We start from the raw sequence: 141,341 nt of genomic DNA on the forward strand, positions 1-141,341 counted from the left end.
CAACTGTGTTATATATGTTTTTAAAAAAAATTATGGAGCAACCCTCGTATATGCTTTGTTAGCCTCTTCTGTGTGGCCATAATTATATTTATGTGCAAAAGATCTTTCGCTTCGTTTATAAAAATCATTTTTTTTTTCTCTCTTTCTGTCTCTTGCTCTCGCCGCCTTTCTATCGTTTCTAACTGTTGTTTGGCTTTTCATTTGTACTGTGAGCGCGACAATAATTTCCAGTTGTAGTGTTTTGTGTACTTGTACTCGTTGCTGTCATTTACTATGCTTTCCATTATTATTTCCCGTTTGATTTTATATATTTTATGTGAACATTTAGATAGAGATAGAGAGCATACGAAAAAGACTGTGTGTGAGAGAGAGGGAGAGATATGGAGAGAAAGAACAAACGAGAGCGCATTTACACAAATCAAACAATCTCCAGTTTGTTGGAGAGAGTATTGCTATTGTTAGAGGAAAAGCATGAACAAATCTCACTCTTTCTCGTTTTCGTTTGGTTTTGTTGTCTGAAACAGAGAGCCAGAATTGGAGTTATTCCATTTCTATTTGGCATCGTACAAATGCCGCACCAAAAAATGATAGACAATCGGAGAGGAAAAGTACACATACACACGAACCGAACAACATTCATAGAATAAAACATTTAAATTGAAATTGAAGAAAAACAGACAGAAAAGGCACATAGGCGAATCCGAGGCCAAAACGAACAAGAGAATGAGAGAGAGAGAGGCGCATACAATGGCAAGCATAGCGTACATTGAGAGTACATTACCAACCATCGCAATGCAAATTAAGCTTGTTAGCATATAAAATATAAACTTTTATAATTTTGTTGTTTTTGCTTTACGCTTTGCCGTTTTTATTCATCGTCTCCGTCATCGTCGTTATTGTTGTTGTTGTTGTTGTTGCTGTTGTATTTTGCTAAGCTTTTTTTTTCACTTCGGCATTTTTTCCTGTTCGCACTTATTTGCCATTCTCTATTGCTATTTCTGTGCTCATTCTGCTTCTATACTGCCCGAGTGTAGTGTATAGTTCTTGCAAGTTTTTGTGCAATTAAATAGGAAATAAGAAGTATTTGAGCTGTGTGTATTTTGTTCATCTTATTTCATCGTATTTATATTATCATTATTATTGCTGCTATGATTTCTCTTTTTGACATTCCATTTTGGATTTCTATGTACTACTTATTTGTTTTTTTCTCTTTCTTATTTCTATTTTCTCTTTGCGTACACTTTAGTTTTGCATTGCTGATTTTGATTCATATCTGTTTTATGTGTTTATGTATTTGTCCATTTCATATTGCCAACTACTTCAAATATTACTATTTGCGATGAAGAGCGCACAGAATGGGCAAAAGAAGATGAAGAGTAAATGGAAAAGTAGAAAGAGACTCTCTCTCTGTGCGAGTGTAGAGAAGAGCGAGTGTAGTCCATGGAAATGCTGTTGTACTGTGGAATTATGGATTATTTTGTGAGTGCCTTGATGTATATTTTTATACAATTTTTTTTTTTTTTGTCGTTGTAGTCGTATACTCTTCTTCGCTCGGTCTCTTTCTGTGATCTTGGTGGTGTGTTCCATTTGAACGAACATATTCAGGCGAAAATGTGTTGGTATTTCTACGTACAAAGTACTACAAATTTCTCTTTAGCATCGATCAAAGAGCATTTATTAAAATTAAGCGGCAAAAAGTAAACATTGCCACGCCGGTCAAAGAGAGGCTCTCAAAGTTTTAAGTTCCATTGCGAATGCTTATTGTTGCTGTTAATTTTTTCGTTCAATTTCTCAATAAGTTGTTGTTGTTGGTTGCGTTCATACGCCCGATAAAATCAAATAAAATTCGTTTCACTTTTCGGTTGGATCTGTGTTGGTGTGAAACATTGATAATGCCGTTGTGCAATCGAACCATAAAAATCCGTTCTGCCAAATGCCAAGCATCAATTCAACCGTTTTTTTTTTGTCTTACCGTATATGCTGGGGCAGTAGAAGTAAGTCGCGAAGCATTGCCATTATCGATTTTCAACCCGAAAAAAAAAGATTACGAATAAAACATCTCTCCATTTCTCCGTAATCCTTTATGAACAGTCAATGGTAGCGCAACGAAACAACGGCAACACAATACAAAAAAAAACTCGAATTCTGTGAAACAGCTTGAGTGAAAATGCTATGCTATAAATGTGAGCGAGAATCTGACGATTGGAACGATGATGCTTGACGCTTGGTTGGACATTTAATAATAGCATTAGGTATTAGCCTTTTAAATGTTATCTGATGAAAATAAATTTCACAGAAAATAATTTATTATTGAATGTACAATTGTACATGCACACAAACATATACGCAAACAATGTATATATTCAAATACTGTCTCACACGTTCACTCGGCCCAGCGTTTTGATCGGGCTGTACTACGATGGAACGGAAAAAGGGATCACATTGAAATGGTATAGCCATTTTTGGAGCTACCCACACTTCGTTCGGTCGCTCGTTGGCATACGTATTGCGCCGACAGAAACATTGTCTGTGTTTTTCCAAGTTAAATATTTTATGTTATTGCGTAATGTCGAAGAACAAAAGGATAAAAAAGTAAATGCGAAAAAAATTGAACAGCCAACAAAATACCAAAAAACACATAATACACATAAATGCGCCAATTCGATGGAATGAATTTGAATTCAAAATGATCCGGTTTTTGGAGCAAAGCAGAATTAGACCGTCAATAAAATATTCAGAGATGTTATACGAAAATGTTCACTGCTTGCGGTTACCAAATGATATATAAAGTTGTATTATGAGTTCCTTTCAATCTCTTCGTTCTCGCTCTTGTTGGCGGTTCGACAATTTTGTAATTTTGATGAGCGTGATGTGCATTTAAGCCCCGACAACTTATTGTCTATCTAATTATGTAACCCATGGCCACCTTTTTTCGTATCTCTTTCATTTTGAATTTCATTCCACCATTGGACAATCTCTTTGCCATATTTTTTTAAAGCAATTTTGAAGAACGTTAAAACCCACACGCCTACACACAGATGCTTGTTGTTCCAATTCAATAATCTCACGGACTCATGTACGTTTTAACAATTTCATTTGTACGACTTCAGCATGGATATAGCATTTTTAACACCATGTTTCATGTGTAAAATTCAAATGCAAGCTTATTAAAATTTTGTGTCAATATTTTCTCAGCTCGATTTCTTGCATGGTTTTAAAGTGGTCGGTGATGTTTGTGCAGTCGAGGGTGACGTACAACGACAACGTACAATAACAGCTACGACGACACGCAATGAAATTAGATAGTTAAATAAAGTTATTCGTCGGATGTGGATGAAATCCATTATGTGTTGAGATAATGGAGCAAAAGCATACATTTTCTGCAAAACAAAATGTTCATACATCAAATTCAACATGGAATTATATCACTATCTCTTATCCAAATGTATTTACATCGAATTTTCGGATTCTAAGCTTCCACAACAGCTATCCCAGGGGCCTTTTACTTTTCTCTCTCTCTCTCTCTGGCGCTCTCACTCTCACTAAAATAAAATGTTTGTACTTACACATAGACACGACATAGTACCTACTTATACTTACCATCATGAGCGCAAACCGAATCAGTCGTGTGCTGTACCACACAAGCTGTACCAACCAATGTTGTTTCATCGAATTAGGATTTTTCAAGAGCAATTCAACGATAAAATGTTCCATAAACTACTTATGCAAAAAATGATTTAGTTTTGATTCGTGAGCTGGAGTAGTAGTAGTAGTAGTACACATAGTACGTGAGCTTCAGCATGCCGAACAATAATATTATATCGTAAGCCTCCAGCAGTTTTTTTTGTCATCGAGAAAACTGTGTGTCTCTGCATAGATGGTGTAAATCGCATCAGGTTAAAGAATTATTACATTAACCAAACTTGAATTGAAGTGTGAGAGAGTGTTTGTCGCTTTCTGGTAGGTGAAAAATGTGAATATATAATGTTATTGAATGCTTTTTCGCCAAACACCATTGAAAGCTCATTATAAAGCCATTGGAAACAGTCGTCATTTTATGTATTTTTGTTAGCAATTACCATTTCGGAATTAAGTATCCAAAACACACAATCGACAGTTTTGAAAATGTCCTCAAGTTCGCTAGTAGTTTTGCATTAGGCAACAAAGTTTTTTGTATTCCTTTATTTCGTCTGAATCAATTCCACTTCGTTAAATGCAACAAAACTTTATTATTGAACATTTGCACTTAAGTAAGTTCGACGGTTCATTGTTATACCATTGAAAGAATTGCATCTTTCTTACTTTGAAGTTTGTTTCAAAACATTTCGCATTTACTTGAAAATTCCTTGTAGATTCGATGCGCTTCTCTCTCTCTCTCTCGTTTCCTCTCGCTCACTTTCTCGTGTCGCTTGTATTTCCTTTGTCTTTTACCATCGATGTCATCGTTAAGGCAAAATGTACTATTACTAATTACAAACATAAACGTTGCCGAGTCTTTGGAAAATGCTTAAAAGATAAATTTTCCATGTAAATAGCTAACAAGAAAATACTCACAAATACTCTAGCAAAAGTTTGCCTTGTAGAGTACGTATAATACCCACGTACAAAAATAAAAAAAATACGGGCCAACGTTCGACTCTTTTTACATTCTAAGCGTTTAAATGTGAACGATTTCAAATCTCCCTCTGAGAAATGATGATAGAATTTACCTAAAAACCGAAAAAATAAAATTGCCTGAAAATAGATATCGAAAAAGATTAGAGTTAGAGTCTCCCTTAACCTTTCGATTGTAAATGACTGTAATCTTAATCAAACATTTACTTCTTCCACAAGGGTGCTCTCTGCTTTTCACTTCGAAATTGATGAACGCAGTGCATTGCGTATTCTCCCCCTCACCAACCGCCACCGTTCATATGTACATAAAAAAGAATCATTAAAAGATATATCTCGGAGCACTTGAATCGAAGTAAATGGTGAAAAATTAGTTGACACTCTTTCTGGTCATCTCTGCCCCGCTGGCATCTGTTGAAAAGTATATTTGAACCGTTTCGCACGCCAGTTAGATGTTTTCAATTTTTAAATGACCGATTTCGTTGGAAACGGATATAAATAAGAAGCTTTTCTACAGAAAATCGATGGGAAAATGACGCTCTCAACCAAATAAATTGAAACTCAACGTTGTTAAACGTTTTCGACGAATGAATTCAGTGCTGGCAAATGTTGTTATCGCTTAAAATGAAAAATGTTGCATTTTAAAAGGTGTTTTTCAAAATGTGGACTCGAAATGATATGACAAAAGTTGAAAATACTATATTAAAGTAACATTTAAATATTTAAAATGCGATTTTGTTTTATGTGTGCGCTTTGATCGAGATTAGGTCTCAAGTGCACCCTTCATCAATTACCGAAATGAATGTTGTTGTGTAACTTTGTTGTTCCGAATAACATAAGCTGAACAAACAGAAAAACTTTCCCATAATCACCTTTCGTCCCGGCACGAAAAAATGATGAATGCGCGCTGACGATTCGAAATGTTTTTCTTTTTCCAAAATGGCTTCCGTAAATGGAGCCTCCATTAAGATTACGCCAATGTTACTTAACCATTTTTGTTAAGCTGGATAAAATGTTCATTCGGTATGCGAGAGCGAACAAAAACATAACAATTGCTACAACATAAATTACCGACGATGATTATCACCTCGAAAATCTTTATTGCATCGAAATGTATTTAAAATTGAATTTCAACTGTAGTTATAACACTAATATTACAGTTTTCGACTTTTTCCGTCCTCTCGCTTCTTTGATCTCACACTCTCTCTCTCTGCTCTTTTAAGTTTTTCTCGTTCGCTCAAGTATGCTTAGGTGTCGTTTTTATCCATCTTATAGCAGGCGCTATACTTGAAAACTCCAAAAGAATTATTTATATTCAATTCGTGGAAGATTCATTTCGAATTGTAATTGGTTGAAGGACTTTGCACACAAGTGGGATATTAAATGATTCACCCGAATGAAATTACAAACGCTGAGAGACTTTTTTTCAGCATCGCGGCTTTGGCCTTAGTTTCGAGATTTAACACAATGTACGCATTTCGACTTATCATTTGTTACTTCCAAAACTTGAATGTTTCCGCTGTCTATCTTCATCGCTCAAAAATATATATATATAAAAACCAAACAACATTTAAGAGAATAGCAGATAATTCCTGCGCCTTTTTTTCAACTTTCTCGTTTGTTATCGTTCAAATACAATACTCCAAACCAATGTTATTCTCATTTATTTCGTGTGGTGAATGGTATTTCGAATAGTCAAAAACAAACTGAATGATGATAAGCCAAATGTTGGAAACAATGGTCTTAGCCCTGGCATACTATCAACATACGAGAAGCATTGAAAACAAAATGGCCTTTTCGAGTTTCTTGAAATCTCATACTGCCCGTATTATATTGTGACACATACCAAAAAAGTTGCACAGGCACAAAATATGCGCACCGAATGGCAGCGAAAATAAAAGATGTAGAAAATGTGGGCTTCAAACATAAATTTTCTTAACATAAGTCTTGCGATTAAGCATTTCACGTTGATTTCTTTTTTCTCTGCATCCCATCGCATCGCCTCAAATCTTGTTATCATATTTCCTCTTTAGGTTTCGCCTCTGTTCCAATTTCGTGTGAAGAAAATTTCGATACAAATATTACATTGCCATTCTAGGCCATTTTGTGCGCTCACACAAAGTCTTTAATGCTCTCTTTAAGCTTACCGAGTTCGCACTTGTATTTGCCAGCTTGCCTTAGTTTTAGTTGCCTTTTTTTCTCTGTGTTCTGAATCGAATTTATGTGTGTTGTACGGTTTTTGCATTCATTTATCACAATCGTTGCATTTATGGTCCAGTGAACGATGTGCTTTACCGTCTTCTAAAATCTAAGCGAAAAATAAAAATGGAGCCAGCGAACGCACAAAAATTGGGCTATATAATTTGGTCGGTGTGCGATTCACAGCATAAAACAAAAAGATTTGTATTTTTTCAGAGATGGCAAAGTGCGTGCGTGTGTATTTGTGACCAAATTAAGCGCATATTTTGTCATCGTGCCAGTTCTAATGCACAATGGAATGGTATTTGTATTTATAGAAAAAAACTCTCAACACCGCTACATCAATCAATAAAGTGCTTGATTTAATTTTGTTGCGTGCGTGCATGTTTGTCGTACACACACAATGTGTTGTCGATCCATTCGTTTTTCATGTGCAAAAAATACCGAGATGAGGAGAACACTTGCAATACATTGAATGGAAGAAATAAATGCGTATCAGCCCGATGCTGAAGCATGATGTGAAGCATGAACACGTCAATTACAATTCCATACGTAAACAATTTATGCGCCCGAATACTTATAGGCTATATGGTTTGGGTTATTATATCGAAAATGCCGAATGAAACAAACCCAAAAAATGATTTACATCTGAAATGCTTTGTGATCGTCTATTTACATGTATATATTCCGATACATGAGCCGAATATGTTATAATGAAGTCTGTAGTTATGGCACAATTTATTGGCATTCATACTCGCCCCCATTCATTCTAACTCCAATTCACAGTATTTTTTTTCACCGGCTCTTTCGTATGTACTTTTCCTTTTTATTGGCCTGAACAATTTCATTCAGCGCATATTTATCGACAACAGAAAAGCGTCGACAATTAATTATTGTGAAAAATGTCTGAAAAGAAAATGAGAATGCTCATGTCATACGTGTAGTACATACATATCGAAAGACTAAACAAAGCCATTTTATTTGCCGACTTGGTATTGCTTTTCGTTTCGTTTGTTTAACTGTAAAAATTGGAATCGATCAAAATGGTTACTCAAAGAAATGAGGTACTCAAAGCTTTTTTTCTGCAACTAAACGTGCACCATTTTGATGAAAACAATAACAACGATCTGTATATTTCTTTGAAAATGTAATTTGCATGATTATGCTCAAAGCACGTGTCGGGATAAAAATAAATTCCGACAATTATAGATGTGAGCATGTACGATGTTGATGTGAGAAAGCCGAAGGTTCTCGTGCCAAAGTCAACAAATTTATTCATGCGATTTTTTTTTGTGTGTGTGTTTGTTTGTTTGTTAAATTCAAAATCATTGAACTAGTATTCAATATTAAATTGTACGCAAATTAATACGAGTGAAAAGCTTAATTAATTATTCGCATTTTTAATGTAATAAAATATGTAAATTTATTGAAGCGTACACTTTAATTTATACTCACACATACACACATATTTTTTGTTATAAATACATATGTGCGAAAATATGGCACATCACAAAGTTGGTAATGTTTCCATTTGTTTGTGTTCTGATAAAGACTGTTTTTGTATGGGCTTTCAATGGTTGGCTCTTTGAATTTTCATAATGAAACATCCATCGTGAAGGATTCAAGGTTAAAGATCAATGTAGTCAAAATTTCAGATAAACATAATACAACAAGTTCATATTCATGTAGTGCTTCGTCCCTTTATTTAATTCCGTACCCAAACCTGAATCCATTCTGTCATATGCCGCTATGATAAAAGATTTTCATAATGTTATGCATCAAATTATGGTTTTAAATAAAAAAACAATCTTTTTCCATTTTATGTGAAAATATTATTCGAATGCCACCCCAGCATCACCTTCATGCACCGACCAACCGATAATTTTTTTTGTCATGTTTCGTAATCATGTTTGTTTGTTATCAAATTCTGAGGCATCTGCATAAATTTTACAAATTTTATTTGTACATAAAAAGACAAAGCAATTAACCAAACGAAATGGTAGACAAAGAGAATGCCAAAACTGAAAAATAAATAAATAAATAGCGAAAATGAATTAAAGGTCCACAGAGAAAATGAGATGAAATAAAAAAAGGGAAAATCCATCAAACAAACAGCATGCAAGAGTGTGATATTTTTGCATCAACAAAAATATAAAACATAAATGCTGAAATCGCAATAATAAAATCGATACTTGAGAGAGATAGAAATGGTGTGAGTTGCAGCCTTTTTTTCACTCTGTGTGTGTGTGTGTGCTGGCACAAATGAGAATTTCGTGAACAATTGGTGTTTACGAATTGAAATGAATTCGCAATCAGTCTGATGGTTATTATTTTGCGTATTACACGCTTAATACAATGCAGTCACTTTCATGCACAGTTCATCATTTTCAGTTTCCATTTTATGCTGTCATTCGTTCGATGGTGATTCGCTATTGAGGCGGCCGACAGAGGAGACGAAGGGAGAGTGGGAGTTAGCTAGTTTGAATTTCTAGTTGAGTGAATTGTGCACACATGCAATGCATTCCATGTGATTCCCTGGTTACGGCAGACGAATCATGACTTTTTCCCGAGACCATTACTGTATTAACTGAAGCGGCTCAACTCTTCCACATGGAAAAATAAACCGCACCAAAAATTGCTACGTCAAAAATATTCGTTGAATGTGAATGAATGAACGAACGAACGGAGCATTCATTTGAAGCATGCTGTGTGGACAGCTTCGAATCGATTTTCACCAGACGATTTTTGCATCAGAGAGAAAGCAATAAATGACTACGCAGAATATGGCAAAATCAACACAATCTGAAACCACCGTCACTGAGTCTGTCTCTCGGAGAATCAGATGGAGATAGACAGAGAGCGATAGAGAGAGAATCTGGTGTTCACTGAACACCATAAACATACATAAAAGTGATGGCTCTGTGGTGTCTCTCATCTCATGCGGCCTGGTATCATTCAGCCAACATTTGATAAATAATCCAAAAATACTTTCCCAACATTATGTTGTATCAATTCATTATATTCATTAAACAAACTATCTAGAAAATGTTTCAACAACATGAGATGTGCTTGTTCAGTGTTCACCAATTCATTTTCGAGAAACTAGCTCGCGCGACGATGACGAAGAATTCTCTCTCTTTCATTTTTGTTGTCAATCAAATCCCAGGCATACACAACCATTTCCATCTCAAGAGGAGCGGAGAAGCATACACATACCACTTTTGTAATATTATAGCAAGAGGAAAAGATAGCACACTTCACAGAGTTGGCATCCAAAACAAAAATGTAATTTCAAGTTGCCAACAAAATTGCGTACGCTTTTGCCATACATATTATTTTATGTTTGCGTGTGTGAGTGTGTGCGTGCGTATGTGTAAAACGCTTTACCAGCCTAGTAACAGTTACCTGCCAAACATTTTGAAGTGATATTCTATTATGACATGACAAAGGAAAGATGCAAACACAGTGATATAGCCGAAGAACGAAATTCACTAACTTGTTTCTCGTCTGAAAACCAAAAAATTCCTAGGGAACGATCTACATTCTACACTTAATGGTTCGTGTCATTCAAAACTTCACAATCAAATTAAAAAATATCTGAATTGAGTACAATTTGTCGTCTCTCCCACAAATTTTGTGCCAACGCAACTGACGAACCTCTGATATTGTCATTTCACTTCAACAACAGCAACAAAAAGTTTTTTTTTTTTTTTTATATTGAGAGATATTTTGTTTGCATTCAAATCCAGCTCAGATTTTGTGAGAGTGGGTATGGCATTTGTATGTTTGTTGTATGATTTATTCGAGAATATGTCGATTCGTTCTTTGTAAAAGAAGTCTTTTCATTTTTATTTTTATTCTGTACAACGAGACCAAAAGCAAAAACAGTAGAGAAAAATCGGATGAAAATAAAGTCGTAAGTTTTCTCGAGTTATGAGTCGAAAACGAATGACAGCAAAAAAAAAATGAGCAACAAGGAAATGAAAAGAAAAGTTCGACTGCAGTTCAATTTTCTGTGAAATAAGTCTCGAACCAAAATTGAGAAGCACAAAAAGAGACTGGAGCGAGAGCAAAGAAGGGAAAAAGGTAATAAATTTTGAGTAAATGCTCAAGTTTTACTGCGAACCGTAATTGGTTCATTTTACCTTTTTCCTCTTCGTTTTCGGGTGGCATATGAACGCCTTGATTTATATCAAATCATGAAGTCTTTGTCACAAATTTTTATTAAATTTTTTCGAAATGAAAATTCATCGCATTACATTGTATATACCTGTGTGCACCGGATCTAATAAATTACAATGCCAACAAACTGATTCACATTTTGCAAATCGTTTATAATTTTAGGCCTGTGTCTATTTTCTCTTTCAGCAACAGCGGCGTTAGCGGCAGCAAAGTGTCACATGCACAAAATCTATGTCATGAAATGAAATACAAAAAAAAAGCACAAATGAAATGAAAAATCATACTCACGTACGCTCATCATTCGGCACAAGCGAAGAGAAACCCGTACTCTATGTGTATTTGTGCATGTATTTGTGTATGGCAATTACATAGACGCATGAGGTCGATATAATCGTGATAAAATACAACGTACAAACGAAAGGATATGCATTGATGCCTACATATTGAAGTCAATAAAATGAACCTTTTTTTGTGCTGTTCTAAGATGAATACATACTCTCTTCTATACATTCTGTAATGCAGAATGTTATGTGCTATAAAAATGAGCTACAACTTACGGTTGTGCAAACAATGACGAAAAAAAAGAAAAAGACTTTGACATTTTTGGCCACTTTCGCCTCGAAAAAAATTGAATATAAGAAAACTGTATGAAAAAATGTCATGAAATCATTGTCATTCGTGTGATGATCATCAGTCACCGTAATCAAATGCATTTATTATGTTTTCTTTTGGTGAAAAGATGTACTCACTATTTAACACATGATGATGATTCAGCATTTCACAAAAATGGAAGTCGCACCTAGTTTTCAGCATATAACCATATCTCGCTCGCGATAGATAACGTGTGTATTTCGCTTATTTACGTGTGCCGACTGTGTGTAACACTCACACAGTCAGTGTAATAAGGGATGCTGGGCTCTTTTTTTCATCTCCACATTTTCGCCTCTTCTTATTATTCTTCTCTTTTTCACGGCGTATGGCAACGGGCAAGGGAGCTAAGCCTCGTTTCGCTACATATAAATATATATCAGCAACGGCGAGAGAGAGATAGAGAGGGCGCGCGGAGTGGTAAGAGTGATGTTGCTTTTATATTATCTCACATGTACAGTTATTGGCAAATATGTAACACAAAGCAAAATGGTAGTTTTCACAGAATCAAAGTGCGCAATACCGGCATCATCGATCACCAGAAGTTCGTGCACAAAGAGGAACAAGAACAGAACATCCAAATGATGCTATGCGCGTTATTCAATGCTATCCATTGCGACCGTCTCTTTCTTCTTTACAAACACGCATACATGGTACTCTTGCACGTACACACATACATATGCCACCTTTTAAATGGTAACAGAAAGCAGCGAACATTGATGGACCACTTTTTTACTTTGGTGAATACCAATACCAATTCCAAATTTTACGAGCGCACAGCATCTGTATGGGTGGCTTGTACAGTCATTGCATGGATTTGAGTGAAATGGCATGAATAAATGCGCGTGCAATTGAAAAGGGATGACAACAGTATACAGCATTCGCTGAGATGCGTCACAAAGGACAGGGGTTCACTGTAGCCGATTTCGATTCGTAGTAGACGTTTAGGCGTCAACTAGTGCGCTTGAAAAAGCCTTTCAGCTGAGCAATTCCGTGTGCATCCCTTTAATTTTTCCTGCACAAAATCCAAAAATTTCCCAAAACCATATAACAAAATTCAACTGATACAACAACAACAACCCGACCAGTTTTTGTACCTGGGCCTTCAAAGTGAAATTCAATATTCGCGATTAATATCTCTAGAAATTGTTGTCTATAAAATGGGAAAATTGCATAGAAAAAAAATTTTGTTGCAAAAATTCGCATTTTTTTACGTCGGGTTTATTTTTTCACTTCACGCCAAAAAGTGACGCCATTTCGTTAGCAGACGGAGAAAAAATTTGATTATTTTTTTATGCGGAGTGAATGATTGAAAAATTTAAAGAAAAATTTCTCTCTTAAAAATCGGCAATTTTTACTTTAAACAATCTAATAATAATATTTTATTTGGTGATGGTTTTTAATTTGATTGTGCGCGATAACTCGGAACGAATTGGAAATACAACGGCAACCGACCAAGGCGACGGCTGATAACACAATCATAAGGTAACTATTACAATGGGTGTTAGTTTTTTTTTCAAGTGTCTTTATTCGTTTTATTTTCTTTCAACTTTTTTCTAGAGATTTTTAGTTATTTTGTATTCTTTCGCCAGAAAGAAGTAGAAGTTTTTTTTAAATTTTCTTTGTCTTTATGTGTTTCAATGGCTATCAAATGTTATTTTATCAAGTATTTAATTCTATAAATTGACGTCTAAAAAATATTAAATATTGTAGAGTTGTAACAAAAGAAAAATTGGAAAATAATGCGATTTTTATCAAAAGTCCAAAATTAAAATGGTACAATGCCGGCTGTATGTCTTGTATGTATTTTATGTGAATTGCATGATGTTTGTTGCCGACGGAGCGCACTGTAGCTCTCTCCGCCTTTATTTTAAAAAAAGGACTTTTTCTTTCTACAAACATTTTAAACGTACTATTTTTTTCCAAATAAAGAAATTCCATTTTCAAATTTCGCATTTTTAATAAGCCCTCTGCGCAATACTTATTTTAATCAGTCATGAGAAATTGAGCAGCGTGAAAAGAAGGAGAATTGAATTTTAAAATTTCAACCGCAGTGGTAACGACGCGAAATATGCTCGAAACGATGATAAATCACAGCGTCAACTTTTATCTTTCTTCATGAATTAAAATTCAATAATGAAAAATTTCCCTATCTCGATCTAATTAAATATTCTATGCAAATGCATTCAAATACAATCCCCTCACTAAATCAACACACACACACAAAAAATATGGTACGCCTGCCTCAATGTGATTACGGCTTATTTTTTCCTCATTTGCTTTTTAATCCTGTTTGAAAGACAAAGAACGGCGAGTGTGCAATGCATCTCGAACGCGTGCATACTCTCAACGATGATGAAACCAGTATTCTCCCACGAGAAATGATATACCATATTACATTCAACTCTCATACAATTTTAATTTTGATCTGGACCGAGAGCCGAACTAAAATGAATTTAGCTAACCGTAACTGAAACGATTTTCGTTCATCAGCTCAAAAATTACAATCAATGGGATGTAGGGATAAAAGAGCCCAAAATTAGGAAGAATAATATTACAAAAAAAAAAAACACTATGTCGCGAACAGCGCCAAATGTTATGTGTTAATAATAACATACGGACGACGCTCGTACAACCCTCATTATTCGTCCATTGAATAAACACGGCATGCGATGCCATTGTCAAGCGATCTTTCGAAAAATTCGACATCTGATTCGTTGTAATTCGCTGTTGCAACATTTTTCGATTCTATTTCGCCGTAATATGTATTTAAAAGCGCCAACGGGCGAAAGAAACCACCATCGAAGAAAAAAAACACACACACACAACCAATTTTCATGACTAATCGACATCATATAATATGAAAGATTTCAATCGCTTGTCGCAAACAAAGAAATCCAAGTGTTGCGTAACCCAATAAAACGACAAAAGTAATGAACGCATGTTTAAATGCTTGCCAAAATAATAATTCAATCATCGTGATGAAAGGAACGATATTTTCATTGATCGGAGTCGCCATCGATCTAAGGGGCGCAGATTGCAATCTGGCATTTTGATTAAAATAAGATGCGACACAGACACACAAAAAACAACAACACACATAAGCACATCGAATGATGAATGGTATCTATGGTTCCGTCGGCGACACAAATCTTCTCGTACCAAATCACCATGAATCACTCTCTATCTCAATCACGCACATCAAATATACACAGTTAAATGCATTGCGTTCCACATTCAATTTCGCTATTGCATTTTTGATATTCTTATACGCACACCACCCGAAAAAAAACCCATTGACAACGAACCCGAACAAAGGGTTCTTTCGTCGAATGAATTTTCGGGCTCATTTCTGCATTTGTTTTCGTTTACATTTCATTTTCATGCAGTATTATAGCACACAACGACCGGATTAACTGGTTTTTTTCGGCTTTGATTCGTCTCTCCTATTTTTATATATTTGTTGTTGTTGTTGCTGCTTCCATTGTAATAGTCAGCACATTTTTCATTGTGTATTTGGTTTTTTATTTGTATTTGTGACCATGTTGCCGTACAATTTAGTCTCGCTTTCAACGTTTTGTATCCTAACTGTTCATTCAATCTGCGAATAGAAGAAATTTGCTATTCGCTTTCAATCATTCTGATGTACAATGTAGTAAAGCCTTTTGATACTTTTTTTTTCAATTCTTCTTTGTCTGTCTACTTGATCGAATTTCAAAATAAAATTCAGTATAAAGCCCATTCAAAAGGCAGTTTATTTGCCAATCTTAGTGGCCATGGCGACATCAAAACGATGGGATAAAAGGTAAAAAATTTTTTTTTAAATTGAACAGAAAGATTTTTTATAACTCAATTTTAAATGGACGTCAATTTTTATTATTAAATATATAAAAAAAAATTGTTTTTGATTCTCTAAATCATATAAATATGAAACGAAAATATATTTTATTGGTTTTCAAATTTTCAATCAATGAAAATTGGTTGGTGCGTTCGGTGAGTCCAGCGAGAATAATAAATTTATATTTTTTAATCCATACTCGTAATCCCGCATTAATTTCTCGATAATTTCATTAACAATTGCTACAATAACGCAATCGAATAATTTTTGAACGATATTAAAAAATGAGTCCCCTTTGTGATTCGATGCGTCCATATGGTTTCTGGCTTCGATTATATTTTGTTTTAAATTTAATTACGTGCGTATCGAATGCAAATACATTCATTTTTACCGATAAATAAAAACGGTACAGAGAGCGTATAGTATTGAACATATTAAGTATGCATTTAATTGATTTCATCCATTGTGGCAATAACATGCCGCGCTGATATCAACGTTCAACAACAAAGACATAAGCGATATTTCATCTTTGTCTTGGAGCATCTGACACACTGAGAGAAAGAAACAGGGAGGAAGAGAGAGAGGGAGAGAGCGTAAAAGGGATTTCAGGGAATTAATTGCAGCATTTTTGGTAATGCGCACATCCTGCTCGCTTAGGCGCGAGCGAAAGGAATCCCAAAAATGTCATTATAGCGTGCTCAAACATATTTCGGGCATTTTTTTATTTGGTCGGGACATTAATAAAATTGTTTCTTGTTTGTCTTACATAATTCAAATTTTACGATCAATTCAATTACACACACACACACACTTAATCAAATCCAACAGATTCATTATTCTGATGAATATGTTTTCAAAGGAAAAGAAGGAAAAAACGCAAATTGTATTCACCGAAATATATTGAAACACAGAGATACAGAGAGAGAGAGAGATGTGAGTGTGTCAAGAGTAATATATTCTTGAATTAAAATTGCGTACAACGCACATTTGCACCGGAGAATTGTTGTTGATACATTAAAATAAAGGAATCGAGAGAGAGGGAGAGAGCTAGCGAATGGAAGCCAAAGAATTTCTAATATGTGCAATATCAAAAAATAAACGGCAGCAAAAAATAAATGAGAGACGGGTGACAGCTGCAGAAGGTTCCCCTCTCGATTGTTCCATTGTGGCCGCTGTCGTTTCGATTGCACGTATACAATTGTTGTTGATGTGTATAGCATTTAACTCACCGTGTTCACATTCTGTACATACATTACTGTTTCTGTCGCATTCTCATCATCTTTCGTTCTCTTGCGTGTTCCCTTGGTTATTCGCATCATAAATACAGCTCCTTGTGATCCTTGTGCACAAATACCGTACGCACTTACGTTTACGCTTAACGTTTTACAGGCAAAATGAGAAAAAAAAATAATAGTTGCTTTTGTTGGCTCTATTGTTCTGTGGGTCCTTTTTTCGACATTGTTGTATATGGTGCCGTGAATTGTTAGTCATTTCATTGCGCGTTTGATTTTTTTCGGATGCGAACGCATACGGTTCCATAGTCGCGTACACTTTTTAAAATGTAATTTCATTTTGATTATTCACATTCGTTTTACGACGATCCAGTGTATGTTACTCGCATTTTGCTCTTACTAGAAAATCATTGTCGACCATTTTTTCAAAGTGGTGTGCGACGGTCACATTTAATGCGCATACACACAAAATTTACATTCTTGTTTCGTTTGAGCACACAGATTGACGTACACTTTTGATGGTGCAACATTTTACAGAGCTATAAAAGATGAGAAAAATATTCGAGTGCATAATATCCAAGTATAAATTAAAAAATTACAACGAAGCTGTGTGCCAAACCATTTTTTAGTGAGTTTAATTAACTTCAGCGTACATCAACATCTTTTTTTTTGAAGTGTTTTGAATTTTATTGTGCTTCAAAGAATTCCAAATTACTATATCCGTGCAAAAATATAAATACATATTGTAATACGGTCGTGCGATACATCTAATGCATTTTAATTCTTCAAAGTATTGTTAATTTTTGCATGCTTATTAACAAAGAAATTCAAAATGAGAACACGATTTTTTTTATATTCATTCTGCACATTTAGTTTAACGCTCGAGAAACATCATTAACGGGATCTTTTATTAGAAAACATCAGTTGCTTTGAACAAATTTTTACTCTTTGCAGTCTTGTGTGACTGAATATGTCTGTGTCTGTGTCTCTCTCTTTTTCCTATTGGTATATGTTTGCGTCAATATACGTTCAACTATTCCTTTTAGACGATGCCTTTGTGCTCTCAGTGAAATGTTGAACAATAAAAATCCAGCGAAAGGAGAAAGCAAAGAACTTAGCTCTGCGAACGTGATGCGATGTGGTAAGCATTGTATATATTCGCTCTTTCACGAATTCCAAATACGGTGTGTATGTTATTTTCTCTCATTTTTGCAACAACGATGACGTTGGACATATTGTGAATGACAATAACGATGATAATGTGCATTTCAAAAGATTGTAGAAGGGAAAAAAATAAAGCACTTAACTATGAGGTTCAATGATCTAGATATTATATTTTACTTTCTCTTCCTTTGAATAAACAGACCAACGGCAAAATGCAACGAGAATGGGGCGAACGACGATATGTATGAAGTCATTCGATACGAAAGTTTAAGGCTATTTCATGACTCAATGGATCAATTATATGAAGGAAACTATTCGGGATGCTTGCAAAAAATATATCGGTCGGAGTATAATGACAACGTAAATGCAGACATACAACGACCCGGGGACTATCAAAACAAATGGCCAAATTACCATCGGAGGGATTCTGCAATGCAAACTACGACGATTAAGCAACCAGCAACCAACTAATCCAATTTGATTAATGATACAGTTGCTCTCTCATCGAAATTAAATGGGAACACGTTTTTCTCCTGGTATCCACTGTAGGCCTGTATGTTCCTTTAAAATTCCATAAGGCACGCGGTGAATGCCAAGAGCGAACGTTTAACGTCAATAAATGCCGAATTTTTTCGTTCATCCCTAACGCTGGTTTCATCATAATATCGATTTCGATTTATATTGCCAATAATATTTAATGTGGCCCAAGAATTTTCAATACACCCCGCCCCCCCAAATGAGGCATTTTTTTTTGCTTCGATTAGGTTTTCTTGTGTCGATGCGAACATTCATCATTCTGGATTTATGAAAATTTCCATAATATATTAAAATGTATCGAGGACCATAGTTGGGGTATTTATTTTAAAATCAGTCGTGCGTTTCAACTCGACCGGATTACAAACGTGATTGTACTACGAAATTGCTGTTCAAATCGTGTGATTTGACTTTTTTGAAAAAGAGAATGAATTCGACATATAAAAAAGAGATCAAGATAAAATCATTTTAAAAAAGTATGTTCTCTTTCAGTTTGTTTTTTCATGAACATGACCATTTCGCGCATTCTATTCAAGAATTTTTGGACAAATGTTGTAAAATGAACTTTATTTTCAGTGTCTGTCTTCTATATGGACTCTTTGTCTTGTACTCGTATTAATTCAGTAAATATGGCTCTATTTGCTAGGGGCTGAATAACGGTAATTGGCAAAATTAGGGAGAATGGCATTTTGAATGTGAATAACATTTACTTTGGTCGAATTTTTTTCATATCTGCAACCCCTTGAAAATGTGTAGCATCTGTTTGGGACAACTTTGATTTGAGTTGTTTTACAACAGTTGTTCGCATTCGATGGAAATATGAGAACGACATTTTAAACATGCTGGAAAATTTATGCGGTCCCGTATCCAAAGCCACCATCGATACATCTAAAAAATATACGCAGAGAATGGAGTCGAGAACCATCGAAAATTGTTTGCATATTTGTAAAGTCAATTATTGCATATTTTTGACTTCACTTGTTGTTGTTGGTTCGTTGCTTTGCCGTCGGAGATAATATCCATATATGCCTTCAATTTTAGTACACAATAAAAATCCGACCGGAACCCTGGCCAAGCTCCAGTTAGGAACAAAAAATTTGTTTTCAAAGTCATTCGTTTGTTTAAATTGTACAAAAGAGAATAAGGAAAAGAGCAGCCCGAAAGAAGATTTCATTAAACATTTTTCTTCACATTCTCTCTCTCTCTCTCTCTCTCTCTCTCTCTCTACTTCTCACTCTCTTGTTCGATCTTTTTCTTCCTAATCTTTTTTTGAATGTTTATTTTCTTTATTTTCCCCATCTTTTTGATGATGTTGGGCCAAGTGGAAGATAAAAAAAACGAACGAATACCGAAATTGTCTGTATAATCAAGTTTTATATTTAAAGGCAGTAGCATTGCGAACGATAGAATGAAAAGGAATGAAAAGTTTATGGCCGACAAATAAATGGTATGTGATTTGAATTGGGATCATATTTGATGGCAGTTCATTCAAAGTTTTGCAAAAGAAAGAAAAGCAAAGGCGAGACACAAACTTCACAGTTGGCGAATGACTTAGTTTTTCAGCGGAGGATTGGGACGAAGGAGGCGAAACGAGATTACTTTTTTTTATATGCCTATGAGAGTTGTGTTTGTATCCACCACAAAGTGAGCGAATGAACAAACGACCGAAAATTCATGGGCGAAACACCAATCAAAAACACACTCACGTACAAGTCCTCTCTGCTTCATTTCTGACAAAACAAACGATTTTTCGTATGCGTGAATTCATCTGTGCATATCGTTTATATTTGCTTAATGTGTGTGCCTGTGCACCAATACACACACACCCATCGAAACACGGTCGCGTTTGTATCAAGGGGACATCTCTTGAAATGATTGTTTGACAACAAAAACCAAAAGTTAAAATAAAATTCATGCAGCGCCTAAAGTGCCAATGTGTGCATATGATGGCTGTTTTTTTGTTTTGTTTTGACAACTTGAAATCATCTCCGAATAAAATTCACAAGATGATATAAATTACAGGGAAAAGTGTTTGCAACACCCCTTGGTTTGTAATCACTTAACTAGATGCTGGAAAAAGTAAAAATGTTTGCGTTGAAACGAGAGGCAAGAGAAGAAGATGAATACCAAAAACAAAAAAAAAATTCGACGAAAGAGCTTGCAAAACTTATGGGAGCATGAATGCCAGATATAACAGAGTTTGTTGAAGCGAATGGATCGAATTTAAGAGATCCAGATGGAAATGAACGCAAACTGACATCTGAACAGGAAAGTCAGTATACTTTTCGGTTTTTTTTCTTCATTCGTTCATTGTAAAAATGTGCTGAAAACTCGTAACGCGTATTTTCTGTCTCTGTGAATGTTGCGATATTGTAGCAAAACTTTAAGCTACCTACACTCGCATTCATTTGGAAACTGGTGACGTCTGAAATAAGAGCGAAAACCCGTGTGAAAGAAGAAAATCACACACCAAAAAAAAAATGTATAAGTATGGCTATATGTGTTTTACATGCACAGACTCACACGAATAGAAATAAATTGGCGAAATCCCTGCGGTGCAACCAATAAAACACATCGACGATGAGAACGATGAGGGAGTTATTTCAGGCGTTTCGTTCTCTTCGCTCGTTTCCATATTCTTCTTCTTCGCCATCATCGTCGTCGTCGTCTTCTTCCACTTTTTGCCACTGCTTCTGGTTTTTTATTCCGTTTTATTATTCGCCGTTATTGCCACTAAACTATATAGTGGATCATACAATACAGACTGAACTGCTTCCAGAGTAGCCCCATAAGAAAAATATTACCAAAAGTGTTAGACGTGTGCAAGTAACAATTTTCGATCGATATTGCCTGAGTGTGTGTGTGTGGAAGTGCCACGCGATGTCATTGTTGTTCGTTCTTTGCCGCAGAAGAAATAGATAAAGAAATGATATGCGTAGGGCACAAGCATCGCATGCATATTCAACGTTTCGCTTAATTTATTTCTTTTATTTCACACTAGGTTCCACGGGTGTGTATGTTTTTTTTACTTTCATTTCATTCGTTTGCTTTTTGCTCTCACCCTCTGCGAAATCATCATTGGTGTGTGGTTTTCTTTTTTGTTTTCACTGTTCGTTGGTTCACATAACATTTTTCGCTGATGTTGTCGTTTGCCATGCCAGTATGATGCACAAATTTATGGCAAGAAATATGTTTTTTCTCCATTTATACTGCTTTTTGAATCATAATTTGTTGAAGCGTTGGTAATTTTTATTTTTTCATATATAAAAAAACGACCGAAAGAGATGGAGAGCAAGTGAGGGGCCGAAAGAGGGAGTGAGAGAGCGAAAAAAATAACACAGACCTCTAAAATCTTTACCGCTGCCTTTTAATTGAACAGCAGTGATGCGCGAGAATGGCACTATACATGGTTGTATGCACTGTGAATGAAATCACAGAGCAAACTAGCGCGAAAGAGAGAGAGGGAGAGAGAAAAACTCAATTCATAATTCAGTGCGCTGTTAAAATAATAATAATTGTTGCGAGTTTTTACCACATAGAATTGTATCCATATTGAATAAAATCCGTTCATTAAGGGCTAACCATAATAATCAGCATGACTTCGTTTTACGCATTTACTAAACGATATTATATAGTTGTATTTAGCGCACTACCCATATTTTAATAATAATAACTGTCGAAACCAATGCCGGCCGAGTGAAAGAGAAACGATCGACAACAAAAAATTATAAGTGAATAATGGAAAAAGCAGAGTGCACGCATCACCAAGCAAGCACAATAACCACAATATATTATCAATGATATATTACTAGAGCATTGATGTTGGCGTTGTTGCATCGAAAATATAAGGCAACAAAGATACACAAATAATCGTCAATCGAACCGAAATCGCCAGAATTTTGTCTCTCCCTTTTTCTTTTCTCTTGAAGGCTCAAACCTTCTCTCTTTCGCAATCTTTTTCTATTCAGATACCGTACTTATCAACGCTATTCAATTGAGCAGGGTGATTTCTTAATTGTGCGACAATGCCACTTCATCATCAAGCATCGTTCGTTGACGTGGGTGTTCAACGAAAATGAAATTACCATGGAGGAAAGCCCAGATGTGACACCGACAATAGCAGCACCACAATCAACAGAATGCCAACCAAATAGATTTTATGTGTGCTGTGAAAGAAGGCGAGCGAACGAGAGCGAAATGATGAACAGAAACTAATAAATTACGCATAATTCATAAAATGTTGATTGAATACGTAATAAACTCTGGTATATCTGTCAATCAACACTGCGCAAATTCCGACTGAATCGCATTTTTTGAGCATATTTTCTTTTCGGAACAGTTGGAATCTATTGTCGCCAATCACTTTATATTTCCAGCACCACTCCGCGTTGCCTCATAAATATGAAAAAAACATACACACTCAAACTCATGCATAAACACAAATGCCAATCTATCCGGAACATCCGCAAAGTAATCTTCTCAATATATGTGTGTGTTTGTTTGAATTTTCTTCGGTGTGGCCATTTTCTGTCAATTTTATTTCGACAAATATCCCATGCTGAACAAAAGAATTCCATTTTAAAAATAAACAATCGATATTCTTTATTTGAAGACCGTTTTTTGTTCGTTTCTTTTTTTTTCTCGAAATGGTATTTTAATGCGGTGAACATTTGACGTTTAGAGCAACAGAGCATTGTTGAGAGAGGATAATGAATTCGTAATCGATTTCGTTCGGCACAAAAGTTTCACTCCTCCGTTTTTGCTGTGGGGAAATAGGAAAATTCTCTGTCTGACCATTTTCACATGTAGAGAATTAACGTCAATTTGACAGAAAGGGCTTAACATGACTCACACAAAACTTGCCCCGACGAAAAGAAATTGCCAGTTACACAAATTTTGCGGTTGTTTTGAAAGTAATGCTCAAATTTCATTTCCACATTTCATTCAGACAAATGCTGTTTTATATTACTTAAAAATAGACACTTTTACTGAAGCGCACAGCAAAAAATGTATTTCGTACTCATTAAAAAAAGAGCAAATATTCACTGAAATAATCATGGCAACAATAACAAGATGCTTGAAATGTTTGTGTGAATGAGAATATTGTATGGTGTTTATTTTCCAAGAAAATTGAATTCAAGCTAAAAAAAGCGTTATCATCATTATTATGGGTTGAGCATATATGCATCCTCTGACTATTTTGTGAGTACTTTATACGTAATTTTGAGCAGAACTAGAAAGAGAAAAGGATAAAGAAAGAGAAGGAGAGAAAGAGAAAGACGAGAGAATGCATGAAAGTTGGATTGTTTTAATTTTTGTATTGAAAAATGTCAGCAATACACATGCACAAATAAATACATTTCCAAAGCAGAGAGAAATGGAGAAAACGCTTAGATGGCAACATCCAATTAAAATAACTGTAAATCTCTTTTGAATTTTCATGTAGCGAACAGTGCCATCGACTTGGCACAAACGAGTGAATGCAAAAAGGACGAGCTTCGAAAAATATGCGAACGAAAAGGGTATGTTAATGTCTGTTTTTACATACGTATTAAAACCCGAAATGTTTGTATGAGACGACAGCGACAAAAGCTGTTGGCAAAACAGAGTTACAATACTGTGGTCTCATCTGCATGTACGCCAATGTCAAACACAAATACACTCTCACCGCGGCTTGTCTTAAATTTTCTCTTGCAAAATTTTAGAAGCAAAAAAAAAACGAAACACACGATGTGAAAGCGGCATCCAAGCCAAACCATAAATCTTTCGACGAAGGACAAACTATACAATTCGTAACGAACGCCTTTACACGAAAAATGGAACGGAGTGTCGAAGAATGAGAGTATGAAAAAAAAAACACGCACGACAGAAATCGATTAAAATTTAACAAGAAAATGTGTTCGATGTGCCCAAGATTTTCGGGGTGGCATAAAAACAGTTGTGATAATACGCGCGCTCACATCATTTATTGAAAAGTTTGCAGCCAAAAAAACGTGCCTTTACGATCCCAGTCGCTCAATGAATGTTGTGATACAAGTGAAAGAGATTATGGCGGGCAGAGAAGAGCGCCTTCGAAACGATAAAATCACAACCGGCTCTCACAAAATCCAAATGGGCATTGCCAGTTCTATATGCGAATGAAAGAGTCGGAGAATGAAAATATTAACGCAATAACAATATTTCAATGTTGTCAATTCAACACTTGTACACTCTTCAGACCGTATTTTATCATTATCGACAGTCGTTATCATTTTCATTTCCATTTAGAGACTATGCATTGCCATCTTAGACTACAAAATAAATTGATATTTTCCGTAAGCGAAATTCACGAAAAAATGAACGATAAAGACGAAAAGGAAAAGAAAGAGAGAGAGAGCGAAAGGACGAGAGAATGAAAGAGAATCAAGCATCTCAACCATATTGTTTAAATTACAATAGAAAAAGCTGCTCGGCACATCAAAATCGACATTCAATTGAGAACGAATGAGAGAGTGAAAAAGAGAGATATACAATTAGGTAGATGGAACGAGAGAGAGAGAGAGAAAGCGAAGATGATGTCGAAGAGATTGCAGTCAATATTTGCCTTTGTTGAGTACGAGATAGCGTCGAGCTGAATATCTCTTGAAACATGTTAGCACACAAAAAAAACCAAGAGATTTATACTCGTAAAAAGGATTTGCTCACTGAACCAAACATATGCAAGCATAAGTATGATGGAAAACGAAAGCTTCTGCTTAAACATTAGCGATGCAATGAAACATTTTCTATCATAGAAACAGTACATCCTTCGAAGAAAAAAATAGAATATGAAAAAAAACTTAGCGCAACAGACGTCTGTTTCTCTAACATTCACATCACATCATTCAGAAATACATATTTATATATTATATATATTTTCATGCACACTGCTGATGGAGATTGAAATGATTGGAAATTTTCATTCTATCTGTTGTCGAGAGAGATCGTTCAAAGAAAGCTCAAAATTATTGTAATATATTGCGACTCTATCATCGAACAAAGCAAAAAAATCCTCTTCCCTATACATTCTTTGAAATATTTCTATTATATATTTTAAAAAAACCTCTAATTAAATTTAAAAACACACAAGAAAAAAAAGAATTCCTTTCATTCCTGAATTTAAGAAATAATGAGTATGCTTGTATATTCAAAGTGGCCATCATCGCCGAGCTGCTTCTTTCGAAAACTTTGGCGAAATATTCATATAAAATTTATGCATTATTCTTAATTAAAAACGATGACCGCGTGCTCACGAAAGCAGAAAAGAAATGCACATTCCATTCAAGTAGTATATACCAATGAAATTACCGTGGAAACAATTTAAGCAAAAGCGTACTTTTATAAAATTCACCATCTTTGAGGTTATGTTTGCAAACCCCCCAAGTTTCAAGCACGCACACACACTAAAGGAAACAATAAGTTTTCATGTTTTTTTTTTGCTGCAAAGATAATTATGAAAACGTTTCAAATTTCATGATAATGGAGGTATATTTGCAGGTAGTCAATTATGAAAAAAAATCTTAAATATCAACGTAAATTCTCTATCAACATTTTCGCAAAAGAAAATTAAAGTAATGCAAAGAACATTTATGAGTCGGAATACATTTGGAATTCATAATGAATTCACTTTATCTCGATGTTTGGCACTGGATTCTTGAACAGGCAATATAGTTGGAATCGAATGTATATATTTTATATGTTCTAATTTATTCGCTTTTAAATATGAGAGTACAATTCTCATTTAATCTATCGTTTTATAATTGTTGTTATTTCTGTTATCGTTGTTATTTTTGTGTAAAAAAATCATTTCAGGTTAAAAAGGTTATATTTCTTTGACAAAAACTTAATTTGTTTGATTTTACAAACTATTTTCTACTAAATAACATGCACCATTCACGTGTATTTAAATTAAGTCAAGTTTTTCACTTGAGTAGTTATTCACTAAATAATGTACCAGTTCCGTACTCCTCTCTCTCTACATTTGCAAAGGGGACTGCCATTGAATGTACAATTTAAAAGCCTTAAATGTTTTTGGACGCAATAATCAACGCATATAACTTTTTCATCAGATGTGCAATCTCTGGGTGTCTCCCACAAAACATTTCTTCTTATAATATTGTGTAGCATGTTGCCATCGCGCGACTTGTCCCCATCATGGGGGGAGGAATCAGCATCATCTGAAAACAGACATTCCATGACATATTACCATGTAATGTACAAAAAAATATATTTACCTTTAGTCTTTATCAATTTTAGAGGTATGTCACGAAATTGCAACATTGATTTTTTTCCCCATTTTTGCACATGCATCGATCGTTAATGCATAAATTAATATCCGAAGGTGGACAAATTGCGCACTCATGATTATACTGGCACGATGCTAAACAAAGTAAATGAAAATAAATGATGTATTTTATTTGGTATTTAAATTGATTTTGATGGAAATATATATTACTGACTTGCAACATTACACAAGAATGCCACAAAAACAAATGTAGATAGTAAAGTGAACATTTTTTTCATGATTCAATTAAAAGAATGGACCGCTATGATTTAAGCACTGATTGAAATTGAAATTTAAGCCTACCAAAATCGCTCTTTCATACGCGGATTTTTTGTACGTTATCTTGACCTGTGCAAAAAAAGTTGCTTTATGTATCATTAAATACTGATAATTCTAATGTATGTAACGGCAGATAATATATTATTAAGCGTCTTTCACAATATTTATAACACCGTATTGTTGAATATTTCATGTATGTATTTTATGTGCACATTAAAAACGAGTTGTTACGATCGATTGATGTTTCAATGATGATAACAGGGTTGTATGTTTATGATGAAGTGTGTTCAATGTTGCATGCAATGTGCTTTGGTTAACCTTATCATTTTACTGAAGAGCTGTAATCTTTAATTCACTAAAACGATAATTCATGTTGGATTATTCAGTTGACTCTATTTCCTTTCCATTTTCTCTGTCTTTTTCTATTCTCCCTTTATATCTTTCTTGTTTGTTCGCTTTCCCTCTCGCCGCCATCCTACCTTCCCATTCTCTCACTCACTCTCTCTCCATCTCTATCTATTTGTCGTTCTATCTCTCTCAAATAAAATGTTTAAAAAGAAAATAATTTAAAAAAAATTCCAAGTTTTGTGTCATATTGCATTCACACAAATGGATAGTAGTCATAATAATTTTGTGGTAATAGCTAAAGCACGAACGAATATGCCTCAAGTGCTCCCCACAGATACGCTTTTGAACCTCATTTTAATTTCGAAACGTTTACTATGCTCGCAAATCGAGTGTATTTGGTCACAGTATAGCAAAAGCGATGAATAAACCACACACACAGACACACACATACACCAAAAAAGAGAATCGAGCACAAACGAAGACACCGAGAGATTGAATTTTGTTTTTGTGATGTTGTCATAGTAACGATTACTCAATCAACATCCTTTCGCAGTTCTCGTCTCGTCCTCATCAAAATGCGATTGAAATAACATTTTATTAATAACATTGTATCATATTATTGCAGTTTAATTTATGCATGATGAATATGTTTTCAAACATTGTGTAATACAGTCTCTATCTCTTTCAATCCGGTTTATTGTAAACTCCGCTCCTCTTTTGTCTTTTTTCTCTATCTCCTTCTCTCTCTCTCCGTATCCGAGCAATCATTTCCATTCGCATGTTTCTGTCGATAAATGATTGATGGTTAATAAATTACAAACAAATACATGCATAAAATGAATGTGTGATAAAGAGGGAACAATGCCAAGCCAGAACATGAAATGCATTTATGTGAGTTTCATGTTTACATTGGTCTCATGTTTGAATAATGCAGCCACAATTTCGCACATTCTATCTTCGTCTCTTTCACTCTTTTTCGCTCATTATCATCTCGTTCTTGTTATCCGTTACTTAAAAAAAAAACTCGATATGAAGCGCTCGTTCGTTCGCTTTTGAAATCGAATGTCAAATTTCATGCGTGGGAGTTTAATTGGTACGTTACAATGTGTTTGAATCGGTTTCGGGTGTATAAGTATATGTGTGTGCACGATGTATGTGTATGTTTATATGGTGTGCAATCAAAAGCAAGACAATACCAAATAATGGGTTCAATCACACTTATTCCATTTTATTATGGTAACCGCTTTATTCACATCCAAACTATTAAAATAAATCATTATATTTTGAATAGAGGATCGAACAGGCTAAAATATCGATGAACATTAATTTTTGGATAGGCTTTCAATTTATAATGGCTAAATAATTGGTGAAGCATCTTCAAGTATGCATTTTCGGCTTACCTATATACCTCGACACTGTCTATAGGTGAACTACACAGGCACTTCAATTCTAATCCCTTTACAATTCATCAATTTTTTTTTCATTTGTGTTATTGTTTTGTTGTTCGTAATATTGAAAGCTCACTTAATTGGAATTTGATTTTATGGATTATCATGTAAATCGCTTCATTCACAAATGAATAGATAGCTTAAATTCTATACATTAGTATATCCTATGTATATATGCGATATAAATAATAAAATAACGCGAAAATACGCCGATTACACTCTATTTTAATCATTTAATTGAGATATCAATGCACATCCACGAACAATCCAATGGTTGGGCGTGTTATTTTCGCCACATTTCAAATGAATGCATGTTATAAGATTGATAATTTTTCGATTTCCAAGTGTTACATTATGACGTTCCAAGGTTTTATATAATGGACATTTATAGAATTTGCCATCCTCTAAAATTAGATCCTCTTGCTTTGTTGGCTTCACATGAATCTGTATATATGTGTGTGTATGGAAATGTTTACATATTGTTAATAAAAATTTTAAATTGTACCATTTTGTGATGAAAACAAAAACCATTTTCCTTTCAGAACAAACTAATAATAATGATAATAATAGTCAAGGTGTTTTATGCTCTCGCCATTATTGAACACTACATCCCGTAAGCAGTAATCAATTTGAATGGGAGAAAATTGGAACGCCACCTCTCCAGACACATTCTCATTATAATGCAGAGATATTGGTCTATGCCAGAGAAAGAGCAAAAGGGGCAGAGAGGAAGTTATAGCGAAAGAGCAATGGGGAGAAGAGAGAGCAAGGGAGAAAGAGAAGTGCAACAATGAATTATTTCGCTTTTAGTTTACATTGTAGTTTGCAACACAAATGAATTAAAATGTAGTATCCAATCAGGCGACGAGAGCAGCATTTCTGTATGTATACATATGTTGTGCAGTGCAACTTGTACTCACCGTAACCATTTCATCGAAAAGGATACCGACTTTCGATTCGATCAAACGGTTTTTCGTACGACACCATGCAGCTCCGTCCAAATACAGACCATTTACTAAGCATCCAATATCCGGTACACATTTACTACTGTCATTCGGTTCAACCGGATCATCCGTCTGTACAAAACGATAACCAAATACGTCCAAATATATACACATAACAAAAATTGGATACAAACAAATGTAAAAATAAGAAGCACCAGAGTCAGATAAAGAAATAAATAAATTTACCAAATAATCGAATGTCAAGAGATTGTAGGCGATATTATGTTTTCGTGAATGGTTCTGTTGAATGGCCGCGAAAAATGAGCGGACAGAGAAAAAAGATGGCAACCAATAGACTCGAGGTGAACCCGTTTCAATCCATGCCTGTATTTGAACAATGAGAAAATGGTTTAAAAAAATTTAGAAATTCTATTTTGAACATCTTATCATCTTTGGTGTATCTTTGTTTGACTCCATGGGTCTTGATTTGAAGAACCGCATTTTTTGTCATTCATAAAAAAGCTTTATGGTGCCCGGAAATCATTTGACTCATTGTGTATACACAATGAGGGTAGTGTTTGTAAGATGGTTTCTAATAGAAATCCTTTTATTTTCTTCGTTCATTCAATGCAAGTAATTAATTGTCCCTTTGTGTGTTTATAATCACCTGGAAAAATGCAATCCTTTGTTTTAGATCCTTGACAAAAGTGGCGAGTGATTTGAGCGTTGGATACGATTTCATTAACCAAACATCTGGTATCTTCGAATTGGCGATTTCTATGGCAACCGTTTCTATATCGCGCGACAAAATTATTTGACCTGAGTGGTGGGTGTGTATATGTGTGTATATAGCAGAAAAACAAACAGAAATCGATTAATTTCACTCATATACAATTGTTATTGGTGTTTGTGTGTACGTGTGTTGTGCTTGCTCTTACGATTTTCGAAAATCAAATTAAACAATTTGTCATAATGCACGAACTGTGCTTCTGAATTGATAATCGAGATAAACGTTTATCTATATATATTTAGTTTGCAATTGATGTTTGTTAAATAGATTATGTTGCGAGGGTGAACGAGATTGAGACCGAGTACCGTTTTATATTTGTGTTATAAATAATGTTTTATAAAAGTTATCGAAAATCCGAAGCGCGCGCTTTCGACCATCTCTATGATCCGATTTATACGGCCGGTAACCAAAGGGATATTCAAAGAGAAAATGTGATTGCTTTGAAAAAAACCGCACGGATAAATATTTATACAAATTTCAATTCAATGTTCTCCGAATTACCACAACGACCACGCAGCTTAGTCGTAATACAACGAAATGAATTGCCCAAAACGCCCGAAAATAACGGTAACAAATTATTGGAATGTTCCTCTTTTCATTCACGTCTATGTCTTTTATTTTTTCATTACACAACATCTCTTTGATATAATATTATTAGTATTTTTCCATTGAAAAAGTAGGTGTACATCAAAGACGGGATAATGATTATGCGTCAGGACGCAATCGAGCGAAATATTTTAATATTCCACTTGTGACAAAGAGCACTGTACCTAGCATGGATGAGAGTAAGATTGTGGATAATAAGAAGACGTTGTCATCGTCGATGAAACCGAAGGGAAAATCACGATCAGTCAGTTGTCAAACAATTTATCGTGAACAATCAGCTCAAACGAAACCCTATTTGCCGCAAATTCAGTATCGTCCGGGCATTGAAAGGAGCGAACTCTTTCAAGTCAACGATGTTCTGAATGCGGCTGTTGATTCACCAACTGGCCTCTCTGGCATTAAGGCGATTAATCGACGACGAAAACGTATCGAATGCGAACAAATTCTTAAACAAAACGTTAATCCGAGCAACGACGAACAACGGCTCATTTATGAAACACTCGAGTGGGAAGAGTGGTTGACACGAGAAAATGATATTGAAAATACACAATTGCTTCGGTTTCGCAATGTTCAAGAGATGCTGAAGCAACGCGATAAACTATTCGAAAGTGATTCAATCAAAACAATCGATCATTCCATCAGTCGTCTTAATAACGAACACAAATTGAAAATTGAAAGCATCAAGTACGTTCTAATTTAATCATTTGATAATTTTCTCATGTTGATTGCTATCTCAATCTATTTTAACGTGTTGAATATTTTATGTTTCATGAAAAACGCACGCATTACATAGCAAAAAATATGAGCGCTCAATTAGAAAGCTACGGAAGTTTGTGTACAATCAAACGAAAGATAGTTGTTGCAATGATCCGAATCTCAGCGATACCATTCAGAAAGTACGTCATGGGAATTTGAATAATTCAATAATGGCAGCTGATTCACGGAAATATGAAATGGCATTAAGTCGAATTGAAAAGGTTGGCAATTTTACGACGAATTACGAAGCGGCATTGCAGATGAGAACGCCCATCGATAAATCGAAGAATGCCATTTATGAAATTATGCCCGGATTTCTAAAAGATAACAATCTACGAATCGTTTATGAAGCGCTCAAGGTAAGCGTTCACTACTTTATGATAAACTAAAACATTCCGTTTATATTTTCATTTTTGTCTTCGTTTCCATTATCTTTTTTATCTGTGTTTCTTCTTCACCTTTTTTTCCGCAGGCTTATCGTTTGCGTCAAACAATTCACCATGAGATTTCCAATAAACTGAAATCGATTGACAAAATTCGTGCTACCATTGTATCAACGAACGATGACGACAATGCAACTTATGCGAAAATTATCGAATACAAAAACAAAATTGCTGAAATGCTGAAAATCCTGTCGCATCTAAAGGAATTACTCCAAAACATTCAACACATTTCAATTGATTCATTTTTGGATTTGCTGACGCATAAATTCAATGTAATTTTAACGGAAAGCTCACTCAATGACTTATTATTGAATGTCGAACAACAGCAGCAGCTACAACAAAAAATGTCATCATTAAATTTCGGATCGTTGCGATCAAGAGATGATATTTCATCTGCATATTTGAATGATATATTACGACGGTGCAATGAATTTATGTCGGATGAAAAATCAAATGAAAGTGTAGACGATGAATTGGAAAAGAATGTAATGACCGATGAAGTCGTACGGAATATTTTGTGGCCAGAAGTAATGAATCGGTTGGATAATTATTTGGATAATCATCGTACAAAAATAAAAGTGGATTTAAAACGTCTTACAACCGAAGAAGAGGCGATGGTCGAAAGTATTGGAAATGAATGTGTTGAAAATATCATCGACCATTTTCTTAAAAGCAAACATTAATTAAAACATATTAAATACCTTGAATTGCATTCAAAACCTGTATTGAAGTATTTCGAATGCAACGCAGTAATTGGTTGTACTGTCGGAGTTCTTGGTGTAAAACCAAATTCAATGGGTCTGCATTCAATGTTGAATTAAATTCATTTAATTTTAGGTCAAATTCAGATGGAACAGCTTCGAGAATATCCTTTACACAGCTTAGTAAGCGCTCATTCTCCGTTGATGATGACCTCAATGAGTAATCCTAGTTGAATTGGGAGAGAAACCTTTTATTTGAACAAATTGAAATTAAATTTGTTTGAAAAGTACCTCGCCACCTGGAATGCCAAAGTTCTGGCAAATAACAGAGATCAAAGCATCAATAGAACGGAGAAGAGAAAAAAATGAAGGAAAGAATGAATGAATGAATGAAAGTCAGTGAAGATTGAAAAGAACTGTAAGAATATAATCTTTTGATGAAGAAATTAAAGCTTTGAATTAAATAAATGTTGAAAAATCAAATAAAAGTCCAAATACCTGTGCTAATCTAACATTCTCAATCAGAAAATTGCTTTCATTTCGTTGTCGTAACGTGTTCGCATTGTAATGTAATCCACAGATTTCGGCATCGCTTTTACCGTCTAGACATTTTATGTGACTTACAATCGAATCAATGGTTGAGTAATTATGCGGAAAGTAGGCTTCAACATTCGCCAATGTCGTATCATTAGCCAATTTGCCATGTTCTAAAATCATTCGCGAACAAAAATGTTCGGTAAAGAATTTCAAGCATTTTCGATCGCTAAAGTCATTCATGTGACCTCCATAAATACATTCTGCTATTAATATTTGTAAAATTTCAAATGGAATGCTTTTAAATGCATTCAAGTATTCATAAAATTGATAAATGCTCATAAAAAGATCGATGTCATTGAAATCGTACGGATAATTCCAACCGATTGAATTGTAATTGCGTCGCTCCAATATGATGCCATGTAAAAAACTCAACGAATATATCAACGCTTTCAGTTGATTTGAATGCTTATTTTCACTTATCCAATTGTCATCGATGACTGGTTGACTGCTGAACGTTCGCATCAATGTTGTTCGCAATGTTTTTGGCGGTTCGTTAACTAGTTTAACGCTACCATGAATTATTGACAATGGAAATATGTGCGTTGAATTTGATGTAAGCCATAGACGAAAGTCTTGATTGGTTGTGTCCGGTGCAAGATTGTCACAAATTCGCTCTAGTGTACACATAAAATCGGTAGCCAAATGACAATTTTGTAAAATGACCCAATCACCCGATTTTATGCCATCTTCGATCAATTTTATTGCTGATGAATTTTGCTGTTGTCCCATTGACAGTGATGTCAATCGATTTGGATCGATTAATTGCGTCTCAGCCAGCTGTCGTATGCTTTTTATTGGATCGTAATTTGATGATAAAATGAATAGCAATGGTTTGCAACATGTTGAATCGGCAAATGCTGAAGTCAAATCGAATGGGGGTGATTCGATAAATTCACTGCCGCCCAATATCTCACAGATAAATGGCAACAGTGTGTCAACCAATTTTGATGGTTGAAAACAAATGAACAGCAATAGTTTCTGAAATGATGTCAAATCGCTACGATAACAACTACCATCAGCTACAATATTAATTTCAACCGACTCCATCTGTTTCGCATAATTTTCCCATTGCGATTCATTTTCCAAGAGTTTTTCAACCACATCAGCAAATGCGGACACCATCGATAACCTGACAAATTTAATAATATACTTAGAATTCAATGTATACACGATTTTTTTATACGTATGTATTGACATAGCAAGTACAGTTGTAGTAAACCAAGTATGATACATCATTTAAGCTAATGTAGGGAAGATGTGAATTTCTTTTTTACTTCAAACTACATTCAAATAGAATATTGAATGTCAAATGAAGAAGACACACCGACTCCGAGTTTCCGACTCTTCATGTTTTTGGTTACACCAAAGTGTTGTTTTTTTCTTCACAAATTCCCATGAAAAATGTATATCCGAATTGTTACCATTTTAGAATAAGCTCAAGAGAAGAATTATATTTGAAGCATTCTCTCTCGATTTCGATATTATTTAATATTTGATTTAAGAACACTTGAAAATAAAGTGAAAAAAAGCAAATTGATTTATTCTCACCTTTTGATTCTCGCCCATGCATCACTGGATATCCAATTGGGTTTATTTTCGTCATTTTCAATGGAATTTTTCATATTGCCACATGTGAAAAGGAATGCCCATTCTTCTTTTGTTGCATGTTTCTCAGAAATGCTGATATTTTTCGTCAGAAGTGTTGAAAAGACAATTTTTTCCTATTTCAAGAAAAAGAATTTAAAAAAGGTATTTTTTTTTTTTTTTTCATTCAAGAGATAAATTTTGAGCAGTGTAAAAGCTGTAAAAGCAAGGAAATTGAATGACATTTCCCAAATGCGTGTTAACATAAAAATGTACAGTTGTGATACACCTTCTGGATTCATCGGGCCATTTGTGCTAACTAAAAAAAATATATATGGACATTTGAGTGGCCAATAAATCCACAGGAGGTGGAATAACAATATTGAAAGGATTCCGAGAACGCTGTATTTACAATTTGAAAACGTAATTCAAGTTCATTGTAAGAGTATATACCTTTTCTTCAAGACTTCGGCACAGTTTGGTGTAAATGAAATAGGTAAAGTATTTCTTCAAATCTCTAATTCGCTGTTGAATATCATCGACTTTATCTGTATTATCTATGGCCGATGTAAGATTACCAACAAACCATGATAAACTGTATTGATACATTTGATTAATATTCATCATTTCATCTAAACGACGATTCAAATGAGATTGATTTGGATCAATAACAGACGCACACCCACAATGCGTAAAAATATGTTTTTTGTGTTACCAATTGTGAAATAAATAGTACTGGCATGGGCGGCCAACGGTTTGTATGCGGCACGTGTTGTATCAATTTGTTTTTCAGTCATTTTGGCAACATTGATTTTCTCGAGCAATTCATTGATTTGCATTTTTGATGTCGTAATTAATTGCACCGAAGTATCATTTTCCAGTAAATTATCGTCAGTTGATAGAGTATCAAGGATTTTTGTTTCTTCGTTCAGTAGTGTTCTAATGCGAGAGTTTCATATTATAATAGGGGCAGATGAGAGAAAACTTAAATCGAATTTGATTTGAATTGTTATATACCGATTTGTGTCAACTCTCATGGTGACAATTTGATTTTTCTCCGCTTCGACATCAGGACGATCTCTCGATACGGCCACACCAAGCAAATATGATTCCATGCCGTCTGTTGGCACTCTGAAATCCAAAATAGCCACTTTCGCCGATACTTCAGCCGGATAATGTGGCCTCGTCAATTTTGTGGTTAAGTAAATTCTACGAATCAGAGAGATAAAGTAATCAAAATTAAAAAATATGAATCGAAATGAATAAGATTAGATTAAAAATCAATTCCATCGAATCAATTTCATATTTTTAGAAATCTGCTCACTTGAATGCATCATTGTATTCAACAATGCTTTCGCCCAATTTAATATGACGTGATCCACTCTGCCTGAATACCTCCTTCATCAAAACCGACTCGAGACCATTCGCTTCGAGCTCAAGACCAACATTTTCCAATAGAACAGGCAATCCGTATTGAATGGCATTCTCAAGAACGCGCAAATAGTCGGGCTGACTTTCTTGAATGCAACACAATCGATTTTCTTTTTCCAAATTTTTAATCCACTTGTTAGCAAATCCTTGTGGATCTATTATTAACGTCCATCGACGAGTGTTCCTGCGTAAAAATAAAAGAACCAACGTTCAGTATATTACAATTTAATTCTCAATACATAAAACAATTTCATCGCTAATCACTTAACTGCAAAATAATGGCACTTTCAATGGTAAAGCGATTGTCGGGCAGACCATAAACATTCCATGATTTTACTTGAATTTTATCGGCAAAAACATTTTCCACTTTAAATTCGCTGAATGAAGAAAAATATAGATAAATTGATATCGAACGGGAATTGTTTGTTTTCTTTACTCACGGATCACAGTATAATCCAAGTGAAGTGCATTTTTCAATCCAAATTTGGATCAATTTGCGTCGATGCGTTTCCGTAAGCTGTCCCAAATAAGACACAATGCCACTCGAAATGAGCACATCGCCGATGAGAGTTTTCGATTTTATTTGGATGCGTTCCATTGATTTGTGCCAACGGTCTCGTTCACCGCCAAGCGAACCGACTATTTCTGTTGCACGTTGTAAACGTTTGGTGCATCGTTCATTATCCGATTTTAAGCCTTCGAAATTATCCTTTTCGATTTTCAATTGCTTTTGCAATTCACTCAAATTGTCTTCCAACAAGCGAAGCTCTTCAATTTTCGAATTTAATTGGGCTATCGATGCGTCACGAATGGTTTCCGCCTCTTTCAATTCAATGCGCTTTGGCAATGCTATTTTTGCTGCTCGATCATATTTTACAATTGCAATCACCCATTTGCACAGCAATTCACATGCCACCGATATTAATTTAATTTTTTCAACATCGAATGCATCATTTGACAGAACTTTTTCCTGTAACTTTTCACTTATGTGATCGGGTATCATGTCTTTATCAAATGTCAACAAATATTCGACGTATTTTGGATCGGTTAGCATCTTTTTTGACAACGACCAAAAATCTTCAATGGTTGTCGTTGCTTTTTCGGGTTTTATGTCACGCAAAATACAAATCGTTTCCATAACTATTTTGACTGGCATTGGGGGGGCTTTTCATCGTACGAACCGATGCCAAATCGGCTGGCGTTAACGAGGACAGTGCTTCTTCGGCTTCTTTCATTTGAGGCAAAACGTCTTCCATTATATTTTTACAATGTTCGAATAAATCGTTGGCTTGAGCCATTTGATCGGAAACTATTAGTTCGTCTTTTTTTACAAATTCACGCTGCTCATCGACGCTTTCCTGTGGACAAAAGAAATAACTCATTTGAAAAAAATAAAAAAATTGATTTAAAGAGAACCACTATTTTCGATGAGCATAAGTGTTGACGCCCAAAACTAATGCAGATTCGGATAAAATTGAGAGAGAAAAGTCTGTTTTTGACAAATTGAAGTGCAAAAAACAAAAGCTCTCAGAATTTTAAGGAGGTGCTGTAATCGAGACCATCAGAAGCTTCATCAACATTTATGTCGAAGAGGGTGCACTCCAAAAACTGTACATGTACTAAAAAGATTGTACCTGTGCTGTTTGTACATCAGACACTTGCTTCGCCACTTTTTCAGCGGCTAATTTGCATTCTGGTTCCAATGCATCGATTGATTCTTGCATTTCTACCATTTGTTCAGACGATTCCGCAACACGTTCCAAACTAATTTGAAATTTTTTCTCTTGTTTCATGAATTCCTGACGTTTTTTCACCAACTTATCCTTGAAAATATTGATTGATTCGACATAGGTCCACATCGGAATATAGATATGTTGATGATGCTGTATCCAAATCTCTTTAGTTAATTGCATGCTGCTTTTAAAGAATTCCATAAACATTTCGGTGGCGGCTGTTTGTTGTGGTTCGGTTAACTGTTCAAATCCTTCTTCGGTCAAGAAACGCTCTGAAACAGCCTGTAAACCATCATCGGGCCACATATGAAACCAATCCAATGTACAGCAATTAATAAACGATGGATAATCACGAAGCATATCATGAAATTTAGCATTTTCCGGTGATGCGCATATAATCACATGTAATTGTTCACGAATCAAATTAACAAAAAAATCGTATAATGCTTTTGGTGAACCATCCGTTTGAAGTGTTTTGTCGCGTTGTTTATCAATGACCGACATTTTCTCGCAAATATCTTTTATTTCATCCGAATCAAAGAGACGTAAAACTTCGCCTGATTGCAATAAATTACTGATATCGTCCAAAAATCGAATGTCTTTCATTTGAGCATCGGTGATTAAGAATACACCATGCGATTCAGTTGAGCTTACTTTCAATAGCATTGCTTTTAAAAACTCCGTCCATTCGTTCATCGAGTAGTTGCGTGTTAGTTCAATTTGAAACAGTTCATAGTCCATAATGTGTGCCGCGAGACGTGTAAGTGACTGTCTACCCGAACCACCGATACCAATGAGCAATAAATGAGATCGCGGCTGTTTTAAAACGCGACAAATTCGTGACAGATGTTCAACAGTGTATCGAAACATTGTCAAATTCATTGGTCGCTTTGACATGTTATTGAACTCAACCAGATAACATTCGACTACGTAGCGTAATTCTTCTAAGTCTTGCACCTCCAGGTAGTTCCGGGTGTCGGCTTTTGGGTTTGTGTAATCGCAAAACATTAGCTTACGCAAATCATCTTGCTGTATTGACTTGCCAGCTTCAATGAATCGGCTGAAGAGCTCTTGCGGTGCGGTGTGCAGTTGATTTTCTACTGTTTGGCAAATCCGTTCGAATAGCCACTTTTGATCAGAGGCTGTAATCAAGCGATCACCATACACACGACCAATTTCGTGTGCCCACAGTCTTCGCATTGTATCAATGCCTTCGATTGCTTCGGGTACGGAGAGTAATACACCGTGTATAACTCGTGAAAAATCACGAACATTGAATTGATAATGAGATTTTAATGGTGTTGGCAACAGTACTTCGCGCACTTCATTGTAAATTGATAGCGTTCCAAGAACGATTTCATCGATGCACGGATCAAATTCTTTGGAAAATCCACTGAAATGTAAAAAAAAAAAACATTTCGGAATAACATTTAGAAAATGAAAAATCAAAAGAAATCTATTTTTAGGAAAAATAGCTTTCATTGAAAATGTTCAATTACCGTGCATCCAAATGCCACAGCACGATTTTACTGAAAATACATCGAAGAGTTTCGTTGTCGAATTCATCAATTGAAATTATGTTAAAATGACGCAAAAAACGCGGACTAACACTTCGTCCACAGAAACGAGGTGAAAGCATGGCGCACATAATCTACCAAATAAAAAATGATAACATGAAATGGACGTGTTCAGATTGAGTTTTTTTAATAATTTTATTTGAAGATTTTTTTTCAAACAAATTTAATTATAAACGAAAATAAAACAAGTAAAAAACCCAAGTTGTTACAAACCTGTAATTCAATCAGTTTGATTGGCACAAAGTCTTTCTGTTCATACCACATTGAATGGTCCATCCACATGCGTAAAAGTTCTACGGCCGATTGTGAGTGGTTTTCGGTGTCTGGTAATGATAGGTCATCAACAAAAATGACGCATTTCTTACCTAACGGTGGACCTTTTCATAAAATAAAATAGCAGATTGGTTAGTACTTAAAGTATGTAAAAAATATCGCCAAGACTTTTGTCTTACCAAACACTCCCTTTCGTCGTTTCGTCAATCGTCCCATTATAATTTCTTGCACTTGATTCGCCGTTGTGTTTACTGTAAAATTCATACTGATTGAAACATAAGCGTGCTGATCGATTTTTTTCGCTAAATAATCGTGAGCATAAATGGTTTTTCCCGTTGCAATTTGGCCAACCAATAAAGTGGCCTTATCATGACGCAACAATAAATCGAGCAGTGCATAAATGCGAACAGTTCCTTTCGTTGTAATTATAATTTGATTGACAGGAATATCGCGGGATAGTGACGGTGCCAGAGCGATTTCGTCCGACCATAGTTTCCATTTACCTTTACCTTCACAAATGAAGCGGTAATCAAAAACCGTGCCAACTTTTGGTATGGTAAAAATGTATGGTTTTTGTAACGCAGCCACTTGCATTTTGTCGGGTATATTGAATTTTTTATAAAGTTCGGCTGGAAAGTCTTTCAACAATAAACCATGAAATAGCTCTGAAAATGACGTGCGACTCATTTCGTTTAAGGCACCACCCAACGACCATATGCATGAAAAGAAAAACATCCCTTCAAGTTGAGCCCGAATATCCAGTTCGGTCAGTGTTGATGTGGTTTTTTCATCGTAGTAGTCATCAAAAAAACATTCGAAAATGTTCATTAACGATGTGACCAAATTTGAATCTGTCGTCGGTAGCATTTCAATCGCCTCATTTCGAATGAAATGTAAAAGGATTGGACAGAAACGCATGAATAAATTTGTTATTTCTTGCTTGTTTACGTCTTCAAGGATTTTAGGGAGTTTTGCTTTCCATGATTCGAGCAATGGAAGCCAGCCCAATGATGATGACGACATATAAATGACACCACATCGTGAAACCTGAAATTACCAAATAAATAAATTTGTTTAAATGAATTCGATAAAATTACGTGAAAACAGAGAGAAATAAATTGATGAATTTTACAATTGCTGGTGATGCGTTTGCCAAATCCATTGGTTCGAATATGAGATTGGAATTATTCAAATAAAATACATCGCCCGATGTTAGACAAAGTTTTCGGTTATCATCCAGCACACTATTGATCGACTCCATCCAAATCGTATCGACCGGCCCATCGAATATTAACCACATTCGTCGTTTACATTCCACATTTGCATTATTAAAGTGTTTGAAATTTATCGCTAAAATGCCATCTCGCCATTCCTGCGATTTAGCATCGATTCCACCGTACAATTGTCCAATCGTCACACTTTTCGGATTAATAATAACACAACACACCGGATGGCTCTCTTTCAATTCGGTCGTTGTTTGTTGTTCCTCTAAAATGGCAAGCGCCTTGGTAAGTACGCGGTAAGCTGTTGTTTTGCCCGAAAATGAATCACCGACAACCATTACACCCGTCCGGATGTGCAACATTTCATAAAGTTCGTAAACTTTTCCCACAAAGTATTTCGTCGCATTTATATTTTGTGCAATGCAAGCGTCGTAAATGGATTGGTGTATAGGCGAATTTGACGACATGGCATTATTACATTTATTGTTGTTGGGGAAAATGTCGCTTAAAATAGACTTTATAAAATGTATATATTTGTTTAGTACTTTATCTGATATTGTTTTTGTTGTTTTTTTTTAATCATACATGTGAAACAGATGTTTCAATATAATACAAAAACTCTGTGCTTTTTTTACCTCAAATATGCACAGGTCTTCATCGTCTAGCGTGCACATAATGGTTTTGCGAATAATTTCAATAAGGATTGCCTCTTCATTTTGTATTTCGGTATCGGCGGCACTGTTTATTTTGGCTCGTTCGCTCATTTCCAGCACAACTTTAATGGTTCTCATTCTAAAATCATAATGCGGCTGAGCTATTAGTTGCTCCTTACATAATTGAAATAACGTTATGATTTTAGTCCCTAATGACTTTGCATTCTCGTATCCATGCGACAACAATTCGATTTCGGCTATGCGTTGCAGATCGGGCAACATCATCGATATTGGACGAAACAAGGTCTTGAGATTATCGCTAAAAATATATATAGAACAAATGAAACTTTTAAATAAAACCATTTCCCCATACGCTTCGTAACTGTTTTCGAAAATACATTCGCATAGATTGAATTTTAAATATAAATTATGCATACTGTAATTTTTCGTGACAATTTATCGGTTTCAATGAACTAAACGTTGTAAAAATAGCGCAACTCCGATTCAACAGCAACGATGTACCATCAATGATGAAATTCTGCTGCTTGGACGAAGACTTTAATGCCATTTGTATTGTTTGCATGTAATGCGCAACAACCGACAAGACACTCGATTTAATATGATTGAAGTTGTCAAAGCAAACCCTTTGAATTGGCAGACAAAATTGGCAAATATTTTTCGACATTGTTGCATATGTGTTCGACAAGCGGAAGAGATTCAGAGAGGGGAGATGGAAAAAGAAGGGAGGGAGTGGGAAAGATGGAAAGTGGTGGAAATAGATATAAATTGCATTTAGTAAATAACTATTCGTTACAAAATTGGAAAAATACCTTACCATGAGCCGCATGCAGCCAATCCTTTGAAGAATTTACTCATTACAATGTAATCCAAATCGTGTGCACAATTAAATGAAATGCAATATGTTGCAATTGCTTTTGCCAAATCTTTGACCATCTCCGTTTTTCCGATACCCGCCTCACCCTTTCAATCAAAATTTACAATCAAGATCCACTCATTCATCAAATACACGAAGTGATTGTTTCGTATCGATTGAAATCGGTGCATATTTACCTGTAAAACGAGTCCAAAATGTTGGTTGAGTGCAACAAAAATGGTGCGATAGCAACGATCCGTAAGTGGAGTAATAACCATGCGAGATTTATTTCCAATGTACTCAAAACCATAGAGCCATCTTGACAATAATGTTGCAATTTCGATTTTATTTCCATCAAAATAATATCGCATTTGACCCATCCAATCAAAATCGTCTGGCGTTTGTACATCTTTTTCAATTAAGCGATTTAAAATATTTTGCGCTTGAATAAGCAATATCAACAAAGTTCGAAAATTCAATCGTTTGCCTGACGATACATCGCAACGACGCAATAATGAAATAGTTTCTTCAATATGATTTTCCAATTTTCTTGCGATGCCATCGAAATGCGATTTTCGACTGGCGGGCACCACCAAAGCGCTATCAATTTCTTTGGTAAAATTGATCAAAAATGTTGCATGAACCTGAAAGCCAGAAAAAAATAACAACAACAACGAAAGATCAAAAGAAATAATATAGTAATAATAAAAATGCTTGCTTTGTAAGTGTACAAAAAGATTCAACAAAAAAGTACAGTTTAAGAATGCATACAAATTGTCCCGGCCATTGTGAAATCCATTCGCCAAATTCTTGCACCGAATAACTTTCAATCGCATCGAAAATTTGTGCAAAAACCGTTTCTTTCATTATACGCTCCAATTCGAGAAGCCATTTTTCGACTTGACCGCGTGCCTTTGCCGTTGATATCGTTTCTGTCAGCTCAACCTCTTCATCCTATATTTTCTCAAGAATGGAAAAAACCGAACGGACGAAAAAAGAGGAAAAATGAGAAAGAGAGAGAGAGAGATACACAAGATGATGTTTCACTTAAAAAATGTCAAGATTTTCATTTACATAAGCCGATTTCATAACTGCCACTTCAAGCGTATCTGTGAATGTCAATGAGCTAATACCATCGAAACACTTTTTTAAATGAAGTTGCACTTGGGTTGGATCTTTTGTTTCGGCCAAGATTTCCAATAATCCATCGTTGGACAGAAAATAAAAACGCGGAAAATACAAACGTTTCTTTTCGAGATACTGAAAATATGGAGCGAGAGAGAAAGTGAAAAACCAATTATATTTTATCTTGCCGTTGTGCAAAACTGTTCGGATTAAATTGTTCCATTAAAAAAATGACAAAAAAATGCATACGGTATGGAGGCCTTTCTGAATAATTTCCAATAACTGAAAAGCTTTTTTCAGCTTTTCCGACATTTTATCAATGTCAACGACTGACATAACAGCTGGATCCAAATGTACTTGTTTCATAAGTTCTTTCCAAATTTTATCGACCGCTCCAAAGCGTCTGCCTTCTTCGGGCATTTGTTGTTGAATATCTGGACTCGAGAATATTGGTTCCAAATAGATCCAAGTCGTCTGTACGCGCAGCCATTCGTCCAAAATTTCCTGAAGCAATACCAATTTTGATTCCCATGATCTGAAATATAAATAAACTCATGAAAAGAACCAATTTGAAAATGCTAAAAATGACACAAGTCTTACAAAATTTCCGATTCAAATGGTTTGATATAAGGTGAGTTTTTCATTGTTTGTGTTTTAATGATGTGATCATCGAGCAGTGTTTGTATATCATTAACGCTTGCCAAAATGTATGTGCCAGTGTCACGATATTCGTGTATCGAAAATTCGATGCCCTGCCATTCGACAATCATGTTGCTCATCGCAAGCTCGAGACCATTTTCTTTGGTTGCACTTTGGCTTATCTTTTCGAACCGTGCCAAATAGTCGTCCAATCCGAATTCGATAATCTTTTCAAGTGTAAGTTCGGGCGATACAACGATCGGAAAGCCCACCATTTCAGAAATTTGCTCCCAATGACGTAGTTTAAGGCCGGGATTGCCGAGTGTTTGTATGATTGGTAAATTCAATTTAAATTCATCGATGATTGTCTTTATGTCCTCTGCCAAACGTTTTGAATGTGGATGCTCATCGAATCCTTGACTTAATTTCAATAAATCATCATAAATTGTTTCGATACTTTTGGCTATATCGACCGGATCAAATGAACCAACTTGACCATTTTTAAGCCATAAATCACGTTTCTCAATAAAATCTTGACCCGCATCGAATAACTTTTTATATGGCATCAATTTAACATGGGTTTGATGGCGCAATGGATAATCGGACAGTGGCCAACCAAATGATTTTTCCTCTTCGTTGATGCGTTCGATTTTTTCCAATGCAGCTGTTAACCGAGCGTCTAGTACATTTGCTTTTCGCTTGTATTTTGCAACGATCGTTATATCACCCCAATTTTCGTACTCCAACAACTGTTCCCAATACAAATCCAAATCACGGCCAAATTGGTCGATGCGCTTTTTCAAGAGCTCTTGATATTCAATGGTTTTTTGTTCGACAATTTTTTGATTTTGAAGAAACACCGATGGCATTTTCAAATACCATTGAAATGTTATGCTATTTTGTTTGATTTCTAACGGTGTGTAAATGATTTGATCCATCAACCAAAGAAAGTGATCCAAATTCTATCCGGAGAGAGAAAAATTGTCTTAGATTGAGATAACACTCTATTTGCAGTAATGTAAAAAAAAACACTTTTTCATTTAAAATTGGGAGGAAATGCTTTTTTGTGGAAGAAGCAATTTCTATCGCAAAACAAATCTTTTTTGGTCAAAAACATTTTTCTCCTCAATTGAGAGAGTGAACGACAGAAAAAGAGTTTGTTTCATCATTTGAAACCATGTTACACTCACCAATTTCAGTCGTTTTTCCATTTCAGGAATGACTTCTTCTTGTGTTCTCTCCGCATACGCTTTCGAATTCATGAGTTCAGCGGTATTTTTTGGAATGGTAAGTGCTTGCTTTGAAATCTCTTCATATTCACTTTGCAATTGTGCCATGTCGGCCTGTTGGTCGGCAACCATTTTCGTAAGCAGTTCAGTTTGCATAAATTTGGACAATATCTCCAATGTTTCAATAAGTGTGGTTCGATGAAATTCATAGAATCCAATCGATATAATACCCCAAATATTCACCGAAATTTCATATTCCACATCATTATAATGATTAATCAAATCACAATACTCTTCAAATGCCGGGCTTATATTCATAAAATTATAGATTTTCTCTGCATCCGATCCGTTCATGAGGTCAAAAAATTGATCAAAATCTTGTAGCATGAGTTCGGGAACGATTCGTTCTTCTTCTAAAACCGCTGTAATTTCCGCTCGACATTCATCAATTACAGCGGTCGAAATGATTGGTTTCAAGCAGTTGCTTCGCACTCTTTGCATATCATCGTAAAACATTGGCATTGTCGTTTCGATGCGCACAAAATTTTGTACCGCTGCCAAAACGTTTTCGATAATGTGCAAAATTTCGGTGTGAATTTTCACAAATGTCGGACTAAATACGAGCCGATCTTCGTCTTTTAATAAAACATGCAACCGGATTCTTGGATTCGATCTATTTTTCATGAATTGCACGAAATGCTGCAAACTACGAACGGCAATGTCTTGCAAACACGATGTCATTTGGGAAGCCACACAATCGAAAAATCGATTCAATGCTTTCGGTTTTGTTGCGTCTGGCATCACTTTCTTCTTCATTGCTGTGCCAAATATCAACTTCAATGCATCATACCATTTTGTGCATAAAATCTCTCTCGCATCCTCGATTTGCTTGTTTATTGTTGTCTGCAATTCAAGAAGAAGAAGAAGGGAAAAAACAGAACAAAAAATATGATTGAACTTAATTACAGTTAAGCATTTAATATTTCATGGTGTATTGCACACAATGGTATTTAATATATACTATTTATTATTCTTCTGCTGTTGTTATTGAAGGTGTTTAGTAATATTAGTGAAGGCGGTGCTGGTGGTGGAAGTTTGTATTTATACTCACAATGAATTCAACTAAATCAAATGTACCGACATGACGAAGCAACTCATCGGCATTGATGAAACTCAATTTTGTATATGTTGTTTGCCACAACGACAGCATATGCCTAAGACATGGAGTGATTGCATAGAGGTTGCGACTAATTACTCGACGATTCACATGAATTCTGAAATCGGAAATTATTAAAACATACAGTTATATCCCAGATGTGCATGTTTGTATGTGTGCATTGTGCATATGCATATGAACGGAACACACATAAAAATTGTATCATCATCATCATCAACAACATCGTCATCAGTAAAACAATCTATTATTACATATGTGCATGATGTTTTCCAATTTCTTTTATTTCATTTCGTTCTCGAGATGTTTTTGCATCGATGGCATTGCTGTTGCCGCATGAATTATCCAGTGATTTTCCCAGCACAAAATCAATGACTGCTTTTTTCGAAATAAAAATATACTCGGATTTGATTTCATCAACATTCGCATCGATGATATCTTGCCATTTTATCAAACGCTTTGGTACCAATCGTAGAATTCTGTAAATTAGAATCAATATTTGTTTTGAGAGCAATTCAAAATGAAACAAACATTAACTTCTTTTTTAATCCGGTAAATCAATATTTTATATCCTTTTTCCCTATCTCTGTATTCTTTCCATCTCCTTCTCACTTTCCCAACACCAACTTACTTGTTTAACATTCGCTTAGTCATTGGGGCAATGTGATTTGTATCTATGCCATGCTTAATATAATAATAATATCTTAAAAGCTGACGCTCTTGTGAATTGGGAAATGTATCATCAGTCTTATCTTCATTCTCTTTGGCTACGATTAACGATATCAATGTTTTGCGAAATTCTTCACGTTCCTCGCGCATTTTCGTGTAGGATGGAAATTCTTTTAAGCAAATGAAAAAAAAAACAAATACACGAACAATCAGTATTGGATTATTTCTTGGAAACTCAATAAAACACATTCCAAGCTCATTTACTTCGTTTTCTTGATTTTTTTGGATTCGATTTAAATTTAATTTGACGACATTTTTGCAGTTCGGCTGGCAATGGTCGAATACACGTTGCGCCTTTGCAAAGTGGACGTGCTGTTGTCAACTTATCAAATTCCAAGCGAAGCCGCCTCGTTAAAAATTCCGCATTGGCTTTTCGATACTTTGGATCACGGTGTATTGCTGTAAATACTCGTGGCTCATCACTCGTCTCGGCGTCATCAACTTTTTTCGATTTTTTATCCATTTTGCTCAAAATAAACACACTTTTTTTTTGGCTCTCACAAACGAAGAAGCTTGAAAATTAGTCACAAAATTGTGCTGAAGCGAAGCTCAATTGTTTCAATAACATATCCATAGATACGGCCCAACGGATGCGTATATTGTGTTAGACAATTTGTTTTTTGTTTTGTTCAAACAAAAAAATCTGCATAATTTCATCTAATAAAATGTTCGAAAAATTGAATTACATTTGAATTAAAATATGTACCCAAAAAGTTATCGCATGAGAGTTCATTCTAAATTTTCTTTTAAAAAAAAAGTTGAATGTAAAAAAAAGAACGAAAGCATTGAATGCACGATGGGCACTGAGCGCACCCATCAAATGTCATGCATACATACACACATTTGACAGCTGGTGTATTCATGTTTTCACATTTCCAGACTAACCACACATTTCTGTTGCTTTGCACGGTATTTCATAATTCATTTCTGTTATTGCTTGGACTAATTTAGTGTAAAAAAGAATTGTGTTTTTTCCAAATTAGTAGCCGCTTCGTATAAAATTTGTAAACAAATAAATAATATCAAATTGAAAAAAAAAAAATGTTTTGCCGACAAATTATATGTCAATCGATGAATAATCTTCGATATTATTCGGTTGCAAAAAGCCCTTTGGCCGAACTACGAAAAAAGACCGGCTACTCACTTCTCAATTGTAAAAATGCATTGGGATTGCATGGTAACGATGTGGCGAAGGTAATTGATTGTAATTCGTTTATCGTCAAATCGTCAGTTAAATTTGATTCAAACTTTTTAGGCCGAACAATGGTTGAAAGATCAAGCACAAGCGATGGGCTGGGAAAAAGCGACCAAATTGGAAGGACGTGAAACTGCACAAGGTCTCATTGGAGTTGTTTTGCAGAAAAATATCGGTGCATTGATCGAAGTGAATTGTGAAACAGATTTTGTCGCTCGCAATGAAAAATTCCAACAATTTGTCGATTTAGCATCGAAATCATGTTTGAAATATGTCAGTGATTTGCCAGAAAGTGATTTAATTTCACGCACTGAATTCCAGAGTGAATCGTTGAAAAATTTGGTCAGCAGCAACAATAAAAAATTGGCAGATGAAATGGCATTGATGATCGGTATGACTCGTAAACTTTATTTTTTCATGAAAATCTCGTATCAATTTTTTCTCAAAATAATTACATTTTCTGACCACTTTAGGTATGGTTGGCGAAAACGCATCATTCAAAAGAGCACTCTGCTTCAAAGTTCCACAATCAATACAGTTGATCGGAATGGCCTATCCATCGCAAACAAATACCATTGTAGCCGACAGTGAAGTACATACCGGAAATATTGGAACCATTTTGGGCATTCGCAGCGAAACCGAAGTCACAGATGAACTCAAGAAAAACTTGTGTCTTCAAGTGATTGGAAGTAACCCGCTGAAAATTGGCAACAAAGAAACAGATAAACCAGCCGCTGATTCAGATGATGAAAAATGCTTGATCTATCAAGAGTATGTATTTGATCCGTCAATCAAAGTTGGACAATTACTCGAAGATCGACAAATCGAAATTATTGACTATCAACGATTCGAATGCGGTGAAAAAGTGGACAATGAAGAAAATGTTAGCGCTGCTTCAGCCAAAAATTAAAAATATCAAATAGCACTCAATATAATATTCGTTAATATGAATCCTCTATAATAAAAAAGGGCAACTTAGTTGATTTTTATGGAATGATGTGTATATTTACTTAAACGATTTTTAGAGTCAGGGAGCAAGGCCATTAGAAAAGAAAACGCGAATAAGCTCAGCAGCGGTTTACGGTTTGTTGAAATATTCCGATCTATTTCACCATTAAAACCAAGGTTACCCTGTCTCATATGCTTGTTCCTTAAAATATTAACAATTATTAGTCATGCTTCTATACAGCTAAATGGCATGATAAGCATAAAAAATTATCTTATTGCCAGAAAATAAAACAATATTGCAATAAAAATCCGCTCAACATGTCAATTGTTTATTCGAACATTTGTACAAAGTTAAGCTAATTGAATTATTTACAAAACGGGCAAAGTAAATAAAAATCAATCGATAAATGTTGTTTTGCCAATGACTGCATATATATAGTTTACTCTATTTGTTTGGTTAGCAAGTAATTCATTCATTGAAATATTCAGCATTTATTTTGAGTCGTGCAGCACGCTATGCTCGTTAGAAATTCAGTTGATCAATATGGAGTTAAAAAATTACACACAAAATTGTATGTTTAAAATGCTTTATTCTGAAAAATAGGATATGCTTATTGCCGATTTTGGAGGCACATGTTTTTATTATTTTGAATTTCTTTGAAAGACTGTGTTTTAGAAGCACTACATCTGTGCGAAATATTTTTTAATTTTTTTGAAAAATGCTTTTTTTTTTTGTTGCGTCTCATATTTTATGCGCCGAGTTGCTTGTACAAAATCGGTACATAATCGTCCCATTGGGCTTGATAGAAGTTACCAGCCACCGGGTTGCCCAATTCGTACTTCTCGGCAAATTTAGCAATGGAAAATCCTCCTCTGTTTTCACCACTGGTGTTCGGCAGGCGAGGCTCATCGAAGCTAAGTTTACCCTTTTGCTTGTAGATCAAAAATACATAACGATGTAATCCGGTACCTTCAGGTGGTCCCGATCCGACGTAGTCCGATAATATTTCACCTTTGCTTACATCTTTGCCTGGTATATTTGTGATCAACCAGTGGTGCCACTAAAAATTATACCGAAAAAAAGTGATGATATTTAGCGATGTACTTATTAATTTATAAATAGCTTGAAGATTTGATTTTATCAAATTCGTGATAAGACACAATGTGATAAAAATAACAATAACAACAAAAAGAATTTTAACAAAAAATTACCTCACGGAACTTCGGGTCTTGACGAGAAGGCGCATCTGGGTCTGTCATAGCTAGAGTGTAAAACGTATCTGGATCGGCATTCCATTCAACGTTTGGGCGATCTTTAACTTGAGTTGGTGTCAATTCATTGCCTTCATTTGCCGAAACACCACTAACATAGGTGACTTTGGCCACTTCAGTCGGTGCAAATGGAATGACGTCGGGAACAATAGCGTGTTTATCCATCGTGATATTTACTGCGTAGTTTCTGGTCACAACTGACTTGATCAAATTTCTCGAAAGAACTGAAACACTCAATAGCCGGTTGGCAAACATTTTACCTTATCCAATGAAAATAGTAGAAAAAAATCAATTCTCCACACTCTCAACGAACTTTGTCATAATAATGGATGAACAAAATCTACACAACAAATGGCACTTTGAACGGTTTTCTCTTTTGATAGGTTTATGCAATGTTTCTTACTAGTAAATGTTGAGAACAAAAATTGAATCGAATTGTGATTGAATTTTATCTCATTTTAAAGATATTTTGAAATAAAACTTAAAAATTATCTGAAATTCAAGAGAAAAATGTCTTTATTATATTTATAAAATAGGGAATAATAGGGATTTTTATGTTTTTCAAATATTTGACAGAAAATGTCACCTGTCAACATCCATAGCAAAACAGGAGAGTTAACACACTTAGATTTTTGACATTTCATTCATTAAAGCTGTGTATTTAGCGCGAAATATCTGTATACAATAAAACAGATCGTTTACTTTGATCAATTACATTCAAAATGTTGTTCTCAAATGAAAATTCAATAAAAAAAACTACAGATAATTATCAACGATTATCTACCGCAACATTTGTTGATTCATCTGTGCGATTTCAATTGAAAGACAAGAAGACTGATTACAGCAAGCAATTTGCGCACATATATGCTCAACGGCTAGATCAAATGCGACCACTTCTTCAAGCAAAAGCCGCTGAAAAATGGGGTGAGTAAAAATACTTCACAAAATGTGAAAATTATTAAAACGAATATCGAATGGAATTTCCATAGGTGACAAATATCCAATAAAAAAGATGGCAGATTTGCGTGAAGACAATCCAGAAAAATGTGTTATTCTTGGCACCACATTTGTTCATCAAAAATTAAAGCCGAGCATTTTGCGTGAGATTTCAGAAGAGACACAATTAACACCGCAACCAGTTCGACAGAATTTCGCCGATGAATCAGACATGGTTATTTTGGAAGATGAAGTTCAACGCATTCAATTGCTAGGTGAATTTCCAGTTCATCAATTTGTTACTGGTATTGTTGTCGCTGTTTTGGGTAAGTTTATGTCGATTTGCAGAAAAAAAGCATTGAAAAAGATTTGACCGAACAAAATGGCATCGAAATAATTAAATAATTTTTTTCCAACTATGTTCACTTCGAATATTGTAACTTATTAGGAACTGATTGTAAGTAAAAGTCGACTTGAGAGTTTGAAAGAGTTTCAATATTATAACCACACACTATCATCAATCGATTTTTTGCAATTTGTTTTTCACCAATTTTTAATCCGTTCATTTTTTTGTCTACGTTTATTCTTTGGCTTGCTCTCACGTAAAATACACTCTCACCCTTTAAAAATGTACTATTTTTTGTTTGTGTTTGTACTCATCACATATGAAATTGTTGGTGTCTGTTGTGATTTCACTCTGGTTTTGTTTTTCATTTTAATTTGCATATATGACTTTTGTACATATAACATTCACGATAAATCACAAAATCTTCGAATATATTCTAATCGTATATTTAATTTTAGGTTATGAAAACGACGAAGGAAAGTTCGTGGTTGAAGATCATATGTTTTACGAATGTGGTCCACAGAAACCGCTGAAAGAGTTGACGTCGTCACCGTTGCTGGTCTTTGTTTCTGGACTGGATCAATCGGCCACGCATGATTTTACGATGTCACTTGAACTCTTTCAACAGTGGTTGTATGGAAATTTGCCGAATTTCGATAAAGACATGGATTTTGAGGCGTCGAATGTGGTTCGTGTTATTGTGGCTGGTAATTCGGTGCGTACAACAATGGAAGTGCGTGCAAAAACAATCTTAATGCGTCAACCCGAGTCGACGGTTACACTGCAAGCGGTTAAAGCTGTCGATGATCTTCTCTATGGATGGTCACAATCGGTAAATGTCGATTTGATGCCTGGAGAATTTGATCCATCGAACTGCATGTTGCCGCAACAACCCATGCATCATTGTATGTTTCCAAATAGTGCACCATGCGGTGCATTTAAATGCGTCACAAATCCGTATGAATTTTGTATTGAGGATCGCCTTATACTTGGCACATCCGGCCAAAATGTGACCAACATTCAAAAATATTCACACATCGAAGACACGCTTGACGCCTTGAAATCGATCGCCAAATGGAGCATTTTGGCACCAACCGCCCCAGATACTCTTCCATGTTATCCGTACTATGATGATGATCCGTTTGTCATTAAACAATGTCCAAACATACTGTTTGCTGGCAATATGCCCGAATTTAAGACTGGATTTTTTGAAGGTATACCAAATGATTTATTTCGACACTTTGAAAAGTCGTTTTCAATATTTTTTATATTTATTTTACAGGACCCGATGGACAGAAGAGTCGATTAATTTGCGTCCCATCGTTTTCTCAAACCGAAAGTGTGGCCGTTGTTAATTTAAGAACCTTGGAATGTAAACAGTTGTGTTTTAAATTAAAAGGTTTCGATGAAATTGAAATGTAAGCTAAAAATTATGAAAGTAAAAAACTGTTCGTTCTTTTTATTAAAATACTTTTATTGTTGAATACAGTTGTAGCTATAAGTAAGGTTAACTCATGGAATGAAAACAAGCTATAGAATTTCGAAATAAAATATGAAAAAGCAAGCAACCATTGATATTTTCACTCTAATCGCCTAATAAAATGAAATCTAATAAAACATATCGGCATTGAAGTAACCAAGACTAAATGTGAAAATGAAATATGACATGATTTTGATTTGCAGCAAAACAATACTAACTAGTCTATTCAAATGTATTTTGTTTGTTTTTTTTTTTGTTCATTGATAAATATGTGTAAATATGTTCAAGTTGGAAGAAACGCAATTGCTTAAATCTAAAAAATTTGTCGTCATTGTTATCATTTCAGCGTACAATCATACATAATAGCTAGTGTCGGTCAATTCGGTGATTCTTTTTCCTCTTCTATGATATATTGTATCGCCGATGCGCGCCATATCACTTGAGTTCTTTGTGTCGAAAATTTTCTATATAATATCTTTGGCAAATTTACACGAGGAAACAAATAAAGATTCAGACTTTCCAAACGTTTCACAAAAAATATAATTTATATCAATCAGTTTGACTGCTGTTAACAAGAATAAAATATATTGCTTTGTTTGATAAAATATCGAAAACAAATAGATTGACTGTTGTTGATTTTTTTCTTAAATCTGAAAAAACTATATTTTCTTTATGATAAAACTGAGCAATAAAATTCTATTCTGATTTCTTCTTCATTTTTTTTAAAGTCATTTTTAAATGTGTTTCATAAATATTCTTTGTTTTTTTTTTTTGTCTTTTTAAATATAGTACTTCTAGATATCACAACTACACCCCCAAGATATAATCTGAAAAAACGGTTGATTTTTTACCTCTCACCAGTATTACATGAAATAGAAATATAAAACAGATATAATTATATAATATGTATGTTTCTGAAGAAATTCTATTGAAATTTATTCTGCAGGCAATGGATATGAATTCTAATGTGTCTCCTTCAATTCACATGGTATTGTAATGACATTTCAATTGAAACAATGAGGATTAAATTGAATTGACTGAATTGTTTAATTGGGTGTGTGTGTGTTTATGTGTTGGGCCGATTTCTTTTCTTTGATATACTTTTTTAAACATTTGCTTGCTCTGGACCACCAACACAACTTGGAATCGCATTCGACCATTTGGCATTACGCAAACATTTAATGGTTCGTGCCCCTTTTAATTCTAACCCAGTATCACATGTGAATGTTATACTCTCGCCGATTGAATAATAAAACTTAACTGATGACATTCGACCAGATATCGCAGTGCCTGGATAACTGCAGGCCTGTACACCTGTTCAAAAAAAATGATTGAGAATAATAATTTGAAGTGAGAAGTCAATTCTATGATGCTTACATTTTGGTAGAACGCCAGACCATCGTCCATTGTCCTGACACGCAATTATCGGCTGGCCTTGTATCATATATTCCGGATTACAGTTGAATTGAATGACATCACCAGCTCGATATGGAGCTGATCCTTGTGCATAACCGTTTACTGGAGCGCCCGGATTATCGCACTGCACCTCTGTAATGTTAAATGGATTTTTAATTGGATTTTTCCTCATATTTGTTTCATTTGATTTCAAACCAGAGCACGATGGGAATGGTTGCGCCCATTCACCACTCGATAGACATGTTGTTTGTGATGGACCACGTAGTCCATAGCCAGTTTGACATGAAAATGTTGCACGACCGCCTACTTCACGGGATAGGATTGTTACACGTGGCACAGATCGATTCGATGACGCCAATATTGGAATGTCACCACATTCAATGCCTGCAAAGCAAGAAAGTCGTCGATTTTTTTTAAGAGTGAAGTTTAAGTTTAATCTTTTTTTTTGTATTCGGACTCACTTTCACACACCGGCAGCGCGGAACTCCAATTACCACTCGGCATGCACGTTAATTCCGATGAACCGATCAATGAATTTCCATTTATGCAAGATAACTGGATCTTTGATCCCATCTTTGTATCATTCACATTTACTTTGAGACCACGCTTGCTTGGAATCTCTGGACAATGGATGGCTCGTACAAGAACCTCAACAGTGTGATCGTGTCGAGCCGGTGTTCTTAAACGACAAAAAAGAGAACCTTTTGTATTACAAATAGCAATGGTAAATTTAAATAATGTTTTCGAAATAAAATATGTTATTGAATAAATTTCTTTTGTCTTTTCTCTTGGAGCCACCCAGCTAATATTCCCTCGTTTTTTCAGTAACAATATACCGACAAACATTTTATAGTGTTTTATAATTATTAAAAAAACTGTATCTTTATAATGCCTGTATACGTACTCTATAACAGTTATATAGACAATTGATAAAAATCACTTACGAACATGTAAAAATTCCTGTATCCTCCTCAACCGCATGGAAAATGCTTTTTTTTTGTAAAAAATGAAGATAGATAGTGTCATTTTTCCTTATTGGAAAGTCTATTAAACCCATTATTACCTCAATCGATATTCCAATGTATTATCGCGACCTTCATCGGTGACCCATCCTTCGGGATAGTTTCTATACGTGTGATTAACCGACCACTTCGGGTTGCCAAAACGTCTCATCCATAAACATTCCATATGCACTGTTGTCCCCGGATACACGACCAATTTCCCATCATTACTTTGTGCAATTGGACCATTGTGATGACGAAATAGAATTGTTGGTGATTTTTCCACTGTAGAAAAACGATTAATTGACCGAAAAATTCAAACGAAATTTCCCCATAATGAAAGTGAAAATGTAAATATGAGTCATTGGGTCAAAATGGATTTTAATGCAATCCATTCAATGTGGAAAATGTAAAGTAAATTTGAAAAATATGCTCTGAATTTTCCTTAAAAGTGACATACTTGCGTAATCATTTTCCTGATTCAATCCCAAACACGTAGGCTTAATGCCGTTCCAATCTGAATGAATGCACGTAAGAACATTATTGCCAAGCATTTGATATTTGCCAATATCCACACATCTGTAAAAAAGGATACATAAAATGAAACATTTAGAGCAAACCTTCGTATCAATCAGTGTAGCGAGAAAAATGTGTTTAACATGATTGGAAACTGTGCGTTATCTCAATTTTGCAGATGTTCAATGCTCTTTTTTTTCTCTCGAGCTATGTGCTTTCAATTTTATGGGATTGATTGAGCAATTTTCCGCATCTGTGAACACCATAATCGATTCTGAGCTTAGAGTGAAGCTCACTCAATCGGTCCCATGGGTCGTTTACATCAGTTTATAAATTGTATGTGATGAAATAGCACACGCATTCAAATCGCTCCAGTTTTTTCCACATATTTTTCCGAAGAAGAAAAATGTCAACCGAAAATGTATTAAACAAGTTGAAAGCAATCATTGAAAAAGCCAACAAATCAAATATTAATATTCAACAACTGGCATCTCTTGAAAACCATTCGGCAATATCGAATTTATCATTTTTTCGATGTTTTTTCTTCGTTCCAATCGTATTGGGATTTACTGTATTTGTTCACAACAAATTGTGGATAAATGGGGAAAAGTGTTTGATAGCATTGCCTGATTCATTGTCGCATGCATTTCGTCCGCCAGAAAATTGTAACTTTTGCCGAAATATCACGCAAGCTGATCGTGTTTCGAATATTTCACCACATGAATTTGAAAAATATTTTGCATACAATGCCAAACCAGTGATTGTCACCGATGCAACCAACAATTGGACTGCTTTGGATGTATTTGATTTTTGGTATTTCAAAGATGTATATGATTCTTCATTTACCGAATCGGAACAAATGAACTGCCAGTTCTTTCCGGTAATATTAGTTTTTGTTCACACAAACAATTAAGAAATACTAAAGCAGAAGAACATTTTATTTTTTATTTCTAGTATAAAACTGAATTCAAATCACTTAGAGAGGCTTTGAATATTCCATCAGAGCGTGTGAACTATGAAAGTGGTACCGACCCGTGGTATTTTGGATGGAGTAACTGCAATTATGAAGTTGCTCAAGAGCTACGAAAACATTATGACCGTCCATACTTTTTGCCAGACACGTCGGAGAATAATGCTATCGACTGGATTTTTATGGGAGGTCCAAGTCTGGGCGCACACATGCACGTTGATAACGTTAGATTGCCGTCGTGGCAGGCACAAATTAAAGGCCAAAAAGGTATACAGAAATTATGCTATTTTGAGGTCAGTATGCATGTGCTTGTGCATACTGCACTGAATTTCAGATAACAATTTAAATCACATTTAAAAAATCAGTTTTAATTGAATACGCTTGTCGTTTGTAGAATGGGTCTTGGCGCCACCACCCGAATGCTATTATGAATGCTCAACTTTTTCAACAATCGTACGAACCGGAGATATTAGTAAGTTCTCATACATTTTTTTTTGTTATAATTCAAGTCATGCACAGTACGAAAATAGAAGGAATCATGTATAAAGACAATAATAAGAAAAGTTCAACAAATCAGAAAAGGTTCACAGTGGTCAATAATATAATAATTTTTCCAAATTTCTGCTGTATGTGAAGAGTAAAGGGCAAATTAATACTAAAATACTTAAAGTAGCTACGAGTATTTGTTTAGTACTTTCGGTCATATATTTCAATAATTTTCAGTATGTTTGGTACTGATTCGCCCCTTACGACTCGGCAAGTTTGGGAACCTATATGAATCGAATAATGTAAAATGTTCAATTTCAATTGCAGTTGTATTGGACACAAATAAATGGTATCACAAAACCATCGTATTACCAGGCGAGATTAGCATTACCATTGGTGCAGAGTATGATTAAAAAGAAATAATGAAAATGGTGTTTTACGTTAGTCATGCTTTATTTAAATTTTAAAGCTTATTTTATTCAATTGAAGAGATTTTTAAGCTATGTGTAATTTCAAATGCTATTCATTCAGTTTACAAATAAATTTCTATTTAATTGATAATTGCTTGGAATCCATTCAATTCATGTAATCTCAAAATCATTATTATTTCAAATACTAATCTAAAATCAAAATTTCATTCAAGTATAAAATGCTAGAAAAACTAATCTAAAATAGAATTTATTGTAATATTTGCAAGCATGCATCGAACCAAATCTTTATCACTATATTCGGTGGTTTTATCACTATTTCTGTATTTTAAATTTATACAAAAATCGTTTGGTGAATAGGTGAGTGTGAATTGTCCATTTGGCCGCAAATAAATTTATCAAGATGATGTTGTGTATCAAAAATTGTGTTGAAAATGGTAAACCATTAAAAAAAGAATAATCATGCTCATGAACAAAGTTATGTTTTATTATATAAAGCCATTGCATACCTCGACACAATTGTGGCACCAGGTGGAAATTCGACAACTCCTTCATCGATTCGCAGATCATTGTAGAAGCTCACAACATTCGGTTCATCATTGTAAAAGATGCAAGTTCCATTTGCTGTATGGCAATAAATCACAATTATTATTCGCTTGAAATATTGTACTCTATACTGGAAGACTTACTGCAATCAAAAGAGCGACCATTCCATGTACCATCCTCGCATACGATTTTCCATGTTGTTCTTTCTCCCGCTGCACCTTTGATGCAATTAAACGTAATTTCTGTTCCAGATTCGAATCCTTCATCGGCATCAGTGACCGGTTCTCCGTTTCTGAAAACACATGTTTCTAGTTAATACCACTAAATAAAATCGATTCAAACGTAAGTATTACTTGTAAAGAATCGTCTCTTCAACTCTCGTTGGCATTCCGCATGGTTTTCCCTCGCCAAAAGTGTGTTGATAGTAACTGCCACTGTTTTCTGTTTTCATGTTCAAGATTTTCGACTTGCCGAATTTTTCATTGATTTTATTGAATCCAGTTAAAATGCTTGTCACGTCTTGATTTGAACTAAAAAAATCAACTTCGCCCAAATATTCACTTTCGCGAGTTTTTTTAGCAATTGCCGATATTTGAGCCGGTTGACACTGAACGGTTTGCGGAGTTAAATTTCCCAGTGAACATTCTGTAGTATTTTTTTTGGATTAAATCGAAATAATATGAAAGAGCAGGAAGTATATGTAAGAAGTGAAATAATAATTACTCATTTGCACCGTTTCCTCGCTGCCTTCGCATTGAACCGAAACTGAAGCGGCATGAGCGATGGTTAATCCACCACGATATCCTTCCTGAATGAAATGAATAGAGTTTTAATGTGAGACAAGTCTCGTTTCAATTGAAATTCGATCAGTTACTTGATAAACAGCATTCGAAATATTTGGCAGAGAGCATGGAGCTGGAACACATTCTGGTAAACCGTTGACATCCCAACTACCCTCTTGACATTTCAATCTGTTTGGACCCTGTACGGTGTATCCTTCATCGCAATTGACTTGAACAATCTCGCCACTTTGTACTTCATCGAATGCGTTAAGTGGTTGCATTGTTGTTTTACCATTGTCGTCTTTTTGATCAACAACCAATGCCACATATGCTCCGTGTGCAGTGGAAGCAATTGAGCATGGCACTAAAGTGCATTCTGGTTTCAATGGTTTCCATCGTCCTCGAACACATTTTGCAGTTCCATTTGGATTTTGTAAATTCAATCGATATTCCTTTGCACATGTTGCACGAATTATCGTTCCAGTGCCAAATTCGTTGGACGGATCGCGTCCTTCACGTACGATGTCAATACGAATGTATGGTTTCATAGCGATTGGCTGAAAAAGTTTGAAAATAACTTAATGCATCATTTATCTACTTGCAATACCCCTCTCTTTAGAGGAAGGGTACCCGATTTTATGTAAATTCAAAATTAGTCATTACTAAATTACAGCTCTCACCTCACATGGTTCCTTTGTTTTTGACTTCCGTGATCCTTCTGTATCACTGCCATTTCCATCCTCTTCAATTGGGTCTTCACTTTTCTTCGGCGCGCGTGGAGCCCGTTTTACACGATGAAACAACTTGCCATTATTGTGTACACCTTTGCTTCCAAGAAGAATTCTCTTCCTTCGTCGAACGATCTGTGACTGTAACAAATTGACAATATCGCTAACATTCTTCTCATGTTGTCGAGAGATTTGTGGCAAATAATTTCGATTGCCAATCTGTCCATTTTCATCGTGCACTGCATCACTGTGGCTGCGACCAACAAATGTATTGTTTACAATGCCATCATTTATTTCCTTCTTCGCGTAAATATTTCGATCTTCGTTGATATTTGGCAATGGTATTGGCATCGAAGCATATGCATTTATTTCATCGAATGGATCTTGAGCGGGTGTTTTATAATCATCATCATCGGCATATGGATCTCCTTTGTTATCAAAAACTAATGGTTCATCATCATCAATGACACGTTGACTATGTGATGCTCGCAGTAAATTATTGATGTAATTTCGATGTTTTTGTCGAATTTTCTCATAATATTTATTGTAGGCGCGTCGTTGTGCTTCCTCAAATCTAATTCGTTGTTGTTGCTGTTGAAATTCGTTGCGCAATGGACGTACAAATTGATAATCAATTTCTGGATATCGTTTTCGTGCAATATTTCGCTTGAATCGCATTATTGCCGGTGCAACGAGATGCCATTTATGATTGATGTTATGATTTGGAATTATTCGTCGATGAATTTTACGCTGACCACCTCGATGATGAAGTAAACTTCGCTTTTGTCGTAATGGAAATGGATCTTCGATTACTGCATTTCTTCGAAGAACTTCACTGATTTCCCGCTTAAAACGACCAAAATTTCGCAAAATTTTATGCTTTTGTTCAATTTTTGCGGCACGCTTACGACGATTCCATCTTAAACGCGGATGCAAACCAGGACTACATTCGGGCAACTCAGTTGGCCGCCAAACACCACCAACTAATACAAATACAAAATGTTTTTTTTTTTTTTTTTAATTTAGTTAACCTTTGGGCAGTGTCACATCGTGATTCTTACCACATGTCGCACCAACTGGACCCTTTTCATTTAAAATGTAGCCTTTATCGCAATCGTACATTATTTGCTTATTGTTCATTATCTGGAATGAAAAAAAGTTCACTAAACGGTTTTTGAAGAAAAAAACGAAAAAATGTTACCTTCCTAACATAGGGTCGATAGTCATAAAGTCCCATATTTCCAATAAGTAAAACTTTGCCGTGTTCAACATAACCAGGGAATGCACAAAATAATTCTTGACACATTGGTGTCAATCCCGTCCAATTGCCAAACGCACAAGTACGAACGTATTCATTTTCATCGATAACTTCTTTTCCATCAGGTCCGGTTAACTTGAAACCATCTTTGCATTTAAATCGTGCTTTCATACCATGCTCTGTCTTTGGTGCCAAGACCATTCCTGGAAATATGAAGAAACCATTGAAATGTTTGTCGCCCGAATCACGAAAATATATACAAAATATCAGCTTACCAAACTTTGGTGGTTTAGGAAGAGTTTTGCATCGAGCCGGTGTACAACGAGGTATAATTGACCAAGTACCATTCATACAGGTGGGCGGAGCTGAAGATATTATTGGAAATTCATATCGATCTTCGCAAACGACCTCCAGAGTCGTTCCATGAATGACTTGATTAGATGTTGGCGGTAGTGTTGGAGTAACCGGAGTTGTGGCATTTGGATCAAGCTCTTTTTCCATTGCAATAACTGTGCCTTGTTGAACCGTTGGTATAACGCATGGTGCTAGAATGGTTTATATAACACATAGTGGAAACAGATTTACGCCCAATTTTTTTTTAAATAGTTACCTAAACATTCTGGTACTGGATATCTCCATCTTCCATCAACTTGACAAACGGTTGACGTATTTCCAGCAAGCAACATACCCGGTTGGCATCGAAAAATAATGCTGGCTCCCAATCCTGTTCCGGCGTCAATATTTTCCAGCCATCCATTGAACAGAACCCCCGGAGAACCGCAATTGATTTCCTTACAAGTCGGCAATGAGCCGCTCCATTTTCTATCGGCACCACAACGTCTCGAACTATCATTGACCAGTGTATACCCATAGCGACATTCATAAGAAACGATTGAATTGTACGAAAGACTCGTATAAATTGCTTTTCCATTTTTCGGGCTCTCCGGTATCGGACAAACGACACTGGTTACAACTATTTTTTGTTTGTAGAAATATAGAAGCAAAGAAAAGGCAATTTTAGTTTTTGACCTTGAAGCTGATGCGTAGAGACTAAACAAGTAGTACACAAAAAACTATTTTCAACCATTTGTCTATGTGAATGTTTACCGCAAATTTTTGAATCAAAACGATTTTCATGGCCGATAAATAGTGGTTGTTTCAATCATGAGAGTTGAATTTGGTCTATGGATGTGGCCAGCATCTAAGGCGAATTTATGAAAAAAATAAATAGTCATTGCATGAAGCGAATAAAAACAAATCGGTTTGGTTTGGTTTTGCGGTAACGATACACATAATTTTTATTGTTGAAAGCCAAAATACATTGTTTAATTTGAAATAGAATTGATTCTACACATTAACTACATAACGATTTAATACAATTTCGGATTTGATAAAACGATGACGGTCAAATGTTTGAAGCGATTTTTTTTTTTTTGGCAAGTGGTTGATGATCTTTGACCGACTCCAGAAACGTTTGAAGTTTTTATTCGATTTGGTCATCTCAATTTTAATTAAAATCACGAATTTGCGACACAACATCAAAGTATGGGGATCAATTAAGGAATTAATGGTACACTTTTTAAGAGCAAATACTTCAGTTAAATCGTTTCTCTACGGCTAGTGTATATAGTGTATGAACTTGAAGTGCTACTAAATATATATTGACGTGGCATGGAAATTTTGTTACTACTTTTCGTAAATTTGTGAGAAAATATTTACGTTTCAGCTACTTAAACGAGAATTTATGATTGGTTCTCTTTTGAATTGAGCAAAGAAGCAACAGGAAAGAAAACATTAAAATACAGTCAAAATTAGATAGTCGAATCAACACAACATTACAGATTAAAAAACATACTCGATTTTTTCTTGTTTTTTTTTTTTTATCAAAATTGGATAGAAATTTACTTACGCACACATGTAGGCATTTCTTTTGGTGACCAATCACCGGTGGCTTGACAAAAACGCTCGGATTTTCCAACCAATTCATAACCTTCGCCACAGTGGTAGGTGATACGACATCCAAATGTATAACATTCGCCTGCATGCCAACCATGAGTCGGATCAGTCGGTTGACCTGTTTTGAATAAAATGAACAATTAATTTCTATCGATTTTTGCAGATATCAATTAATGTATACAATTTATATAGATTTTTGACTTACCACATGAGCGAGGCTCACAATTTATATCGGGACCATACCTGAAAATGGACATAAAATCAATTATGGTTAAGAAATCATTACGAATGGTAAATCATATAATTCTTACCAACTTGCATGACCATCAATCGCCAAACATTTTGCGCGTGGAAATCCAGCAGTAACATAGCCAGTATAGCAATGATATTGAACGGCTGAATCAAGCTCAAATGTGGCTTGTTCCGGTAATGCTGAGTGACGAGCATGTTCGATGACTGGCGGTGTCAAACAGAAAACTATAAAAACACAAAGAGCAAGACATGCAATTAACTTCGGTATGAAAAATGGTGACTTTAAATTAGCAGCAATGAGAGGCTAAAATTTACTATTCTTTGAGCAAATCGGTTGCGATCCTGTCCATTGACCATTTCGGCACAGTCTTTCAGCAAGCTATGGTTGGAATAGTATTTATCTTAAAACATGCTTTTTTCTTCAAAAACATTGAAAATTACCCCAACAACATTGTAGCCAAGTGGACATGTGTAAACAGCTTTTCCGCCAAATTCCCGACCGGATAAAGTGACCGTTCCAAGTTCAGGCTGTGGCAGCTCTGGGCATTCACGATCTGAAAATTTATAAAAACGAATGTTAAGAAGTTCGGAATTCAAAATAAAATTCAATAAAAAAATGAACCTGGCTTGATGCATGACATTCCGCAGGTTCCGTCGCATAAGCACTTTTTCTTTTTACTTTTGCAATCTTCATGCGATGAGCATTTTCTTAAGCATTTTTGACCTAATAAAGTTGCTTGTTCCTCGTCCCGTGGACAATCCGATGATGGTGAATTTCTTGAATTTTTTATTTAATTTTAAATTTTTTTTTTTTTTTTTTTTTTTTATTTTTTTTTTCATTTTTACCTTGGATTTTTGTAAATTCGACCATCGTCATCAGCTTCGGCCGACTCTTCCGAATCGTCAAAGTCATCTTCGTCCTCATCGTCAGGAACATCAGTTGCAGCAGACGGTACAGACAAAACTGTAAAAAAGAGCAGAAATATATTAAACGTCGAAAGAATTCATAGAGAATACCTAAAAAAATACATATTTGATGTGAAGCGCTACAAAAACTCTTGGGCATTATATCAAAAAGTGAGTCGAGCTTCATTTCCAAAGATTTACGCACATACATATGAAAAAAGCACGTGGATAAAAAAAAGTCATAACAAAACGGAGTAAACGAAATTTGTTTTGACAGATTTTTGATGGAAAAGCTGACAAGTGGTTGTTGAATTTGTACAAATCATCTGTTGTGCCGGATTCTCATACTCCGATGCTACCAACACTTGCGCACCAAAGCTCTCATCAAACACCAACACAACACAACCAGAAAAGTAATCATGGTTACTACCCATCACCTAGATTGACTTTTTTCATGGGTCGATGGAAGAGCGAGAACGAGACTTGGATAACATCAATACACAAGAAAATCTGTAGCTTTTTTGTGATTTTTCGAATGGTTTTTGTTCCATCACAAGACGCAGTCGTTCGAATTTGAATGAAAGAAAATTGCAAATCACTGACGCAATGGAAAAAATGCAAAAAATTTCATGCTCACCCCGTTGAACAAAAATGGCTGCCATGAATAATATCCACAAATAATACAGGCGATTCATGTTTTGTGTGTTTTTTTAATTTGTTATTTTCGCTAAATTGTTTTCGAATTTTGCAATTAATGCATTATATGAACATAGTGTAGCACTTATTCAACACCACGACACAATTGTCAGGTGAAAAAAACAAAGTTTTTCCACTGAATTTTCACTTTTTCACAGAGCACAATTTTTTTACCACAAACCACACAATTGAAATGATATGCTCTACGGAAGCGTTCTATTGTCTTTGTTGCAGCATCTCCGCACTTTGGCATTGGATGGCAAATTGATGCGAAGCTTTTTTTATGTATGCACATATACCAGCTAAGGATAAGATGGAAAAACTGGGTCGTATTGTCAAGGACGACACCTATGGAGAAATATTTAAAGTTTTCAATTAAATTTGGTAAGAGTATGTACTATCACTATCATTTTTAACCTGGTGTAACTGTAAGGGATGCATGCTTTGGTAAAGAAAATCTGTCGTCTGGTATTATATTAGTTGATTTGTTATTTGTTGGGAAATGTCTATATTTTATGAAAACTTCCATTTATATTAGATTGACTAGATTGATATTAGATTGAATAATACAAGAACATTCCAATTTCAAAAGATAATATGAAAGAAAAGAAAGAGGCTTACGTACGCAAGCTGACTTTTCCGCATGGAACCGAAATTTTGGGAATAAACTAAAATTATGGTCTATGTATGGTTGCAGTAACTTAAATTACCGTGAAAACTTGTGAATATTATTTTCTTATCAAAATAAATAACCACACCAAGTCTAAAGAAATTTCAATCAAAAATTACCTGTTCAAAGTTTTACATCATTACGGTACCACAAAGGCATGTCTTTCATACAAATATGAAATTTTGTGTGGATTTTTGTATGAAAAGTCTATGAAAAATTGATTGCAACTCAAAACTAATCTTAGATTTGAGTTTCTCGTGCCAAAAAACCCCCACTACACATTCTTGTTTAAAGCCAATACGACTTTTACTACCCGTATTAGAAGAATTCACGCTTCGTGTACACTCGGCACATCTTCGCTGCTTAGGCGAATGTCAGCAGTAGAATTCACTGCGACATGTTCAAAAAACATCAAGTAGCCATATGTGAATGTTTCATCCTCTTTTGTGCGAACTTTCTTTGACTGTGTACGGCTGTGAGCAAACACATGCATTAGATGCACGACAGTTCGCAGTGAACTCAAGGGCTGATATTCCATAAAGCAGCGACGATGTGCCGAGTGTACACAAAGCGTGAATTCTTCTTAATCGGATAGTAAAAGTCGTATTGGCTTTAAACGAGTTCTTTCAGCGTTCAAATTGAAAGAATATCATTTTAAGGCATTTTCTCATAAGTGCCTCTTCAGAGTCTAGGTTTTACACCGATCGATCAATGTTGTTGAAAATTTGACCAGATCCATTCCTCGTAGTGCCCAATCATCCCGTAAAGTCAGATTTTGAATTTCATATCTGAGCATGAAACCATCGTGTCAGCAAAATGGTTGAAAAATGATCAAAAAATGTATGAATGTGGGTACTCCATTCGGACCAAAAAAAAATTACACCGGTCAACAGATATTGCTCAAAAACTAATCAGCACGTCTCCTAGTAGTCCCAAAGCATCCTGCAAAGTCAGAATTTGAATTGAGTTTTTGGAAGAAGACTTATCGCGGTAACGAAAAAAAGGAGCCACAGGACACAGGACACATCACACACAGCGACGCACATTAATATGCCCCAAAATCATCTCCAATCGTGTTTTCTACATGAAATATGCATAGAAAACATGTTTTGGGGTGACTTTAATTTTTTGGCCTAATACAATACCTTTCCTACACTAAGTGTGCGGAAAAGTAAAACTGGTATGTTTCAATTTAAAGAGCATAAAATTATGCTTTAAATCGTAGCACTAATGTAAAGCACCGATTGATATTGACTACATCGAGAAAAAGTGTTAATATCGTCAAAGGTTTGTTAGTAGAGATCAAAGCTGTGAATACTCGGGGATTTGTTTAAGTATATTTGTTGTTGTTTTTTTTTTTAATATTTATACATTTTTTTTCTCCTGAACTCAAAATATTCAGCCAGTTTTGGCGGTGAATAAAGATTATTATTATATTATTATAAATTACATTATCAATCAAAGAAATGGATGAAAGACAAACTTTTAATAAACATGCATAATAAATCAAACAATAAAATTACATCTTCACTTAATCATATTGGGATGAAATAAAAAAAAATGATACGGAATTTTGTTTCTAGTTCAAGCTTGTTGTATTATATTGTTTCGAGTCTCGAGACAGTAAATAAATAAAGAATGTATGGCCACTAGTCCAGCAAAAATGAATTGAATCAAGGTGTTTTTTCCTATCAAACTCGATTTAATATTACATTGGCCATGTTCCAAACAAAACTTAGTAATGGAAAATATTTCAGATCAAATAGCTGTTTGACTTTGGAATTTTCCGAAAGTGTTTGTTTCTAGAAACATCCATTAGATTAAATAATATAAGAACATTCAAATTTCAAGCGATAGTATATCTGAAAAAATGTCAATTTCAATGTGTGTGTAGAATATTTCAAAGCTGATTTCGTCGGATACACCCCAATATTGATGTAAAAAAAACTTTTATCTAGATCTTTTTGTTATAACATGAAATTATATATTTTTCAAAAAATGCGGAACATTATTGCATGTTATCATCTATATTTTTGATTTGACTATTCCATTTATTGGCTGGTTACTTTGGCCGAACAGCTGCCCCATCCATAGTCATCACTACATGTGTTAACTGAACATTTGCCCTTCGGACCTTTTCCAAACTCAATCCAATATTTACTACCACCTCCATGAGCTGTCAAGAGCAAGAAGATTAACAAAATATAACATATAAATTAAATACATATTTGATACAAAATTACCGGCGTAACTTGATCCTAGTGTCTCACTACCCATAACGTACGTTCTTCCGTCGACCTTGACACATTTTATATGTTCCTATTGTGATGTGAAGTAGCGAAATCAGCATTTAAAAGGTATCAATAACGAGAAATTATCTTGTAAAATTGAATAAATGTTATTGTTATGCTTCTCATAAACTTACCTAACCAGCAGTGACCATACCCAAGCAGAGCAATAAAGTAATTGCCAAAAAAGGGAATAGCGCGATTAAAAATCATTTCGACAGTTTATTAATTCGGGTGAATTGATCAATGGTATATTTTGTGATATCGATCGTAGACTGAACATAATAAAAAAATTTGCTCCTTATAAAGGGTGAAATTTTGCCGTTGTTAAAAATTGTTTTTGAATAAAAATTCATTTAATGTTTAACTTACGTAAACATTTCACATTATTGATGCAATTTATTTTAATGTATGAATTTTTGTCATCAAAGCAAAAACATTTGAATAATTAATTCCTCAATTTTCAATAACACATCTCATTATTGACGCAATCAATTTCAATTTATTTATTTATTTTTATTTATTCACCGTCTGATCACAGACTGAATTTATCACAAAATTAGTACAATATCGTTCACAATGAAACACCACCCGATCGTATACCCAGCCACCAGCCTTCTCGACTTCGGAGCAGCAGATATCGATTGTGTTCACTGTTTTAATTTCTATATAACACATAAAAGTTCAAAATTAAATTTTTCACCGAACAAATATCACATTTTCCAATTTGACAATATTGTTCCTAAAGATGTGTCTTGATGCCGAATCTAAAAATATTTCTCTTATCAATTTAAAGTTTCTACAAGCAACGTAAAACGGCCGATTATGTGCGTAATCCGATGAAAATGCCCTAGCTCTAATCAGTTCTGTACTTCTCAAATTTCTTTGGTTCTCATTATATTGCAGTCTTGTATATACAATTTTATCTCTAAGTGAGCTAGACACTATTTTACTTAAAAGCAGATCATAAATTAAAAATATAGAGGCATTTATACGCCGTCTCCAAAGCGGTTGAATATTCAAAACATCACATCTAAACTGATACGGTGGCAGTACATAATTCTCATCTCACTGATAACGACCAAATAACAAAATCTTTTTGAATTGATTCTATTTTATCAGAGTGGATACGATGGTATGGAAGCCATACAATTTTCGCGTATTCCAATTTAGACCTGACTAGTGCACAGTATAACATTTTTGCAGATTCATGTGCACTGGCTGTAATCGCATCGATGTGATCGGTGAATGTCAATTTTGTATCGAAAATAATGCCGAGATCCTTGTGCAGTTTGGTCCGTTCAAATGTATGATGGCCGTTGTCGATTGTATAGTCGTAGTTGACTACGTATGGGTTTCAAGCAAGTTTTTTTAGTTTCAATATTTTATGGCAGGAATTTATTTATATGACCACAAATCATGACCACATGGTTTTTCAATGTTTTACGGCATGATTTTATTCATATGACCACTAAGATAATCATAATATGATATATATTCACAAATTGGGTTTATGACATTATTTGAAACAAACATGTTTACCTGATTAATAAACAAAATATTATAGATTAATGCGTCAGTTTTTATGAAAATTGAGCTCTAGAGGAATAATTTATTCAAAACATTTGTTTTTGCTATGATGGCAAGTTATACTTCAAGGTTATGTCGTTAGTTGAAATAAATATTTTAACCAAAAAATTTGCTCCTTATAAAGGAGCCGTTGTTAAAAATTGTTTTATAATAAAAAAAAAAATCCTCTAAAACTCATAAACATTCCACATCGACATATTGTAAAATATATTCAAAATTTGGGTTTATGACATTATTTGAAACAAACATGTTTACCTGAATAAAAAAACAAAATATTATAAATTGAAATTAATTGCGTCAATAATGAGATGTGTTATTGAAAATTGAGGAATTAATTATTCAAATGTTTTTGCTTTGATGACAAAAATTCATACATCAAAATAAATTGCATCAATAATGTGAAATGTTTACGTAAGTTAAACATTAAATGAATTTTTATTCAAAAACAATTTTTAACAACGGCAAAATTTCACCCTTTATAAGGAGCAAATTTTTTTATTATGTTCAGTCTACGATCGATATCACAAAATATACCATTGATCAATTCACCCGAATTAATAAACTGTCGAAATGATTTTTAATCGCGCTATTCCCTTTTTGGCAATTACTTTATTGCTCTGCTTGGGTATGGTCACTGCTGGTTGGGTAAGTTTATGAGAAGCATAACAATAACATTTATTCAATTTTACAAGATAATTTCTCGTTATTGATACCTTTTAAATGCTGATTTCGCTACTTCACATCACAATAGGAACATATAAAATGTGTCAAGGTCGACGGAAGAACGTACGTTATGGGTAGTGAGACACTAGGATCAAGTTACGCCGGTAATTTTGTATCAAATATGTATTTAATTTATATGTTATATTTTGTTAATCTTCTTGCTCTTGACAGCTCATGGAGGTGGTAGTAAATATTGGATTGAGTTTGGAAAAGGTCCGAAGGGCAAATGTTCAGTTAACACATGTAGTGATGACTATGGATGGCGCGGCTGTTCGGCCAAACTAACCAAACGAAAAACGTTATAGTCAAATCAAAAATATAGATGATAACATGCAATAATGTTCCGCATTTTTAAAAAATAAATAATTTCATGTTATAACAAAAAGATCTAGATAAAAAGTTTTTTTTACATACATATTGGGGTGTATCCGACGAAATCAGCTTTGAAATATTCTAAACACACATTGAAATTGACATTTTTTCAGATATACTATCGCTTGAAATTTAAATGTTCTTATATTATTTAATCTAATGGATGTTTCTAGAAACAAACACTTTCGGAGCTTGAACTAGAAACAAAATTCCGTATCATTTTTTTTTATTTCATCCCAATATGATTAAGTGAAGATGTAATTTTATTGTTTGATTTATTATGCATGTTTATTAAAAGTTTGTCTTTCATCCATTTCTTTGATTGATAATGTAATTTAGGAGAAAAAAAATGTATAAAAATTACAAAAAAAGAAATAAAATAAAAACAACAACAAATATACTTAAACAAATCCCCGAGTATTTACATCTTTGATCTCTACTAACAAACCTTTGGCGATATTAACACTTTTACTCGATGTAGTTTGGAAATCGCTTTCAGTTTAAGTGAACTAAAGATAAGCTATTGATTTTGATTTTTTAGATTTTCCCTAGAAAATACATTGGATTTCGTTTTCGGTTTTCTCGAAGAAAAAATATTTTGGACGTTTTACGTTACATAAGCCGAGCATATAATATTTTTATTTTCGTTCAAGTTATAAACATAAATGTTGAATTTTTAATTATCAAGAGAACTGGAACATTCAATGCGATTTTTTTATTTCAAATTTTGCGGTGCAAGGTCATCCTTCATTTCGGTCACTTATCTGCATAATGGTGCTAGTCGTCAAGCGTTAATATACTAGAAATAATGGTGAACACAAAATTTCTGATTAAGATGTACATTACAAATCCATGAATTTTGATCATTTAATTTTTTTTGTCAAGCGATAACAGCGAATCAGTTCAGACAGCTAACGTAAGGTGCTGAAAGGGAGTGACAGCAATACAAGTAATTGTTATATCTATAAAAATACTCGCATTGTTACAATCAATATAAAATTTCTATTTTTTTCACTTCATTTTAGCGTCTGCTGCCAGCTGCCTGAAAATATCTCAATAAAATGCCTGAATTAAACTCTTATTGGCGACAATAAACTTTTTTTTTTATTGATTAGACTGCAGTTACTATACAAAATGTAATATACGTCATGCATATGTGATTTTTTACTTATTTTCAAGTTTTTTTTTGTTATTTTGTTGTGATAACATATTTTGTACAAAAATAAAACATTGATATACTGTTGACACAAATCTCAGAGAGTATCAAAATCGATGAAAATTTGTCGGATTTAAAAAGCATTTATTCTCGTTTCGTTGAGGTGAGTTACTCGCACGTTTTCTTGAAACAAATCAATAAAGTTACTAACACAATAAATTATAATTTATTGTCTTCTTGTTTCAGTGAATAAAAATGGCATTGATTTCGTGTGTGTTTATGTTATTGGTATTGTGCGCAATATTGGTGTTGTGCGCAATCGAACCCACAAATCGAATAGCAATTCATCGTGATGATTTAGAGGCATACATTCAACGACAAAACAATTACGGTTTTATTCAAGAATTTAAAATGCTTCCACATAAATTCAATGATCGTACAACAAATCACTCCGATGCCAAAGAAAATTCAAACAAAAATCGGTACAGCGATATTAAAGCATACGATCAAACTCGAGTGAAATTATCACAATGCACAACGAATGGAATGAACTCTGTTTCAGATTATATAAATGCAAATTTTGTGACTGGATATAAGGCACGTAAACAGTTCATTTGTTCGCAAGGACCGTTGGAGAGTACGGTAAACGATTTCTGGCGCATGGTTTGGGAACAAAATATCGAAATTATTATCATGTTAACGAATCTAGTAGAAAATAATTGGATAAAATGCACCAAATACTGGCCAGACCTTATTACTGATACCCAGAAATTTGGCGAAATCTCCGTAACACTTACGCATGAACAACGTTACGCTGATTATGTTGTTCGTGAATTGAAACTCACGCGAAATGGAAGCTCGTGTCTCATGGGCGGTGGAAAAGACGAGAAACACATCACTCAATATCACTTTTTAGCTTGGAATGATTATATGGCACCGACAATGAGTTTGATTCGATTTATTCGCAAAATTAACGATTTTTATTCAGTGCAACGCGGCCCGATTCTAGTTCACTGTTCAGGTATTCAATTTTTCATTTAAAAAAAACTAACATTTCATTAAAATATCTTATTTTAGCTGGCGTCGGTCGCACAGGAACATTAGTTGCATTGGATTCTTTGATGCAACAATTACAAGATGAAAATCAAGTATCTGTGTTTAAAACGGTTGCTGAGATGCGTCATCAGCGCAGCTCTTTGGTACAGTCACTGGTAAGCGATGTCATATCATTCTGAATTCTTTTGTATATTTGATTTACGTTTTATTTTAAGGAACAATACAAATTCCTGTACCAAGCCTTGCTTGAAGTCGTGAAGAATGGAAGCAATGGTTCAAAGTGATCAGTGCCAATTAAAAACGGAATTATTAATTCGAATTTTTGGAAAACGAACGAAATTGAACGAGAAAATCATATGAACTTGTGTAAAGTTATGTTTTGCTTTTGAATAAATGTAATGCAACATGTTAAAGAGTGAGCTGGTCTTTTAAATGTGATTTCGATTATTAGTTATCAAAATGAGTTTAAATTGCATCATTCCGTAGATCGACTATGACGAATTACGTAATAGACGTCACACACAACGATAATAAACCGAAACTTTTGTGATTAGTTTTTGTGTGACTTTTGATGAATTTTTATATGTATCTATCGTTCTTGCGACCATAATTAATCTTTATGAATCCTCAAATTGTTTGACATTGTTCTTACCAACATTCAAAAATTCCAGGCGTCTGCAACAAAATTTGCAGCAATGTAGATCTAGCGATCGTTTCGGGAACGCAATGTTGCACCCTATACATCTGTACACAAATAATTGAAGATTTTCTTTATTCGATGCATTTTCCATTTTCACTGCAAATGTATTTTGTAATTTAATATATTTTTATGTTGAATGATCAACCACGGTGTTGTAATGAAATTGCAAATATTGATTGATATACAGACTTTAACCAATTTCTGTTTTATATGGCGGTTGAATAAATGCTGTTGATCCTTATATAAGTGTGAATCAATTCAGTTTTATCAATTTGTTTATCCATTTAAAGTATTCCCTATTAAACAGTTTATCTTAACGTTTATTATGATACTGTATTGCAACGTTACCAAAACATCATTCACCACTGAGAACAGGGCTGTTATTTTTACTCTGTCAGTGCACGCACAAAGTAGTGTGCACACTCACACTCAATGTGCGTCGCACACAGTGCTTGTATTTTGAATGTGCACGCACACTTAGTTACAAATTTGCCAACCGCCAAAAATGTCAAACTTGTGACTAAGTGTGCGCGCACATGCAAAATACAAGCATTGTGTGCGACGCACATAGAATGTGAGTGTGCACACTACTGTGTGCGTGCACTGACAGAGTGAAAATTACAGCCCTGACTGAGAATAGAGTCATATTTGAAAACAAATCAGAAAATCTCGATAACATCATTTTATTTATTTGCGCTATCATATAGGGGATCTTTTAGCATATGTAATACAAAATAAAATATTGAATAATATGGTCACAAACAAAACTAATAATGGAAAACTGATTGCAAGGGCGTTTGAATAAATCATAACCTAAATTGATTGGGTGATAGGTTAGATATTCATATCAAGTAGAAATGAATTTTATTCTTTCGTTCAATTCCCGAAGTGATCAAATATAAAATTGGGGCAAGCCATTTTTTGGATCGTCAAATATTTGTCCATGGTTGATGCTATCCATTTATATGCTGGAAATGGAAACATAGTATGATTAAAATAGAAAATTTCCGATCATGTTTTCATACACTATGACATTTTCTTACCATAATATGGAAGAATATAAGACGTCTTGAACAAATGTTGCAGTAATGCAGATCTAGCGATCGCACCACGAATGAAATGGAACAGTTTGTACATCTGTATATGTACAATTCACTACCTAATTGTCCGCTAAAGTTTTGCATTGTGTTTTCACTGAAATCAATATGTGATTTATACTGATATATTTATTTTAATTGATGCTGTGTCGTTTTAGCGATCGCAAATGAATGTGAGGATATTAACATATATTTAAGAACGATTATTCTGTATTTTGATGATCTTTAGAAAAGTTATTACTTCAGCTCATACTGAATCAACAATTGAAATCAATCTACTTATCTTTACTTTATATTTTCATACAAACAAAGTGCTCAATAATTAAACAATTATAGTATGTTGCACAAAGTACATTGTTTGCAAATTAAAAAAATTAAATTAAATCGACCAAGCACTTTTAAAGATAATTTTTCTTATTTTGATGCGCTTTCCATTTGCAAAACTAGGGCTTGATGTACTGAAAATGAAAGTGTGATTACAAATTGAAATTAAACTGATGGACATTTTCTTACCGTTACATTCAAAAATGCGAGGCGTCTCGAACAACCCTTGCAGAAACACATTCCCAACGATCGATTTGTGATCGTAGTGTGACAGCTTGGACAAATGTATACGTATAATTGAATACATTGATGTTTTGATAGATTTTCCATCATGTTTTTTCGGTGAGAAAAAATTTAAAATCAAGGAAATTTAGTCAAAAATAAGATCCAAAAAAGTATTACCAATTTTATGTTGAATAATACAGTACTAGTGCTCAATTGAGAGTGCTAATATAAAATTCATATCATAAATATAAGTCATTAATTTGTTTATCAAATTTAAGGCACGCATGAATTAAACTGCAATATCAAGTGTACAAAAAAGTGTGGAACGATCGAAGAAAGTCAATATTCAAAACAAATCAGCCGGAAATAAAGATTTATTGGATTCAAATATTGATTATATATCAATCTTTTTTGTTTTCATTTTCATTGCATTTTTGATTGCAACTGCCAATTATGTTTAAATGAAAAAAAAAAGTGTTTGTATACATTTGCAAGAATTAAAACTGAAATATCGGTTGAAAGAAAACAAATACAGAATGTATGATTCACGAATGAATTAATCACATTCAAACTGTTTGATATATATCGCTGATCTTCAAAAATCACCTGAACGATTGATCAAAACTTTCCAATCAAAAGTCGATGCACCAACGCATTGGAACCAGGTATGAATTTATTTAATACAAACACAGCTTAAAAATACAGTTTACACTGCTATTATTGTTGTCTTCCAATCGCTATGCTTATATTACTCTTGTAAATATTGAATTCAGTATCTTCAAGTATGATTCGATAAATGCCATGAGTTTGGCCCATGTTGTGAATGATTTTAGAGAAAATTTTGGGGCTGAAACTTGGACATAATGTCAGTGGGGCAAGTACCTTTCTAACGCATATAATAATCAGTAGGTGGCGCCACTGGTATCTATTATTTTTTTTAAATTTTCGGTTACTTTTGGATTGGAGGGTTTGTTAGAAACATAGTCACCAACATTAATATGATGCGAGAAGAGATTAATATACATTGAGCGTAGCATAGCAAATATCCGAAAGATCTTATCCAAGAAAAACCCAGAAAATTCGGAGTTGAAAAAATACCCAAAATTCACGGGATACTCTGTACTTTTTATTGTAATTTGAACAAAGACATATATTGTTATAATATTGTTAATGTATTTTGGAAACTTATTTAAACATCCTTGATGATCATTGCTGCTTCAAACGATATGTTCAATTAAAAGGTAGGATGAAAGAAATTGAACGCCCGTTGTTTCTTGGATTATCCCGTTGAATTGCCTACCAAATGTTAGAAATTGTAAAGTATATTGAGACGAAAATAAACTTAAATAATCTTTGATTTACCTTAATATTTGTAAATCGCATGCGACTTCCACAATCGCAAAAATGCGTGATGGATAGATTCACTTTAATCTCACTTTTCACGCATTGTGGACACATGTACAAATATAATGCGGTTCCATCGGGTATCGGTTGATTGAGCCCATAAGTTTGACCCATGTTTCATTCACTTTTGATTTCAAATTAATATTTTACTGGCGTTTGATGCAGTGTCCAAACTCAAATGAAAGTGCTATATTTAAATGTGCAACTCGCAGAACAGTTGATATTATCAATTTGTTTATCCGAACCTATAAGCAGCTCAAGAGTTTTATAAACATTGACAAATAACCATTGGATGCTTTCGGATGTCCTCATTTAAATTTCTTCTTAATGAAATAAGTTTTGAAGAATTAACATGCATTGACAAGAGTAGTTTATTGCCATTTGACAAATGTACAAAACATTTTTATTGAATTTCAAATCGAGACTTTATTCACTGTTGGCATTGTTAATGATTTTTTGCTTCTTTTGAATGTTTTGGATGTTGTGGTTAAGTCCGATTTCGATGATTCACGGCCATAGCTCAATCTTTCAATTATATTCCCTAGAAAAATAAAAAAAAAGTAAAATAAATAAAGAATTTCTAAAAGTAATTTGAATTAAAAAGTAATACATTGACAGAAGTGTATTCCATTATGCGGGCACACGTAGGACAAGGATAGTAACTGTATAAAAACAGCTTAATCTGGTCGATGGAGCAGCGTTTGCATCGGTACAAGTAAAATATATTTGGCTCCTGAGATTCCATGCTGTGGTCCAAAAAATGACTTTTAATTTCAAATTGTTAACTTAATTGAATCAAGAAGTGTTTTCATAGCAGTTATTCGAACTCAAATGAAAACCTAAAATGCAACCATTGAATGTCATTGTGGTGCAATTGCTTTCAATTGATATTGAATTATCAACTTGTTTATCCTATTGATAAAATATGTGCTGATTATTAAATTGAAATAAGATTCAAGATATCAATATATTATGAATCTAAAAGATTTTATTCAAGAAGAAATGAGAAAATCTAAAGGAAAAACAACATTAATGTTTGATATTTTTGAAAATATTGATATGACATAAATTATGCAAAGTACACGGCTTATCTCGATTATTTCAGGAACAATATCTAGGTCAGCAACTGTTGAGTTGATTAATTGTTCATTGTGTTATCGATTACCAAGACATGAGAATTTATGCGTCGAAATCAATCGATTTCTTGATAGCAAATGATCTTGATAAATTTAACTGCAACTAAAAGTATTGAAAATATTACCTATAATACCAAAATAAACATTGGATACTTTTCGATAGTTTTTTTTCCATGCAAGTAAAACAAATGGAGAAATGTTGGTAGAAAATTTTCTATTTTTATTCAATTCCAGACCGTTTCAAATACAAGATCTTAACATTGAAATCAAATTGTATGTTATTTTCAGCTTTCATTTTGGTTCGTCATCGTCTTTGGAACTAGGCCACAATATACTAAAAATGGGGACATAGAACATCACAAAAAAATCAAAATTAATTAAATTTCAATTTCTTACCGTAATATTTTGAAGTTCGAGTTTCTGGTAACACATTCTGCAGAAGTACACATCTAGCAATGACAAAATGACTTGTACTTGGCATCTTTCGCACCTGTATACATAACGTTGGCTACCTCGAAACATTGTTGACATGATGTGAATCAAATTTTTAATTTTTATACCAATGTTGATGGACGTGTTGTTCGTATTGAAATGAAAGCATACGAAATCTTTTCAAACATTTTGCTCAATATGAAATTTGAATAGTAAATAAATTCTGATGAATTTCAATTTTTAAATTTCATGCCTCATATACATTTCCGTAAAGATCTTACACATGCAATTTTTAAAATAAAATTCTTTTGACAAAATTTGTGCCAATTATTGAATTCAATAACCTTAGTCATCAACTATTAATTTATCAATTAACAGCTAATTATCTTCTTAAACAGATAGTTATTGATGTGAAATGTGTAATAAGCAAAAATACTTTTCTGTTTTGACATGACTCATTCTGAAAAGTTGTAACCACAAGCAATTCCACTAAATAAATAGCAAAAAAAAACGATAACGCCAATGTATATGTAGGTGCATGCCGATTTTTGTTTATTGAATTTTTGAGATACATTTCAATTTGATTCAATTCTTTTTCTCCATAATGTTCGATGTTATACGGTCTCCATTTCGAGTTATCGGAATGACAACCATTGGCCATGAAGATGAGTTATTATTGCCCTTCAAATTTCAATTCAAAATTATTAGATAAAAAATTAATGGAAATTCTAGTTAAAAAAAAATGGTTGAATTACTTACCGTGATATTTGTGTGTCGTAATGTCAAGCCACAACTATCACATGTATACAATTCAGATGGATGTTGCGCAAACTTGTTTCTACTGCAATTCGGGCACTGATACATATGCCAACGGGCATCATTTGGCATAGATGAAGAGTTTCCCATGACAGTAAAGAAGACAGACAAATACTGGTGATTTTTAGGAAATATTTTAATTATTTCTGGCGTAGCGTTTAAACTAACTAAAACTGATACTTATTCGCTGACAAGCAATCTAGAAATAAACTCAATCCAGGCTTGATTTTGTCAATTCAGTAAATGACACAGACACCAACGAATCCAGTGTCAAAAACATAGATTACTGGGAAGACTCTAGAAAATATTGTATACAAGAGAAATTGTGATTGTATATAAGATACGGTGTCTTTCTTTTATTTATTCCCAACATTGTAAGTGTTTAATAAACACTGAACATTTTATCCTACTTGCAAAAGTAGCTCCATGTAAAATGTCAAAGTAAACAATGAAAAAATGTGCGGAATATATTGGCATAATTGAGGGATTAATTGATAAAGTAAGAATATAATACTATAAATAAATATTTTTTTGAATAAACAGAAACGTCGAGAAAGAAATACATGCAAGAAAGAAAAAAATGAAAAGAAACTGGAAAGTATTTTTTTATTTTTTTGTGTTTATTCGATTTAATTGACTGATCAAAAATAAATGTGAGACATCTTTGGAAATTTCATTAAAGTATATCGCCGCCATGGAAAAAATCCAGTGAATACATTGTGCTAAGATATTAGTTGTCCTATGCAGTAGCTCCTACTTTGACAATAAGTATGATTCAAACATTTAAAAAATATTTTTAAATGAGAATAATATTTCATGTTCAAATTACCTGCGAAATAATCAATTGGATTGGTGACGTTAAGTTGATTAATTTGGCATCATAATTATAATTATTGAGTTGAATATACTAGTGAGAGTAGTTGCCATGTTATTTTTAAATCATTCTTCTTCAAAAGAATGCTTTGTCAACACTTGAAAAATATGTTTTTTATTGAGTTTTTGGAAGATTTTCAAATTCTTTCATTATCAGCTACTGCCAATTTAATTTTTACACGCAAATAAATCTCTCTATCAATGGAAGAGGGTAAAGGTTAGAAGTAAAATGTTGAATCTAAATCGATGTTCACGTCGCAGATAATGAATTATTTTATTATAACTGTTTAGCTTGCGTGGCCATTTAGTCTGATTTACATTAAGACCCGTCATTCTTAGCACATGGGATTTTGTTTATTCGTATTTACTTCATTTGTTATCAAATGACTAACATTTTAAGTTGTAATTCGAACAGATTCAAAGTATAACTCACTATTTGTAACTATTGAATTGGAAAATTAAATATATTTTTTGTTTGGTAAACGATCGCATCTTTTGTAATACATTTTTCTTAAATTACCTTTTACTAGGAATTCGATTCGAGATATTTAACTATCGCTTTGTGTCAGAAAACAGTAAAAAAAATTTATTTATTAAAGGTACAAGTAGTATGACTGTAATTAAAAAGGATGTGATCTTCAGAACAAAATGTATCATTGTGTTGACATTGATATTTGAAATACTTATCGTGAGCTCACATGAATCACCTTCATCGTCCAAATCATTGAAAATAGCCGTCATTGGAGCTGGACCAGCAGGTCTAACTAGTGCAAAAAACGCTCTCGAACAAGGCCATAATGTAGTGATCTATGAAAAAGGAGAGGCCATTGGTGGAATATGGTTTTACACAGATAAAACTGGAAAAGATGAGTACGGTGTTGATATTCACACTGCAATGTACCAAGGAGTCAGGTATGTACGCCTGTACAAAATTTCTTGCAGAACATATTGATTATTTGTCGTCATCGAATAGAACAATCGTGCCTTATCAATTAATGGAATTTCCTGGACACACATTTCCAAATAGTACCCCCTCGTATCCATCACATGAAGATGTTTGGAAGTACTTGAACTCTTATGCTGACCGATTCAGTTTGAGAAAACATATAAAACTTCATCATTTGGTGGAGAAAGTGCATTCGATTGAAAACAATAAATGGAACATAACTGTTAAAGTTTTGCCTAATAATGATACTGAGTCTGTGATTTATGATGCGGTTTTTGTTTGCATTAATATTTATTCTTCGCCAAATTATCCACAAATTGAGAGAGCCCACGAATTCAAAGGAAATTTTTTGCACAGCCATGATTATCGCAGAGCTGAAGTCTTTAGAGGTTGATATAAATGCATTTTTATCGTACAAACAGTTTGAATATACTTGGTTTTTTACTATCGATCGAAAAGGTGCAGATGTTCTAGTCATTGGAAATGGAGCCAGTGGAAACGATATTGTACTTCAACTATCAAAGACTGCCAATCGAGTAACGTGGAGCAGACATAAGCTCAACAAACCAACAGAAGATGAACGAAAAGAATATGGGAAAAATGTCACATTTCAAAATAATGTTAAATTCTTAACAACAAATGGAGCTGAGTTTTTGGATGGCATGCAGCAAAATTTTACAGTTATTATATATGCTACAGGTCAATGATGGTACTTAAACACACTGCGCAGTTTTTTTCATGATTTTCTTTTTAATTTACAGGTTATAACGCTTCGTTCTCAATTTTGGATGCCGACACTGGTATTCACGTTCATAACAATTATGTCCAACCACTTTATAAGCAAATTCTGAACATAGAACATCCAACAATGGCTTTCATCGGTCTATTTGTGACATTTAACCTGATGGATTTACAGGTGCATGACATAGCAAATAAGTTTAGTGACTGCTACTGAAAAAATCTGTATCTATAGGCACGTTTTGCGCTGAAATTTATTTTGGGGGCCAAGAAACTTCCATCAAAATCAGAAATGTTGAAAGATATGCAAGATTATGCCGAATCTCAACTAAAAAAGGGTCTTAAAGTCTATCTAGTGTCCGCAGGCGATCGCAAGGAGTACTATGGGAATTTGGCTCGAATTGCAGATATTGCAAAAATTTCGGATGTTTACACAGAAATTTTCATCGATTCACAGGAAAGTTGGCAAAAAGATCCATTTGGCTATCGGAACGATAAATACACTATAATTGATGATGAAACATTTATAAAAGAAAGAGGAGCAAATGGAAGTCTAATGTCATTTGTAAAAGATAAAATCAAATCCATGTTACAATCATTAAATAACGTTGAATGCATGCGAAAAGAAAGAATGCAAAGAAACTGTATTATTTTTGCTTTTTTGTATTTTATTAGATTCAATTACACACAGTTAAGAGTCACAAATTTACATTCATTCTTTGATTTAAATGGAACAAAAAAGAAATTCGAAATTATCAAAAAAAAAAAACCAATTCGTAACACAGCTTATATCATAATAACAAATTAGAATAGATTGAGCGCATTATATTTCATGAATGACGCGACACTTATATGTTGAAAAAAATTGAACAAAATGCAGTCAAATTACATCTCAAATCCATGTTTGTACACCAAATGTTTTCGTTCAATTTGTATCACAAATTATACCAAACCTAATGATTTTTTTCGGATCTAATGTGTACGAATTGCTTGTGTTTAGCATTTTGAAAACCAAAATACTTGAACACATAAGAATTTTAGAAAAAACTGTCTTTTCATCGTTTTGAAAACCAACAAAAAATCTTCTTTTTTTGCTTTTGCGTCATTTTTCAAATGCCTCTTAAGTTAATGTATTTTCAATTTTGAAATTGTATGATTTATTTGTGCCATTTTCATGTTTTAATTTAAATCAATTGATTTGTATTAAAATCCATGTGTGTGTGTGTCACTGTATGCGTTTTGTAAATATTCGTTAAATGTTAAAAAGGGCGTTTTCAATGTGAATAAAGAAGGAGTAGACAATTCATGGATTTAGATTTCTTGAGATTTGCGTATTTTTTTGTATTTTTCTTGTTTTAAACTAAATTATATCGAACAAAATGAAAAGGACCAGCCTTTCATCCTCATAACCAGATGAGTTGATTAAATATGATTAGTTTTCTTCATTTTTTTTACATGTAATAAATAAATAAATAGATTTTCCTCTTTCTCTCTTTTTCTTATGTCATTGTTTGTTCATATTTGCACTTTTACCATGGAGCTGTTCATTTGAATAGTTTTTTTTTTTTTGAGATTACACAAAATGGTGACTTTTTGAATTTCCAAAGAATTGGCCTGACATATTCCAAATTCAATTGTAAATAGATGTTTCATTTTGTACAATAAATCTTTATTTTTTTTCATGGTTTGTTTAAATTTATGTATATGAATCGAAAAATTGTGCAAATAGATTTCATTATTGTAACTGTGTTCCGTTTTATTATATATTTTTTTTCGTAATTTATTTAATTTTCTTAAATAGAGATTTTGTTTTGTTGATGTATCATATTACGGCAATTAGTCGCTTCGATTGAATTGACTGGGGATAAAAGCGCAGAATATTTTGTCACGAAAAAATCGGCTAAAACATACATTATTTGAATATTGAAGTTGCAATAAAACATATTTGTTGTGAATGAAATTCGTCTGTTTTGATCTCGTATGTTCATGACTTTGATTGGTTTTTGTTTATATCATATACGATGCCTTTAGTTTGTTTGCCATTTTTAATGATGGCATGTCCTGTATTCTTGGAGGCCAGCCCAAGACTCAATTTAAGAAGATTTCTTTTTAACATGAAACTTTCATTTTTTTTTCTCTGAATGAAAAATCAACTTAACTGAACAATATTAACAAATACTTTATGTAATACGCAAATACGCTATAGTTTTGTGTGTATGTGTATGCGTGCCCAAAGGCACTTTGAGCTCTTTGTATATATATATGAGTGGCTGCCAATTTTTGCAAGAGCCATCTTTAAATTTATGCAGGATTGCGCCAGAAAAGTAAAGCGGCAACAAATTTAAGATTTAAAAAAATAATATTTAAAATACACTTTTTTGTAATTTATGGCATTGTTATGGTCTTTTTTCATCAGTAACTGTGATTTTTTGTATTTTTCTCTCTCACACACACATTACCTGCTACATTTTTGCTGAACATATATTGATCTCACACTCTAATTTACCAATATTGCTTTTCAATACAATAATAATGAAAGAATGCAACAATGGTGAGCACACATTGCCAATGTTTCTTCTTGAAACGGTTTTCATATCTATAACTGTCTCATGCTCATCAGTGTGTCTGTGCATCAAAGAATTATAGAGAAAATGATGAAAAAAATAAATAAATCAAATTTATATAATATCGAAGATTAGAGTTGTTTAAAGTATTTTTTTGTGATCATTTCATAATTCGATTTCAATCAATCGACAATTGTTTTTGGTATTTATCAACATAACAACATAAATAATATCGTCTAACGAATTGTTGACTAATATGTATTTTTTTTATATATTTAGATTTGCGATTTCATATATCATTATTGTGTCGGGCAATAGTTTTTTTATTTTTCATAATAATTATCTAATGTCCTGTTTTCTTTTTTCTCTGAGGACTATACAAATTTAATCCGAGCATTGGCATGTGTACTTCTTTATCTGATGCTTTCTGTATTTAAGTTTTGAATATGATTTTGGAGCGTCCTCTGATGTCAATCGCGACTTTGTTTTTGTTTCTTTTTAGTTTCTGGAACTAACTTTTTGTGATTCACTTGAATGTTTCTCAAGAGATATTTAACGAAAATCAATGCAACGTTCAACCTGAAGTGTTTTCTAGATTTGTTTTTAACATTGACTACGTAATCACATAATTCTTTCATTAAATTCAAACGGATGCGAACTACACCTAAATCGTTCCAATAATAACGTTACGAAATGTAATATAATGTTAAAATCATCGATTTTGAAATTCTCATTCTAAAATTATCATCGTCCAAATGGACTTGTCTATCCATGTCTATCTCTTTTTCCTTATAATCAGTAGATGGTAAATTGGTAGTCTCATTCAATTTTGGTGCAATATTTTTTTAAACGATTTTTCAATTAATTTACATGAGTTTTTCACAGTTGAAATGTTTTGCCATTAAATTCAGCATCTCCATATATTTCATCTCCATCATTGTTGTCGTCAGCACCGATATTATTTGAAATTTGATTAATTTTGCAATTCTTAAGTTCCAATGTGACTAGATTTGGTTCATTTTCTAATGCTAATACGATATACTTGCCCAATGGCAAGATTTCACATGTGGTTATTTTCTTCGGCGGCGTATGAACGGCGATTGATTTACCTGTATGAAAAATTTTAAATTTTGTATTAATTTATCCATTGGTTCAGAATAAAAAAAACTCTATTGAAATATTATGATGATTGATGAGTGGAGACTGGGGAATCTCTTACCTGTACTTAATTCCCACAACCGAACGGATCGATCACGGCCACTTTTATCCGCTGATAATAAGATGGATCCAGTTGGATCCAATTTTAAGAGCGTCACTGGTGCTGTATGACCAACAAGAACATATTTACAGTTACCAGTGACTAAATCCCAAATTAATATGCGCGCATCTTCTAAACCGGCAATGACACACGCATTCGTTTGAGAAATTGATAATGAGACGGTATTGCATGACGGTTTCCATTTTTTAAACAAAGTTCCACTTTGTAAATCATAAACAACAATAAAATTCGGTGCCGCTTCATTTAATTCCTTTGTAACAACGGACACATACGCTCCCTCATGTGTTATTGCACTAAGCGATGTTATAAAATCGTGATGAGGTATACGTAAATCATACAATAATTTACGCTGAGATAAATGCCACACCAATAATGGGAACGGTTTTTGGGTTTCATCGCCACAAACGAGAATTCTGCAAAGAGGTAATACAAGTTATTTACATTAATAAAAATAGGTCAAGGGGACAATATACCAAAGAGTACTGCAGTAATGCGAAGAAAGATTATTTCAAAATAATTAAATACAAACCTTCCATCGCCCGAAACAAGTAAAGAGTTCAAGAATCGATCTTCTCCTGCTTTGAATGTTGTGATACAATCGCCCGATTCTAAATTCATCAAATTCACGTACATCCGATTGCGCGATAAACAAACCAGGTGTTGAGCATCGTTGCAGTACGCAAAGTACGGCATTTTTTGATTCATGACGCCTTTAAGTGTGACCTGAAATATACCAATCGAATAATTAGTACCTTTGTTTGGATCATAAATGGTATGTATAATCTGTTAATTACCCGAAGTTCGCCTTTGTTCAAGTCAATAACTTTGATTTCGCGACGACACAAAACAGCCGCGCCATGATTAGCAACCGGACACAATGCAGTGGGTTGAGGAATTCCTTTCAAAATTCGCACTTGTTTCGATCTAATTAAAGAAAATAAATTCAAATGTTAAGACAAATATAAAAAAAATCAATGTGGCGTATTCTCCTCCATTAAATTTCCATTTTTTCTATACCTTGGCACATCCCACACGCGAATCTCTTCGCTTTGCGTATTCAATGATGCCACAAAGTAGCCATTTCCACCTAAATTGCAGATCAAATCGTATCCAACGTTGGTGTCCTCATCGCCAGTTCCATCGATCGGATTATTTAGAATGTCCAAAAATGAAATGGATATCGCGTCAAAATCTTGAATCCATTTCTTGCAAATGGCATCCGCCTCGATGGTGTTGTCACTTATTGCACAAGTCGTAAGATAATGTTTGAATAATGGATAAAATTGGTCAGCGTCATAGTTAATCGGTTGAATGTATGTTTCTAGAAAATGTTGCATAATATCTAAATGCTTGAGTTTTGTACGTGAGGAAGGTTCGATCAAATAAATGTCATTTAGAATGCATTGAACACATTTGGTGGCTTTTAATTTCGTTTGAATCCAATTCAAATCGGTGAGATAGAGCGATTGTGGATAGGATGATGCATCAACAATAAATGCATGATAAGGCAATTCATTGAATTTCTGCTGATTAAACCATTGATATTTTCCTTTTGTATCGATATATTCATTGGGTTGTGATTTATAAAATTGATACAAAATGGTGTGGGCGCTTTGAATATCATTGGCATACCGTGTGCATGCAACTTTTTTTAATTTGTTATCCATGAATCGAACACGATTGATTTGAAGTAAAATTGGCCCACGGCTCATTATCCAACTTATATTTGTCCACAATCTTTCCACATTTGGATCATCAACAAGTTTTGATTGTTTTAACAATTCAATGATTTCCGTTTCGTGTAAACCGTCACGCGATGCAATCAACAATGACACCACATATTTGATTATTGCTTCACCAAATTTACATTCCAACATTTGGAACATTTTATTTGATGTGGCTGTCAACGATGTGTCGTTCAAATTAAATTCACCCAACCAAGCGAACCACCAAAATAACTAACGGAGAGGAGAGAAAATATGAAAATTATTGATACAAAATTGCATAAACATTTCAAAATTGGCACTTACTTTGGCTTGTAATGGTATTTTCTCCATGCATTGCTTCCACGCGTCTGGCAACTGTAGTTGTGGATTGACGGAGAAGAAATCGCCCCCACCATAGCTCGTACTTAACACTTCGTTCCATTTTTGGTCTGAGAATTGGTTCAAATGGACGAAGTTCAATTTCGAAATGCGATCCTTAAGATGCCATAAAATCGCATCGCTGCTTTCACATTTGTCAACGCTATCAACTTTTTTACTGCTCGTCGCCGTCGTTATTATCACTTTCACTTTGTCATTCAATTTGGTTGGCAACCAGTTCAAATCGTCCAATTCTAATGCTTCATCCAGTGAATCAATCAAAATAACAACTTGATATTTACTTGCATCGATGCACTCTATCAATGTTGTTGCATAAGCTTCCAATGTCTATTTAAATGGAATTAATAAAACAAAAACATTTTTTTTAGAAACTCATCCACCTTGCGCACAAAATATGTGATAAAGACGAAAATTGCAATTTATTGTGCAAAAATTCGAATATAAAATATGTCTTACATGTGGTCCATTGTATGGTTGAACGTTTGTGTAGTAGTAAATCTGTTCGGTGACTGAGCCAACAAGTGATTTAACGCTTGAAGATATTGCTGTCAAGCCGGCATAACGTAGAATGAAACAGCATTCCGGTGACCAAGTGTGAATATAATGCTCGACTTTTGCTGATAGCACACTTTTGCCACAACCAACTGGCCCGTATATGATAAGTGGTTCGGATGATGATGATGTTGTGATGTATCTGCATTCAAACAAAATCATTATAAATCCGTTGAATTGAATATGACACTAGGTATATACTTACTGCTTTATTTTATCCATAATTTCAAAATTGGCGCAATTTCGGCTGAGATATTGTGAATGCTGTTTAACTGCTTCGATTTCGGCCAAAAGATTTCGATCGACGCCATATGTACAATATGGAATTTGAAATTTGGCATAATGATCGCTGATTATATTATCAATATTGGCAACGATTAATGATTTCAATGAAGTGGCCAATTGGTCATTGGATATTTGTACAGTTGGCGGTATTCGAATTAAATTCTTATCATTTAATTGATTCTGAAAAAGAAAAAATGTTAAAACATTTGTCACACAAACGATTGAATGCGGCTATTGAAATGCACCTTTAATTCTAATTGAATATTATTAAGTCGACGATTCATTTCAACGGCAATCGATGATTCGCTGGATGTTTCGTCAAGATTTTTATTTGGCAATGCTCCTGTATGAATCCAAATGCATCGTTTCGATAGCTCTTGATTGATGAACACCATATTATTGATTTCTTGTTCAATAACTGTCGTCAAATATGAGTCTCGTAGCTCTTTGGAGAAAATGTCCGTGATTATTTTATAGAGATTTTGTAATTCAGTGGTTGTATCATTGTTGGCAGTGACATTTTGAGTTTTTAATCGATAACACATTGGTTCGGCTTTATCATCCAGTATGTACCATGTTTCGAGCAATTTCCGTTCATCCGATCCTTCAGCTGTTGTGCTGATTGCACCGGCAAAATCTTGACTTTCAATTGTCAATGGCAATAGCGGGCTGCCCAATGATGTGCCCAAAAATAGAACGGGAATAATATACGCTGTGTTTGAGTATCCTTTGAAAAAAAAAAAAACATAATTCCATTATAATCGAATAATCGGTGCCTACCTAATAGCTCCATGAATAATAGATCAAACTTACTTGTTATTTCTGACAGACATTCGGCAGCCAAATGATGGCCACCTCTGGCTTCAAGTGGTTCATTCACCCAACATGTTGGATCCAAAAAGTTCTCTGACTCTTCGTGCAAATCACATAATTGCAATTCAAAGCCACGCGATGCACAATATCGTTGAAGTTCAGCATACAGACTTTTCAATACGTTTTTCTCGCCTTTATGCTCAGTTGCTGCCAACGCGTACAAAACAATTTTGCAATCATTTTCCGTTCGACGGCTACTTAACGACGTTTTACCATAAATTGATATCAAATTGCTTGGTAAATTTTGAGTTTTCGACTCAGCGGGCAGCTCACATGGTGCATCGGTTGTCAATGGGCTGCCTGATGTTGAATCTAAAACGAAATATGTGTCTACATGAACGACGAATGCATGAGAAATTGCAAAATCAATTCAATTACCATATGTTGACAGTGTGTTTTGAAATGCTTTCGCTGTTGGTTTTGTTACGTCACTGGTGATATTAATTCCATTGTTTGTATTTTGTGCGTTTGGTGGTGCATTGAAGTTTGATATATCCGATGTCGGCTCTGGATCGACTAACGGCGCTTCTTTTAAATAAGTTTTTTCCTTATTTTTCTTATTTTTACTCCCTTGTTTTTGATAAGTTGGTGAACTACAGTTTGAAATTGAGGAAAAAAATTAATATTGTAATACAAGTGAGATTTCATTGAAGTGTTTCATGCACTTACTCTTCGGATTTTTGAGAAAGATTATCTTTATCCTTTTTATTTTGTCCAGAACTACAATAATTTCCCATTTTAATATGATTTCAATTACTCGGTGTGCAATTACTGTACGAAGACCCTGTCTTTCGTTCAACTCTTCAAAGCGTTTCAAATTTATTTCGTTAAGCAAATTTTACTCTGCGTGAATTTAATTTTCCCCAACAATGATACACTTCCAAGAATTTCACCGACCGACTGTCGATCGAATTTTGTTCCGCTCGTACATTTGTCAACGATTAGTGTGCCCAGCGGCATATGTTCTTTGAAATAAGGTTTTTCTGTTTGTACTGAATAGCTCTGGTGTATTTGTGTGTCACTTTGTCAATTTTTCAACTAGAATTGGCTCATTCAACACAATTTTCTTATGCAAAAGTCTTTTCCTGCAAAAATAAATAATTCAAACGTTTAAATTAGTGCACTAATATTGCATTCAATGTAATGCGATCGATAATATAGCAAAAAAAAAAAAAACGAAACGGAATTGGCCGTATATTAAAGGTCAAACGATGACACAGAATACATTCCATTTCATGAGTGGCACACGGCTGTGTAGAATTTCTTGGCATGTAACCGAAACAAAAAACAACAACATTTGTTTTTAAGCCGTCAATCAAGCTGAGTGGTAAATAACAGCGAACAACATTTCACATACGATCGCTATCTATGATATGAAATTATGCATATGTTTTGAATTTTTCTTTTGTTGTCTTCGACAAACACTCAAACCACACACGATTAGCGTTTGCTGGGAATGTGCCTGATTCTGCTGTTTTTGTTCAACTCAAGCCAAAGTATACAGTCTGGTGAATGTGTTAAATGCGTCGATTCAATGAGATAGACATACTAAATTAATGGCATTAAAAGGTGCTTAAATGACCGTGTAAATTACATATGACATTAGATATCACGTTAAACAATTTGCGCGCGCTTATATGCTGTGACGTCGATCTAATTACATACTGAAAAAGAAAAAGTTCGAATGCTGTTGACTGATTGCAATTATGAATTTTAATACAATTGAATGTGCGTCTTGTTTTAACGGTGTTATTCATTTTTTTTAAACGATCTGATCGAAAACCAAAAATGGAGCGCAAACACAATTGACGCGAACAAATTTCTTCGCATGTACGTAATGCAAAGTGTTTTTTTCTTCTTCTCATACGTACTTGCAACAAATATGTTACCATCGTCAACGGTGTGTGTGTGTGTGTGTTTTTTTTGGTTCAATTCTGTTCTCCTGTTCAAATTTAAACAAATACGCATTTGAAGATATCGCAAAAAAATACACAAAGTGCCACATTTAACGCACATGATATTTAGCATATTAATGGCTTTTGTATGGTTGGCTTTTATTTGAACATTCCTTTTGGCATTCTTCTATGCTTTGTGTACATAATTTTCATTTCGATTTTTTTTCGCTCTTTCGCGCTGGTTGTTGTTTTACTCGTCAGTCACATTCCTTTTACTTTGTTTTCGTGTTCGTTCGTTCGTTCAATCTCTCTTTTGGGAATTTTGAATAATTTTTGTTCTCAACCACGTAACAACAATACGTTTTTATTTGAAATTTAAGTAATTTCATTGCATACATGACATTTCACGTAATTTATGTACATTTTGGCGGCGACGACGATGACGAGAGATAGAAACATTCAGGCTTTTCGTATGTTTGTTTTTTTCAGCGCACTGTCACTCTATCTCGTATTTTTATCCATCAAATGAATTTTCAACAACCGATTTTTTTTAACCGCACTCACTCGATAGGTTGAGATGTGAAAAATTGTCCTGATATATTCACGAGGTGAAAGAAAAACTCTTTTTTCCACGGACTTGACTGTTTGAGTGGTTTTTTTTTCGCCGCTTTGTTTTATTGCTCCAATATTTTCCGATGTATTTTTAGAGAAATATTCATTCTCACGCTTTTTTCTCTTGGGCTACAAACGCTCAACAATATACACACTCTGTGCATTATTCTAAATTTAGCGCCATTCTATCGTAAATATATAGAACACTCATATTATTTTATCCATTTTTTTCTTCGTCTTTCTGTTTGTCTTTCTCTTTCGCTCATTTTTTTTATTCGTTCGAAGCCGAAGTCTTTTTTTTCTCTCTGTGTATTATGTATATTATACATACATTTACTATACACGCGTTCTCATCTACACATATTTTATATGCGCTCACGTATACACAGTATAGGGTGAATCGATTTGTCCATATTCAAATGAACCGATTACAGAAATTGAGAGTGCTCGGGTTGTTATTCTTCTTGCATGTGATTTCTTTTATGTCACCAGAGATAGTGGAATTGATAATCGTTTTGACCACAGAATAGAATTCAAGAAAAAGGTTCTTAAATATAAGATCAAGTTGTTTTCATTAAAATTGAATAGCCAGATAACGTGTCACGTTTTTAATGAGAATTTCATTTGAATTTGCACTTGTTTTCAAAACTCAATTGAACTTTAAAAAAAGATCCACCCTAATACACACCGTTTAAAATATACACTCTTTTTTTAAATAATGTATATTTTATGTTATTGATCGCGAAAAAAAAAGAACACAACTTACAAAGCAAACAAAATTTCAACAGCAACTAATATTTAATTATTCGACGCGTTGAGTAGAAATTATTAATGAAAAAAAAGTAACGAGAGACAAAATCAGAGTCGAACGTAGTACGTGAGCGATAAAAAAAAGGCAAACGATATATAAATTCACACACCGTCGACCCCGTATCGTTGGAGTTTTATCATTGAACTAAAAGTTATTTTATATTTGAACGTAAGAAGAATACGGCACGGCAAAACACGCTGTGTCGTATAGTGTATATAATACAATACAAATATTGAGATCGAAATTTTGTTCGGCTCTTTCTGCACATCAGACAGAGCGAGACGGGGCATTACTTGAGTTTATCGCTCTTATTCATTCCGACTACCTTACGAACGGTGATGCTCTGTATGAATATGTACTTTCGGTGTGCACATGTGTATAGCATTCAAACACTTTGCAAGCGAGCATTGGTGTGAAAACGATAGATATATATGTAATAACAACAACACTATTGCTATCGACACCGTTGCTGCTGCTGCATAAAAACAAAAAAAGTACTTTCCGTCGTCGTCGTCATCGTTGTTGTTGTGTTTGATTTCAAAGATGTCTTTCTAATACAAATAACGAGTGTAGTGAGTTTGATGGTAGTTATAATTGATTGTCGTCACTGTTGTACGCTTTAAAATTTACGATATACACATCGCACTACAGATACAAAAAAAAAACAGTTTGATATGGACACTTGTGTATTGAAAGCGATTGCATTGATGAACTGTGCTCAGCGTGAACTGTTTGATAAAAGGTTATAATGTCATGTTGAGCCACTTATAATTCACAATAAATGCTGACTATGCTCATTTATTTACTTGCATATGTACCTCGTAACGCACACACACTAATTGCGATGACAATGTAAACAATAAAAATACGATTTTATTTTTTGGAAAAAAAGAAATTAGCATTTATTATGCTTAAAAAAGCAATGCAAAAATCTAATGATTTTTCTCACGCGCCAATGACGTATGAGTTCACATGATACAATGTGTCATTGTTGAAAATGTGACCCGTATTTATTGCGTGTTGAAGATTATGTTATGAGAGCGAAAGAAATTATTGGAGAAATACAAATAGGCTCCGTAGAGCCAGTCGCCTTGATATAAAATAACGAGTGCACTGATGACGACAATATTGTTCCATTTTGTCAGCATGTCATTCTTCTTCTCCTTCACATTGTCCAATGTTCGAACTTTTTTTTTCACAGACAAAAAACGATATTCTTCACTTTTCTCGTGTTTTTTTTTTTCAATTCAAAATATCAAAATCACGAAAAATATAAGTATGCACTTATTTCTTTATAGAAGATTTTCACTTTGAAGAAGACAGAAAAAAAACTTACTTTTCAAAACTTTCAAGTGTCCTGTTTTTTCACTGACTAGATTTTTTTTTATATCCAATGCAAAAGCGACTTGAAGTGTTGCTTTTCACATGAAATCATTCGAAAATTTCGTTGGATTCACTTTGTTTTACACTTTTTTTGATCATTATTTCTATTGTGAGTTGAGAATGATTTTTTTTTTCAAGAAAATGATAGCACAATGTGTGTATGTCCGTTTGAGAGAGTGTGATAGTCTGTTTTCAGTTTCAATCGAAATGAATAATCGATGCGAACACACATTTTCATTTCCAGGGAGGAAAATCATACGTTCTACGCATGTTCATTGAAAAACACTCACACATACACACACACCGCGCTACCTTGAGCAGGGCCGCATTTAATGTGCCAACTGTGTATATGACAATATTTATATTACCTGTTTTGACTAGGATTTTGAGTTTTCTTTCTTTTTAATTTTCTCCAATCGAGATCTCTTCTCAATGTCAATTCAAAGATGCAAGTTGATTTTCATTGAAATCTTTGATAAATTTATTTTAACCTCTTTACAATCACATCAAATGTTCCTCTACTTAATCAAACGATGAACATCTTCCAAGACCGACAATTTCTTACTTGTCATTTACACTAAAGCAATATAAATAACGGCGGGTAATTACTTTTTCTTAATGACATTTTTTTTCTTTCATTTTACTTATCAAACGGTTCAAATTCCACCGTCTTTGCTGTGCTGAGAAATGTGCACTTTTCATATTATTACGAATGTTGTGTGTGTTCATCAAAAAGGATGTTTTGATTTCGGTCAATCTATTTTTAGAGTTTTATCCAATTTGCATAAACAATTCTCCACTTTATAAATGATGAAATGTGACGCAAAGCGAGCTTCGACGGAATTTATCAAAACAAAAGAAGAAAAAAAAAAACTTTATTAAACAGTCTGTTGTTTTGTTTTATTGGTTCAATCAATTTTCAGACTTTACACATAGCTTACATATGAGTTTTTTTTTAAAATGTTGCAAATCCGATTTTTGTAATTTTAATTGTGGTAAAAGGAGTCATATACAAAGGTTTTTTTTCTCTTGCGGTAATAGGAAATGACACCTTCTGTTAAATGCAAAGGACTAAAAAGTAATTTGGATCTAATCATCATCGTAATGTGTATGTATATATTCATTAATTGTATCGATACAATTGAATGAAGAAAAAAAAGGTATGCTAACGAAATAAATCTTACAGTAAAATTGCTTGTGATTGTACTTCGAAAACAGTATATGCATATTTTACAAGGCTTTCACTGAAAGTTGCTTCATTTTCGGTTGATTTCGTTTCTGTTGGCGTTTTTGCTCCTTTTTTTCCCAACGGCGTTGTTTTTCTGGATCATCTTCGGCCATGACGCGCTCTTTCTCCAATTTTCGTTTTTCTTCACGACGCAGAGCGGCGGCCTCGGCACGTGCAGCATGTGTACTTTTCATGAATTCTTCTTCGACACGTTGACGATTCTTTTCAGCCTTTTGAACACCTTCCTTCGACAAACGATAACGCTTGATTTTTTCGAGCAAATAGAATACGAGAACCATTAGCGGTTTTGTTGATTCCATATCGTTTGCATTTGGCAAATTGAATCCGAGCGACAATTGTTTTTTGACGTCGGGCATTTTCAGTTGCTGGCTTTGGTCTTCCTGTGAAATGACACCGTTATATTGATCCGATACGTAAATGTAATCGATTAGGTGGCCATATTTGGACATCATGGCTGTGACACGGGAGTCGAGCATTGCAGATGAGGCTTCGGGAATTTCACTCAGCACACTCATACCAGTTGGGACATTGTACTTGGTTTCAGGATTATTGACTAGAATACAGAATTTACTCTGCGATTGAGAGAAAATACAAAACATGTTAGCCAAATAGCTTGATAACAATGTTTACCTCGGTTCTTGAAAAGGTAGAAAAAAAATCCTGATGTACTCACCAAATCATACATTTCTTTAAAGAATTTCGATGCTGTTTTCTTAGTTGCCACACAAAATACAAACGGATCCATGATATCCGATGATAATTCAATTTTGATATGCAATTGATCTTGAGATGGTTTCATTATGTCTGAAATGATAGCTACCAAATCTTGACGACGAATCAATTTCAATTCGACCAACATTCCTTCGCAGCAAGTGCGGCCGCTGCACCACAAAGTGTACACACTTTCACTTTCTTTAATAAAGCCATCGGGTCCTTGGTTTTCTTTTTGCGTATCATCGCCGATCATGGCGAAATTCTCTTCGAGTAAAGTACGATGTGTTTGAAGCCAATGCGAAGCGATTTTCGAATTTTTACTTCGACCCACAAAGTAATTTCCAAAATAGGCCAACAGTCCGGCTATCATAATCATTTCCATCCAATACGATTTCCAATGGGCGCTAAATTGATGATGGGAAATTATTATTCATAGTCATACGGCGTACAAGGCTGTTTCAAATATGTCAGAAATCATATAAACATTCCCAAAATGCTTACCTGAAATGTAAAGGAACATTGGCCACTGTAAGTTTTGGTTCGCCAGTTTTCTCAAAAGCTGGTGGAGCTGATGTGTCTTTATTGAAGCCTTCAAACTCCTCTTCGTCGGTGAAATGATCAAATTCACTGTCCTCATCTTCTACGACTCCATCATCTTCGGCATCTTCACTTTGAAAAGAAGGTACCGAACCGCCTGGACCTTTCAATTCACTTCGATCGCTTGACACCTTCACAAAGTCATCATCCGTGTCGAAGTCTTCGAATTCCGAAAAATCATTGTCGTCCTCTTCTTTATCACAGTTTAATGATCCAGCCAGTAAAAAAATGACAAACAACGTTCCAATCGAAATGAGTTTCATGATTGGACCGATTCAAACCTGAAATGAGTTCTGTGAGAAATGAGAAATAAGAATATATGTTATTCAAACACGTAATCACAAACAAAGGTTAACAAAGTTAGAAACAGCCACGTCCAAACAAATCAAATCAATATTGATTTTTGTCGCGACGGCCATGTATCCTTCGATTTGAACACTTTAATTAGATCAGCTGAATTTATGAACAAAAATTCCCACCATACACTTTATCGTTCACTTACTTTTTCAATTTTTGACTTTACAAATGAAGAAAAAATAATAATATATATATAATTTCTTGATCGTTTCGGCAAATACTTTATGTTTTTCAATTTAACCTATTACAAAACGATTAATACCGTTAATTTTAATTCATAATAAATGAGTACTGATTAAATGACGATTTCGGTCGTACGAATACCTAGTGTAATGTGTTAATGACGAAGAAAAACTTGCGGATCAAATGACGATTTGTACGTGATGAATTAGACTAAATGACAATCCAGCCGACGTCAAATAAGTGGAGACAATGATAAAACATAGTCTACACAAATTCACATCTGACATTTTGTTGGCAAGTATAAATCACACCGACTGCTCACACCGAGTCATACATATTAGTTTGATCATTTTTTTCGATGATTCTGTACGAAATCGATGGAATTTTCAAATAATTTTGTGAATCGAGAACACTTTCAGTCAGAAATAATTTATTTTCATTCAAAACGTCTCTGCATTTTTGTCGACTTTACCAATAGGGACGGAAGAGTAGGGGAATACAATTATCAGCTGTTCTGTTACATCGCGTGATATATTTAATGTCAGTGTTTTGTCTCTTTCAGCCACACACCAGTCATTTGTACAATTTGTTAATTGAGACAACATCGATTGTAAAAAAATGGTTCATGGTGTGTGATATCAAGGAAGTAGACAGTGTCTACTAGACACTGACTTTAGTGTTGGAAGTCACTTTGAAGTAGACAATCGTGTCTTTTATTCTCTGTTTCTTCTATCGCGCTTATATTGCGTTTTCAACGTAAAACTGTCACACAGTGTGAATTGATTTTTGATGGAATTATAGTCTGAATAAGTGTTAAATTGCGTTTGATAAGAGACGTGAATCAGACGTGAATCAGACGTGATAAAGTGTCAGTTTTTTATCGATTTTGAAGTGATTAACGTTTACTCTCACTCAACATTTCAATCGTTGTGATGAACATCTGAATTTGAGAGAGCAGTGTCCGCGATTTTTTTATTTCACAATAAACAAAACCGAAATCAAGAGAGCTTTACATTGTTTGAAATTGAGATTAAAATCCGGATACGATATTTTTATAATTAATTTTGTTTTGTAGACTCATAATTAAGAATAGCAAGTCATGCCTAATACGAATGTGTTGTCATCGAATAACGTTGATGAATCTAACTCAACGACAAATGGTGATATCCAGCAAAGTAAGTTAACGAACCAAAAAATTATACAAAACTTTCGAATAAATTGTCAATCGGTTGAATTACACAAGCAAATTTCCATACACAAAACCCAGCAATAGAGCACACAAATAAACGCACTATATATTTTCTTGTTTACTTTCTTTTGTATGCAGAGATATACGAATGACGAAATGAGCATTGACCTTCATTTTCAAAGTTCAATTTATTCGCGTCAGTTTACATCAGATACTCGTTTTTTTTCCTTGAAATTGTTGAATGAATCACAGAATGTTGAATTGAAGTACAAACCGCATTTCATATTTTTCATTTCTTTAAAATCGGCCCATTGCCAGAGATTTTTTATTTTATTCAAAATAATTATGGTTAATTTACGAATCCAAAGGTCACAAAGTGCACGATTTTATTTATATCATACAAATATGGCATCGATTTTCAATAATTTGCCATGTAGTTATTGTAGAGATTGCTTTGAGTAGTGCAATTTAGATAAGCGCTATAAACATCTTTATTGACGTCATCACAAAGAACTTACATCCACGTCAGTTTGTCCATTTCTAATATGCGTTTTACCGAATAAAATGTGTTTATTCACTGTGCATGGTTCATGATTTTTATCTACGTACATAAATACATGTTTTCATTTTTATATAAGGTCATTATGATGGTGAAAAGCAAAAAAAATTGATATGTTCGTTTTTCGTTTTTTTTTTTTTTCAAAGATGAATTAGAAATACCACATCGACACTGGGAAGAAGTGACATTTGAGGTTCCATGGGGCACAGTCGCCGGAAAATGGTATGGCGATCGTGATAAACAGCCCGTAATAGGTAAATACACTGTGATGTCACTGTTAGGATAGAGGTGTTAGCCAACGCTTTCGTAGAAAGAAATGTTCGTTCGTATAAAAAAAATTGGTTCGCGTTCGCTTGCGTTCGTAAAGACCCACACTACGAACGAACGTGTTCGTTCGAAGAGTCGGAATCTATATTCGTGTTCGTTCGCGTTCGTTCGCAGGGTGGAAATTGTTTTTCGCGTTCGTTCGTGTTCGCAAGGACAGCCACTACGAATGAACGTGTTCGTTCGCAAAGTAGAAATCAACATCAAGAAAGTGACGAACACGAACGAACACGAAAATGAGCGTTCGTTAATACCTCTACTGTTAGCGCAAATCATTTCTTAACAAATAGATTTTATTGATGGTTTGATGTATTGACGTTATTACGAAATTATAATTAAACAGCCCTTCATGGATGGCAAGACAACAGGTATGTTTTTCTTTGTATTTAGGTACAAGGTACAACATATTCAAGCAATTCCATTTCAATGATATTTCTTATATTAGCGGAACTTTCGATCGCCTGATACCCCTTCTACCTAAAACAATAGCAGTGTGGTCAATCGATTTACCAGGACACGGATATTCATCACATTTTCCAACCGGAATAAACTATCATGTTTTTTGGGATTACATTCCATTGGTGCGACGTATAGTGAAACATTTCGGATGGAAAAAAGTGAAATTGATGGGCCATTCTCTGGGTGGCGCAGTAAGTCAAGAATTTATCTTATCAATTAAAGTACAACGTTAAAATCTAAAATTAAAATTCATTTAGGTGTGTTTTATGTATGCTGCATCGTTTCCCGATGAAGTTTCGCAATTTATCAGCATTGATTTGTATGGTCCAAGTGTACGTGATCTGAAGAAAAATGCTGCCATGACCGGACACTGTATCGACAAAGCTTTGGAATATGAAAGGTTACCAGCTTCAAAACTTCCATGTTATTCGTACGACGAGATGATTACAGTGGCGAATGACGCATATAAAGGATGGATTGATAGAGACGCAGCCAAAATTTTAATGATTCGAGGCATGAAAGAAGCCCCCAAAAGTCATTCAAAAGATGGATATTTCTTTTCAAGAGATCTTCGATTGAAGGTTTCTTTGTTGGGAATGTTTTCATTAGAGCATGTACTTGCGTATGCCGAATTGATAAAATGTCATGTGCTAAACATCAGAGCGGTGCCCGGTATAGAACTTGAAAAACCAGAAATATATCCAATGGTCCTCGATGCAATGCGAAAAAATGCCACACTTGAATATCACGAGGTACCCGGTACTCATCACCTACACTTAATGACTCCACACCGAATCAGTGGAATAATAAGCGGATTCTTATTGAATCCAGATTCAAACAACGATGATTAATAAATCAAAAAACAAACCCTTATTTGATTAAACTTTGCCATCGATTTCAATAAAACATTTCACACGCGAGCAATTTTAGTATTCCATGCAAACACACAATCTATAGATTTCATTTCCGTTTCATCTTGAATGCAAAAATAGCTTACTCATTTTTATATTACTATCGCTTCATGCAATTCTAAGAGAAATTCGAGGACGATGTATAAATCTCGTGGGGAGTTCCATACTTTGGCATTGTTATTTATTCAAAAAGAAAAAGAAAACGACATAATATTCAAAATATTCAAGACCAACAAATTTGTTGTCAAATTGAACGACACTGAGTGTCGGATACTCACCGCAGTGAAAAAGATACACAGAATTATTATTTATTCAAATTATGGAATTTAGGACAGGACATTTTAAACAACAAACATACGAAAATAAACAAATGAATTATGTTGAAAATAAAAATTATGTGATCTATAAACCATTGGCAATCATTTTGCCGACACTTTGCAGTGCACATCTTATAAAATTTATTAAATGAGCGAGGCAACAGGGGAAAAAACACAGAGAGACAAGTACAAATGTTAAATACGAACAAAGCACAATAAACAGTAAAATACATTGCATTTGTTTTGTTTGATTTTTTTATCATCTTGAATGGAATTGTATAGGTTATGATAGCCATAAAAGTCAGCTTCTTTATTTTTTAAACATTCAATAATTATTGACAAGTCTGCTGTTTGGATCGAACAAGACTTCAAATAAACAATTGCACAGTACTCTAGTATGTAAGTATATTTCATATAATTGACATTTATTGCTTTTCGTAATTCAAAATTCGAGTCTATTACTAGTCGATCCATACTCAAGTCTACTTAAATTTGATTGAAAATGAGATCGCAAATTAAGCCTTCGGCCAGTTGCGCATTGAGGAAAAAATAATTAAATGTAATAATATTATGATTTTCGATATTTTTATTTACCTTTTAATATTTTGCTCCTCACTGTTCAACGATCAGTGATCATGCGATCGACTTTTTTGAATATCAATTGGAAGTATTTCTTCAGTTAAAAAGCAAAAAAAGCGCAACTTAAAAATGCAAATGACATGACTCCGAAAAATGGAACACATTTTGTGAGTTACCGCCGAATAATTATTTAAGATCAGTATCATCTATAATAATAGACATGTTTCATTTAAAATTGGTCTATGAAAATACGAAAATTGCCAGACGTTCGATGAATTCCACAAGAATATTTATTTTCACCCAACGACAGAATCCAATCCCGTGGGAAATGAATTAATTTCTTGCAACAAAACAACATATTATTTTTACGATTCATTTAAGAAGAAATTACTAATGGATGCGAATTAGGGTGGCCCAAAAAAAAGTATATCATTTTTAACATTCCAGGCCGTTTTTAGCATATTTGAGGTCTAAAAACACGATATGGACCATTGGTTTGTTCAAGTAGGAAACCATGGCGCTACAAATTCATTGGGAAGATACCTCGATGGACCCATTTTGGTGACTTTTGAGAGATTTCTATTTCCTAAAAAAATTATGTAAAATATACGTAATAAGGGGTTTTTTGGTGCGAGAAAACCGAATCTGGCGTTAGTTTTGCGATACGATCAATGGTTAACACATTTTACATACAAAAATGTGAAAAAATCACCAAAAATGATGATTTTGTATGGGACCTATACTTTTATGGTGTCGTAATGTCGTGAAACTTTGCACAGGCTATAATTCATAAAAAATAACATTCTGAAAGTTTGAACGAATTCCAAAAAAAAATCAGGGGTACCTCCCATACAAAATTTTTGGAATTTCTTCAAACTTGCTGAGATTATGTATCTTGGTCAGGGCTGTAATTTTCACCCTGTCAGTGCACGCACACAGTAGTGTGCACACTCACACTCAATGTGCGTCGCACACAGTGCTTGTATTTTGAATGTGCACGCACACTTAGTTACAAATTTGCCAACCGCCAAAAATGTCAAACTTGTGACTAAGTGTGCGCACACATGCAAAATACAAGCATTGTGTGCGACGCACATAGAATGTGAGTGTGCTCACTACTGTGTGCGTGCACTCACAGAGTGAAAATTACAGCCCTGATCTTGGTAAGAAAATAAGATTCACACGTTTTTATGGTGAATAAGTTACTGAAAATATACATTTTGGAAAGAAAATAATGCAATAAATCTATGTTTGTCATCTTTGTTTTCTCCACGTTGTGCGTTATTTTCATAATCTCTCTCGTTTGTATGCACTCACATTCAAATGTGCAGTAGAATAGTGGGCCATGCTCAGTATTACACACAGCACACGAGTTAAATAGCGCCTATGAAATAGTAGCCGCTATATCCATAGCTGAAAACCATTGACTGGAAATTAAGTTCCAGAAAAGTGAGCAAAGAACAAACTTTATCATCTAAAAAGTACAACTTTAAACCAAATGAAAGAAATATCAGTAATGTTGTTTTTAGCTTAACATTAAATAAAAATAAAATTCAAAAGTTACCATCATCAGCTACAAAACTTATGGCAAAGATTGCAATGCATAAGCCCACTTAAATGAATATGTTCACTATAAAGAACAAAATTACCAGTTTATAAGCATGAATCAGTCCTGAATTGTATATTTCATCATGTCTCCATTACCGCCTTTATTGAGAATAAATTGAACATATGTGAGATAAATTCTAAGATAATAATTAAGAACACATCGTTGTGTTTCGGTAAATATTTTATGAAATTATTATTGAATAGATTCCTGCTTTCATTATTTCACCTTTATTTTATCGATTTTTTTTCATCCCAAATTGTGAATTTTATTATGTTGTTTGTTTGTTTTGTTAAGAGAATGGACATCAATACCATAACACATTGAAATAATGGTACAAGTAGATATGATTTATTATTTGCGTGACTTAAAAAATAGTTGAGTGTTACAAAAAAAATGTATCATTTTCAAATCAGAAATGAATATTGAATAAATAAGTGTGACAAAAACAATGTTAAATATAAGTACAAATTGAATATTGAATTAAATATTAAAGAAGCGCATGGCCAAATCTTTTGACTAAATCATCGATTACAAAATCAAGCTTTTCTTCCGAAAATAGAGATGATAATGTTCAAACAAATTGATCTAATAATGAAAAATTTTCATACAAAATTAAGACAAACATCGGAACTAGTTTGAAAATTTGCAATGAAAATTTGGTGTTTCTTTTTTTTTTAATTTTATTTTAAATTTCCTGTGATTATATCGATCAGTTCTCGCGCTGGTAAGTGTTTAATTTTCCAAATATTCTAGATTTGTCTAAATCAATACCATTTTTGTTTGGTAATTTCTAAACAACATACATTGTTAATTTTATCTAATATGTTTAAATGCAATCATAGTTCGGAAGCGTTGCCAACTTATGCTACAGATATTGCCCAAAAAAGTAAAATTCCAAACATTGAATATAAAAAATTTGTTGTTATTTTATGTCATCAGGAAAATGTAATACAATATCATTTCAGCCAATTGAAGTATTTGTCGCTGGCAATAATATTCGAAATGCCCATGATTCACTAAAACGTATCTAAATACTTGATTTTTGAATACTTTTTTTGTTTGTTTTTGTTTAAATACACTTTTCACGGTGACGCTCAATACAGAGAGAAAACTGCGTCTTTCTTAAGAATACCTTATGTTTTTATAAGCGTACTTATAATTCGCACAATCTTATTGATGGTCTACGTTTGCAATTTTTTTTTTTTAATTAATTTCTTTTGTTCAATTATTTATTCTTGTCTTTGCTTTTGTTAGTATTTTGTTGTTGTTGTTTATTCTTGTTGTTCTCTTTTGACATGAATACTATTCACGAATATATGAAAAATTTAAATTTATTCGATGAATATTTGTATAATCGTTGTCGTATTTTCTATTATTTCTTAATCATTTTTCTCTCTCTTTTTCACGTTTTATTCATGAATCAGTTCCCTAAAACGGTTTTCTAAATATTTTGTTTTGACGGAAGCTTTTTTATACAATCAATAAGTTTTTTGTTTTATAAATTAATTTATTACTTCAATTGATCTAAGATGAGATGGGTTTGTTTTTCTTTCTTTATTTTAAATGAGCACCTTTGTCACGATTTTTTTTGTGTTTAGTTTTTTGTGTATGTGTTTGTGTGTTGTGTGATGTTAATCAAACATGTTCTTGGAACTTTTCATAGTTATAAAATTTGAGGTTTTTTCTCTCATTTTTCTTGTCCTCTATTTTTATTTGATTGACAGAGAAATATAATTCTCCTTAGAATCGAAAAAATGTAATAACTACTTTATAGGATTGCACAAGATGTTATCAATGTAATTCTAAAAATGGAAAATGGAAAATGGAATAAAAAATATTAATTATAAGATCAAATGCTACACAGTACACATATGTTTATTTAAATACTTTGTCTTTAGATTAATGAAGCACGTAAATGAATTATTAAAAATCTCGAACGGTCTATTTTGTGTATTATTTCATTTCATTATTTTATTTTTATTTCATTTGGAAAGCACAGGGTTTTCTTCCATTCGTCATCACTATTACATTGTCAATGTAAATGTCAAAAAAGAATATAGGTGAATGTTAAGGTGTCTGTTTGCTACAATTAAATTTGTTGCATATCCTGGATGTTCATTTTTTTTTCGTTTTAAATATTTATTGAAATAATCTGTGGGTATTTTGACGACTAATTAACTACGTACACATAACACAATTTATAAAGTTAATCGATAGTAATCTTATCGGTAAATATATTTTAATATTTTATAAAATCTTCTCATGTTAATATATATGCATCATAAGTTGAAAAAAATTCAGTATTTACGGATAAAGTGTGAGTGTATGTTTGTCAGCCCCATCGGCCATTTATTGCGAATCAAATTTAAATTTTTCAAATATTTGTGGGTTTTTGTTTTCTCTTTGCAATAATAGCTTTCTGTTTTTGTATTTCAATATATATATATGTATGTGAACGATTGTGCGTTAAAATCGGTTTCGAAGAAAGAGAATTAAGAAGAAATGTTTATTGTATGCGTTGGCATCATGAGGAAATGCATTATCTACCGATAAATTCAACCAAAAAAACCAATTTATTTAAACAGAAACTAATAAAAATCAATCTTAAACGAACATGTTTTTTGTTTATTTTTGGATTTCAACTGTGTCTAAGACTTTTGATACAAAAATAAATGTTATTTCCATGAATTTTTATCAAGAGATAACACGAAAACGAATCAATTGGAAAAATGTCTTGTGCATTGGTGTTTGCGTTTGTAAACAAACAAAAAACACAACATTTCGAAAATTCAATTATAAAATTGTTGATATTTTAAATTTAATGTTTAGTTTGTTTTTGTTTTGTTGGTCTTAAAACTGACTTGTAATACACGATTGCCCAAAGTATATCCATTTAGTGATTGAATTGCAACAACAGCATCCTCGTAGTTAGTCATTGTCACAAATCCAAATCCTTTGCATTTATTCGATTGCAAATCTCGTATGACCTGCAAATAACAAAAGACATTGCGGTGGAAATATTATTCTATAGCTTCTGACTTAGAGTCCAAGATGTTTTCTTTTTTTTCACTTTGTTCCGGTCACCGGTGTTAATACTAGTAAGATAAAATGGGATTTTGAAAAAAAAAACACTCACTTTAACTGATTGTACGGCGCCAAAAGGTCCAAATAATTGCCAAAGAACATTTTCTTCGGTTTCTGGTGCTAGGTTGTATACAAAAATGCACCAGCCTGATCCATTTATTGGGTTCGACGACAGCATTGAGTTAGCCAAAATATCGTTAGCCAATGGCGAATATCTAGAATTCAAACTGTATCTAACAATTGTTAATATTTTTCAGTTAAATGGAATAGCTATTATAAATGTGAATATTTGATTTACCTAAATCGTCCGGTGGCATGATGTATTGGACCCGGAAATCCACGTCGAGTTGTTTGCGGTGTAAGATAAGCGGCTAACGGGGCCATTGTTTTATTACTGCTGGGATTGTTTGCAAATTTCACGGTGATTGCTTCATTCGAATTTTTCGGTATCGTTCCATTCAGCTCTTTGATGGCTCGTTCGGCCTCGCACCGCTGATCAAAACGTATGAATCCAACACCTTTTGATAAGCCTAAAAATGGCATACGTTATAGGGGCTTTTATGTATTTTCGAATTCAGATTCGAATTTTTTAATTTTCTATTCACATTTTATCACTATTTTAAACAATCATCAACCAAATCAAAAGGAAGAAATCAAAATTCAAAAACTTTACAAGACTAAAAAAAAACTATTAGTTTTCTCGCAAAAAAATCGTAATCTTCGAAAATAAATTGTAAAATGGATCATTTTTACCGGTTATATTGTCGCATAAAATACGTGATGTTATGATACGTCCGTATGGGCTGAATAACGATTCCAAATCAGGTTGTGACATATTTTTTGGCAAACCAGACACATACAAATTAGCACCTTTGATTGATTCCGAGCTTGGTCGAGCGAACGACACCTAATTTTAAACAAATTATTATCCTTTCAATGTTCACGATTGTTGTTATGTCATTGATAAAAACCTTTATAGTTTTGTTTTGTAAACGCAAGCCGTTCAAAGTATTGATGGCTTTATCTGCATCTTCAGCACGTTGATAGTTTACGAAACCGTAGCCCAAACTTTGCCCTATTGAAAGTATACATATATATAATCTCTGTCTTCAAAATGTATGAAGTAAAAACAAGTTATATTTAAATTCAATTCACCGGTCACTTTATCACGAATCAATTTACAACTTTCAACATCGCCAATGCTTGAAAACAGGGATCGAATTTCTTCTTGTGTCATTGTTTGTGGTAAATAATTGACGATCAAATTAGTTTTTGATTCGTCTTGACCATTTCCACTACCATTTTGTTGTCCGTCTAACGCCATTTTATCACTTATTGTTGCTATTCGTCAATTTATGCTGAGATATTGTTCAAAAAATTCTCCTCTCACTCTTTATCGGTACAATTTAATGTAAAAATCACTAGCAAATAATTTTATTTCTTGGAAATTTTTGCAGTATAAAAGTTGATATTCTTTGTATTATATTAAAGTTGGTATTTTTTCTGAAACAAACATAGAATCATAGCAAATTCATTTTCGATTATTCTAGGCTATAAAGCTTGTACAATTTTTCTTACTTGTTTCTTATTTGAAGGAATATTGCTTTGGTGTTTATCGAGCCTATAAAGAGAACAAAAAAAATTGAAATAAGATACGGATGTACCAACCGTTCCATTCAATACTTTAGCGGCTTATAAGATTACTAGGTATAACTTCAAGCAGATTTTTCTTTGCATCGAAGTCAGTCGATGTGGGTGCACGTGATTTTTGAAATAATTTCTAGTATTTTAACCATTTGATTCAGCTAAGCTGCGAAGCTTTATTGTGCACGCGATGTAAACACCAAAATAATACTAGGCAAACATAAACACTGACACTTTCAATTTCATTGCAATGCAATTTATGAATATTTTTAGCGTAGTCTATATATAAATCCTTCTCATTTAACAACTATTATTCGTCGCGAGTGTCAAATGATAAAACATCTTGGTCAATGATGTACCTATGATCAATAGAATCCATTGTATTTCGTTTTAAATGTTCAAACAAAGTTGCTTGTCAATTCTTCGATGAAAAAAAACTAGCACATCATCCTTTCGACACTTTCAAATTGTTTGACTACAACCGAATGCTATCAAGCAATAATTTCGTTTGATGAAATAATAGGTATTTAAAAGACACAATTTAGAAAAGTAGTAAAATTTGTAAAATTAAAAGTAAATGATAAACGAAAATAGCCCGAAACGAAATTCCCAAAAAAGAACTTTTACGTTTGAAATCGCATAACATACTACTGGCGTTCATGCATCGGTTTTTTTTTTGTAAAAATAATTTCGCTTGTTCGTGCGCAGTAAGCTCTCCTTGCACTACACACAATACATTTTTGATAATTTTGTGAATAGAGCATATAGACGAAGCGAACAGAAAAAAAACCGACTAGAAATACATAGTCAAAATACTAATAACACCGTACGGTGCATGTTCACAAGCTAGATATACGCATAAAACTGTCAAATATCAAGAACTTGCCGCAAAGCAATTGTAGGGGAATACACACTTATGTACTATGTTGTGCTTTAAATTTTGTGCTCAAAACGGATTCCATTGTGGAAATTGCACATTATTGGGAATAAAATTCAAAACGATTTTTTTCTTCATGGAAAAATGGAAAGATTTTTTTTTTAAATTGGAGCACATTTTGCATATGGGTAATTTTTTTATATTATGGTTGATTTTGGTCGTGCGGTATAGTAAAATTTTACGACAACTCCTTATGATTGAAGCACATTGATTTGTTCATTCATAAGACGAGTGTGTTTTAGTGAGGTAGTTCAACATTTGGGTTCCGCTTTCCAGCGCTCTCGAATTTCGAGTTACACACATAAACACGCCGACAAACATTTATCTCGTCAAGTGTGAGTTTGCGTTGAGTTTAATTATGCTCGAGCACTGAACTCACCTAAAAATGTGTGTATATCTATAGATATGAGCGTGGAGTATATATATAAGTTTTATACATATATACGATACGCTTTCTGCTTAAACTGCATTTGAGGAACCACCCAATTTGCTTGGATTCTAGACGTCAAAAAAAGGGAACCTTATGCAATATTGTAAAAGTGGTAATTTTCAACGGGAGGGTTACGCCAATTTTTCAACAAAACTTTACCTTTTCGATTTTATTTAATATGTTAAATTCAGCTTTTTGCGTGAAAAAGATGCCAAGCGTCGGCAATCGAAAATAAAGTCTTACACGTTTATTATTAATTTAATTCGATCGAGATAGAGAAAAGGAAGCTATTAATAATGTAAATAATCTTTGAAATTCTTTAATAGGAAAATATTGAATTTTTAACAATTTTTTTTATTCGTTTCAACTAAAGTGACCATTCCATCACACACATAGATCGCACTAATAATCTTTGAAGTATAGATTTTTCGTGGTTGATTTGAAATATTTCGCGTTTTTTTAAATATTATTTCACTTGTAGAAGAATTCTTTGAAAAATATAACATTCACAGTGGCAAATAACACACATACACACTAGGAAATGAAATACAAGGAACCAAAAAACTGAAAAAATTGGAGAAAAGGAACAAAACGTATTTTTGCTAAATGCAAGCTATATGGAAAACTTCACTGTATCACACCGTTTGTAAAATTATACTGTTGGTGAAAATTGGGAAAACCGATGGAATTGGTTTGGCTCAGTAGCTTGGATGGAGAGACATACACGAAGAGAGAGAGAGAGAGAGAGAGAGAGAGAGAGAGAGAGAGAGCATAACAACGCATTGCAGCACACAAACGTATCAGAGTATCAAAGGACATGGAGAGTGCACAGACTCGAAGCCGCTCGCTCTCACTCGCACACACAAAGCCGAACGCACCCACACAAAATGAGAGAGAACCACTATATATGTATTAAATTTATATATTTAGCTTACTTATGAGTAGAGAAGTGGAACCAACAAGACTACGAAAAAAGGATGATTTCAAATGATCCGTTCATATCTTTATAGCTTGCCGTGCAGTCTCTTCTCCTGACAATTTCCGTATTCCTGGATATGTATATTGTTTGTGTGTTTCGTTCGTGGTTACATAAAATGCCGCTACGATGGAAGCTTTTTTTATACGTAGATATTCCGGGAACTGCAAAATATGAATTAAATAAAAAACTTAGCTTTTTAATTCGATGCTAAAGAATTGAAATTTTGTTATAATTTATTTACACAGACACTTATTGCAAATAATTGGACTTTTGTTCTAGAAAGAGCATTTGAAAACTCTGAATTTTCGGGGTGGGTAAATGTAGTGAAGAGAACTAAATGGGATATCTTTTGTATGCAAGTTTATTTTATGCGTTTGATATCGTTCGAAAATGCACTGAATATAAACACAGATTCCATTTTCCATTTGCCGACGAAGGATTGGGCGTTAGTGTGTTGCACAACTACACCGAATCAATGTGAAACGCATAGGTATCAACAATGATGATGCGATATAGACATATATACTATATAACATTATATTTTATAACAATCGATACATCAACTCATATATAAAAAATTATGTGCAGCATTTCCTTGTACACTAAATCATGGAACGACTTTTTTTTTGAATATTATACAGACGAATCGGAGCCTAAAGTCTATGTTATCTCCGATAAATTCAGGAACTAATTTAACATATTTAATATTATAAATTGTTTGTTAAATTCAAAGCAAATTCGAACTTAATTCTCGGTAATTGTTCGGCTTACAGGAAAAAAAACCGACTCAAAGTATTCAAAAAAAAAACCTCAAGTTTACTTGTATTGTTCGGTCGTATACCGAACCCTGGCTGTGAATGTGGAGTATAACGCATGTGCTGTATTGAAGTAGGAAGTTCATTCCCGTCCAAAAGACCAAAACTTCCAAAATAATAAACGAAATCGCAACGATTGAAAGCAGACGTACAAGGGTGCGGACAACAGACGACCCTTGATTAAATATTATATATTGAAATGCATGTATGTGTGTCTCATACTATTGTCATCGTTGCATCTATAGATACAATGCACTTTTTAGATCGAATGATGGGCACTCTTTTATAATATTATCTGCCTCAAATTCGCTCGAACAATCCGCATACATTTCCTGCAACGTTTTAAAAATGGCATTTCTTTGTACTTCAACTTTACATAATTCTCGTAAATACATATATATATAAATACCACGAATTGGCAAATAAATTATGAGAGCACAGCCCAAGTGATAAATGGATTTTGGACTCAGCGGTTACAATTCATTCTACATTAAAGACAACCAATCAATTTTACGTTTAAGTCGGAAATTCGAATTATTTATACATTTACGATAAATAATGGCAATTAAACGGGAGCATATTTTGAAAGTAGAATCCATGACCAAAAAATGATGCAACTGAACATTTTTTCAGCTCAATTGCCGGCCAAACATACATCTTATCTTGTATAAAAGACTAAAAAGTCTCTTCTTACCGATGCTGTGGAAAAATTTCAATAAAATATTTAATCATGTGGAGGAGTGGCAGCATACAAGGGTACCACTTTTTTCTTTAAACTCTTCCGCTATAATGTTTCATTATACAAATTTTAAAACATTTTTCATCCAAATTCGAAGTCTTTTTTTTCAAGCTAAATTCGTATAAATACAATGGTAAAATAAAATAATGACAGCTTGATTTAATTCGAAGTCGTTTTTGCTGCAAATACATAAAATACTTACAAATTGGATAGGTCAACTTATTTTCAAATGGGAAAGTCTTCACGATGCTTTTTTAAGCAAATTTTCTTTATGTACTACGACTGGCATCAACGGACACAGTAAAACGTACAATACTACAATATCATTGAGACCAAGAAAATCACATCTAGTGTTCAGGTTGAAAAGTTTAAGACAAATATTGACATTTTGGGAGTTTAATTTGTTGGAAATGAAATATTTTTTTTGCAACATTTTTCAAATTTACTCTCAACTATTGACGTTGTTAACAATCAAAAAGTTTTTTTTAGCTAAGGACACATTTTCCAGGCAAAAAGTACAGTTTTCGGCAGACATTAAAACCTCAAATAAATAAATGATAGGGTGAAACTTTTCTTTATATACGTGGATAATAGTCATCATTCATTCAGTATGTATCAAGAAGCATAAAAATCTTACGCCGACGCTATTCAATATATATGAGGTTGTAGCAAAAACTATTTTAATTTTCTCAAACAAACGAAACCATTATGTCTAAAGCATTTTTTTTGGATTTCAACGCAAGGAAGAAAGAAAATGGAGAAGGAAAAGAGATAAATTGATTTTTTTCAATTTTTTCTAGATGAAGAATGCATTTTGGATGCATTCAATCCGAGAAAAAAAAATAAAAAGTAAAATATGAATTACTTACATTTTTCTACAAAATTGAAGTATCTATTCTTCTGTTATAATATTGAGTAGCTCGTTGCAAATTTTTAAATGACTTTAGTATGTTTTTTTTATGAAATTATTATTAATACTGTTTATAATTTAAACTTTTAATGAATTAAAAATTTGAATATTTATTGATCACCAAGTTTTTAAATGTGTATAATTACTCGTATATTATTGATCTTGTCCGTCGTTTCTTATTAAAAAAGCAACAAAATATTTTTCACGAAAAAATTCAAATAAAAAATGTGGAATAATACGTTCCGGAAGTGTGAAAAATATTTAAATATGAAAGAAAAAAGTTGTTTGCAAATGAAAAACTGAGATTAATTTATGAAACACATAAACACCATAAAATATTTTGTGTATATTTGTCGCTGAAATCGACTATTTGTTTCGCAAAAAGGGCCGTCATTAAACACTAATACATTAAAAAATTTTGTCACTGATACTGAAACTGAACGGAACTAAAATTAAGGATAAAAACCGAATAACGTACTTTATGACTGAATGGCAAAATATCAATGAGCTGATATTACTGGGTCTCTCTTTCACATCATCATCCAATATGGGCACAATTGGAAGTGGAAAATAATGGAAACCATTTAATTTCAACAAAATCCAATGCACGAATGTGCAGTGCATGTATGCAGTGTGCATTTATTCCATTCTAGCTATTGGTCTATTGGAAACAGTTCCACGATTCAGACTCTTTATTTGTTAACTTATGTACGTTCGGTACTTTGACCCTATTCAATTCAGTTGCTTGAAAATGCGCTACGGCTGCTCTCTTTTGATTTGATAGTATCGGTATCCATATCTCGTAGTACCGAATTTCCCTGTTTTGGTTTGTTTATGTTCGATTTAATTCGGTTCAAACTTACAATATGCCGCATAGCATTTACTTGTACTACGATCATATGTCCGCTTCACGAGTCTGCGTATTGGCCGTTGCATGTCTACCGAAATTACTTCTTTTTTTTATTACAAAGGAAGTCATTGTATACAGCGGAGAAAGAAGAAATTTTAATACTGAATGATTTCGAGTTTTCAGCTATATCTTTTCCAAAAAAGTATTTTGAATTGACCAATTTTTTTATAAATTTCTTCAACTATGCAGCAATCTAAGCCCATGCATTATGCTTTGCATGGTACGCTTCAAAAAGTATTAAGATTATAATTTGCAAATTACCAGAGGTCGGGTTTTAATGCAGAATAAATCATTTCCCGGGCAACATTTCCTTTGAAAGATTCACAGTCCAAATCTCGATGCACTTATCCATCACCATGTTATTGCAAGGCTTTATTTACTTGCCAAACAGTTATTGTTATATATATATAGTACAAATGCACACCAATAAAATATTTCTTACAAACAAGATTACAACCATCCCTTTTAACTACAGAGTGCGCTGATTTTGATTGCACAACGTACCTATTAGATAGGGTGCATCGTACTTTTTCATGATGAATACGACACGAAAGCAAAATTTGACATCCATTTATAAATATAGCACTCCTCTACAGTCTACACTTGTGTTTAAATTTGAACTCGACAAAAATTGACCATGGCAAAATTACAACTCCGTTCAGTGTGATAAAACATGTGCACTCTTTTTCATTTTTAGATAAATCTTATGATTAAACATGCACTTCAAACTTTATTTGCCACCAAGCCAGTTTTCATATACCATCATAGGTGATGACGAGGGTTCGGATAACCCCCTTCTAAAATATTTTTAGGAACCCTGAACAATTTTGGAAATGAGGACCTTTTTTGGCTCTTCACTTTTTTTGGCCGAGAAAATTCTTCCGATTTGCTAGGGTTTTTCGTCAAAAAAGTGAAGAGCAAAAAAAAAACGATTTTATCCTCATTTCCGACAAATTGTTGACTTCGTCAGGGACCCCCTACGGAATTTTTCCATTACCCCCTAAAAAAAATTTCGTCATCATCTATGTATACCATCAAGAAGTATGGATGAAAGTATACTTACTTATTGTTGACTTGGCTCAAAGCACGTATCTATTTCTTCGTGAAAATATTTTAATATTTTCATATTCTGCTCATGTTCTACAACGGTATTGACGCCCGTTGGCGACGGCGACTGAAACAATGTGTGAACAAAACATACGTTCTTTTTTAACTCACCGACGTTCTAGGTGTTTATCAGCTAAAAAAATAATCAAGTGTTTTCTGCGTGTATTGTCAGTGCTGTAAATGCTTTGTCGTTATTGAAGGTATTGTTTTACAGAAAAAATCAAAAAAAAATAAAAAAAATATTTTACGTAATTTTTTCTCCAAAAAAGGATCCACAAATGGCATTGAGCATTTTATTATTGTGTCACGCAATTTGCGTTCGAATATTGCTTATCGCATACATGTTTAGATATTATTTCATTGGATTGTTTGCAAACAGCTTCAAGTTCATGTGTGGATGTCAAGTCGATTAATACTTATCTCTTGTGATAATTCTTGACTCATCTCAAATATTTCCGTACAGTATTGCTCAAGACTGTTAAAAAGGGGAGAGAAAAATAGCTTGACAAGAAAGTTTAAAATAATATGAACTTTGTTATTTCATTTATGAAAATTGAACTAATCGCAATTCAATTCGTTTATTTTCTTTTAAATATAAATTGAATTCAACGAAATATTTACATAATAATTCGTTGGCATTGATATACAAAAACTTCAATATTTTTGATTTAGATTTAATCGAAATGTTAAAAATGAAACGATAAAATTTTCTTTATTGTTAACACAAATGTTAATAATTAGGTTGTTTTATGATAATTTAAAAAAAAAAAGAAAAGAAAAGAAAAACTTTTCAGCATCTATTCCCGTTCGTGGAAAAAGAGTGCAAACCCAATGAGTGTGTGTTTTTCATTTTACGGCCGGTTTTACAAAGTTTTACATTTGCATGTTTAACAAATTTAACAAATTTATAACGCAATTATAAAATTGAATATCTTTTTGATTTTTTGTGTTTGATAAATAAAATAACTTAAAATACTAACTAATAAGTCTAATTGATAGCAGAGAGAAAAAAACAAAAGGAAAATAATAATATTAATAATAGTAATAATTTAATAATTAGTTTAATGCTATCTATCTCTTTTTTCCTGTGATTTTTTTCCCCATTTTTGTGTTGTCCTTTGTGTAATATTTTGGTTTGTTCTTCCATTTGCCGTTTAGCATTGAGTTGATTTGGTAGTTTTACATACCCACACAAATTGAAATTATTTATTTAAATAAAATATATTTACTTTTTTAATAGAAAAGAATCTCCGTGAATTTGTAGATATAACAAAATATCTTCGCGAAAAAAAATTCAGTATTTTCTTTTTGCTTTTGAAGTTTTACAATTGTTTCAGTTTCTTCAAACCGGCATGAACATATTTAACCACTTTGCTGAGAGAGCTGTGCAATGTAATTGGTCCGTTATCGTGATCAAGTTCAACGAAAAATTCTAAAATAAAAAGAAGAAAAGTTTGTGTTTAGTTGGATGCCACTCAATGTCAATGTTTTAATGTAAAATACCTGTATGGTTTCCTTTGAGAACGGTCGCATCGGCCAATTCCCATAAATCATGACACATAACCAAACGGTTAAAGAACTTATCTTGTCGCTGAAACGCATTATGGACTTGAATTGGAACTAATGAACAAGGCGGCGTATTTGAACCCGAACCCTTAAGAAAAAAATAAATAGAAAGCGGCATATTAGTTGATTTCATTCATTTTATAGTTTTATCAAAATTAAATTCAATTTCATTTTGTGACGTCTCTTACCTGTGAACCAACTGAATTCGTTGGTGATAATGGTGATGGCGTATTACCATTTGGCACTTCGGAAAAGCCACTTTTCGTTAAATATTCTGATATTGTTTTTTGGCATTCTTTAACTTCATGTCTTCGCATTTTGTACAGTTTTAAATGTGTTAACGATTGGCATCTTAAACTGCAAAATAATGAAAAATACGATTGATTAATCATAAAAAAAATCATAAAATTTTGACAAAAATCAATTTTTAACTTACCTTAAAATTGCTACTTTACTATGAATGCTTCCTTGACGAGAAGGATGCTGTTGTTGGTTTCGAAACTTTGAAGAGATATATCTGTAAAGAGTAAATGGCATTGGTTATTTTAAATTCTCAATCTGTACCTATACTCTTGGTATACATACTCGTTTAGTTCTGATACATACTTTATTAAACTAAGAGTGTCGTTGTACATCGTAAATGCTGCCTTCTCTGTAAGCGGATCCCGTTCCATTGCAACACTGGTTAACAAAAAATATACAGCTGCTTCTAAGTATAACATAGCTTGGGACAAATGGTCCGTTTCAGCATCTGCTGCATGTTTCAGTCTCTTTGCCTCTGATAACGATCGATGATGATCTCTGTTTATTGAAAGATGATTTATTAATAATATTTCTTTTCATAATTGAATATCATATGCAAACGTTAAATACTTACTTCAATTCTCTTTCGTCCCTATCGTCGTTTGTACGCTCAAAATAGGAATAATATACCTTTGTAACAATTGGTTTTTGTGGTGGAGGTGGTAAGATACTAGAATTCGTTCTATCATGATTTGTTGGTGCTAAATGATGTTGATCTATTGTTGAGTCATCAAACAACTTTTTCCTCTTTTTATCCTTGTACGGACTACTATTCGCGCTAGACGCTCGCTTCTTTCGATTGTTTGTTACTATGTCATCGCCGCTCATTAATTTGTTGCCATCATCGTTGCCATTTTCTAATTTAATTTTATCGTATTCTTTTTTGATATTGACATTCGCATTTTTTCCATCACAGTTGTAACCCAGTTTATCGAGCGATTTATCATCGATAAACACTTTTGGTGATTTTATTGCCCGATTACAGGCATTAAATTCCGATGCTGAAAATTCAGCTTTTAGACCTTCACGTTTTATCTTATTTAATTGCTTCTCTTCTAATTTCGGTGAACGTGAGAATGCGGTATTGTTTCGTATCGCATGTAGATCGGTATTATCAGCACGACAGTCGCTTAGATTTGTATGGATTATGGTATTATACGCAGAATTGTGAATGTCTGGTATGTTGCGAGTAAGTTTTTGATCGTTGATTGAATTAAGCTTTGAATTAGCTTTAAGATCGTAGTTTGATCCACCATTTCGATTTGTTTCATTGATTGCTTCTGGATCCGCACTATCGTCATCGCTACTGTTTTCACTGCTTGAACTTGTGTCACGTGGACTGGTCCAGCGACCACCATTTTGAGGTCTTCGTCGTCCTCCCTGCGAATTATAAAATTTTTCCCCAATTTAATATTTGAAAATATGGCATGTATGAGCATTTTTAATGTTTACCTTCAATTTCGTATTGGCATCCATTGGACTCTTGTTATTGTTGCTCGAACGACAATTTTGATCACCTGAAACCCGACTTAATCGTATGAGATCTAAGCGTTTGATATCGATTTTGCAAACGATTGAACTTGGTAAAAGTTTATTGTTGTTGATGTTTGTCGTTGGTGCCGTGCTACAATTACGCTGAGCAATTGGTACTGCCTTGGGCACATCTTCTGATTGTCCAACGATCAACACTTGACCCTTTCCTTTGGCACCGCCATCATTCTTTGTCATTCGAAATATATTTCGCACAATACTACTCTTTATTTCACTTTTCGCTGGTTTGTTCACTTTTTTATTATTTTTAATACTCTCTTCACTTTCGCCCGACGATGAGTAATGCGAATGATTTTCTTTTGGTACATTTCGTTTTCGGCGTTTTGCCTGGAAATTAAAAGAGTTGATTTGTTAGATTGAATCGAATAGATTTTCATTAAGTCACGAAAATATAAAAAGAAAGAATATGTATTTTACCTTTGATTCTTGTTCTTCTTCTTCATCATCATCGTCATCATCGTCATCTTCTTCACTCGAGCTCGCCACTTTTTTAAGAACCGTTGATTTACCACGAGGAGATATTGAATTTCTTAATTGAATGGGAGATAAAAGTCTTTCGGACCCATGGCGTATGGGATTTTCTTTGGTGGCCGGTGATGCAATTTTGTTGACGGTTTTCTTGCGGTCAGTCTCTTCATCACTTGAGGATGGATCAGTTGATACAATCGGACGACTTTTTATATTTGCACTTTGTTTCTTAGTTTTCGCACGAGCATTGCTCTGTGCACGTTTTGCATTTGCTGCCGTTTCTTTTTTTGGTGTTGTTCGGAGTGTTGGTGACATTATTTTCGATTCAATCGCACTAAAAGAATTAAACAAAATTTATGTTAGTTTTTTGATCGGCAAAATCAGAATTCTAACACTGTGTTACCTCTTTTGCTGTACATTCTCTGAGGTGGTTGGTGTTGTTGGATTTTTTCTTGGTCGGCCACGATTTCGCTTCACTTCAGTTGACTTTGATCGACTTCTTCTCGTTTTTGTACCCGTACTTTTCCCATTTTCATTGTCGCTACTTTCACTTAGCGTTGACTTTTCCGCAACGGTTTGTCGTTTTTGCCGTGTTTGTGGTTTTTTCTTATTTAAAGCTTTCTCAACTTTTTCATCATCTAGAATCAAATACAGTCAACATTTAATAAGAGTTCTGCGAAAAATGTCTACACTTTCATCAGATTTTATATCGAATGATTTGATAAATCAACAAATCATTCAAAAAAACATGATTTGAGATGATGCATTCAAATAAATTGATTTGATTGACTTACCCATTGGTTCTTGTTTGATTTGTTCATTGGTAAAGCACTTTGGTGATATAAATGACTTCTTTTTAGCTGATTCAGCGGCATTCAAATTATTCGATAAGTCTCCTGTCACTTCCGTTTTAACTTGAGGCACTATATGCGATGGTTGTTTCTCGATTGGTTTTGGATCTGGTTTTGGATCTGGTTTTGCAAAATTTGCCAAGCTCCATTTGTCTCTTTCAGTATCTGGTTCATTTTTCGAACCATCATCATCACTTGACGAATCCATTGAACTAGATCCTTCGGAACCACTCTCTGTTGAATTGTCATCATTAGCATTCCTAGTTAAAAGAATAAAGTGATATTAAAATGATATAAGCATTTAAAAATGTCAACATTATCATAATGATCAAAAAATGTGTATCTTACGTTTTATTTGGCTGTTGTTTGCTTTCAATATTTTCGCCTTCATTGTCATCGCTTTCTGATAAATCCAAATCGTGTTCAAGTTCCCTGTTTGCAACAAAAGAATCATTTTGATCAATTGGTATATATAAAAAACATGTTCTCTTTCGATAATTTCGAATGTCATGTACTCACGTTGATTTGTTGGGAATTCCATCGTGCTCTGGAAGTGAATCAATCGACTTTAAATGTGTTTTGTTCTCATCTATGTCAGCTATTGGTGTCATAAGTGATGATGATGGCATTGGATTCAACGGAGCCAATGGTGCCAATGGAGCTAATGGAGTTAATGGTGCCAAAGGTGCCAACGGTGCCAATGGAGCCATTGGCGATGTCAACGGAGCAAGTGGTGCTAACGGAGCTAAAAAAATAAAATTATCAATTTTATATAGTATAAAATAAGATGATAGTGTGAACTAAGCAAAAAAAAATGAATTCAGTCATTAATAACATGTGATGAACTTACTTGATGAACTATTGTGTAAGGAATGGAAAAAAGGCGGTATGTTTGCATAAACATGAGACTTATTTGGTTGCTGTACTTCAATTTCAGTTCTTGGTGTAGCAGCAATTTCGGTCAATGGTTCCATTTTTGGATTCTTCATAATCTTCAATATATTGTGAACATCCATTTCGATGCCACCTTCTGTCGGCGTTGACGGTGTTTCAATGCGATTTGAAACGGATCTCGTTTTTAAATGCGCTTGGTCATGATTCATGGGAACTTTGAATGGTTTTGCAAAGGTGGGCGCTTGGAATCCTTTATCAAAGAGATCCGCATTCTTCTCGTTACAATCTTGAATCTTATCATTTATTCGGTCCATTTGTGTGTGATGTCGTCCATTTGGCATTCCTAAATTGCTCGGCATTTGTGAAGAATATTTGTAATTTGACCTTATTCCGTTTGGTAATTGTGATGGTTTCGCTTGTTGTTGAGGCATTGCAGCTTGTTGTTGCTGAGGAGAATTCGATAATCCATTCATATGTTGTTTCACCTGAAAGTATACAAATTGTTTAGTACATTTAAAGAACGATTTAAAGTCAAATGTTAAATGCTGCTTTTATCACAATTCAAAATCACCAATCGTGATTTGAGTTTTTTCTATTTTTCCCGAATGAACTATTTCTTTAAAAAATGTTTCCCGCTTTTTTTCCAAGAAAGTTTTTTGTCAACATTTTATTTCATCGAAAATATTAATTGAAACAAAAGTGAGAAGGGTGTTGATAAAGAATACAAGACTGAACGAGCACTTTAGTAAAAGTTTTGCCTTGTCGCCACCCATGAAAATTGTTTGTGAAATTTTGTGCTTACCTGTTTAACACTGTTACGATTTTGTGATGGTGGAATTTGTGGTTGAAGCTGTGACTGAGATTTTGGCTGATTTAGGACCGGTGGTGCTTGCGGTGGAAAAGAAGGCTGCTGTGAACGATGAATTTGTGATGAGCTAACACCAACCAATAGCATATTATCGCCATCAATAAGATGTTTCACACTTTGGAAATCACCCAATTTCGATTGTATTTGTCGCTCCTTCTCCGTTGGACTGGTTCTCTGTAAAATCAAAATATAAATCATTATATAAAATTAAAATTTTCTTTGGTTTAGATGGTCCGATTGGAAAACTTACACGAAAACAAGGTGCTTGAAATAAGCACGACGGCATCACTGGTTCAGGCTCTGGATTTTGTGTTAACGACATTTTCGCACGTTCACGTTTGTCCCTTTCACGTCTTTCCTTTCGTTCGGCTTCTTCCATTCTACTAAAATACACAACAAAAAAAAAAACACATTTAACAACAATTCAATCCACAACAATAGAAAAAAGGGAAGAATATTAAATATTCAAAGATTTTTTTAAATTTTAAATTAATAGAGAATTATTGATTTTCACAGTAAAAATGCATTTAATTTTTTAACACAACTTAAAGTCGGTAAAAAATGCACGTGTTTAAATTGTGTGGGAATTAAAAATATACTTTTAATAATTTGGTTAAAAAAAACAATTCTTACAATTTAATCATTTTTGCTAACTGTTGCTGTTCTTGAATCTTTCGTTAAGAATATTTTCAATAAAATGTGTGGTTTCACAACTGTAAAAGTCATATATATATAATATATTCGGCCAAACTAATTAAGGCAATGACAGTAAGTACTAATTACTAATGACTACCACCACAAATGAGACACAAAATGTCAAAAATTCAATTGAGTTGTAGGCTAGGATATGATGTTTAGGCTATTCTTCTCCCCTTATTATTTTTATTAATTATTAATGAGTTTATGGGCTTACCTGATCCTTTTTAGATCATCATTGTTGCCAGTGGAATACATGTTTTTTCCACAATTTAAAGTATTGCCACATTCGGAAGTGCTGTGCTAATCGTTCGCTGTTTTTAGATTGAATAATTTCACTTTTTATTAATGGTAAAATGCGTGCACCTTTTGATATTGTTTTTTTCTTTCTCTCGCTCTCTCTCGCTCTTCCCCTCTTGTTAATAAATAGATTTATTGTAATTGGTAATGATTTAGTTGATTTGCTTATTTTACTTGTTGATTAATGTTAACCAAATTTATGTAAAAACACGGTAAGCAAAATGATACAAATTGTAAAAATAATATTGCAAAAACAATATTGCATGAATATTAAGTTTCTTTTTTTGTTGATCTTGGATTTTAAAGTGTTCGTTTAGTTTTGTTTATTACGTTTTTATTATAATATGTGAGTCTGTTTTGGTTTTTGAAACTAACAATTCACTCATAATCACCATTTTGTAATAATAATATTTTTTTTTGTGTAAAACACATGTGTGTCGTGGAATTTTTTTTTTACAAATGTAGTTTAGATTTTTTCCCACGCATATTTGATCAGTCTAGAATTAAGTTGAAAATTGATTTCACTGCTTAAACACAATTGTCGCACATATCAAAAATGCTATCTTGCACCAAATCGAATATTTAGCCCCATCATTGGAACTTATATAGAGATATATTTTTGTTGCGGAGTTTTGAGATTGTTGCTCAAACAAGCTTCATTTATTTCCATGTTCCATTATTGTTTTTATGTCCATGCTCTCACTTTGTATCATTGTTCACATAACAAAATATTCGACGTTACATCGTTGGTTTTTATTGTGCATCATCTTCGGTGTAGTTCGGATTGAAGAGATTTTTAAATGTTTATCCAGGTTTCATTCTGAATAAGTGGATCTGAAAGTATTGTAAATATTTTCAATTATTTGAGCATTCAAGAAATTCATATACGTATATAAATTTACTACAAAACGTGTTGTGAAGAAATATCAGAGAAATGACAAAGAAATGAAATAATAGAATAATCAAAAATTACAAATTCACAGTCGATATTTGAGATGAAAAAAAAAAAATTGGAATATGTCCTTTCCAACAAAAAAGAAATGATATAAAACAATCAACATTCAAGAGCGCACAAAATCAACCGCACCAGTTATACTCTCTTTTACTCTCTCAGTATACATCCATTTATCTCATTCTCTCACTGTCACAACTGTTTTGTCAAATGTATATACTATATACATAATCGCGCCAACTAAACCCATACACACGTACGTAGACGAAAAATGCAGCTAAACGAACATAGACACACACACATACACACAGCAACACATTTACACACGAACAGTCTGTTTGTTGTTTGGAGTGCAGTGTTGAAAAATCACTTGCAAAACCTCTTGATATTTTTCACATATAGATTATTAATTGTATATATATAAATATTAGCAATGCTACAATGCTATACGATTTTACGTACGATGCTAAGCTAAGCGTAAACGTTCGTTGTTGTAATGGATGGTTGTTATGTTTGTGTTCTCGGATCTATTTCGGTTGAACAAGAGAGACGACGAGGTAGAGCGAGAGAAAGAGACACAACGGGAGACAGAGAGAGAGAGAGAAACTGAGATAGAGATAGAGATAGAGAGAAGGGAGCGTAATGGAAATTACTATAAAACGACGGATGTTCTCAGCATTCGGTAATATATAACATACTATTACCTTATGAAAATCAAAATGATACGTGTTCATCGAGGAGACAAACAACCGCCACTGAATGAACAGAGAGAAATGAAATGAACGAGTCAAACTTTCGACCAAAGTGAAACTACTGAAATAAATTAAAATACAATAATGCTTGATAGCTGAGCTTGTGTGAATGGAATAGATATTTGATGATCTCTATATATATGATTCTATCGCTGTATTCGTATATATCTATATACGTATATATGTTTGAACAGTTGCTCCACAGCTTTGCATTCATATTGAACTCGGTTGTATGCGATGACTAAAATAATTCCTATCTATGTTGTTTTGACAAAAAAAAAAATTATTTCAACAGACTTTTGCTTGGATACATAAACAATAATTCTTATTTTTAATTGACAAATGTCGACGAGAAACCTCACAAAAAATATATCCCATTCTGTGCAATTTAAAACATTGATCACGTCGCTTTGATAACATGATTATTTTTTCTATATTCTTTGATGCAAATAAATGGCCAACTATATGGCTTTCTCGATTGATCTTTTACTTTAATTTGACATTTAAGTCGAAGCTACTACATGCAATGAGTTGCTGCGCCACTTTGTACTTTTAGTATCAAAATGATTTCGTAATCATTGTGATTGTGCACTTACGAGATTGCCACAATGTATGATGGATTTTTGTATATACGTACATCGTTTCAATTTGTCTATATATATCAATTTCTTTTTATTTATATGTATCACCCAAACTACGATTCTTTCTCGGAAATTTCACATTATTCAAAAGAAATTGGCATCAACTATTTCGCATCCAAATGCCGCTACCACATTTCACAAGCCTATGAATGTTTTTATTTTTTGGTTATTACAGAGATGAGGCTTTGTTTTTACAAATTTGAAACACTTTGAAATGTAAAAATATAACCAATCACATTATTATTTTGTTTGGCAAACTTGTTGTTCGATATGTAGTTTCAACAAGTGAATTTTACAAATGGAATGAAAATGATATTTGTCTCACATTTCTAATCGTAACTTTTATGAGAGCGAAAAAAATACACAGACATACTTCCATGCTCAATTTCGATTATTGTTTTCTTCACATTTCGTCTTTATTGTAATTAAATTGGAATTGAACGTCGCTCCATCAAGTTAATTGTTAAAATTTTCGTTCACAATTAATCGCATTCGAATAATTCGATTCACATTTTTCCACTCGGCATGTAAAATTGTACATGGCGTTCATTTCTCGAAATTATTTTCAATTGAAAATCCGAATATTCGGTGATAAATATCAAATTAACCACATCTGGATAGTATAGAATCGATATCAACTCTTTATATCTCTCTCTCTATCACCCATGTTCGAATCAAAATGAGATTTTTTATCGGCTAATAAAACCATATTTTGAACAAAAAAAGGCAATAATTATCACAAAAACTTGTACATTGGCTTACATTAAATTTTCGTAAAAGATTACGTTGCCGATTTGATGAGCCAAATCCAAGGAACATTGATTGGGAGACTCATTGGTAATTTCCCATATTCACATGAATATTCACCGAAATTTGAATTAAACACACTTATTAAATGCAAATGATTACAGACACACATCGAATATTTCGATTAAAATTATGTTCATGAACCAAGTCTACATCCGAACACATAAAAATATATATATAGATATATATATTCACTTGAAAATTTTCTTGTTATTCATATTCAATCTTTTGCATATTGGAGTGACACTCAGCACAGTGAATATATATATTCACATTTCGTTTACTTGAAATTGTTTATGGTTTTGTTTATTATTGAATAAATTTTGGTTTTATTATTGAGAAAGAACGTTTGCAAGAAATTTGTTTAAAATTGAATTGATTTTCTACAAAAATTAAAAAAAATATTTGAGCTATGCAAAATGTACATCACACAAAGTTCGCCATTTTCTTTTCAACATACACACTCTGAGAGTATCAAGAGAAAAAAAAATATACTTATTCGTACAATACTATATTTTTTTTTTCTGTTCATTTCTGTTGTCGTGTGTTGCTTTTCCTCCATGTACGTACCGTTTGTGCATGTAGTAGAAAGAGTGAAATAGAGAGCGACTGTACTAGACGCACGTATACACAAGTAACTTGTTATGCTTGCTTATTCACTCTTGCGCACTCGCGCCATCTTTGTATAACAATGTCTCACAAAATTCCGTTTTATTTTGTTATTATTTTTATTTCGGACGATGTCTTGACAGAGAGTTCATCTATCGATGTATTGGTTGTAGCGCCGATGAAACCGTTTTATTCTCATCGTTTAATTCATGCTTTCTTACATAGTAATTATCGGGCCTATTGTCTTTCAATTTATTTGTAAAAAAAACATTACCCATTGATTTATTGATGTGTTCACATGATGCGTGGCGACCGTTGAAACTTTGCTGACACGGCCGAAACTCAAAACATCTTTGTATTTCTTTATGACCAGAATTATGAAAAAAATGTCGTATTTTATTTACGAGATTCTGAAATGAGCGAAATTCATATGATTTTTGACGCAACGAATAAAAATACATGGTTCAGGATTATTTTTCTCTTTATTACTTCTATTTGATATAATTTTCATCTTTTCATAAAATAAAGAAATCATTACACACCGAAAATGGAACTTAATATTTATTTCTTTTCTAATATTTTTAAAGCAAATGTGAAAAATACTTCCACCTTCGAATTTATTCTTTTTACTAAGAACTTGTTATGATTTAACTTTCTAGATTAGACGAACGAAGTTTGTTTTTATTGTTTAATGCAAATTTATAGAGAAAAAACTATAGCAAAGAGCCGTATTGAATGCATTTGAAGTCTTATTTTTTGCAATTGAATACAAATTAATGAACAAAGAGTTTATTTTTACTTTCAAAATATGTAACCGTCTGAATTTTCTTCGTAAATTTACTAAAATGTTCAATCTACTCTTGTTATTTTTAAAAAAAAGAAGAAAAAATGCATTTGAACTTCAAAATGTTTGTGTAACGAATGTATATATCATAATCCCATTTCAATTATTGTCGATTGAAATAAGTTCATCATCGTTTCCACATAAGGTGAAAAATACTCCGAATCCTAACAATAATTTGTGTGGCGTAACATAGTTTGGTGATTTACACAAATTGAAAAATGGCTCTTATTTAATTTTCGTTTGGTTTAAGACAAAAGTATACGAAGCTGGTCGCTAAAATGTGTGGAGATGAAACGTGTCAGTTCTAATCATTAGAATTTGTCTAAAAATTAATGTTGGTGAAATCGTGTTTTGTTGGTTGATTTTTTGTTTCTTCATTTAGTTGGTCGAATGTTGTTTTTCTTCAAATCTATGTCTAAAACTTTGACTTCAAGTAAATTGCAGATGAGTCGTGCTCCGAGTAACCAGTCCGTTTGGCTTGCTTATAGATTTCGTTGATGGTCGCTGTGATTGGGAGTGGATGTTCGAGCGATTCGGACATACCTAAGGCGAGTCGAAGATCCTTTTGCATGTGTGATAGTGGCTGATGAGTTGGAAATTCACCCTTAACCATAACTGAAACCGAACCGTAAACAATTAAATAAATATTGAATGACATCATTTTGATGCTACTTTGGATGCTTCTTTTCATTGATTTTTCAGTTTTATTTGGTGACACTTTCTAAATACAAAATCTTAAATTGTGCATTTAAAACCAAAAGAGATGGAGTTTTTGTGTGTAGATTTTTGTTGAGACGATGTGTGTGTGTATGCGTGTGTGTGTGTGTGTGTGTTGTCATAATAATCTCCGTCATAATTTCATACGTTTGAAAATATAGTTTTGTTTTTGTTTGTTTTTAGTACATATGCGATTTGGTTGTACATATGCGGATTACGACAGAGGCTGGCTGTTTGTTAAAATTTCGATCGTATGTATACGGAGCTTGAGTCGTGCTCAGCATATCCCAAGCGTTTTGCATGTTTGTAAATCTCATTTGTTGTTGCCGTTATTGGAATTGGGTGATCACACATTTCAGACATGGCTATTGCTAAGCGAAGGTCTTTTTGAATGTGGCCTAACGGTTGCTTGGTCGCAAAATCACCGTTTATCATTGCTATTTAAACATTTGTAGCGCGCAAAAAAAGAGATATGCAAAAGTGATAGAGAAACATGTATTAGACATTTGGATTTTGTCAGGCAAAACATGACTAGAGAACAACAAATGAAATTCAAAAATAACAACTAAGAAAATTGATACCAAATGATAAAAAAATCGAAATTTTTAAGGAATTATATTCGTCTATCGATAGAAACAAAGATGCTATAAACACAACAAAGCCAACAAAAAATCAATTGAAAAGAAGCAATTAAACAAATCGTATAAAAAAGTCTATTTTACAAATTGCAACAATGTTACATACCATTTCCTTTCTCAAGCATCAAATTTGACGAAATATTCGTAAGCTCCAGTACCTCGAGGACGTCTTTTTGCTGCAAACCAGCTTTGCTTGCTGTTTATTCAATGAAAAATTTGCAAAAATTAATAAGATGCCAATGAATTAGCGAAAATTGGTTTAAAAAAAATTCGGTTGTGTAAATACTGACCCAAAGATAATGCTTCAGCAACGGCTGCGATTGACACACCAGCTAACATTTGTAAAATAAGATTCATCTTTGATGCATTACCAACATCGCCCAAATAGAATGAATTTTTGCCCATTGCCTCGAAACAAGTCTGACACTCCTCGAACAGTGTTTGTTCACCAGCCGCCAAAATGATCAATGTACCTTCTTCTGCTTGATTCTTTGACCCTTGAATCTATACATAAAACAAACAATATTACAATCAGTGAACAATGTTCAACATTGGAATCAGTCCAACGGTCAATTGGTTTCAACCTACCTGTGCTTCCAAGTAACGGCCACCTTTTTGAATGATACTTGTTGCAATATCTTGTGAGGTCTCTGCGTCTATGCTAGTCATTTCAACATAGCCTTTGCCATCAACCATTGAATTTGACGATAAAACACCGCAATTTCCGAACACCATCTATGTCAATTTGGAATATGAAATTTTAATAATTTTTGTCGAAAAAATCATGTGTAAATTGTCTTACCTCTTTGGCAACCCATGGATCTGATACACAAGAGAATGTAATGTCCACGTTATCAACAACGTCACATGGTGTTGGCATGATTTCAGCGCCAGCTTCTTCAAATTTACGACATTTTTCAAGTGTACGATTCCAAACGACGACCTTGTGCCCTGAGTTCAACAAGTTCTTAACAATACCACCGCCCATGATGCCCAAACCAAGGAAACCAAACCGCAACGGAGACGGATTAATGTTTTTCGATTTTAGTGTTTCTGATACGGCTTGCATATTGATTTCTGGTGGATCCTGTCAATTTTAATCGAATACCGATAAGTAACAAAACACCGAATGTCACTTTGATAAAAAAAAAATATAAACGTTTCAACTTACGGGACGTTGCACCTGCACCTGCGGTCGGTTCAAAAGTTGATTTACAGCATCGTTGCGGCGGGGTGTTGTTGAAAAGCTAAGATCATGGTCACCATCATAATTGCGATCACCCAAAGTGTGTCGGCTGCGTTTTGGAGCCGGTGCCAATTCATTCTCATCTTGAAGTTTATTTTTGACTACAGTCAATCGTGCTTTTGCTGGCTTCTCCGTTTTTTCCTACACACAAAACAAATCATGTTCATCACCACCGATTGCTTAAGATTCTTTGACAAATGTTTTACTTACTATCTTTTTCTTGATTGGTTTCGGTGATGGTTCAGCAACGGCCGCTGCAACAGCAGCAGCAACTAATTCACCTCGATCGTTTTCTTCGTGGTTTGCTTCCTCCAACTTAATCTTATCGAAAACACTTTCAGTTGTGTCATTGTTCACATCTTCATGTACAACAGCTGGTTCGGCATTGCAACGGAATTTCTGTGTGATAAAAACGAAACATATTGTTGAAACTGACGAAAAACTGATGAAGATAAGCGAAATCAAATCTATCATTACCACTGGATCCGAGATATATTCTTCGATTTTTTGGACCGCCTCTTTGAACGCTGCCGTTTTGCTCGACTTTATCAACTGCTCCTTGAATTCGAGATAATTCTTTATGTTGTTCTCTTCAATCCATGCGCTACAAATAATATAACGGTTTGATATACATTTTTGGCAAAACATTTTTGACATTTCTTCAGAATATAATCAATATACTCACTAATTGCATGTGCCAAAGAAGAAAATGCAACGCACTGGTCCTTTGGATTTCTTTGGTTTTTGGCCTAATTCTGGAGGCGGGTAGCAGATCTACGATTTTAAAGTTACATTTAAATACACACTCTTTGTATTTCTAAATCAATTGAAATATGTGGCAAATGAATACTTACACGTCCTGGCCACGGCGAAAAGCCCTTCATTTTGGCCCTAAAATAAGAAACAATACGATTTATTCTCTATTTGTTCGATAATAATGTTCTTGTTTAAAACGTTGTTCGTTTGTTTATTATTTCATTTGTTTGAAAAGATTTCGAATGTTGGACTCAATCAAAAGCAAAAAGATAACGATGTAAATAAAGAATGCTATTTTATATAGATGTCGTTCATTAGTACATTATAAACTATTGTTTTTCTTTCTGGCAACCATCACAATTAATAGCCGAATGACACGAAACACCCACAAAATGCTTTTATAGTTAAAAAATGTATGATTCGAGCGCGAAGAGTATCCAAAGAAAGCCAACGCAATTCGGATAAAAAAGGTGTTTGTTGTAAAGTGTGAAAGTGACTTGAAGTATAAAACGCGGAATATGTAAGTTAGGTTAGAAAAACAATAACAATATCTCTTCGTTTGAACTAAACGATTTAAATGTGTTTCGACTGACTTAATGAGATAATTTCATAATATTGGTCGCATTGTATCGATTATACAGTTCAAACTACTCTTGTAATTCATATTTTCTCCGTAAATCACCGAAAATATTGTCGATTTACAAATAGAATGATTTTTTCCGCCATTTTCATTATACACATTGGTTACATGCTACATTTGTCCGTAATTAAACACAACATTTCTGGTCAAACTTCATGGGCTGGATATCAAATTTGTATACAATTTTTTCGCGCTCAAATTAATAAATGCAATAAATAAACTCACCAAACCAAATCTTCCATATTCTATTCGGCACGTATTTTATTGTCAGTGCGCAAAATGTTTCGTCGTATGAACTTTTCACCGTCGGCTTCTCGGCACTTTCTCAATTTTGATCAACAAACGAAATTAATCACGTATTTTTTTGATTTTTTTTGCGTTAAATTCTAAAACGGGAACTAACAATTCGAAGAAAAAAACACCAACCGAGTGTAAATAGAATATGCACGAAAAAAACACACAATTATTTTGTGTGTTGTATATGCGATTTCTTATGCTTCACCTACAAGACTGACGCTCAACACAAATTTGTAGAGGCAAGAAATGGCGGTCGCATTTTGTACTGCATTTGTCAAGACAGTGTTGCCAACATGAAATTCATGAATGCCACGATATCGCTTGCCTTTCATCACACCGCCTATTAGGTGATAGACTCATTTGAATTTATTCAGTTAAAAATGGGAAAATTGAAAATTATTTTGAAATTTGGAAATTCGACCAATTTTTTATCATACATTTTTGCAATGTATTTATGATTTTCAATGAAAAGATGAGCTGCTTCTGGAATATAATTTTTTTTCTCAATTTAATGCAATTTGTATGAACGTTCGAATATGTATTTCCAATAGGCCTTTTCGTTTGACACATATACGACGTTCAGTTCAAATGAACATTTATATTGAATAGAGCAACGGACAAGTTGCTTCGTTTTGTGAACAAAAAAAATTGTTTCTTAACCATCAAAAGTACATTTTGTTTTTAGTGAAATTGGTATATGTTTTTGTAGAAAGGTAAATTGAGAATCGGCAGATTTCTCTCACAATTTTATGATTTAATTGATTAAACTTGTGTTTTTAATTATTTCTTGTTTGTTTGTTTCTTTGACAGTCCAACAAAAAAAAACCATTGAAGATGAATGCGAGCGAACATTCGATTTTGTTCAAATCAAAGTCTGGTCGTCATATTGGTATTTCCAGCAATCAAAATCAAGACAGAAAAGCAACGAGTCAATATCGATCTGATAAACGGCATGCAGCATATTCCAGAAATAGAATTATTGAATCGACACCAGGTAAACCATTTGATGCCGTACCGTTGGCCGATGACAATGGAAATGAGCACTCAAATGAACCGAAACTCAGTGTTGTGCCGCCAAGCGATAAAGATAGTATTAGTCGTAAAAAAGCATATCGCGACAAATTCAAGGAATATCTTGAGAAAAAAGCCAACGAAAAGAGAGCAAAAGCCAAATCGAAGCCATTCTTATGCGCCGTAGCAAGTGGTCGTTTTGTGGCAGTTAATAATGAGAAAAATAAAAGTGAAACAAAACAAAAAAATGTTGCAAAAGAGCCAGAGTCAATTATTCCACAATGTTTTACACCACGATATTCGCCGATTAATACGCGATCGAAAAAGTTAGCTCTTTTGTCGCCGAAAGATCAAACGCCAAAGCGTAAAAGTCGAAATGCGAAAAGCAGTGAAAAATTACCGAAATTTGAAATGAAACGTAGAGTACCGATTACTACAAAGTTTAAAACAACCAATTCAATCAAAAAGACTGTAGCTACGGTCTCAAGTAGTTCCACGAAAAAGACTATAACTGCGGCACCAACTATTGCAATTAAAAAGACTGTAAGCTCGGCACCAACTATTGCAATTAAAAAGACTACTGTCAAAGTAAGCTCGGCACCAGCAAAGGCACAAATTAAAAAGTTTGATGCGCCCACCACAACTCAAGGATTGCCAAATGTCAAACCAACTGAGCCATTGAATCAACGATTTCTGAACATGAAAAAAGTGGCCGCCGCAAAATCGAGCCACGGAAAGATTGGTGCGGTGCATAAGTTTATCAAGCCAAATGTGAATACAAAGTCTACGGATTCCGAATCGAGTGTCAACAACAATTGGATGACATCAACTGTCGTCAAACTAAAGCATAAGCCACAAACCGCTGTGTCGAAGAAAAAATTGAACATATTCAATGACAGTATCAGCCCAATTGAAGACGTACTAGTCGATTCCAAAGTGGACCTGGTGAAACCACTCACGCCAAAACAAGTTCGAAAACTCAAATCCGAAACACCGGTCGTTGGAAAAAAGGTTTCACCATTTGTAAGTCCATTTGTTGTCATAAAAAAAGGTGTCAATATACAAACGACACCAGTGAATGCTCAAAAATCCGATGAATTGTGCGTGACGCCGAAAAGTTCACACGATGCAGCCCCGGCAGTTACGAACTATGTCAGTCCTTATGTGACAATCGGACGTGGTCGTTATTCAAGCGGTCGTAAAGAAAAAGAAGCAAGAGAGAAAAAATATACGCTTGAATCTCGTAAGTCATTGGATTTGAATCAATCAGTAGAAGAACGTCAAAACAAAGAAGCAGCTTTATATTTCCATCAGCAAGTGGCAAAAGAAACAGATCATTTTAGAGAATTAATCACGGAATGGCAAGAATATTCAAAAGAACATCCGATTCCCAGTGAATATAAAGACTTGGTGGACGTAGCTGTTGGCCAAACACAACTACTCATTACAAACAAATTCAAGCAATTCTCTAATTTAATTAGATCGTGTGAAAATAATGACGGCGACAAGCCAATCAAACCAGAGGATTTGGAGGGTTTTTGGTCGATGATGTACATTCAAGTGGAGCAGCTTAATCAGCGTTTCGAACGTTTGAAAATGTTAAAGGAGAATAATTGGGAAGATCCAGCAATTAATGTATCGAAACAGAAGAAAATTCGGCCGGATAATGCAATGGTAGCGAAATTTAAGCCGGCCAAAAAGCGTGTGAACAGTGCACTTGCTGCAATGCTGAAAGAGGCGCGAAAAAAATACAACGAATCCAAAGAGAACAAAGAAATGAGCAATCAAATAAATGATGTTGTGTTTATGAAAAAACGGTTGTCATCAGCCAAATCGACACCGCAAAAGACTCCATGGATTGTAAGTGCTTGAAAACAATTGCAATTACGTTCACAGTGGAATTAAATACTCTTGTTCGTTTCAGGTCGAGGATTGTGTTGTCAATCAGGTCCAAACACCAGCACGATCAATTCTGAAAACGCCTGGTTCCATTCGAAAGAAGCGAATGACGCTCACATTCAAGAGAAGTCCGCAAGTCAAAGTTTTCGAAAAGGAAGATGGAAGCATCCCAAGCTCTTTCGAATTGCATGAGAATGAATAACAGCAGTTTTTGTTGTCATAAATGTTATATTTAAGCAATTATTTGCAAAGCATTAGAGATTATTTTGATATTATATCATTTCATCAGTCGTTCGACTACCTTATTAGATTTAAACATAACTGCACTTAAGTCATAAATTCAAAAAAGAAATCATCGTCGTCATTTGTTTAAATATGAATTCGTAATTTAATTGCATCGCAATCAAAAGACTGAAACCAACAGCTTTTAGTAGATTAGCAAATATATGTTATCAGATAAATAACGACTATTGACTTTATTTGAAATTTTATTTTGACAGAAGCAAGAATTGCTAGCAACAAAGGTAAAAAAAGTAGAAAAAATCGGATATAAAATATCATTTCGACTGTTCTTTATCTTTGTCAGTTGTTGAATAGTCTGAATAGTTGTAATTCACGTACGTTTTTTCAGCATCACATTATTCCCAAACACCGTTACGTAAGTATTTTAAACACATTGACGACCTCTGGATCTACCGTCAGTCTCTGATATTATTTTCCTCGTGTATACACAGTAAATAGAGCAAAACCCTAACTCTGAGTTCAGCATAGGAACATGTTTGAAATAATTGAAAAAGACCTTAGACGATATTATTCAATTCGCAGTTCATTTAATGAGGTATAGAAAATATTACTCTGAAAAATACACATGTCAAAACTCTGAAGTGCACGATAAACTTCAATTTGTGGTATTCAGAATTTCTGATTTCACAAATACAAATTCAGTGAGAATCGCAGTTGGACAACACTATTTCACAATCAGTCGATGACTTTGAGTTTTGACATCTGAAAAACTAAAGAGCACTGTTTGTAAAAAAAAAATCACATCTTCGCATCGCGATTCAGAATAATCAAGAGCAAATGTTCTATTCAATTCCATATACCGCTATGGATACTGTGAATTGAAATCATTTTCCATTTCATTATATTTGTGAATTGTGTTGGAAATGCAAGCATATTTAAATTAAACATATGCATTATTAATTATATGAAACTAATTTATTCGTTCACAATTTCCATATCAAACTCCAAAAACACCCGAAAATTCCAGAAACGAAGATAATTTGAATGTCAATACGAACTCACGGAGAGAGAAAAAATGCGATACCAAATTATGTGCATACATTTTGAAAACTTTCTTAATTTGCTCCAACAACTGAATTTATTCAACCACAATACTTAAAATTCCTTAAAACATGTGTGATTTTGTATCGCATTGTCTTGCGTTTTCTTGATATCTTGTCGTACTTGTTTTTTTTTTAATTTGTTGCATGTGCTTGAAATCACCAACAAAACGCAAAACAATTAATATGGTACATGAAGGAGCATTCGTACATTATTCGTGTAATTCAATTGAATAAAGTATTTGTTTAACAAATTCACCTTAATAAATTGGTTTACCCTCTTCTGAATCGGGCTGTTATAATATGGCATGTTCTTGACGTTTTCAAAATGCTTACCGATTACAACATTTTCACATGTGTGTGTGGCCGTGTGACAGCGGGGGAAATATAAAATAAATGCTATTTTGTCATGTAGAAAAATATTTGAAATAATTTTGTGAATGGCATGATAAGAAAGGTGTTTTTGTAGCAGCGATTTATGTCATCAAGCATAAAATTGACATTGGTTCCACAAAACACAAAAAGCACATATCCATACGATGGATTTATGTATGCATATAGGAAAATTGAAAGTCAAAACATTTTGAAGTGTTTGCTGCAAATTGAAGATATAGCAAAACTTATTCAATTAAAATAACCAACTTTGAGCTTAAAATGCAAATCGAAATTGGAAGGTGGGTGTGTGTGTGTTTTTTCGCTTCATAAAACTAGACTCGGGGTGATGTCAATACTATTATGTTCATTCGAAAACTATTCAGCTTAACATGGGATTCAACAATTTTGAATTTATTTGAACAACTTGCACTTCTTTTCCAACATATAGTGCACGTAGGCCAGAAAATTCTAAAGAATAAAATGCAGATTTGATTTAAATCCGATCAAGTTGCAAATAATAAAACAAATGAAAATCTGATTTTAGAATAAATTCTTGTGTTTGTTTCGTATAAAGTACAGACTAAACCATGTTCTGTGTCTCTTTTTTATGAAGAATGTAAAATAAAATCACACGAATTCAACACAGAGTTGATATAGACAAGCTCCAATAAAAAATAAATAAATTCAGGGATGATTTTTTTTTTCGATTTCTGTCTACTTCAGAACTTTCGACGGACTATTTTTGGCTATCAAGTCATTTTTTGTAATATTCGGTCAGTGCACTTATACAGTCAATATTATGTAAATTGTCGTCATAAACAGAGGTCGCAAGCGAATGAAAAAAATTGGTTCTATATTCGACCAAATAATATAAGTCTATGCTCGAACCTGAACCAAAATCAAAAGAATTCCCTGGTACTCGAAAAACATGGATCACTAAACAGGACACTCGAACTCGAAAATTAATGTTTGAGTAAATACTATTTGTTTACCGCTCTACTCGGATTTTTTTCGGGACGAACCCGGGCGGTTGTCGTGATTCATAGCAAACGATTGAAACAATGGTGCAATATACTTAAATTGCAATGTTTAAATCTGTCTCGCAAAAGGTAGTTAGAATCATTATCATCATCATCAACGAATGATTTGACGATTCAATACGTCGTAGATACCGATTAAAAGTTACCTGTATGTGAGTTACCATATGAGGAATGACTTTGAATGAAGTAAAAAAAAAAACGAATTTTCTCTTCGGTTCAGATATGCGAAGTAAAAAGAGCTTTTTCAGAATGATCGAACCGAGTTTCCAGCCTGAATATATCCTGGAAAGTTGGAAAATTCCAAAAAGCATGCGCTTGAATGGGGAATATTCGGTTTCATATCTCAACAAAATTTCTCTTGTTATTCATTGAAATGTGAGTATATGCGGTTTTGCCGCACGAAACTCAACAAACTGTGCTTATTGACTGGAAAATGTGTCGTTTTATATCGAAATAACACCGACTATATCATCGATGCGACGTCATCGCCTGAGTATGGATGCTGTGCCGCTTTTGATTTCTTACGCAAAAGTTTGTTTGTATTTTTAGCGGCAGTCCCGTATGCGTATGCGTAACATTTTCTCATTCAAGAGTTAACATACAAATGCTTGTTTTCCGTTTTATGTGTATGCGATTCGTACCGAATTTTATACGAGTGAATCGCATGGATGAATTGCGAGAGTTGTCTTTTAAATTGTTTGCCGTTTCTATGCACTCCAGTTATTTACACAACGTTTACGAGAACGGTTCGTTTGTTCGTTTTGTCCATAACAATTGTTGTTTTCTATTTTGTGTGTTTCGATTTATGAATGGTACAATACAGTTGGTATTAAGTGAATTGCAAAATAAAAAAAAATAAACATTTGTGAGTCAATGCAGATAGTGCAAGTTTGGACATTTTAACAGTTCGAAAACTAATGCAGTGACATTAAAAGCGGTTAATTTATCTTGGACATTGCTTTAAGCACATTCAGTTGATTCTCTCGGTTTGAGACCAGTTTACATGGTGAAATGATTCGAAGAAGTGGAAAATTCAATTTATCAATTTAATAGCTATGTGGTAAGGATAACAAAAAATTGAGCCTTTTTATGAAATCGTTTTTTTGGGTTATTTTTCATATTATTAATGTCGTTTTTTCATTGAACAATGTTTATTAAATATTACAATAACAAATGAGCATGAACAAAAAAAATTAAATTTTACTTTAATGAACTGTTTGGTGACGATCTATATAAAATCTCTTTGGAAAAGTATGTTAAAGAAATGTTTCAATTACGTTAAATGGAGTCTTGATCGTTTTTTTAAACCATGTGAAACATGCGAAAAATATAAGAAAGTTTTATATACTCAACGCGAAATCCGTATTTTATCCAAACTCTGTATCCACGACCGTAAGGATAGAAAACACATGTTGTCTTCAAAAATGTAAGCAATGACGAATTGAAACTTTTAGCTGGTTAATATTTTAGTTGAATGTTCAAATAAACCATTTACGTTGTTTATAATGCCGATATCTCTATGGAGGCGAATCTCTATGGAAACGAAAAAGGAATTTTAGAAAAAAAGACGTGAAATTGTTCCCTATTTTACTTTTCAATGAAAAATTACAAAAAATAATCGGATTCACATTTGGTTTCATAGAAGAAAATAATCACTTCAGCAACAAAATATATTGTTGCTGACATTGTTATGTTCAGGACAATGACGTATTCGAAAAAAGGAGCTTTCGAATCAAAATTGTCCAAATCAAATTCGTTTCCTTCAATATGGGCTTAGTGACCACACAATAATATTATATAAAAGCTTCCTCCAACAATATGATGTAAAAAATCATACATTTATTGGAACTGTCTACCTATTATTATTCTGTAGGGGAGATATCGAATAAGAAAAAAACAGAGATATGAGTGTTAAACAGAGTGTTTGTATCAAATCGATGATTAAAAACTTCAAAAAGTGATGAAAATTCGTACAAACGATCTATTTCTCTATGTGTTTCATCTAGATCAAAATACTTATTAAGATCATGTTTCTTTTACATTACTTCTGTGAAGTAGTAATCATAAAACCATATGGATTTGTTTGGTAAATGTAGCGTGTGTGAACTGGTGCTATAGAAAGCATTCAGAACAAATGGAAGTGAATTTCTTTTGTACAAAATGCAATGAAGACATTCATTGAACAACAATCAGCCATAATCACTTTGCCAAACCCGTATTTTTCTGCCAAGAATGAGAAAGTCACACAGTGCCGAACTTGCACATTTGTCCAATCAAATAATAAATTTTTGATACGTAAAAAGTTTTAATTAGCCCATTTCGAGAAATAATTACTTTGATTGCAAAAACTATTTATTATCGCATTTTTGCTCGGTTCGTGTTTATTTTTTTTAGCAAAGAAACAGCTAGTATGAAAGTTGCAAGTTCGTCGAATCGATTGGATTAAGACAAAAGAAAGCATTCCCCACATCCAATGATTTCCGTTTTGAACATGGCACTAACATTTGAATACTGAATTAATGAATCTTTATTGCAGCATTTTAAAGACGAAATGTTTTTTCTCTAAGATCTTTATTCGTAATGCGTCGAGTGTTGAAAGTCTTTTGTTGTCAAGAATGCACAAATTCAGCATGAATGGAAGACTCAGGAATTAAATCCGCTTTCACAGCTTCTATTGATCCGTAAAAGTTTTGCTCTCAATCGATTTTGTTTATTCTTTAAGTGTTTGGAGCATTTTAGTTACATCACTACTTTGTGATGCTGTGACTACTCAAGTGTTAAGTTTGTATTTCATCTCTCATTTTTAGGAACACATTTCATGTAAAAATGTCTAATTCCAACGTTTTTCTACACGTATCATCACTCCAACGAAATATTATACCATCAGAACATTTAAACGATGTACAATTAAATAAAAAAAATGTTCGATACTTTTCAGATGTTTTGATCGAATCGATGGCACATTCTTTATTTCTTCATAATTTAATTATGATCCAATATATATACATGTGTCTAAGCCATAGTACATGACATCGACCAACTTTTGGTCGCTATATCAACAGCGAAACATGCAGAGAGTCTAACATTGTACGCTCTGTACTTTCTCAGCGACAAATATTTTGTCTTTTTTCGATATAGCTAAAGTTGCGAATTTATCGATCTTGTGTAAAAGTAGATAAGCATCATGTTTCTATGTCATATTTATCGCTTGGTCATCAAAATAATTATTCGCACTATTTCACAATTCTCTCAGAAACATTTCTGCGGCAATAACCATGTATAAGGACATTTCTAGAGACAGTTACTCTTATGTTGCAAACAGGCGATAATTTTTTATATATTTTGCATTTTAGTTCACAAGTTCATATGCGTAACGTAGAAAATGAATATCTGATATATGCTAAAAACATTGTAACATTCGAAAGAACTTCGTAAATGTAAGTCTTCCCAAAATGTACAAAATGTAAAAAAAAAATCTTCAATGTAATGCAATCTAATAAATTAAAGAGTTGTTGTTCATTTTTTCATTATTAAATATTCTGATTCTGTGCATTCAATCAAATAAAGCTGAAATCGATATATTACGATAAAAAAAAATTTAGTACTTAACAATTTGCTGCTTTAATTCAATTGGAAAAAGTGCCGACTTCGGTGCATTTTCCGTTCAATATTTGCTTAAAAGATTCCGAACGAATACAAAAAATGTATAATAACGGTTTTGATTTCGTTTTCACAATAAACACCGCATACATAAACCAAATAAATTTATTCAGCCGGAATAATCAA

At 33.8% G+C, this 141,341-nt stretch overlaps 16 protein-coding genes and 2 long non-coding RNA genes across 32 annotated transcripts in view; 8 read left to right on the forward strand and 10 right to left on the reverse strand.

The window, feature by feature from the left end:
• Positions 1-25,892: 25,892 nt before the first annotated feature.
• On the reverse strand, positions 25,893-48,329 carry LOC116338246 (dynein heavy chain 7, axonemal). The gene is given in 34 exon segments (XM_031763376.1): positions 25,893-26,603; positions 26,661-26,806; positions 29,706-29,861; positions 29,976-30,113; positions 30,397-30,548; positions 33,026-33,251; positions 33,317-33,340; positions 33,524-34,751; positions 35,171-35,343; positions 35,660-35,838; positions 35,922-36,145; positions 36,224-36,415; positions 36,531-36,821; positions 36,907-37,014; positions 37,078-37,799; positions 37,801-37,995; positions 38,272-39,763; positions 39,870-40,021; positions 40,161-40,324; positions 40,400-41,267; positions 41,353-41,958; positions 42,079-42,415; positions 42,534-42,740; positions 42,932-43,077; positions 43,168-43,614; positions 43,742-43,924; positions 44,045-44,230; positions 44,345-44,630; positions 44,696-45,696; positions 45,925-46,866; positions 47,075-47,237; positions 47,392-47,616; positions 47,769-47,976; positions 48,071-48,329. Coding segments are annotated over 33 exon segments (11,997 nt in total). The 3' UTR covers positions 25,893-26,603; positions 26,661-26,689.
• Positions 48,330-48,742: 413 nt separating this feature from the next.
• Positions 48,743-50,055, forward strand: LOC116338070 (elongation factor Ts, mitochondrial). Its single transcript, XM_031763125.1, has 3 exons — positions 48,743-49,060; positions 49,122-49,452; positions 49,535-50,055. The coding sequence occupies exons 1-3, from the start codon at positions 48,908-48,910 to the stop codon at positions 49,969-49,971; spliced, it is 921 nt and encodes a 306-aa protein (XP_031618985.1). The 5' UTR covers positions 48,743-48,907; the 3' UTR covers positions 49,972-50,055.
• A 524-nt stretch (positions 50,056-50,579) lies between these two features.
• Positions 50,580-51,564, reverse strand: LOC116338071 (protein D2-like). The gene is made up of 2 exons (XM_031763126.1): positions 51,222-51,564; positions 50,580-51,070 (listed from the first exon to the last, which is right to left on the reverse strand). The coding sequence occupies exons 1-2, from the start codon at positions 51,534-51,536 to the stop codon at positions 50,759-50,761; spliced, it is 627 nt and encodes a 208-aa protein (XP_031618986.1). The 5' UTR covers positions 51,537-51,564; the 3' UTR covers positions 50,580-50,758.
• Positions 51,565-51,928: 364 nt separating this feature from the next.
• On the forward strand, positions 51,929-54,131 carry LOC116337917 (DNA polymerase delta small subunit). 2 transcript variants are annotated; one of them, XM_031762880.1, is made up of 5 exons: positions 51,929-52,205; positions 52,271-52,543; positions 52,666-52,674; positions 53,022-53,777; positions 53,846-54,131. In XM_031762880.1, exons 1-5 carry the CDS (start codon positions 52,004-52,006, stop codon positions 53,983-53,985), a joined length of 1,380 nt encoding a protein of 459 aa, XP_031618740.1. In that variant the 5' UTR covers positions 51,929-52,003; the 3' UTR covers positions 53,986-54,131. The 2 variants fall into 2 exon arrangements, with proteins under 2 accessions (XP_031618740.1, XP_031618741.1); XM_031762881.1 differs by lacking the exon at positions 52,666-52,674.
• A 660-nt stretch (positions 54,132-54,791) lies between these two features.
• On the reverse strand, positions 54,792-66,223 carry LOC116337915. Of its 2 annotated transcripts, XM_031762878.1 has the most exons (25): positions 65,926-66,223; positions 65,229-65,346; positions 65,005-65,159; positions 64,824-64,936; positions 64,698-64,761; positions 64,442-64,607; positions 64,336-64,373; positions 64,084-64,248; positions 62,785-63,147; positions 62,450-62,719; positions 62,118-62,377; positions 61,978-62,059; positions 60,869-61,899; positions 60,281-60,745; positions 60,130-60,214; positions 59,760-60,051; positions 59,550-59,698; positions 59,370-59,484; positions 56,921-57,039; positions 56,523-56,745; positions 56,404-56,448; positions 55,921-56,138; positions 55,655-55,843; positions 55,421-55,591; positions 54,792-55,357 (listed from the first exon to the last, which is right to left on the reverse strand). In XM_031762878.1, the coding sequence occupies exons 1-25, from the start codon at positions 65,981-65,983 to the stop codon at positions 55,149-55,151; spliced, it is 5,163 nt and encodes a 1,720-aa protein (XP_031618738.1). In that variant the 5' UTR covers positions 65,984-66,223; the 3' UTR covers positions 54,792-55,148. The 2 variants fall into 2 exon arrangements, with proteins under 2 accessions (XP_031618738.1, XP_031618739.1); XM_031762879.1 differs by lacking the exons at positions 54,792-55,357; positions 55,421-55,591; positions 55,655-55,843; ... (2 more) ...; positions 56,523-56,745; positions 56,921-57,039 and adding an exon at positions 59,087-59,181.
• Positions 57,323-58,866, forward strand: LOC116337918. The gene is made up of 4 exons (XM_031762883.1): positions 57,323-57,856; positions 57,931-58,213; positions 58,341-58,418; positions 58,760-58,866. The coding sequence occupies exons 1-4, from the start codon at positions 57,383-57,385 to the stop codon at positions 58,843-58,845; spliced, it is 921 nt and encodes a 306-aa protein (XP_031618743.1). The 5' UTR covers positions 57,323-57,382; the 3' UTR covers positions 58,846-58,866.
• A 2,389-nt stretch (positions 66,224-68,612) lies between the features above and the next one.
• On the reverse strand, positions 68,613-69,030 carry LOC116338290. The gene is made up of 2 exons (XR_004200861.1): positions 68,898-69,030; positions 68,613-68,830 (listed from the first exon to the last, which is right to left on the reverse strand). It is a non-coding gene; the product is annotated as an uncharacterized LOC116338290 (long non-coding RNA).
• Positions 69,031-72,260: 3,230 nt separating this feature from the next.
• Positions 72,261-75,162, reverse strand: LOC116338107. The gene is made up of 3 exons (XR_004200850.1): positions 74,729-75,162; positions 74,492-74,635; positions 72,261-72,426 (listed from the first exon to the last, which is right to left on the reverse strand). It is a non-coding gene; the product is annotated as an uncharacterized LOC116338107 (long non-coding RNA).
• LOC116338106 (tyrosine-protein phosphatase 69D-like) lies at positions 72,824-74,255 on the forward strand. The gene is made up of 4 exons (XM_031763179.1): positions 72,824-72,946; positions 73,030-73,804; positions 73,861-73,994; positions 74,055-74,255. The coding sequence occupies exons 2-4, from the start codon at positions 73,039-73,041 to the stop codon at positions 74,121-74,123; spliced, it is 969 nt and encodes a 322-aa protein (XP_031619039.1). The 5' UTR covers positions 72,824-72,946; positions 73,030-73,038; the 3' UTR covers positions 74,124-74,255.
• A 6,076-nt stretch (positions 75,163-81,238) lies between the features above and the next one.
• LOC116338247 (senecionine N-oxygenase-like) lies at positions 81,239-83,253 on the forward strand. Its single transcript, XM_031763377.1, has 7 exons — positions 81,239-81,324; positions 81,446-81,758; positions 81,820-82,181; positions 82,252-82,491; positions 82,554-82,708; positions 82,766-83,095; positions 83,206-83,253. The coding sequence occupies exons 2-7, from the start codon at positions 81,457-81,459 to the stop codon at positions 83,251-83,253; spliced, it is 1,437 nt and encodes a 478-aa protein (XP_031619237.1). The 5' UTR covers positions 81,239-81,324; positions 81,446-81,456.
• Positions 83,254-84,086: 833 nt separating this feature from the next.
• On the reverse strand, positions 84,087-95,083 carry LOC116338021. Its single transcript, XM_031763047.1, has 13 exons — positions 94,843-95,083; positions 90,858-91,273; positions 90,567-90,781; positions 90,129-90,500; positions 89,561-90,042; positions 89,236-89,495; positions 88,935-89,172; positions 88,404-88,805; positions 87,391-88,331; positions 87,168-87,297; positions 86,903-87,096; positions 86,314-86,786; positions 84,087-86,203 (listed from the first exon to the last, which is right to left on the reverse strand). Exons 2-13 carry the CDS (start codon positions 90,923-90,925, stop codon positions 85,974-85,976), a joined length of 4,005 nt encoding a protein of 1,334 aa, XP_031618907.1. The 5' UTR covers positions 90,926-91,273; positions 94,843-95,083; the 3' UTR covers positions 84,087-85,973.
• A 680-nt stretch (positions 95,084-95,763) lies between these two features.
• LOC116338316 (coiled-coil domain-containing protein 47) lies at positions 95,764-98,176 on the reverse strand. Of its 2 annotated transcripts, XM_031763471.1 has the most exons (5): positions 98,131-98,176; positions 97,952-98,047; positions 97,354-97,742; positions 96,812-97,256; positions 95,764-96,710 (listed from the first exon to the last, which is right to left on the reverse strand). In XM_031763471.1, exons 3-5 carry the CDS (start codon positions 97,710-97,712, stop codon positions 96,120-96,122), a joined length of 1,395 nt encoding a protein of 464 aa, XP_031619331.1. In that variant the 5' UTR covers positions 97,713-97,742; positions 97,952-98,047; positions 98,131-98,176; the 3' UTR covers positions 95,764-96,119. The 2 variants fall into 2 exon arrangements, with proteins under 2 accessions (XP_031619331.1, XP_031619330.1); XM_031763470.1 differs by having other exon boundaries at positions 97,952-98,170.
• Positions 98,177-98,632: 456 nt separating this feature from the next.
• Positions 98,633-101,824, forward strand: LOC116338317 (probable serine hydrolase). The gene is made up of 5 exons (XM_031763473.1): positions 98,633-99,164; positions 99,884-99,991; positions 100,405-100,429; positions 100,507-100,711; positions 100,778-101,824. The coding sequence occupies exons 1-5, from the start codon at positions 99,089-99,091 to the stop codon at positions 101,369-101,371; spliced, it is 1,008 nt and encodes a 335-aa protein (XP_031619333.1). The 5' UTR covers positions 98,633-99,088; the 3' UTR covers positions 101,372-101,824.
• A 2,438-nt stretch (positions 101,825-104,262) lies between these two features.
• LOC116338318 (ELAV-like protein 3) lies at positions 104,263-113,632 on the reverse strand. Of its 8 annotated transcripts, none has more exons than XM_031763481.1 (9): positions 113,434-113,632; positions 110,967-111,171; positions 108,599-108,641; positions 108,176-108,523; positions 107,992-108,095; positions 107,774-107,927; positions 107,319-107,538; positions 107,073-107,253; positions 104,263-106,923 (listed from the first exon to the last, which is right to left on the reverse strand). In XM_031763481.1, the coding sequence occupies exons 4-9, from the start codon at positions 108,342-108,344 to the stop codon at positions 106,762-106,764; spliced, it is 990 nt and encodes a 329-aa protein (XP_031619341.1). In that variant the 5' UTR covers positions 108,345-108,523; positions 108,599-108,641; positions 110,967-111,171; positions 113,434-113,632; the 3' UTR covers positions 104,263-106,761. The 8 variants fall into 8 exon arrangements, with proteins under 8 accessions (XP_031619341.1, XP_031619334.1, XP_031619340.1 ...); XM_031763474.1 differs by having other exon boundaries at positions 107,319-107,550; positions 113,434-113,628; XM_031763480.1 differs by having other exon boundaries at positions 107,073-107,247; positions 107,319-107,550; positions 113,434-113,620.
• Positions 113,633-116,128: 2,496 nt separating this feature from the next.
• LOC116338063 (AF4/FMR2 family member 4) lies at positions 116,129-126,485 on the reverse strand. Of its 4 annotated transcripts, none has more exons than XM_031763117.1 (17): positions 126,096-126,485; positions 122,906-123,822; positions 122,243-122,372; positions 121,927-122,166; positions 121,081-121,609; positions 120,750-120,975; positions 120,579-120,662; positions 120,174-120,490; positions 119,783-120,017; positions 119,329-119,713; positions 118,813-119,238; positions 117,935-118,740; positions 117,643-117,858; positions 117,494-117,574; positions 117,246-117,414; positions 116,995-117,145; positions 116,129-116,923 (listed from the first exon to the last, which is right to left on the reverse strand). In XM_031763117.1, exons 2-17 carry the CDS (start codon positions 122,944-122,946, stop codon positions 116,814-116,816), a joined length of 4,146 nt encoding a protein of 1,381 aa, XP_031618977.1. In that variant the 5' UTR covers positions 122,947-123,822; positions 126,096-126,485; the 3' UTR covers positions 116,129-116,813. The 4 variants fall into 4 exon arrangements, with proteins under 4 accessions (XP_031618977.1, XP_031618974.1, XP_031618978.1 ...); XM_031763114.1 differs by having other exon boundaries at positions 122,243-122,375; positions 126,096-126,484; XM_031763118.1 differs by having other exon boundaries at positions 117,664-117,858; positions 122,243-122,375; positions 126,096-126,480.
• A 727-nt stretch (positions 126,486-127,212) lies between these two features.
• LOC116338150 (putative oxidoreductase GLYR1 homolog) lies at positions 127,213-132,115 on the reverse strand. 2 transcript variants are annotated; one of them, XM_031763234.1, is made up of 11 exons: positions 131,816-132,114; positions 131,049-131,085; positions 130,880-130,968; positions 130,672-130,798; positions 130,405-130,593; positions 130,120-130,335; positions 129,751-130,035; positions 129,537-129,683; positions 129,239-129,452; positions 129,055-129,144; positions 127,213-128,208 (listed from the first exon to the last, which is right to left on the reverse strand). In XM_031763234.1, exons 1-11 carry the CDS (start codon positions 131,830-131,832, stop codon positions 128,009-128,011), a joined length of 1,611 nt encoding a protein of 536 aa, XP_031619094.1. In that variant the 5' UTR covers positions 131,833-132,114; the 3' UTR covers positions 127,213-128,008. The 2 variants fall into 2 exon arrangements, with proteins under 2 accessions (XP_031619094.1, XP_031619096.1); XM_031763236.1 differs by lacking the exon at positions 127,213-128,208 and adding an exon at positions 128,254-128,747 and having other exon boundaries at positions 131,816-132,115.
• Positions 132,116-132,482: 367 nt separating this feature from the next.
• LOC116338006 (guanylate kinase-associated protein mars) lies at positions 132,483-135,212 on the forward strand. Its single transcript, XM_031763026.1, has 3 exons — positions 132,483-132,600; positions 132,698-134,758; positions 134,823-135,212. The coding sequence occupies exons 2-3, from the start codon at positions 132,722-132,724 to the stop codon at positions 134,997-134,999; spliced, it is 2,214 nt and encodes a 737-aa protein (XP_031618886.1). The 5' UTR covers positions 132,483-132,600; positions 132,698-132,721; the 3' UTR covers positions 135,000-135,212.
• Positions 135,213-138,299: 3,087 nt separating this feature from the next.
• The window catches only part of LOC116338120, a 113,028-nt gene continuing 109,986 nt past the window's right edge, over positions 138,300-141,341 (forward strand). The window contains exon 1 of the mRNA XM_031763194.1: positions 138,300-138,615. The gene's annotated coding sequence lies outside the window, so the exon portion shown is untranslated. The remainder of the gene's footprint in view (positions 138,616-141,341) is intronic.

The sequence above is a fragment of the Contarinia nasturtii genome, unplaced genomic scaffold (assembly GCF_009176525.2).
Source record: "Contarinia nasturtii isolate CC-2019 unplaced genomic scaffold, AAFC_CNas_1.1 Cnas_scaffold_350, whole genome shotgun sequence".
NCBI lineage: Eukaryota > Metazoa > Arthropoda > Insecta > Diptera > Cecidomyiidae > Contarinia > Contarinia nasturtii.

Excerpts from the sequence above, each read along its gene's own strand:
- LOC116338070 (XM_031763125.1), top strand. The coding sequence starts at position 48,908 with ATGTTTTGCCGACAAATTATATGTCAATCGATGAATAATCTTCGATAT. Across the intron at positions 49,061-49,121 it reads ATGGTAACGATGTGGCGAAG|GCCGAACAATGGTTGAAAGA; the intron begins GTAATTGATTGT and ends CAAACTTTTTAG. Across the intron at positions 49,453-49,534 it reads TGAAATGGCATTGATGATCG|GTATGGTTGGCGAAAACGCA; the intron begins GTATGACTCGTA and ends TGACCACTTTAG.
- LOC116338071 (XM_031763126.1), bottom strand. The coding sequence starts at position 51,536 with ATGTTTGCCAACCGGCTATTGAGTGTTTCAGTTCTTTCGAGAAATTTG. Across the intron at positions 51,071-51,221 it reads AAGACCCGAAGTTCCGTGAG|TGGCACCACTGGTTGATCAC; the intron begins GTAATTTTTTGT and ends TATAATTTTTAG.
- LOC116337917 (XM_031762880.1), top strand. The coding sequence starts at position 52,004 with ATGTTGTTCTCAAATGAAAATTCAATAAAAAAAACTACAGATAATTAT. Across the intron at positions 52,206-52,270 it reads AAAAGCCGCTGAAAAATGGG|GTGACAAATATCCAATAAAA; the intron begins GTGAGTAAAAAT and ends GAATTTCCATAG. Across the intron at positions 53,778-53,845 it reads TAAGACTGGATTTTTTGAAG|GACCCGATGGACAGAAGAGT; the intron begins GTATACCAAATG and ends TTTATTTTACAG.
- LOC116337918 (XM_031762883.1), top strand. The coding sequence starts at position 57,383 with ATGTCAACCGAAAATGTATTAAACAAGTTGAAAGCAATCATTGAAAAA. Across the intron at positions 58,214-58,340 it reads ACAAATTAAAGGCCAAAAAG|AATGGGTCTTGGCGCCACCA; the intron begins GTATACAGAAAT and ends TGTCGTTTGTAG. Across the intron at positions 58,419-58,759 it reads CGTACGAACCGGAGATATTA|TTGTATTGGACACAAATAAA; the intron begins GTAAGTTCTCAT and ends TTTCAATTGCAG.
- LOC116337915 (XM_031762878.1), bottom strand. The coding sequence starts at position 65,983 with ATGAATCGCCTGTATTATTTGTGGATATTATTCATGGCAGCCATTTTT. Across the intron at positions 65,347-65,925 it reads AGCCATTTTTGTTCAACGGG|TTTTGTCTGTACCGTCTGCT; the intron begins GTGAGCATGAAA and ends TCTTTTTTACAG. Across the intron at positions 64,249-64,335 it reads TTGTGAGCCTCGCTCATGTG|GTCAACCGACTGATCCGACT; the intron begins GTAAGTCAAAAA and ends TATTCAAAACAG.
- LOC116338106 (XM_031763179.1), top strand. The coding sequence starts at position 73,039 with ATGGCATTGATTTCGTGTGTGTTTATGTTATTGGTATTGTGCGCAATA. Across the intron at positions 73,805-73,860 it reads GATTCTAGTTCACTGTTCAG|CTGGCGTCGGTCGCACAGGA; the intron begins GTATTCAATTTT and ends ATCTTATTTTAG. Across the intron at positions 73,995-74,054 it reads GCTCTTTGGTACAGTCACTG|GAACAATACAAATTCCTGTA; the intron begins GTAAGCGATGTC and ends TTTTATTTTAAG.
- LOC116338247 (XM_031763377.1), top strand. The coding sequence starts at position 81,457 with ATGACTGTAATTAAAAAGGATGTGATCTTCAGAACAAAATGTATCATT. Across the intron at positions 82,182-82,251 it reads CAGAGCTGAAGTCTTTAGAG|GTGCAGATGTTCTAGTCATT; the intron begins GTTGATATAAAT and ends TCGATCGAAAAG. Across the intron at positions 83,096-83,205 it reads ATGGAAGTCTAATGTCATTT|ATTCAATTACACACAGTTAA; the intron begins GTAAAAGATAAA and ends GTATTTTATTAG.
- LOC116338021 (XM_031763047.1), bottom strand. The coding sequence starts at position 90,925 with ATGGGAAATTATTGTAGTTCTGGACAAAATAAAAAGGATAAAGATAAT. Across the intron at positions 89,173-89,235 it reads ATTATGGATAAAATAAAGCA|ATACATCACAACATCATCAT; the intron begins GTAAGTATATAC and ends GTTTGAATGCAG. Across the intron at positions 87,097-87,167 it reads TGAACAAAGGCGAACTTCGG|GTCACACTTAAAGGCGTCAT; the intron begins GTAATTAACAGA and ends GGTATATTTCAG.
- LOC116338316 (XM_031763471.1), bottom strand. The coding sequence starts at position 97,712 with ATGAAACTCATTTCGATTGGAACGTTGTTTGTCATTTTTTTACTGGCT. Across the intron at positions 97,257-97,353 it reads AATGTTCCTTTACATTTCAG|CGCCCATTGGAAATCGTATT; the intron begins GTAAGCATTTTG and ends TCATCAATTTAG. Across the intron at positions 96,711-96,811 it reads TTAAAGAAATGTATGATTTG|AGTAAATTCTGTATTCTAGT; the intron begins GTGAGTACATCA and ends TCTCAATCGCAG.
- LOC116338317 (XM_031763473.1), top strand. The coding sequence starts at position 99,089 with ATGCCTAATACGAATGTGTTGTCATCGAATAACGTTGATGAATCTAAC. Across the intron at positions 99,165-99,883 it reads AAATGGTGATATCCAGCAAA|ATGAATTAGAAATACCACAT; the intron begins GTAAGTTAACGA and ends TTTTTTTCAAAG. Across the intron at positions 100,430-100,506 it reads CATGGATGGCAAGACAACAG|CGGAACTTTCGATCGCCTGA; the intron begins GTATGTTTTTCT and ends TTCTTATATTAG.
- LOC116338318 (XM_031763474.1), bottom strand. The coding sequence starts at position 108,344 with ATGGCGTTAGACGGACAACAAAATGGTAGTGGAAATGGTCAAGACGAA. Across the intron at positions 107,928-107,991 it reads TACAAAACAAAACTATAAAG|GTGTCGTTCGCTCGACCAAG; the intron begins GTTTTTATCAAT and ends GTTTAAAATTAG. Across the intron at positions 107,254-107,318 it reads CATGCCACCGGACGATTTAG|ATACAGTTTGAATTCTAGAT; the intron begins GTAAATCAAATA and ends AACAATTGTTAG.
- LOC116338063 (XM_031763114.1), bottom strand. The coding sequence starts at position 122,946 with ATGTATTCCACTGGCAACAATGATGATCTAAAAAGGATCAG. Across the intron at positions 121,610-121,926 it reads ATCGTAACAGTGTTAAACAG|GTGAAACAACATATGAATGG; the intron begins GTAAGCACAAAA and ends GTATACTTTCAG. Across the intron at positions 117,146-117,245 it reads CGAATTCAGTTGGTTCACAG|GGTTCGGGTTCAAATACGCC; the intron begins GTAAGAGACGTC and ends TTTTTTCTTAAG.
- LOC116338150 (XM_031763234.1), bottom strand. Across the intron at positions 129,453-129,536 it reads GCCGTTACTTGGAAGCACAG|ATTCAAGGGTCAAAGAATCA; the intron begins GTAGGTTGAAAC and ends TTTTATGTATAG. Across the intron at positions 128,209-129,054 it reads GATGCTTGAGAAAGGAAATG|TTATGGTTAAGGGTGAATTT; the intron begins GTATGTAACATT and ends GTTCGGTTTCAG.
- LOC116338006 (XM_031763026.1), top strand. The coding sequence starts at position 132,722 with ATGAATGCGAGCGAACATTCGATTTTGTTCAAATCAAAGTCTGGTCGT. Across the intron at positions 134,759-134,822 it reads CGCAAAAGACTCCATGGATT|GTCGAGGATTGTGTTGTCAA; the intron begins GTAAGTGCTTGA and ends TGTTCGTTTCAG.